The sequence below is a fragment of the Mus musculus genome, chromosome 13 (assembly GCF_000001635.26).
Source record: "Mus musculus strain C57BL/6J chromosome 13, GRCm38.p6 C57BL/6J".
NCBI classification, from domain to species: Eukaryota; Metazoa; Chordata; class Mammalia; order Rodentia; family Muridae; genus Mus; species Mus musculus.
In genome coordinates this window covers 113,026,203-113,163,709 of record NC_000079.6, presented here as the reverse complement: position 1 = coordinate 113,163,709, position 137,507 = coordinate 113,026,203, and the positions used below count along the sequence as shown (strand labels likewise).

The 137,507-nt window shown below is 42.8% G+C and overlaps 3 protein-coding genes, 1 long non-coding RNA gene and 3 other non-coding genes across 17 annotated transcripts; 2 read left to right on the top strand and 5 right to left on the bottom strand.

Annotated features, from left to right (window-relative positions):
* Positions 1-19,697: 19,697 nt before the first annotated feature.
* Positions 19,698-27,634, bottom strand: 1700084D21Rik (RIKEN cDNA 1700084D21 gene). Its single transcript, NR_131045.1, has 3 exons — positions 27,441-27,634; positions 26,958-27,063; positions 19,698-19,848 (listed from the first exon to the last, which is right to left on the bottom strand). It is a non-coding gene; the product is annotated as an RIKEN cDNA 1700084D21 gene (long non-coding RNA).
* Positions 27,635-42,690: 15,056 nt separating this feature from the next.
* On the bottom strand, positions 42,691-128,735 carry Cdc20b (cell division cycle 20B). Of its 10 annotated transcripts, XM_030247263.1 has the most exons (14): positions 128,269-128,724; positions 127,934-127,996; positions 120,059-120,120; positions 107,581-107,809; positions 103,879-104,012; positions 99,380-99,473; positions 91,742-91,855; positions 84,917-85,113; positions 83,733-83,827; positions 82,447-82,672; positions 80,295-80,471; positions 79,663-79,780; positions 79,523-79,562; positions 77,950-78,033 (listed from the first exon to the last, which is right to left on the bottom strand). In XM_030247263.1, exons 3-14 carry the CDS (start codon positions 120,098-120,100, stop codon positions 77,967-77,969), a joined length of 1,533 nt encoding a protein of 510 aa, XP_030103123.1. In that variant the 5' UTR covers positions 120,101-120,120; positions 127,934-127,996; positions 128,269-128,724; the 3' UTR covers positions 77,950-77,966. The 10 variants fall into 10 exon arrangements, 8 of the variants coding, with proteins under 8 accessions (XP_006517718.1, XP_006517716.1, NP_001268416.1 ...); XM_011244659.2 differs by lacking the exon at positions 120,059-120,120 and having other exon boundaries at positions 128,269-128,722; XM_011244662.2 differs by lacking the exon at positions 120,059-120,120 and having other exon boundaries at positions 80,295-80,420; positions 128,269-128,722.
* Positions 62,729-69,886, top strand: Gzma (granzyme A). Its single transcript, NM_010370.3, has 5 exons — positions 62,729-62,828; positions 65,325-65,469; positions 67,369-67,507; positions 67,690-67,959; positions 69,660-69,886. The coding sequence occupies exons 1-5, from the start codon at positions 62,759-62,761 to the stop codon at positions 69,816-69,818; spliced, it is 783 nt and encodes a 260-aa protein (NP_034500.1). The 5' UTR covers positions 62,729-62,758; the 3' UTR covers positions 69,819-69,886.
* Positions 117,280-120,953, top strand: Gpx8 (glutathione peroxidase 8 (putative)). Of its 2 annotated transcripts, NM_027127.2 has the most exons (3): positions 117,322-117,538; positions 118,017-118,278; positions 120,411-120,947. In NM_027127.2, exons 1-3 carry the CDS (start codon positions 117,335-117,337, stop codon positions 120,572-120,574), a joined length of 630 nt encoding a protein of 209 aa, NP_081403.1. In that variant the 5' UTR covers positions 117,322-117,334; the 3' UTR covers positions 120,575-120,947. The 2 variants fall into 2 exon arrangements, with proteins under 2 accessions (XP_017171085.1, NP_081403.1); XM_017315596.2 differs by lacking the exon at positions 118,017-118,278 and having other exon boundaries at positions 117,280-117,538; positions 120,411-120,953.
* On the bottom strand, positions 126,086-126,176 carry Mir449a (microRNA 449a). Its single transcript, NR_029961.1, has one exon. It is a non-coding gene; the product is annotated as a microRNA 449a (primary transcript).
* Mir449b (microRNA 449b) lies at positions 126,212-126,291 on the bottom strand. The gene has a single exon (NR_030602.1). It is a non-coding gene; the product is annotated as a microRNA 449b (primary transcript).
* On the bottom strand, positions 127,619-127,727 carry Mir449c (microRNA 449c). Its single transcript, NR_030452.1, has one exon. It is a non-coding gene; the product is annotated as a microRNA 449c (primary transcript).
* Positions 128,736-137,507: the final 8,772 nt, after the last annotated feature.

The following is a 137,507-nucleotide window of genomic DNA, read 5'->3' as shown; positions in this document are numbered from 1 at the left end:
TCCTACCTCAACTAACTTACTCTAGAAACTCCCTCCTAGACATGCCCAGAGTTGTCTCCTAAGTGAACCTAGGACCTGTCAGGCTGACAATCAGTATAGTCGTCACAGTACCACTTCACGTTCTAATGAGAAAAGGTTATGAAAATAACCAGTGTCCCAGATCTAAAAGGATTGCCTCATCCTGGCTATCTAAACAAAAGAGCAGTGCAGTTGGCATTTTAACAGTATTGGACCAAAGGCTATAAATTATCTTATGAATTTTTATAAGATTCCAATTTCCTCTTTAGTTCATTTCATGTTTAAAGGACTTGGAAATGCCAGTGTTTTCCGATTCCTCATAAATCTATGCTGCCAAAAGATCTTAGTGAATCTGGTGTGGTTTTCCTAACACCATCACAGAGTCTGAGTGTGGACACCTCTTGCAAATCTTGCAGATGTTGGTACTGAAACATCAAATAACTCACCACCCAAACTGGAGCTTTCTGACCTTGTCCAGAGTTTTATTTTCCAAGGAGGATTCGAAGCTTGAGCTCTGCTGAGAAATGGTATTTTAACCACTGCTCCCTTCACATGCATGTATCAGCCCATCTGACATGGAGAATAACTGGTTCTGAATACCCCATGCCTCATTTACCTGAGGGCGCTTACCACAGAAATATCTGAGGCCAAGGGGTGTCTGTCTCACTGCTGTAGCAGCTAAATTGTTTCTAAAATAGAAAGATAATATCAGAAAAATAGTCCATACATGTTAGGGTTGAAATTATGGTTGGAAATATTGGGAAAAGAGAGGGAAGAAAGAACAAGGGGACAGAAGACCTGAAGCAAACACTGAAGGGAGATGCCTAGGCTTGTAGTCTCCCAAAAGCAGAGCCCGAGGGCAAAGGTTTGAATGCTCATACTCTAGGTACAAAGTGATCACAAAAATGATAAAGAGGGAAGCTGAGAAGGGGAGCATTAAGCCAGAGACGATTGACTATGTATGCCACTTGCAGTCACTATGGGCACCAATAAGGCCTATTACATTGGCTTTGGGGACACCAGACTGCCTTTATGATCATCAGGACTAAGGGGTGGCTAAGCCAGCTGTCTCAGTGACACATGTATTAGTAATGAGATGTGAATGGTCAAGATCATCTGTGTTCACTTTAGATTAACACGTACATTGATAGCCTGGTCTTCAATTCCCAGAGGAGATACTTAGGGACTGCGTCACCACTGGAATGAAATATATTTTAAAACCCTGAAATCATGTCTTTCAGGGTCTTCTTAAGATCTCTAGGATACCTAATTCACACCTCTGCTAACATCTAGTGTCCTCTGACATGTGTGCTATTGCTTGCTTCATTGAAAGAATGAAGCACAGGGAGACTGACAATGTGTCCAAGGTCGCACAGCAGAAGTGACAGAGCACAAATTCAAACTCAGATCATCTGATGTGAGATGTTTGTACAGGTCCTCAGAGGTAGGGTTGGGGTTGGGGTTGGGGTTGGGGTTGGGGTTGGGGTTAGGAGTAGAGGTAGGGTTAGGGTTAATCACACAACTTTCTTCACTACCAACCATGAGTCACAATTTCTCCTTAGGAAATTCTTCCAGTCAATTTTGTCAGCTACTGTAAAGTCACACCATCCCCCACCCCCACCCCCAACACTCCACGTTCCTCACAAGCCTCTCCTCTCTGTACTGAAAGAGTGTTCCACAATCTCAAGAGTGTGTGGCCCCAGGTAGTTAATGGTATACATAATGGAAAGTTCATGTTGAAGGTGAAGAAACTAATCAAAGTTCTGTCACCATAGTTGTTAGGGTCAGAGCCTGATACCAGGCTACTCCACCAAGTTAGGCTCAGCCAGCTGTCTTCAGTAGGTTCATTACACAGATGTGTAATCCTGAAAAACAAAAAGTGGGCTTATTCAATGTGACCCTCACTGGGAAGAGGAGCAACAGATCCAACTACAACCACCCCCACCGGCCTATCTGTGGAACCCAATTGTGAAATTTAGGTTTATTACATAGAAGATAGACAGTGTGAACCTCTAAGATCTATAGTCAAAGTGTGATCCTGACCATCGTTAATGTTATTGTTTGGTCTTCATCTCTCCTGAAAGGTGGTCTAACACAATTTTTTCCTGAGAAAGATCTTCCTCTGTCTGACAGGAGGTGGGAGCTGGGGGCGGGGAGGGTGTGTGTGTGTCTTTACCCTCTCCCAGTAGGAGATTTCAGGGGAAATAGTTTCTTGAGGATTGTTATTTCATTGTCCGATGCTCAAAGGAAAGAGCAACAAGTATCATTTAAGATCTTCATTCTTGTCAAACTGGCTACACTGTCACCACGGATACAATGTGGACGGACAGAAGAGTCCTGAGCACAGGAAATCAGTGAAATGAGATTCAGACCCCATCTCTGCCATGAGCCATGAAACCTTGACGCTTCGTTTTCCCAGGCTCCCATTTCTCCATTCTTCATATCTGTGGGTTGGACCAGATAAGACATAAGAGTTCATAACAGCTCTAAAAACTCTGATCCTGAAATCAAAATATTCTCCCGACTATTTCGAGCGGACCATGCAGCCGCGATGCTGAAAGCCTCCTTCCTCCTTTTCAGACGCTCGATCATTTCCAAGCCACAGCCACACATGGCCGTGAGATGTGAGGATCAGAGACCAAATGGCAGAAGTGGGGCCCCAAAGAGCCAGTCAGCAACCACACGAGGCTCCTCACTCACCCCATCTCAGTTTCACGGGTTTGGCAGCCCCGGGTTTCTCTTACATTAGGGGCTCCTTTGGAAAAAGTGTCTCAGCAAAGTCATTTTTCTTTTTGTAATAATATTTATTTGTATCTACAGAAATGGGAAACAGATGACAGGTTATAAACATAGACCAAGAGAAATGAGAGCTTGAGCCTGTTGTTGAACAGGCCGCCCCTGTTTGTGATTCACCTTTTGTGATGAACATTGCAAATCATATGCTAAAGGAGACACGCCACTATAGTGAGTCCTCCTGAACCCCTAGTTTCCCCGTTTTGCAATCCATGGCCAGTCTAGTCTTACCTCCATGCATAATCTTACAAGAGCATCATTACAGTTTTTAGAAATTACCTTTTAGAGTCATTTTTTTTAATATATCAAATATTTTGTTGCTATGCTTCTTGAGTTTTTTTCTGGTGATTTTTTTTGTTTGTTTGTTTATTTGTTTTCAGACAAGGGTCTCATATGTGTCTCCGGCTAGTCTTAAACTCATGGTCGTCCTGTTTCTGCACACTTCTCCTGTATACTAGCATGGTAAGCACAGCCCATCCTGCCCACCAACTCTGGCTCTTTAACAATACTCTATGCTCATTCTTGTCAATCTTTTAAACAAGAATCATATTCAGTTCAGAATCCAGATGTTCTCCGTAGCCACACGTGCCTTAGGCTTTTGACTATAGAGTGTGGACACTCGTGTCATTTTCTCTCACCATTTGGCCGTTGAGGAAACAAGCATTCTTCACATAGTTGCCAGAGTGATTTTTACTATTACGGTGTCATTAACAAGACTCCTCTCTGTGTTCTACCTTCCATGGAATGGCAGTGAGTTTAGTGTCTGGAGTGGACACTTTGGTCTGTGTGGAGTCTCCCTCTGTTAGGCGCTAACAACCACCTCCTGATTCTTGGAGACGCGACAGCAGCCTCTGACCTTGATTTTTTTATGCTGCTTCTTCTTGTTGGGTTGCATTTTTTTTATGCTTTTACTGTGGATAATCAATGCGAGTCTGCGCTGCATTCATTTTCATACAGCAGGCAGGGCGCTTGCTTTTGAAAGGAAACACACAGCAAGTTTATGCAAGTACTTTCCATTTGAAACCAGGGCTACTGGGTATTCAATTTTATCTTTGCATTCAAATATCTAACAAGATACACAATTGCTCATTTGCTCTCTCATACTATATGCTTCAAATGATCTTTTAATGACCACAGCAATGTTATCTCAAAATTATGTTTATCAAACACTTCAGGGTATTTATTTCTTGTCTGGGGAGGTCTGTTTATTTCTGTTTTGCAGAAAGTTTTTCTTCTTTAAAATATATTCCATTATGAATTTATAGGTAGGGCCTGGAGAGATGGGTTAGTAGATTGTTAGTGCTTGTTGCTCTCTCAGAGAACCCAAGTTCAGTTCACAGAATCCACAGGTAACATCCATGGTTAGCTCCAGCTCCAGGAGATCCAATGCCCTCTTCTGGCCTCCTTGAACAACATACATGTGTATAGTGCACATACATAGATGCAGGTAAAACACTCATGGGTAAAATTATTGTGACTTGGTCACTTAAGCTTTATACCAAGTCTACCATTCATGGAAGATCTAAAAGAAGGTGACTGACCACAGTCCTGTTGCTTCCCTTTCCATGGGTAACTGTTTATTTTACTAAAGTTTGGTTTTCTTCACTTAGAAAAACACTGAAGGGGAGAGGAGGCAGAAAGCAAGAGGATGGGGAGGGATGCTCTGGCCACTGGAAGTCTCATGGCTATTGTCTACATGAATTCACAGCAGCTGTGGTTATCTGCACAAGACCTGCATAAGACCAAGCCAGCTCTCAAGGACCCACTCTCAACAGAGGAGCTATTAGCAGTTGATAGCTTCTGGGAGAGGGGGAAACATTCTTTGGGGATGTGGCCACTGGCAGATTGCCCACATTTCAGTGGACTGCTCCTTACCCATGCACATATGGGTAGCAAATAATAACAAAAGTAATAAACGGTTTTTGTGATAGCCTTTAAATTATTTTTATTTTAATTTATGCTTTTGTTAATATCTTATGAGAGTACAGTTTATATAACTTTTCCTTCCACCTTTGTATGTATGTGTGTGTGTGTGGGGTGTTATATGCAAGTGTTCATATGCACACAAGGGCATGTACACATGTGTGAAGGTACATGTGCAGTCAGAGTTCCATATAGGATGTCTTCCTCAATCACTCTCCCCTTGCATTTTGAGGCATGGTCTCTCATTGGTCCTCTCACCACTTTAGTTAGACTGGTGTATACATGCCTCAGCCTCTCCACACTTTGTCCATTTGTTGGCATTGTGTCTGGCTTTTTAGATGGGTCCTGGATACTAGACTCAGATCTTCATGCCTCTACAGAAGCATTTTGCCTTCGGAGTCACTTCCACAGCCTCTCATCCTTTTAAAAGATAAACTCACAGCGATATAGAGAACTATTCATTTCTTACCACTACGCAGTATACAGTGTATGAATGTAACAACCATCCATTCATGGTGTCTTCTACTGATGGACATCTGGCTTAGGTCTGGCCTTCCATTCCAAATAAGACTTCAGTAAATAGGATGTCTTTTTTTTTTTTTCTATTTCTTTTGGTGAGCTTCTCACATGGTTGAGTGATATACTCTCTTTGCCTCAATTCCCAACCCTTTATGTCCTCATTTTGTTTCTCTAAGGTCTGGGACAGAATCTGGCACACTATAGTTGCTCAGTATATGTTTCTTGAGCAAAGAACTCAGTCACGTGTGCATAGAGTTTAAGAGCATACCAGTTCACTACACAAATACAAATGGGATGGGGCTAGTCTCCATGCATAAGTTGGTGACGATTTTGTATACTCAGAGACCCACGTACTTAACTCTAAAGAAGATAAACTGAACTACCACGACTCCAAAGCCTCCTCCTTGCCAACGCATTATGAAAGCTTGTCTGTTTTTTTACTTTCTGCACAAGATGGCTTGAAGATCATAACCCTGCTTCCACACCCTAAGTGCACATCCCACCATGCCAGCAGAGAATGTTTTTTATTTATCTTCTGCTATGGTTTTGTGTAATTTGAGAGCCTCCCAAGACACTATGGCTAAAGGCTTACTCCTAATAGTGGGTCTGTTAGGAGGCGATGATTAAACCACTGAGTGTTGGGACCAAGTCGGTAACCAGATGGCAAGATACTTACTTTGTGACTTCTAGTTCCTTCCTAGTTGCGACTGCTTCCCCAACATGACCTTCTATCATTGATACTAGGCATCAGCATCCATCACAGGGCTCTCACCAGACCTATATCAGGGGCATCACACCCTTGTACCTCCAAAATGTAAGGTAAATGAACCTCTCTTCTTCAACACTACCCTGCCCCAGGCATTTCACTATAGTGAACACGTTGAGCACCACCGAGGGGTTAAGGATGGTGAGCTTTTTTTATGGTGCTTTTATTGCTTCATTGCACTACTATTTATTTTCATGAAGTCTGGTCTTCCCCACTGGAGTGTAAGCTCATGGGGCGAGATCAAATCTCTCTCTCTATCTTGTTCTTAGATCTATTCTCCATGCCCCCCACTGAGTCTGGCACATGGTAAATATTCTAGAAACATTTGCTGAGGAAAAAAATGTAAATGTAAACCAAAGTTTTTTAAGAAACATTTATTGGCTGGTTGGTTGGTTGGTTGGTTGGTTGGTTGGTTGGTTGGTTGGTTTGGAAAGGGGTCTCACTCTGTAATCCAGGCTGGTGTGAAATCCTATCCCAGGATCTCAAGTATTGGGATTACAGACATGAGCCATCATGCCAAGTAAGAAAATTCTTTGTACTGCAAACCTAAGAGACTATGAAGCAAATCGACTTTTTAATCTTCCTCAGCCTACTTCCTATGGTATGGCTTCCTCTCAGAAAAAGAAGACACACCTTCATCATGGTCGAGTTGAGGTAGAAACCCAGGTCTACCCTGCAGTCTCTCTCAACACCATAGGAAGGAGGTCTGTCATAGTTATGAGTGGTGAGGTGAAACAGTTTATGTTATGGGTGGTGATGACAGTTTGGAGTCCATCTCGGCTTCCACAGACAGCTCCCAGACACAGAGGACTGAGTTACCAGTCATGTCTCCCCATGTGATCCTATGAGACCACAGGGGACAGGCTGCTCTCTACCCCCTCTGGAGAGACGGTGGCCCCATCCTCAGAGTGCTTGGGAATGTTCATTGTTGACTGGGCAAAAGGCAAGGTTGACAGGCTTTTTCTGATGGCCTGGAAGAGGGAAGTGGGGTACTACTGGTTTTATTTTATTTTATTTTATTTTATTTTATTTTAGTGCTGTGTTTGGTTATAAAAGAACAGTTACTGCCTTTCTGTCTTGCTCACCCTCTCCTTTCCTGGCCCTTTTATTTAAAAAAGATTTTTCTGGGGCTTGTTTTTGCTTTTTTTTTTTTTTTTTTTTTTGTTGTTGTTTTGTTTTGTTTTGTTTTTTTGGATGTTGTTGTTGTTGTCGTCTGTGTGTGTACATTTCTGTTTTAAGGGTGCTGGCTTCTTCCTCACTAAGTCTGGAGACATATAAACAGAAGAAACTCAATAGCCTACTGCTAATTTCCTTAGGGTCCACATATCTAACCAGTCTACATTACTCTCTCCAACTTTCTGTCTTCTTTCTCAAATTTAAACACACAGAGACAACCAATCCTCGGACACTGGTCTTACCACCTGAAGAAAGGAGTGGGTGAACACTGAAGGGTGGGCAAATGAGAATTTTACTCATACAGAAAAACAGAGTTCAAAAAACTATCAGTGGCATCAAGATGCCAAACGAGAGAGACAGCCAGTAAGCATTACCGCTCTTTGCTCAAAGCAGGTCTTGGGTTGACAACCAAGACCAGTGCTCAGGAGAACAAGTGCCTGATGAGACCAGAAGGGGCAGGTCTCCAAGGCTGGAGCAGTGTTCCCCCTTAGACAAGTAGTCAAGGAGGCTGAAGATCAAAAAAAAAAAAAAAACCTGCCATGGGCCAGGTTTATATAGTACCAGGTGGGCCCTGACTGGCAGGATGTATTGTAGGTATGCAAATGAATGAAGGATAAGAACCAATCAGAAGTGAGCCAGTCAAGTGAGAGAGGAAAAGGGGGCGGGAGCAGATAGAGGCAGAGATAGAGAGTGAGAGAGGGGTTTCCAATCAGGTTAGCAGCTCCATTTCTGTTGCTGCCTTGCCAGTTATAGGGAAGTAGGCACTCCATGGTCAGAAGAGTGCTACAAACCAGGTGGTGCCCTGGGGATACCTACCCCCCCCCCGCCCTCCCCCCGGCCCTGCTGTCACAGATTTTTGCACTATTCTTGATTCCAATTGGTTATGGGAAAGCAGTCCAGTGGCCAGCTCTTTGCACCATGATGAACTCATCACACGTGGGGGGGGGGGGGGAAGGGCGGGGGAGGGGAGGCGTTCGACGCTATCAACGGTAGAAATGAGGAAACGTATACATACTCGGGAGGAAATAGAGATTTATTTACTACATTTTCTCAGATGTAGATATCTGGGGCTGTAATTTTAGATCCCTTTTGTTAACAATAACGTGTGAGGTGATAGTTTACTCTTACGACACTGGATGCAATCTCATCCATATATCTGTCAATTCATTGATAAGTTATAGGCGTCTTGCCACATACCCAACCCTGAATCATCCTGGAAGGTACAAGGCAAGGCAAGCTCTCACTGTCACGGGATGGTGGAGGTGACAGTATAAAGTGCTGGCAACCAGCAATGGAGATCTGTGCAACAAGAGGAGAGAGCAACTGTCCAGCGTGAGACAGAACCGGATGGAATCAATCTTAAAAGGCTCCCTGGTGAAGGAGATGCTTGTCCAGTTGGATAATGGGGATCATAATTCTAAACAAAAGGAGGAGCCTGAGGAAAAGAGCAAGCCTGGAAAGAAGAGAACAGCAAGCAAGTCCATGAGTGTGACACACAGAACAGACGAGAGCATGACGGTGGTTAGTGTTGGCTGCAGGAAGGGTAATGTGGAGTTGCCAATCAGCTCACATAAACTTCCCATCAAAGGGGTGTGTGCTAAAGATCTGCCTTGCATGGACCTACGGTCAACAATATGTATTGTACGCGGAATTTATTAAGAGGTGTATGAGGGCTGCAGAGATGACTCGGCAGTTAAGAGCACTGGCTGCTCTCCCAGAGGTCCCGAGTTCAATTCCCAGGAACCACATGGTGACTCACAACCATCTGTAATGGGATTTGATGCCCTCTTCTGGTGTGTCTGAAGACAGCTTCCATGTACTCATATACATAAAAAAATAAATAAATATTAAAAAAAAAAAGATGTGTGGAGGGGTTGATCTCATGTTAGTGTTCTTACCACAATATTTTTTTTAACTAGAGCAATTAATTTCATTAAATCTAAGATTTCAGTTGTAGAATTATCTTGTACCACAGAGGAAAAACAAACTGTCATCAATGACATTGCTGCCATGCTTTCTTTTTCATTTATTTTTTATTAGATATTTTCTTTATATACATTTCAAATGCTATCCTGAAAGTTCCCTATACCCTCCCTCTGCCCTGCTCCCCTACCCACCCACTCCTGCTTCTTGGCCCTGGCATTCCCCTGTATTGGGGCATATAAAATTATCTTCTTTATCCAGCCAAAGCCTATTTCAATCAACAGTTTGTCCATTCAGGGTCCCCAGGCATTGCCACAATCACAGACTAAGAAAGCAAGGACCACTGCATTTCTCTCAACCAATTAGTGGTCCATTTAGGTCAGCCAACAATTCAAAATCCCAGAAACAGTTTACTACAAAGTTTGTTTGTGTTACCGCTGTCCTGAAAATAATGAAGGAGTAAGAAAGTGAGAAAACAAAGATATTATGGCTGGAAGAAAGACTTTAAACTAAGGCTTTACCCTTAATCTTATCACAAATAGGAGTCCCACATACAAAGGATGTGGCCTGAAATTGACGGGCTTCATCCAGAACAAGATGTTCATCTGACAAGCCACAGAGGCAGCAGCTATAATCCAGGGGAGGATTTGGCCCTCTGATACCAGCCAGAATTGTTGCTGTGGACTCTCTTGGACTGGCTTTTCCCCCATCTATGGATAATTTGATGGTCACTTGACCCTAAGGCAGGACCACAAACCCCACTTCTATTAGATCTACATTAATGCTCATGCTCTGGGGAGGAGGAGGCTGGAGCTAACAACCAAGACCCCAGAACATTTTCCCAGAGCTACAGGCTAAACCTCTAAGCTATGACAGTACTCATGAAATATGTGTTGAGTGCACAAGCTCAATTGGGAAGAGGAGGGACTCTCTTGAAGAGAAGCAAAGCACTTTGATATACCTTTGCTTGTTATGTCCTTTCTTTCTTCCTAGTGTCCCAAGATCCCTTCTGTCCTTTCCATTCTCTTTTGACAACTTCCTAGTGTACCCCATGCTGTCAGAATACTTCTCATGGCCATGAACACTCTTTTAGTAGGTATTTTTACTGGATAAAGGTATCTTGACTGACAATTTTTTCTTCCATGTACCACTTCCTTCTGGCCCTATGGCTTCTGATGAGAAATCATCATTTTGAACTGCTTTCTTCTCTTACTGTTTTCAAGATATCCCTATCTTTAGTTTTAGGTGTGTGTGTGTGTGTGTGTGTGTGTGTGTGTGTGTGTTCCTCAATCATTATGGGAAAGGCATAAGTACAGGAACACAAGGCAGCTGGTCGCATTGCATCCACAGTGAGAGGAGAGACAGAGAGAGAGAGAGAGAGAGATGAATGCTGTACTTACTTCCTCCGTTTGACTCAATCCAGGACCATGGGTTAGCATTGCTCACATTTAAGATGGGTCTTCCCACCTCAGCTACATCTCTCTAGAAATGCCCTACAGAGCTACCCGAATGTGTCTCTTGGAGATTCTAAATCCAGTCAACTTGACAATGAAGGCTAGCCATTAGGAAGATTATGTTCAAACTGATTACAAAATGTGGCTACCATTGCAGAATAAAGAGTCCAACAGAAGTGCTTCTGGGCAGCAATCTTTCAGTACCAGGCACTTTCTGGTTTCTCTAGAGTCATGAAATTGAAAGCATTTCAGCAAACATTTCTAAGGACTCTCATAATTTTTTGAAGCAACATGTTTGACCTAATTCTGTTTAATCCTAGAATATAAGTCCTTCCTCAGTTGTAGTATTGTTCATGACTGTGGCAAAAAGACAGGAGCAAATCTACTTATAGAGCGGTTTTCTCCAAAAAGTTTTAACAAGAAAACGAGAAGACAAGGACAAGATACTTTGAAAGTATGCTAATATAGAAGTTTCCCTTAAAGGTGCCTGCCTCACTTAGCAGCTAACAACTAGGGACCTGAAGGGTTAGGAGAGGCAGAAATATTTTATTTTTTATTTTTTATTTTTATTTTTTGCAGAGGATGACCAAACAAATGGTTGATATTACAACGTGAATAGTGAGAGTAGCCATTCAAAAGGCTCTTGTTTTGAAAGCTTGACCCCTAGCTGGTGGAAATAGCCAGAGGTGATTGGATGATGAAGACACTAATGTTGATGAATTAGAACATTATTAAATTCACACTGAAAGGTTGATTAGGAGACAGTCCTGGGGGGGGCGGGCAGGTGACTGAGAATATGACTTTGGCAAACACTGTTTATTCCCAGGTCTCTCTAAGCTCCCCATTGCTAGGAAATGGACAGTACCCTTTCTTGCTCTGTCTACCATAATGTTTTGCTCACTTCGGGCCCAATGCAACGGAGTCAGTCAATCATGGGCTGAAACCATGCACAGAAACAAACTTGCTCTATAAGTAGATTTGCTCCTGTCTTTTTGCCACAGTCATGAACAATACTACAACTGAGGAAGGACTTATATTCTAGGATTAAACAGAATTAGGTCAAACATGTTGCTTCAAAAAATTATGAGAGTCCTTAGAAATGTTTGCTGAAATGCTTTCAATGTCATGACTCTAGAGAAACCAGAAAGTGCCTGGTACTGAAAGATTGCTACCCAGCAGGCAAGACCTATAAGGATGTTGACAGCCAAGACTTCCGGTCTAACCTAAGACTACTTTGTATAGCCAGAGCCTTTTTATCCCTGAGCCAATGTCAGTGAGAATTGAGTCTTCTCAGTCAGTGCTGGTCAGATGGCTTTAGTTACTCCCAAACAAAAGACTCCATTGTGTCTTCCTGTGCTAGAATCCCACTGAAAGCTGAGGTGCTACACTGACCTTCAAGATGACCTCCAGATCACACTGGATAGGAAAAACGATCCTCTTGAAAGCATGGCAATAAGAGATACGCTAGTACCATGGTTAGCAACTGGTTCTTGCAGCAGGATACCCTGCTTTGTATCATTTGCCAGTCCTATTCTCAAATAGTACTATTCAATAGGACCGCATTGGTGTGAACTTGAGAAGAGACATGTGATAGCATACTACTACACGGTACTGATACAGTACACACAAATAACTTCAACAGCTTCCAGTCCCAGGAGCTGCAGGAGCCGCGGGTTACTGCGCAGACATGGCCAAATGCAAGAACCACACCACACACAGCCAGTCCCGCAAACGGCACAGAAGGGGCATCAAGAAACCCTGGTCAAGGGGCTGGAGAGATGGCTCAGTGGTTAAGAGCACTGACTGCTCTTCCAGAGGTCCTGAGTTCAATTCCCAGCAACCACATGGTGGCTCACAACCATCTATAGTGAGATCTGACCCCCTCTTCTGGGGTGTCTGAAGATAGCTACAGTGTACTTACATATAATAAATAAATAAGTCTTTTAAAAAAAAAAGAAAGAAAGAAACCCTGGTCACAAAGATATGAATCTCTTAAGGAGGTTGACCCCAAGTTCCTGAGGAGCATGCGCTTTGCCGAGAAGCACAACAAGAAAGGCCTGAAGAAGATGCAGGCCAGCAATGTAAAGGCAGTGAGTGCGTGCATGCGCAGAGGCCATCAAGGCCCTGGTGAAGCCTCAGGCCATCAAGCCCAAGATACCAAAGGGCCCCAGCCGCAAACTCAGCCGTCCGGCTTTCATCACTCAGGCCAAGCTTGCAAGGCGGGTTTGAAGCTACATGGCTAAGGGGCGTAACCAACCAAAGCCCAAGGTTCAAACCAAGGCAGAGGCCACAGCTCCAGCTAAGGCCCAGGCTTCATCCCAGCTCAGGCTCCCAAAGGTTCCCAAGGCCTGTGAAGGCCCCATAGAAAAGGCTCCTGCCAATGTGAAGACAGACAGACTGCTGGGAAACACACTATTTGCAGATGAGCAGTGCCCTATGTTGTTTTTACAAATAAACTGATGGCAAGAAAAAAAAAATAACTTCAACAATACAAATAGTCATAAAATTTAATAATATAATCAGAAAAGAATGAATAAAATAACTTCAACAATACAAAGTCACAAAATTTAATAATATAATCAGAAAAGAATGAGTTTTTAATATTTAACATTTTATGTCATTCATTTAATTACAAGTTTATCTAATTCAATTTTTAATATTAATGTTATTTAATAATTGGCTTCCAGAATTTCTGAAAGTTTTAACAGTTTGCTCTTTGTGAACTGGTGGATAAAAATTCCAACATACCACTGGTCAGTGTTTTACTTCATGAAGAAATATTGTCTGGAAAGCTAAGTAGTTTAAAAAAATAGACTTTTATGAAAGACAAATCAGCCTTTTAAAGTTTTTTAATGCTAAAAAAAAAAATCAGAGTAGTTTTAAGGCAGTCTCACAAGGCCTTTTTTATTTACACATGTTAAACATCTAAAGTCCAAAACCAGAAATATAACAAAATATAAAACTCCGGAGGCACCAATTTGATAAAAATGGGAAATTCCATACTCGTGTCAAGTCACAGTGAAAATGCAAGCAATACTAAACATATCACATAAATTCAGTTTAAATTGTCTGTATAATATGTGTGTAAAACACAAATGAAAGTCAGGTTTAGGTCCAATCTTCAATAGATCTCATTACGAATATAGATATTTCAAAATCAGGAAAACATCTGAAATAGAAACATTCCTGGTTTTAACATGGAGAAGAGGAAGAAAGCAAGCCATTCCTTGTCCCTCAGAAGCAAATAGCCCTTCCCCCTCTCCTTTGTCCTTTCTCTCCTCTCCCTTGTTCCCTCTCCTTTCTCCCTCATCCTGTCTCCTGTCTTTGTCTCTTATTCCCTGCCCTATGTCCCTCTGGGACAAATGAAGGTGACATGGGTGCTAGGAACCAAACAAGCTGTGCTCGTTCCTAATGCTAAGCTTTCTCCAGCCTCAACATTATCTGAATCGGTATGAAATTGTATCTTTTTGAAAAGGTAAATGATATCAGAGATCATAGTGTTTAGAAAGAAGCCAGCCTTTCATCTCAGCTCCAAACTTTGTCTCTGTAACTCCTTCCATGGGTGTTTTGTTCCCAATTCTAAGGAGGGGCATAGTGTCCACACTTCAGTCTTCATTCTTCTTGAGTTTCATGTGTTTAGCAAATTGTATCTTATATCTTGGGTATCCTAGGTTTGGGGCTAATATCCACTTATCAGTGAGTACATATTGTGTGAGTTCCTTTGTGAATGTGTTACCTCACTCAGGATGATGCCCTCCAGGTCCATCCATTTGGCTAGGAATTTCATAAATTCATTCTTTTTAATAGCTGAGTAGTACTCCATTGTGTAGATGTACCACATTTTCTGTATCCATTCCTCTGTTGAGGGGCATCTGGGTTCTTTCCAGCTTCTGGCTATTATAAATAAGGCTGCTATGAACATAGTGGAGCATGTGTCCTTCTTACCAGTTGGGGCATCTTCTGGATATATGGTCAGGGATCCACCCCATAATCAGCATCCAAACGCTGACACCATTGCATATACTAGCAAGATTTTATCGAAAGGACCCAGATGTAGCTGTCTCTTGTGAGACTATGCCGGGGCCTAGCAAACACAGAAGTGGATGCTCACAGTCAGCTAATGGATGGATCACAGGGCTCCCAATGGAGGAGCTAGAGAAAGTACCCAAGGAGCTAAAGGGATCTGCAACCCTATAGGTGAAACAACATTATGAACTAACCAGTACCCCGGAGCTCTTGACTCTAGCTGCATATATATCAAAAGATGGCCTAGTCGGCCATCACTGGAAAGAGAGGCCCATTGGATACTCAAACTTTATATGCCCCAGTACAGGGGAACGCCAGGGCCAAAAAGGTGGAGTGGGTGGGTAGGGGAGTGGGGGTGGGTGGGTATGGGGGACTTTTGGTATAGCATTGGAAATGTAAATGAGCTAAATACCTAATAAAAAATGGAAAAAAAAACATTAAAAAAAAATAAAAAATAAATTAAAAAAAAAGAAAGAAAGAAAGAAGCCAGACTTAGAAAGACAAATATAGTACATTTATCTTATGTGTTAAGTGCAAAATTTTTTAAAAAGACATGAAAATGGGAGGGAGATTAATTTCAAAAGGAAGCAAGGGTTAACAAGAGAAGAGACTGAAGGACTGACCAGTGTGTATTGTGTTCAAGGAGGACAACAGCACAAGAAACCATTATTTTGCACAAACAATATACACCAAGAAAATAGGAAAAGTAAAAAAAAAAAAATGTAAAGCAAAACAAAAAAAGAATCTTTTCATTGGCTTAAAAATGCTGAGTTGCCTAATTCCTTGCTAAGTATTTGATGAGCTGTGGCTTCCTGGACCTACTAAGCCTTCTACAGAATACTTCAAAGGTTCAGCCCAATATTCTACATATTTCTATTGATTTAAAATATAAAAAATATCAACTTTATAGTTTCATGTGTTTCAAAGGTGACTTTAGCACCAGACACCAGTGGCTCACCTATGATCCTCCCATCTCGGGTGTCTAGGAGTGTTGCGGCCGGCCAGCAGCTCGCAACATGAACGGTTCGACTGAGATGGCCACTCGAGCTAAGGGAGGAACTAGACGGGGAGAAAGAAGAAACGGAGCCAAGACAAGTTCATCCTGTTCAAAGCTCAATTTTACTAGTTCCGACATTCAGTTATAAAGGAAGGGGGAGGGAACCCGATTCCCGCCAACTGGTCTCGGGGTCCAGTAGCAGGTGACCACGTGCACAGCTCCGCACAGCAAAGTGGCAGGTTCCAGCAGTGGTCATGGCAGAACGATTGAGCGGGAAGCTCCACCCCTGAGCAAGCAGGTTTCAGGCTGGGGGAGGGGAGACTACATAGGAGGACCACGAGATTGAGATCAAGGCGGACCACTTAGCAGGTCTTGTCTCCCAATAACGTGATAAAGGTAACAATGATAACTTTAATGGGGTCAGAGAGACGATGGGGAAGATGGAGAAGACAAACTGCTCTCAGAAGACTCTGTGTTTGCTGTTATTCCCAGACAGTGAAGAAGCAAATGCACACTTTGGAACCAGCAGGATGCACTCAAGAATATCTGTAACAAAGGTACGGACAACCTTAGCTCTTAAAGCTTTTAGTTTGTCAGTGTGTCCCCAGGAACCAACACTGTACAGAATTGGGATCAGGGCCCTCGGCTGCAACCGTTGCAAGAAGGCTCATCTAAAGAGTGACTGCTCTACAGAGTGAATTTGCTCCACAGGAAAACTCAGTTCTGCTACAGACATCACGTCCTCCTTCCCAGAATTCTAAGCAGGAGCTCCTCTGGAGTGTTCATCTTACAGGACGATTTACCACTTACACCTTTAACCCAAAGAGCTGCCTATTCCAAATCAGTTGAAGTTACTAAATGATAGTATTATTTCCGGGGCTTTCAGTGGCTTAGAATTAACAGGCCTTTTTCTTTTGTTTCCAGGCCTGGTTTATTAAAACATGAGACAGTGTGTAACCAATAGCAGGCCAGTTGTATGCAGGATAATGATGAATTATTATCTTGATCTATTGCAAACTACTGTACAGATGTTGAATTACAATGACTGAGTTTCAGCAGCTTACTCTTGTACAGATGTTTAAAAATACAGCTTCTCTAATTGGATATTGTATTTTTTTAAAGTCTTCTTGAAGGTGCTTTAATTGCTACTAAATGATACTGCTTTTTTGCTATAAAAAATTGAATGACTTTGAAGGCACAAGTTGACTGTACATCATTGAGAGATATTAAAAGCAGGCACAGTCAAGGAATGTCCAATGATCCATGCTGGGCATATTGAGTTCTTCAAATCAGTTTTTTAGGTTCTGGAGCTGTGGAACACATAGAAACTAGATTTATATATTGTCAATGGTTATTCTACATTTCTAGAAAGTTCTTAGCATCAAGGTGGGATGATAGTCCCATAGAATGTTCCTTGTGGTTTGTACAGATTTGTTAAAATGTGAACATTTTCTAACTGCTTTGTGTGTTAGAAACCAATATTTTGGGGGGGGGGATGCTGTATTTCATTCTTATAAGGATTTTTTTTTCTTTATTGTCACATTCGTAAAGCTGAGACTTATATGTCAATTGTCCATGGTGCAGACAACAGGATATCCCTGACAGATGCCCATTAACATGTACAGGTACACTGTGGCTCTTACCTGGTGTTGCAAGCCATTTTTGTTTTCATTATACATAGACACACTGTCTGTTTAAGATGCTGCTGGAATTATAGAAAATGCAGCCAAACAGTAATAAACAAAGACAGTAAAAATATAAAGACTGTGAAATTTACAAAGAACCCTTAAGATTGAGGGGAATAACTTAGCTCCTTTTGTTAAAAGGCAGATAAATTCCTTAAGCATACTCAAGACAAGTGTGAGGTGTTTTCAGGCTGTTAAAGTTAAAAATGATATTTAGAAAAAAAATATAAATAAGAGAATTGGAGATGAATCAACTTACCCATGCCTTCTAAAGTTTTTCCAAATGTAGAATGAAATAGCCTACTAGTACTTGGGCTCCGTGAACCAGTATCACCTTTGTGAGGAACTGGTGCTCCTTGCTAAATAATTTCCACGTTACTCTGGCGTCCACCCATTTGTTTTGAGGTACTTTGTTTTCCTGTCTTCTGGAGTCAGCACTGACTGCAGGTAGAGTGCACAGTTCTCCTCCTTGAAAGCAGCTGTGCAGGTTGGGGTGTAGTTCATTGGGAGAGTGCTGTACTTAGCTCATGTATGTTCCATCCGCAGCATACTGCTCCCCCAAAACAGGGAGTACATGTACTTTAATAAACACATGAAAAGAGTGCAAACAAACAAACAAACAAAACAAAACAAAAACAAACCCAAGTTTTTAAATTACACACCTCACTTCCAAACATGAGTGGATTATGAAGGTGTATTAATTACTGCTCTTATTCTATGATAAAAAAAAAATATCCTGACCAAAGCAACTTAAAGAATGAAGGGTTGGTGTGGGGTCACCATCCCAGAGTAAACAGTCCCTCACGGTGGGAAGTCATGGCAGGGATATCTTGAGGCAGCTAGTCACATTACCATCAGAAGGCAAGGCGGGATGAGTTCTCACTCTCTGGTAATTTTTTTCTCAGTTTTATGCAGGCGAGGACCGCAGTCCACAGAATGATCCCACCCATACATAGGGTGTGTCTTCTTCCCACCTCAACTAACCTAATCTAGGTAATTCCCCCACAGATACTGCAGCGGCTAACCTGGTCTCGATAATCCCTCACAGGCATGACAGTGACGTTTACAATCAGTGTTAGCCATTCCAGAAGACCAACGTACCGTCTCATTATTTTATAACAACGGAATGAACACCACGGTAAGGGCCATTTCTCTTCAGATTGATCACAGCTCCAGCAACAGTGAGTCTGCTTTCCCTGAGAAAGTGCTCACAAAGTTTTACACAATTGCTGGTCACCAACTGAGGTGAGCCAATGCCTGGCCTCCAAAACCGTAAGGAAATAGAATCTTTCCACCATAATTCACCTCTTCAGGGTTGAATACTCTTCCCTCAGCAAGGTGTATTGCTTTGAGCTCCTGGCTATAAATTTCACCAGCTTTGACTTTTTTTTTTTTTTCAGTAAAGCTTCCCTGAAATGCTTCCATCAGCTCTGGAACAGAAGATAACTCCTTGGCTGCAAACGTCTCGAGCTCCACAGGCATACTCCCTTAAGAGACACAGAGGGACCGATGCACCCCACTGCAGTGCCAGGGAAATGTTAGTGATCCCCCCAAAACACAGACAAGAGCCAATCTGATGCAACAGCAAGGTCTTTATTCTATTCAAGCTAGCTTGTCCCCCCACCCCAATGCACCACTGTTACAAAGGACAGTTTTGGGGTGGGGGAGCCCTGAATGTTTATGGGGCAAGGCTTTATAGTAAGCAGCAAGCAGGGAGTATGTATGCAAGAATCTAATTGGCAAGCTCCTGTGTCCTTTAACATAATTGGCTGGTGCTGGGAGTCATATCATAAACTTAACTTCTGTTCCTTCTACATTGGTGGTCGTTAGGCAAGAGATGGGCTTGTAACCTGGGGTGCAGGTTTGTTGAGGGAATGACCTGAAGACACTAGTCTTGTTGAGGGTGTAACCTGGAAACTGCTCTTGATGGGGATTAGCCTAGAGACTGGAGCTAGGCTCAGGTTTTGTTGGGGGGCAACTTGGAAACGAATGCTAGATACCAGCCTGTTAGTCTACCAGAGCTCAAACTTAGGTCAGGTTCTCTAAAATGAAGTCTGGACTTAAAAGATTTGGCATCTCACCACTTTGTGTGCACAGTTCTGTATTCAGCAGTTTTATTCACTCACAGTCAACAGTGGTCAGAAAACATTATATGGAAAATTCCAGAGAAAAGAAAAAAACCACATTCACTTAACTGTTCCTGAAGGATACTGTTACAGAGTTCTACTTTATTATTATTCGTCCTAATCTCTTACTGTGCCTAACTTACAAGTTAGTATTTATCATAAGTACATGTGATGTGTTGTGTCCGGCCAGCAGATCACAGGTCTGGGTTCTAGCCTGGAAAGGCATTTTGGAAACCTGGAAGAGAAGGGCTGGGCTGCGCAAGATAAGGAAGGAACCAAGACAAGCTTTTTGCTCAAGGTTCAATTTTAATGTCAGCAAACACGCTTTATAAAGAAAAGGGGAGGCCCGTCCCTGGCCAAGCAAGTTCCTTAGAAGTAGATAGTTCAGCCTTTTAGCGGGAACTCGCGAAGATCACAGCTCGGTGTTAACTCTGGAAGATTCCTGGAAGAGAACCAGTTTGGCCTCCCTGCAGGTTGGGCCTCAGGCAGGTAGTGGCACATAAAAAAAAAAAAAAAAAAAAAAAAAGAGCAGCACAGCAGGTGACTCCGCTCAAGCGGAGGCAGATGGTCACAGCCAGCCTTGCTAGGCTGGAAACATTTCCCCCCTTTAAATAATATTAAACAAAACTGGACTGAGGCAAAGAGAACAGTACACTCTACACTCTTGGGCTGGGGATAGTGTTGTGATTTGTTCCCTACAGGTAAGTACAGAGATGACTGTCTATAATCAACAATCATGTTCATACCTTGTCAGAAGTAATTTGTCCAAGAATCTTTCAGCCAGAAGAACGAAGACCAAAGTGTGGACACTTTGCCCCTTCTTAGAATTGGGAACAAAACACCCATGGAAGGAGTTACAAAGTTTGGAGCAGAGACAAAAGGATGGACCATCTAGAGACTGCCATATCCAGGGATCCATCACATAATCAGCTTCCAAACGCTGACACCATTGCACACACTAGCAAGATTTTGCTGAAAGGACCCTGATATAGCTGTCTCTTGTGAGACTATGCCGGGGCCTGGCAAACACAGAAGTGGATGCTCATAGTCAGCTATTGGATGGATCACAGGGCCCCCAATGGAGGAGCTAGAGAAAGTACCCAAGGAGCTAAAGGGATCTGCAACCCTATAGGTGGAACAACATTATGAACCAACCAGTACCCCGGAGCTCTTGCCTCTAGCTGCATATGTATCAAAAGATGTCCTAGTCGGCCATCACTGGAAAGAGAGGCCCATTGGACTTGCAAACTTTATATGCCTCAGTACAGGGGAACGCCAGGGCCAAAAAGTGGGAGTGGGTGGGTATGGGAGTTGGGGGGCGGGGGGAGGTTATGGGGAACTTTTGGGATAGCATTGGAAACGTAAATGAGGAAAATACTTAATAAAAATATTTAAAAAGAAAAAAAAAGAAAAGTCAAAAAAAAAAAAAAAAAAAAAAAAAGAATCTTTCAGCCACCTTCCTACAGACACTGCTTAAAGTAACATTTAAGAGTATGAAGCTTGGCAGAATGATCAAGCACAAGAAAACTCAAAATATTTTCCTGCACTTTACAAAGGCACAAATTCAGTTTAGAGACATAATCTAATAACATAAAGAAAAGTCCATTCAAATGCCTATTTTCACATCAGTGTAATTTTAATTTAGACAGGATCTTTTCAGTGTAATATTATTTTATAAATTCCTTACTGTGTGTGGCTCGAGAGATGGCTCTGTGGATAAGGTGCTGGCTACTTCAGCATGAGGACTGAGTTTAGATCCCCAGTACCCAGGCATGGCAGATCTGAGCAAGACATTAATGAATAAGGCAGAAGTGGTCCAGAATTTGTCAACCAATGAGCTTCATGTTCACTGAGAGATTTTGCCTTGACAAAGCAAGGCAGAAGACAATAAAAGAAGATATTTAATATCAACCATTGGCCTCCATCTGCCTGTATCCACATATCTACACGCACACACCACACACACACACACACACACACACACACACACACCACACACATTTCCATACCACAAACAACAGAGTACATATATAGTCATTACACCAACTCTCTTAGATTTGTTCTCTCCTAAAGCAGAAAGGAAAAGTCTTCTCTAAAAGAAGATCCAAAGAAGTACTAAGGGAAAATTCAGAGAGTGTGTTAGGAGAGAGGAGGAAGCCTCATGAAGAGATTATCACTGCAGGAACCTGGGCTCAGACCGAGAGACAATAGAGGGCACCTGGAGTTAATCAGAGAGGGCATAAAGTGACTACAACCTACTGTCAGTCAATAACTAAAGGGTGTTCCGAGAGCTCTTACAACCGGAGCTCAGAAATGAACGAATAAACCAATGGATGAAGAAGATCTTACAGGCAAAGCCTATAAAGCAAGGAGGAACTGTGGCTCATGATATCAGTTACTCAGAGTCCCTGTTCCAGCCATTCCTCCTTCCTCTCGTCCCTTCAGGATGCTGGCATGGAGCACTGTCAAATTCCTGCTTCTAACCTTTGAGCAGGTCAAATACCGCCAACTCTTTTACACTTCCGTTCTCTACACTGCAGTCTCACTTCAATCATGAGAATCTAGATTCTACCTTTTAAGAAGCCCAAGAACTGGCCATGAATCCTCTGACTGTTAACTGGATCTCTGTATCTGCAAGAACGGCAAGGCTAGAACCATGGATTTAGTATCCCTGAACTTACATACGTCTGTACTGCGTGCCATCCAGAGAAGCCTGGGCATGCATCTACTTTATGATTTACTTGGTTCTGTGGTTTGTGTGTTTGGTTGGTTTGAAAACAAAGTCTCGCGCAGCCCAGGCGAACTTTGAATTGGCTATGTAGCAGAAGTTGACCTTGAACTTCTCATCTGTTTTCTTCTGCCTTTCATGTGCTGGGATTGCAAGCCATGCATCACTACTCTTGATTTAATATTTGTTGTTGTTGGTTTTTTTGGGAGGGGTTGTTTTTTCAAGACAGGGTTTCTCTGTGTAGCCCTGGCTGTCCTGGAACTCACTTTGTAGACCAGGCTGGCCTCGAACTCAGAAATCCGCCTGCCTCTGCCTCCCAAGTGCTGGGATTAATATTTGTGATTGTTTGTATATTCTTGGACAAGGGAGTGGCACCATTTGGAGGTGTGGCCTTGTTGGAGTAGGTGTGTCACTATGGGTGTGGCCATAAGACCCTCACCCTAGTTGCCTGGAAGTCAGTCCTCCACTAGCAGCCTTTGGATGAAGACATAGAACTCTCAGCTCTGCCTGTGCCATGCCTGCCTGGATACTGCCATGCTCCCACCTTGATGATAATGGACTGAACCTCTGAACCTGTAAGCCAGCCCCAATCAAATGTTGCTTTTATAAGAGTTGCCTTGGTCATGGTGTCTGTTCACAGCAGTAAAACCCTAAGACATTTTTTTTTCCTTTTTCAATCATTAGTTTATTTATTTTACATCCCCATTATAGCTTCTCCTCCCTCCTCTTCACCCAGTCCTTCCCTCTCTTACCCTTTCTCCCATTCCTCCCCCCCCCCTTTCTCCTCAGAGAAGGCGAGGCTTCCATGGATATTATATATATATAGGAGCTGAAGAGATATCTCAATGGTTAAGAACAATACTGCCCTTGTAGAAGACCAGACCACAACCTCCTATAACTCCAGCTCCAGAAGATCTGGCAAGTTCTCCTGGACCCCATGGACACCTGCAACTCACACACGCACATAATCACACAGATACAGCCAGGCGGTAGTAGCACACACCTTTAATCCCGCACTCGGGAGACAGAGGCAGGCAGATTTCTGAGTTTGAGGCCAGCCTGGTCTACAAAGTGAGTTCCAGGACAGCTAGGGCTACACAGAGAAACCCTGTCTCCAAAAACAAAACAAAACAAAACAAAACAAAAATCACACAGATACACACATAACTAAATATAAAATAAATATTTTTAAAAGGTATTTGAAAATTGGTAGCCACATGTCACATGACCGTGATCTTCGGGAGTGGGAGGTTGAAACTGCCCTACCCCACCCCCCCCACACACAATGGCATGAGCTTAATTAGAAAGTATCCTGGTGGCATCAGGCAAGAAGTGACAACTCCAAGAGCCTAGTTTGGTGGGTCTCTTCTTTGAGCTTTGTTTTCTTATTTCAAAACAAAGAGACTGATCTGGAAGACTCTATTACAGCACTACAAAGTAAGTGTCTCTGAAGAAATAAATGTGTTCTGTGTCTGCGCTGCCCGGTGTGGGAGCCCCACTCACAAGTGACCTCCCAGCAGGGACTGGATCTTTAATTCTCATTGTCCAGTTGTATTTACTCCCGTGAGTAGCAGCTACTACATTGAAAGGATGCAACTTTAAAACATGATTTCTAAATACCCTAAGGCTCTGGCATCCTAACAGTCTACAACTTTATAAATAACCCTACATCAGCCTTATTCCATCTACCAAAATTTATATTCTCACTGTTATAAAACACAGAGAGAGAGTCAAAGGACTGAAATTTGACTTCCTCAAAATAAACAGTAGGTGTCCCCATTACCCAAAATATCAACTATTCAAATTGTGTAAAAATAAAATTTTTTTAAAAAGCCTGTGGCTAAAGGATAAACAGCCTAGCCAGGGCCTAAAGCTTAAGAACTCTCTAAGTCTACATAATTAGCATCACGCAACACTTTTATCCTCCAGAGCAGAGGCCTAACTAAGTATCACCCTGGTCTCTTTGAGCTGCAGCTAGAGCAAACCAAAGAATGAATGACTTATAAGAAACAGAGACTGAATCTGTCTGCTATGTTAAAAAAAAAAAAAAAAAGGAGCCAGGATATGTTTGATAGAGTGTAGTATGGTGAGATGGGATGGGTGCCTCTGTGGGCCAATGCTGAGGCATCCCTTCCCCCTGAGGTACCAGCCATATGAAGGGTTAGGGACACGGGAAGGGGAATTGAGAAGGGAGTAGAGACAGAGAAAGATGTGGGGCAGGAGAAAGAGGCAGAGGGAGAAAGAGGGAGAGGGAGAAAGGAGTCAGAGAGAGAAGAGAATCAGGGAGAGAGAAGTAGCAGAGAGAGCAAGGAGGGGGCAAACAGCCCCTTTTACAGCAAGCCAGGCCTACCTGGCTGTTGCCAGGTAACTGCTGGGTGGGGCTTAGAAAGAATGCTAACAGAAATGGCTGCAGCTCTGAGGATGGCAATGTCAAGGTCAAGGGAGCAGAGTCCCAAGGCACCAAATGATAAGGAGCCAAGGATACCCCTGTGGCAGTCTTGATCTAAGCCCTGCTCTGGTCCATTGACCACAGAGGCAGCCTTGAAGACCTGTAAATAACTTTCAGAGCTCCTTCCCATCACCCATGGCCCCCTCTACCCACGATTATCTCTTTAGCAAAAGGTCCCCCCGCCAACCTTTAGCTCATTCTCCCAAACACAACTTGGCTCAGGTGGGAAACTTTTCAAGTGTTTTACTTTCTTCTTTCCTTTTAGTTAAAAATTATGTCATTCAAGTATTTCTCTCTCATTTTACTGCAAGCAGCCAAGGTATGCTGCACCTCAGACCCTTTGCTGCTTAGATATGTTTATGCCAAATATCCTACTTTGTCACTGTTAAGTTCTGCCTTTGTCAAAGACCTAGGACCTGCTTTCATCCCGTGTGACAACAGGACCTTTACTCTACTTCCTACTTCCTCAGTTCCCTCTGAGGCATTGGCAGAATGATCCTGCCACCCACTTTCCCACTAACATTCTGGTCACAGCCACTGTCATCATCTCTAAGAAGTTTCAGGCTTTTCCTACAGTTCTCTTTTTCTCTGCCCTTACCAGCATCACCCTGTACTGTGGGATCCAGTGATCTAGGCTCCTCTGCCCTGATCCTCTAAATCAGTAGTTCCCAACCTGTGAGTTATTGCCCCTTTGGGGGTCAAACAATCTTTTCAGAGGGGTCACCAAAGACCATCTGTAAATCAGATATTTGCATTACAATTTATAACAGTAGTGAAAATGCAGTTACAAAGTAGCAACAAAAAATAATTTTATGGTTGAGGTCACCACAACATGAGGAACTGTTTTAAAGGGTTGCCCCATTAGGAACTGTATTAAATAAAGGGCTACAGCATTGGAAACTGTATTAAATAAAGGGCTGCAGCATTGGAAACTGTATTAAATAAAGGGCTGCAGCATTGGAAAGGTTGAGAAGCACTGCTCTAAATTCTCCCAGCCTTCTCATCAGTATTCAGTCACAAATTGGCCTCTCCCTATCAGGCATTTGTATAAAAACATTCTGACCTTCAATATCATTTTCTGCCCTGGTTTGTTTTCTGCTGCTGTAATCTCAGAATTCCTGAGGCTTGGAGTCTAAAGCCAAGGGATCCTCATCCGTTGGCCTATCATCCACAGGAGAGGGCAGAAGGAGAAGGGAACACACGCAGGATAGATGAGGGCGAAACTTAACCTTCCTTCGGGAACCCACTCCCAAGAGAAGCAATGGTTACTCTTGTGATAACCAATCCTCCAGTGTGTTCCACTTCTTGATACAATTGCTTCGAGAACTGAGTTTCTCGCACACAAAATTGAGTAAACGTTCAAATCACGGTGTTATCAGATACAATCCTTGAAAAGTAATTACCGGCCATCACTGCAAAGAAAGGCCCATTGGACTTGCAAACTTTATATGCCCCAGTACAGGGGAACCCCAGGGCCAAAAAGGGGGAGTGGGTGGGTAGGGGGTTGGGGGGTGGGTATGGGGGACTTTTGGGATAGCATTGAAAATGTAAACGAGGAAAATACCTAATAAAAAAATAAATAAAAAAAGAAAGAAAGAAAAGTAATTACATGCAATCTATAAAAATTATTATAAAGTGATCAGATGTGCAAAGCAAAAACAGTAATCCAAATCATCTGCCCTTGGGGGCCCCCAAGTAATTAATCTTATCACCTGTAATATGGGTGTGTGGTTTTCAGCTTCAGACATTTGCTGTAGCTAGATTCAATGTATCAAGCTGAAACATCTATGTAGCTTTGACTTCCTGCCCAACAGCTGGGCTTTCAAATGTCTCAGTATAGGACCACAAAGCTACAACTATATTTCAGTATAAATACTCTAAAAAGCCAAATATGCCCAACTATTTCTTTAAGCTCGTTTAGGGAAAAAAATCAGCCATCACAGCTACCTCTTAAAAAGTCTAAATAACAGAATAGACATTTAAAATTAGTAAACTGGATTTCAATTTTTTTCATGTAACTCATTATGATTATTATGGATATGGCCACAATGAATAATATTTCTGGATATAAGTGACAAAACTACATTTTAAGATTGCTTCTGGCAGAAGTTCAATTGAAATATAGACAGCATATCAAAACCGTTGTGGACTATATGTTTTAATAATACAGAATCCATATATATCCATCATCTAGGCCATACCGTCATTTAGTTATCAAATTTTACCAACTCAGGGACTTTTGACAGATAAAAATGCCATATCTTATAAGCTAAATATTATGTTTAGGTGCATAAAAAAATAAAACAAACACATAATTATTTGGGGGTAGAGAAAACACTAAGCTACATGTTTGAGAAATGAAATATTCAGCTACCTTATGGGACTACAGAGGTGTGTCATCTTAGGCTCCAGTTCCTGGTCTCTGGGCACTGAGGAAGGCATGGAAGGAGGGACTTCAGAGTTCTTCTCCTCTATAATCACTGAAAAGCAGGATTCAGTCACCCTAGACTCTACTTATTTGGCGACTCAGACTACACCCACATCAGTCACAATAAAGGAGAAGCCAGTTTTGCATCTGGCAAAGATTGTGATTTGGAAATGATTCCAGGCAGGGTTGGCGTACAGGATGGGTACCACTTGCAAGCTAGGGGAAATACCCACGCTCTCCCTAGACCAAATAGGTAATAGCCATGACCATTCCTCTATTATAAGCCTTGCCACGGCACTATTTGGTTCACATCATCTATTCCACAGCACCTGGGCTGTCTTCTCTGACCTATTTGTGTTTGATTTGTGTTTGGGGTTTTAGTCAGTCCTCATCCCTTCTTGTACTTCAGTGGAGGCAATTTCTCCTAACCTGTTTCCAATTCCTCTATCTCCTGAGCTGAGTGGATTCTCTTCCTTGCAGTTTCCATCAATCCATGGCCTTTTCCATCAGGGCCTGAAGGCTGCTAGCAGAATATTCACTTCCAGGAAGCTAGGATGAGGGTCTTAAGCCCACACCCATCGTAACACACCTACTCCAACAAGGCCACACCTTCTAGTAGTGCCACTCCCTGGGCCGAGCATATATAGACCATCACAATGTGCCTCTGTGGCCTTGACATCAGCCATTTTGTGTAATGATGGAATGAAACCCTGGTTAGAGTGGACTTAGGGGACAGCCAAGGTAGATGGACTGGAGTCAGAGAGGGAAATATTATGAAGGTAAAAAGCTAACATGAAGAAGATGGGTTCAAGGAATTGAGAGGGCAGGGCACTGCACAGGTACTGAGCCACCTAGAAAGAAGGCAGAAATTGTAGTAGAGAAGGAAGACTAACCTAGGGTCTAAAGTTTTCTAGTAATGAGAAAATTCCTTGGAAACACTCAAGAGAATGGAAACACATGGCTCAGCCATTTTCTCCTGAGTACACACTCAAAGGAATGCAAGCAAAGACCTGTGAAGCAATGATAGTAGCCAGGAATTGAGAACAGCCCGACACCTTCAGCAGGTGAATGGGTAAACGGTGGTGCATTATTCAACAATTAGAATACATTCTGATGCAGGCTGCAACAAGAATGGACCTTAAAAATACTATACCAACAGAACAAAGCAGTCAAAAGGATGAGTGGTATTTGATTCGACTCCTTTGAAACATTTAAACAGGCAAACCCATTGACACAGAATAAAGGTCACCAGATGCTGAGCGGAAGGGAGAATAGAAGGGCATTTCTTGCCTTACAGTTCTAGAGTTTCTGATAGGAAGTGATGAGAAAGATTTAGAAAGGTAGCAGTGAGAATTTGAGATGTTATGCCTCTATTTGATACTATTGAAGTCATTAGTAACATGGTTTAAAAGGGCATTTTTATAATCTATCTAGTATTTAAATTAATAATGCAATATACCTAAAATCATCTAATTACACTGTTACATAGATGACATGTATAGCTTATGACCTAAATCTTAATGCAGTGACTACACGAAGCTAGAAATGAGTGACTGTCCCAGAGACAGAGCAGAAGCAGCAGCAAGCGGGTGGTTTAGGTGGTGACATGAAAGGATGTGCTACTGTGTTGTGTGCTGAGAGGCTGGGGAGAGCACTCTGTTACCTAGAAAAACCCACCACACGGTACATTTTGGCCTAGACCACATCTAACTGACCAAACTCTAACCAAATGAATTTGGTGAGAACCCCATCAAAGTCTGTTCTCATGTCAAAGTTCAATCTAAGCCCACAGTTCAGAAAGTCAGTGAATTGCGTGGACCCTTTTTCCACCACCACTTTGTGGGGAAAGCCTGTTCCCACACCATCCTTTACTGACAGAAAAGAACAGTGATGACCTAAACTCTGGCAGAAACACAGGAGCCCATGGCCTTCCACATTCTCCGCTCAGCCCACTCCATCCTGACGACGTGCATCAGATCTTCCATGTCTACTTGGTGGGAACCCATCATCAATAACCAAACTGATTCTAATGCCTCTAATCTATTCCTTTCCTCTCTGTAGTCAGGTATTCTGACCTACACAAAAGTTCCCAACTGATCATGTCTGCAGCTGGGAAGTGTGCAGCCTCTCTTCTAATGTGAGTTTCTACCATCCATTCTAACACATATCCATCCTTCACTCTAGGTTAGAATTGGGTATTCCTACGAAGTGCTGCTCTCTGACCATGTCTAATCTCCCACATTGCCACTGCAGTAGACTGCTGCCCCTTATACTTGAATTATAACAGACACTGGAGGTGTCACTGCCTCTGGTTGGTGCCACAAGAAGTCCCTCTTTACCAAATACAGATCAGTTGCCTGTTGAAAACCCTTAACTGGCTGATAATGATGATTACCGTTATGATCTATGCATTGAGTGCCATAAAGTCACACCATAAGACAGATCTGATGTGGGACGTCTATTGGGAAGGGGGTATACAGAGGCTACCTCTGTGTGAAGGTTGAGGGAAGAAGGTGGGGAGAGGAAGGACTGGCCTTTTTATAAGGGGATGTGGCGCTTGTGCACTGGAATATGTGCGATGCTGGGAATGTGTCCCATCTTGGCAGCTGGTTGTGATGTATCCTGATGTGGCTGGATCTCTGGATCAGGTGATGGAGATGCCAGATTACCAACAATTACCTCTCACTCTCTGGAACCATGAGAACCACCATCCAGTACTGTGAACGCTAGGCAGTGGGACTGAAGCTTCTAGTTGGGCACCAGCTCAATTTTTTTTTACATTCAATTACATACGTGATATTTTAGGCAATAGGATCTTACTTTCAGGTTGTGGAAGGTAACCAAAGCCTTCGCAATGGTCTGTGATGTTTAGGGGATCTTCAGAACACCTTTGGCCAACTTTTTGACAATATATAACTAATTTCTATCATGGGGGGTCATCAGGGTCTACTTAATAGCATTGGATATCTAACTGAGGCATTTTTAAAATTTCTTTTCAATATGCATATGCACGTGTGTGTGTATAAGTAAGTATATTTGTTTATTGTGCTTTTGTCTTATTGAGTTTTGTTTTGATTTGACTTATTTTGAGAGATAGAACATCAAGTTGGGTGTATATGGAGGCAAGAGTATTTAGGATAAATGAGAGAAGGGGAATAATATGGTCAAAATTGTATGAAATTATCTTCTGACTAAATAAAGGCAAAAGAACCTTCAGTGGCTGCCCCTTGTCCTTTGATATCTATAGGCCTTAGTTATCATAATACTCAGAGTTCCCTATAATGCTCCCAGATTGTCTCTCATTGGGGCCCACGCTGAGGTTCCTGAAATACTGGCTAATTTAAGTCCCCATATAATCCAGGTCCTGAGGTCTAGAGCTTATCTCTCCATCTAGCACCGTGTCTAGCAAAAAAGACTTAGGCAAAAATGTGCTAAACAAGGTATTTATTGAAATCATATCTTATAGCAATTCCATTGCTGAAAACAGTATTAATTCTATTTTTTAATAAAAAATAACACCCACTGTTCATCCCTAGTACAGTGTCTGAACACAAAAGATCTTCATCAAAGACTTAGTAAGTAGGTTGGTGGATGGATCAATGGTTGGATAGATATGTGTATGGATAGGCAGACAAATGAAGGTGGAGAGGGACTGGTTAACTATGAGAAAAAAATAACATTAGGAAAGTGTAGATGCTTGTATTACTAGTACTAATTATGTTCCCCAAAAATCTGTTCATACAAGAGACCACACATAGCTTCTGGGAACCCGCCCCCAGTTGGTTCTGATTGGTAAATAAAGATGTCAATAGTTAATAGCTGGGGCGAAGAGACAGAGGCAGGATTTTAGGATTCCCAGGCTTGGAACCAGGAGGAAGAGAGAAGAAGGAGATCCACCATGCTTTAGGAGAGGTAGAAAAAGAGGAGGAGAGACACTATGTGGGGAGAGTGTGCAGAACAGAGAGGCAGAGCCGCCTTGTAACAGGGCCTGGAGGAGCGACTAGGAGGTGTGTTATTCAGGGAAGGCTTTGAGATTTCAAAAGCCCATGCCATTTCCAGTTAGGTCTCTCTGCCTCATGGTTCCATCTCAAGATGTAGCTTTCAACTACCCCTCCAGTGCCATGCCTCTCTGCAGCCAGGCCCCCCTACCATGAAGGTCATAGACTAACCTTCTGAAACTATAAGCATCAAATTAAACACTTTCTTTTATAAGTTGGGTTGGTTATGGTGTCTTACCACACAATATAAAACTAAGACAATGTCTTCATTAACCTTTATAATTTTAGATTTCAAAACAGGCTAACATAGGAGGTTTTCAATAAAGATATTGACAGTAAATTAATATATAAGTATACAACTTATATAAATAGTATTATCATAGGAGACCATAGTTTAATAAGTAAATATGGTATTCCAATTAAGTATCTTATATGAAATAATGTTTTAGACATAAAAAGTTCAGACATGGGAAATCCTACTAACTAGAAAATTTTTCAGGCATTAAAAGGAACTAAAAGCAACTAAAACAATCTGTAAAATTATTTCCATTCCAATGTAAAAAATGAACCATATTTCCTTGACCATTCTTCAACTGATGAACATCTGTGTGGTTTCAATTTCCTAGATATTGTAAATAGAGCAGCAATGAACATAAATGAGCACCTATCTTTGTAGTAAGATAGAATGGAATAATTGGGTCATGTGGTAAATCTATTTAAAGTTTTTTGATGAACCTCCACATTGATTTCCACAGTGGTTGGGCCTGTTTGTACCCCCACCAACAATGAGTAAACGTCTCCCTTGTCCCACATCAACAGCAGCATCTGCCATCATTTTTGCAGTAGTGACATGAACATCAGGAGAGTAACCAGCAACTTTCTGATTCAACTGAAGGCCCATTCCATAAGATAGAACCCAAACCTGACACCATTATAGGAGCTAAGACCTGTGACTAGACAGAGCATGGGCCCTAGGGGAGAGACTGCCCTTGTCACACTGCAAATTGGAAATGGAATTAATCTGACTCCTAACAGCTCTCGTTGTACTCATGGGTCAGTACATCTCTGAGACCTCATCGAAGATGCTTCTTTCTGCAGTAGATGGTAAGTTACACAGAAATCCACAACTGGAAAAGGCTCATAAAGTAAGTGACAGCAGAGTGCTCAGCCATGACCAGGACATCTACAGCACACCCCATGTCCTCCCGAAGTGTAGGGACCATTATGGAAGAGGACGGGGAAGGACTGTAAGAGCCATAGGCCGTGGATAATGAGAAGGAAACTCAACACAACAGGGCACTTGCACAGATGGACACATAGCAGTTCTGACAGCATACACAAGATCTGCACAAGCTTAAGCCAAACAAAATTCCACTATGGATTGGGGAGCTAGGTATACACTCATTTCCTAACTGAAGGAGCTATTGATAATAGATAGTTCCTTAGAGAGGGACAGTTATCTTTTTAGTGCATGGCCATACTGTTAAGAATACATAGCCAACACTAATACAACTTAATGGGTTGGTGTTTTTTAAGTAAAGACACAGAGTCGAGTGGATGTAGAGTGGGTGGATGAGTCTGGAAGGATATAGGAGAGAGATGGATATTATCAAAATACAATTCTCAAAGAATTAACACAAAATATTTTAAATGCCCATTAGTGTCACCCATTTTTGATGGTACCAACATTTTAAGGCTTTTTTTTTTAATATTTCTTAAGCCAGTTCTCACTATGTATCCTTGGCTAGCCTGGAGGTTGTTATGTAGGCCAGCCTTTTCTTGAATTCACAGAGCTCTGCCTGCCTCTGCCTCTCGAGTACTGGGATTAAAGATGTGCACCACCACACCTAGATGGTACCTACATTCTAAAAGAAATACTGGCAGAATAGATTAAATGCCCTGTAGAAAAAAAATCATTAACATGCATCTACTTTTAAAGTGTTTTTATTAATAATTCTGTCCTTAACAATTCATTATAAAATATTAAAACTATAACTCTATAAATAATAAAATAATTCTTCTATCTTCTACAATTACCACCAAGCAAAAGCTGTCTTTGCTACCTGAAGTTAAAACACATTCTATTCTTCGTATATTTAGGTGTGTGAGTGTGTGTGTGTGTGTGTGTGTGTGTGTGTGTGTGTGTGTGCAGGCAAGCATGTACATGAATGTCAGATGACATCCACAGGAGTTGGTTTTCTCCTTCCACCATGTGGGTTCCTGGGAATTGAACTCGAAGCATCAGGCTCGGCGACTCCCCTGAGTCCTCTCCCCACTTTTCACTGCTTATGTGTGTTAAATAACACAGATAAAATGAGAATGTTGGCTAACCATTTTTGGCAATTGTCTCTGAAAACAAGGGTCTGCAGAAAAATTTCAGCTGTTACTGTGTTATTTCCTGGATCTTCCAGGAAAATCTTTTGCTGTCTCACACCCAATTGCGATGTGTAAGACTGGAAGTGTAGAGTGAGAAATACATTGTGAGGGACTAAGTTAAATGAATCTGTGTGAAGCTGTTTTCAGCCTGTGCAGAGCTGGTTGTCATGGTAACAGCTGGAGAGAAATGAGAGACCTAAACACAGGAGGCAGAGATCATCTGAGGAACCTAAAGGTGTGTGATGTAGGTTCTTAGTTTTCCCTCCTGTGATAATAGGCCTCTATTACACACATGATGCCTCCATTTTTTTTTTTTTAAGAATAAAGCTCCCCACAGGTAGCTAGTGGTATACATTTAGTTAGAGTTTGTCTTAGTTTAGATTTTATTGCTGTGAAGAGACCACAGCAACTCTTATAAAGCAAACATTTAATTGGGGCTGGCTTACAGTTTCAGAGATTTAGTTCATAACCATCATGGCGAGAAGCATGGTAGTGTGCAGAAAGGCTTGGTGCTGGAGAGGGAACTGAGAGTTCTACAGCATGATCTGGAGGAAGCCAGGAGGAGACTGGAATTCCACACTGGGTGGAGCTTGAGCATAGGAAACCTCAAGGCCCACCCCCCCCAGTGACACATTTCCTCCAACAAGGCCACGCCTACTCTAAAAGACCACACCTCCTAATAGTGCCACTCCTCAGTGGGTCAAGCATTAAACACTTGAGTCTATGGGGGCCATACCTATTCAAACCACCACAGAATCTCTTCCAGGTTTGTGAATCTACAGTTTCAATAAAGACTTAAGTAGAGTAGGAAAAGCTACAGTCTCAACCACTATCAGTCTTATGTTGAAATATCACATCTTTTCTCAGCCGTACCTTTCAGAGTTTTCTCAACATTGGCCAGTAGTTTAGTTGTCTTGGCTTATTGCTGGGTGTAATGACTTTGAGTCTAAGACTACTGTACTGGCTGGTTTTGTGTGCCAACTTGACACAAGCTAAAGTTATCACAGAGAAAGGAACTTCCCTTGAGGAAATGCCTCCATGAGATCCAGCTGTAAGGCATTTTCTCAATTAGTGGTCAAGGGAGGAGGGCCCACTGTGAGTGGTACCATCCCTGAGCTGATAGTCCTGGGTTCTATGAGAAAGCAAGCTGAGCAAGGCAGGGGAAGCAAGCCAATAAGTAACATCCCTCCATGGCGTCTGCATCAGCTCCTGCTTCCTGACCTGCTTGAGTTCCAGTACTGACTTCCTTTGGTGATGAACAGCATTGTGGAATTAATTGTAAGCTGAATAAATCCTTCCCTCCCCAACTTGCCTCTTGGCCATGATGTTTTGTGCAGGAATAGAAAACCTGACTAAGACAACTACCATTGTCTTGCAATCCTCAGTCCATGGTTACTGCAACTGCTGGATCAGTACTGTCCTTGGGCACAAGCACCAATGATACCAGGGCATCCCACCTCATCATCTGGTGCCCCTCTACTTCCTGGGAACGTATGTACCAGTTCTTCTAATCCTGCCCAGTAGAGTAAATCTGCTCTTAGCTCGATGGCTGACTGGCATGGAAGGACTGGACTGACTCGATTCTTCCTCCTTCCATTCACTGCAGCTTCATTAGTTCACTGCATTCTAGAGCAGCAGTTCTCAACCTTCCTGATGCTTCAACCCTTTAGTACACTTCCTCATGTTGTGGTGACCCCCAACCATGAAATTATTTTTGTTGCTTCTTCATAATGATAATGTCGGTGCTGTTATGAATCATAATATAAATATCTCTGTTTCCCCAGAGGGTCGCTACTCACAGCTTGAGAACCCCTGACGTGGAGAGAAACGTACCCTCTCCCATCCTAAGCCCACCAGAACTTAATATCATATGGATGGATACCAGGAACAAATTGTGTGAAAAATCACAGGGCGTCTTGGTGAGGGGAATCGTTGATCAATATAAGTTGATTCCCTGTCATGGCGCATATGACTAGTGCTGCCCTAAAAATGGACATGTAAATATCCCTGGAGATTTTTAAAATATGAGTATATGTTTATATGCCCATTGTATAGCCACATGCATTGGAGCACCCAAGGAGGCCAGAAGAAGACTTCAGATCCCCTGGAGCTGGAGTTACAGGTTAGCTGCCCTACATGGGCATGGGAATTGAAATCTGATCCTCTGTAAAGTCAAGTGCTCTTACCCACTGAGACATCTCTTTGGGTCCAGTAAGTATCTTGTTAATATAATAAGTAAGTCTCCTTTGGACATATATACCCAGCAGTGGAATTGTGGGGTTCTGTGATAGGTCTGTTTGAATTTGAAGAATCCCCCAACTATTTCCATGAAGTCTGCACTAATGTACACTCCCATCGACAGTGTACAAGAGTGACTCTTTCTCCACATGCCCACTAGCACGTCACTCTCGAGGATCACCTTTCAGGTTGATTTACACTTTCCTGGTGATTTCAGCATCTCTTCGTCGGTCACTCCAGACTCCTCTGAAGAAGTATCTATCCGGATTTAGGCCATGGTTATTGGATTACTTCCTTAGGAGAACAATTCTTTTTGTAATGTTTTTTTTTTTAAATTAAGATTGTCCCATGACTTCACATTTGTATTTTTGGGTAGGAGACATTTAACCCCAGAGGAAATGACTTCAATTTATAAAAAGATTATTCAGCCTTACAGCAGAAAAAAATAAAACTAAACTTTCCAGTAATAAAAACATCTAAAATTTCTGCATAACCAAAGGGAGGGAGAGAACGAACTGTGTCTCCTGTCTTACTAAAGCCAGCACCTGGAACAGTGCTCTCCATATAGGAATGGACACCAGAAGCATCAAGATGCTTGTAGTTTCCTTTCCCCCATGGCCATCTTTTTCCTTCTAATTTCTGGGGGTAAGACATACTTTCACGTGCCTTTTCCTTTTATTCATGATAAAATATAAATCTATATAGGTTTAACTTATGCTTAATATTATATAAAGGGGGGAAGGAAATAATAACCCCCAATCGTTTTTTCAATGCAGCCATTCGTCTTTGCTATCTAAAAGGCACAGCAGCTCTAAAATAAATAAATAAATAAATAAATAAATAAATAAATAAATAAATAAATAAAATAAAATAAAAAATAAAATAAATTGTCTAAGGCAATAATAGGAAAGCAGCAGCTACATTTTGTGACTCTTATAAATACAGGCCCCACCTGCCAGTGCGTTAAAGTAGGGATGTGCGGGCTGTATTAACTGACCAGCTGATTATATCAGTTCTCTCAGATAAGTCTTACATTGTTTAGTTTCAAGATTTTGTTAGTAGCTGTGTCTGTGCCCAGTAGAGGGACAATGAAGAAAATAGCACTTGATAATCTGAACTACATGCATTCATGCACTCAAACACACACACATGCACACACACACGCACACGCACATGAACAACTCTCTGTCCTCAATAGAACTCACAAATAAAAATCAGTGACATGCCAATGGCCTCTCAGACATCAGCTTGCTTGAGAATCTCAGCGCCATTGCTATCCTCTCTGCTTCACACTTGGGAACCAAGACCAGGGAGGTTACTGAGTGGACTGAGCACCCTGGTCAGCCAAAGGGCTGGGTTTAAACTCTGACTTAGGGTTCGACACTGCCTTTAGAGCAGGAGCTTTGATGTAGGATCTATCTACGAGCCTATTTAAGGCCACGCTTAGAGATCAGAAAATCCGTGGCTCTACCAAAGCCATACCCAAATATATAAGTTGCATGTATATGCCTTGTTTTATTATGTTCTCATAACTTCGTAAGAAAAATGTTAAAAGAGAGACGAGACAGTAGGTAAGAAGCCACTATTGGAGGACACTGTGCTTCTCGAAGGGAAAATACGGCTTTACACTATGTGAGACAGTTAGGACAATGCTTTGACATTATTAGTGGTGTGAACTTCATTCTCATTTACCTGGAAAACACCCTCCTTCTTCCATTGTACTTGATATATTATGAGCTGTGTCACTCACAAACAGTGCCTGGGAGTCCCAGACTCCATTACTGCTGTTACCGTAGGTTCGGAATTTTTTTCCTTTACTTTTAATACAATTTAACAAAACTGCCACTACAGATAATCAACTTGCTATGAAATAGTGTGAGATTTTTAAGGTCAATACCCCAATGTCCTGCCTATAGGGGACATTAATGACCAGAAAAGAGACTATCTTCCCACACTGACCTCTCTGCATCATGAACTTTATGAAACTGCCTGGCATTTCCCAGCTGTTGTGTTTTATAAAAATATAAGGAGAGAGGGAATATGCTTGGTGGCTGTGTAGTTGGGGGGGAGGGGTGACTCTGTGGGCCCATGCTGAAGCATTCCTTCCCCCTGAGGGACCAGCCACGGATGCTATAGTATAGAATAGAGTTTATTCAGGGCATGCGGAGGGGAGTTGAGGGGGTAGAGAGAGAGGAAGAAAGAGAGAGAGAGAGAGAGAGAGAGAGAGAGGTGTAGAGTAGAGTAGAGGCTAGCCATGAGCATGTGGGGGCGGAAATGGAGAGAAAGGAGGTAGGGGGCAAGAGAACAGAGCAAGATCAAGAAAGCAAGAGAGAGAGGAGGGGGCAAGCAGCCCCTTTTATAGTGAGTCAGGCATACCTACATGTTGCCAGGTAACTGAGGGGCGGAGCCTAGAGGAAATGCCAACACCACCTATATTTGGAATAAGTGGTTTGAACTCTGTTAAGGGAGAATTCAAGATAGAGTTGTGCAGAGAGACCAGGAAAAAAAATTAACTTGAAAAGGATACATATCATTCTGCTAACTATTGAAATGCTAAGATCTGACTCTGAGAGCTTGTTAAAGCTGGACCTCAAAAGGATTTAAACGCAGCGGATCAACAAGTTCAATTTAATATCACTCTTTGGGCCTTCGATTCCTTCTCAGGATCCCCAGCACACTGCCTTTGTCTTATCTAAATTGAAATCTCCTCTAGCCTCACCCAAAATCTTTGTACCTTAATCTTCCTTCAAGAAGACTTAGCAGCTCCTATCTCTGAGTCCCTGCAACTCCTTGCTGATACCCACACCAGACACTTTGATATGAAGCACTGCCTACCCATCTTCCGAATGCTTGCAGGGTTTAATGGAGACAACTGTGTTCCATTCACTACTGGGCCCATTTTAACAGCAGATACTTAAAAATCATTGTAGGACAAACGGAATGATTTTGAATTGATTAAAAAAAGAAGTCTTGCAACCTGGATTCAAGGGCCGGGGACTAGAGAGAGAGAGAGAGCTCAGGCTGCTAAGAGCGTGTGCCCAGATAAGTCCTGCTCAAGACCTGAGTTCATTTCCTTGAACCTACATGGTGGCTCACTACCATTATAACTTCAGTCCCAGGGGATCCAATGCCCTCTTCTGACCTCCACAGATATACATGCAGGCAAAGCACTCATACACACAAAATAGTAATTTCTAAAACCTATATCCTTAATGTCTTTGAAGTGGATGATGGTATGCAGTATGGACCCAGAGTGCCTGGAAGATGAAAACCATGGGGTTTAGGAACCCAAGTCAGGGGGCTGAGTGTCTTTATAAACGGAGTAGGCCAACAAATACTTTTTCCTGTCCAGGCATTTAGATGCTAAAATATTTACTTACACGGGTACATATTTTACTAATAATAGACCTTTTTTGTCTATGATAATAATTCAAGAAGGTTTTCAGTATCTTTGCTTCAGAATAGAAAGTAGAGAATTAGCTTCCATGCAAACTGGGGAGCAGGAAGTCTGTCTGAGGCTATCAACAAGTCCTGGTGGTCCTTCCAAGAATGCTGCCAGCCCAATCTACTCTACTCCTTTCCAGCCCTCCAACCTCTGGCCACTCGGTGGTCCGGGATGTCACTACCACGCATCAAATGACTCTCTGTGAAATGCCATCTGCTTGTGATGACAACCCACAACATCAAAATTAGGACAAATTGCTGCTTTCTTAGACACGTCCACAGTCCTCTGCTGCTCAGGGGGGAGGGGGGGTCGTCAGCATCAGGATCTGCACGCTTATTTAAAACATATGCTTTCTGGCTCCAAACCACTCTCTCCAGTGGGTCTATGGAATATATGTTATTATTGTGACAATAAAGCCTGAGAAGTATCATGCAAAAAGAAAAGAAAAGAAAAGAAAAGAAAAGAAAGAAAAGAAAGAAAAGAAAAGAAAAGAAAAGAAAAGAAAAGAAAAGAAAAGCGTTCTACAAATTTATCATTGTAAAGACATGAGATTTGATTTTAGCCTGACTTTTCTGGGGTTAAGGATGACCACACAAGCAGTAATTTCAGTCTCTATCTATCTCTTAGTTTTTCCAGAATCCTGTCAGGGAATTACAGGAGGAAATGAGGTGCCATCTCATGCCAGACGTTACATGGCTCTAATCAAAGGGCTGGAAGTCTGTGCAGGGGCTTTGAACAAAGAAAGCTGGGTGTTGACAGCACTCACTGTGACCTGTAAGTCACTCCAGTTCCTCTCATTCCCAACCCAGTCCAATGCCACAATTAGGATGGAACATAGAAAAAAAAGTGGGCACATATAACCAACATTATATCCTGTTGTGATATTTACCTCACAAACAAGTGCCAGACCGTGTGGAGCAAGACAGAAAGGCACAACCCCGCATCATTTAAAAGTGGGTCTTCTCCCACTACAAATATCAATAGTATTTATTAGAAATCACACTCGGTTTAATCACCCCCGCATGATCTCTGTCAGAATTTTGTTCCCCGTTTGGTTCATAAGCACATTTATACAATCAGTGCCAACCACATTAAGTGTCTCCTACAGTGACAGCTCATTTATTCCCTAGTCACTGGTCTTTTCCTACCTTAATATGATATTTTAGAGTAATCCCCAGAAATTACTACTCTTTGGCTGTGTGAAAAAAATATCAAAATCCTACAATTAAACTAATGGTTTGGGTCATTATTTTAAAGGCAGGATCATGTGGGTCTGTCTACTAGTCTCTACCTGGCACCTGCTGATGGTAAGCAATGCCTGATACTCCCTGTTCACTCTAGCACAAATTCCCTGAAGCAAATTTTAGCCTAGGATTACATATAAAGTTATGCTGTGGTACAAAATAAAATTTGTCAAGCAAGAGACTCAATGTGACAAGGGTCAGGGAGATGACCCTGGACTCTTCCCCAGACTCTTAGCATAAGCTCGCTTTCCTCAAACTATGGAACCCATCTTTCTGGGGTGTGTCATGTATACTTATAAAAAGGGTTGATGTAATCACATCTGATCGTTATTTAGCTTATTTTCTTCCTCAAGGAGATTTCTGTAAGCTTTACGGTGCACACAGGATGGAGTGATCATCACCAGGTAAGTTTTCACCTTGTTCTGCTGAGCTTAAATATCCCTAAAATAAACCACTCAGGTTTAAACTCCCAAAGCGTGAACCAACACTAGCTACTTGGTCGTGTTGAGCTGAACTGCCTTCTTGTCTGCTATGGGTCATCGATCTGCTGGCTGTGGAGGTTGCGGAGACCCTACATGAAATGCCCAGAAACTGACAGATAAGAGGCATCGGACTCAACAAAAGTGGGTGCAAAGTTCGAACAGTCAATATCCACGTGCTCAGTCACCAGGCACAATAGGTCAAATTGTGTTCCCTAAAGATTTAATTCGTGTTGGTCTAACCCTTAAGTTCCAAAAACTCAGCTGTATTTGGATATAAGGACTTTATGGAGGTAGTGCACTTGAAATGGGTTTGTAGGTTGGCTCTAACTCAATATGATTGCTGCCCTTCCAAGGAGGGATTAGGGCAGACAGAAGAATGCGAAGCTGAAGGTAAAGCAAGAAGATAGGCCCTGGGGGACAGACTGATCAGGGGACAGACTGATCGGATGAACTCTGACCTTGAACTTGTAAATTCCTCCTGAATTGTGAGGAAATTAATTTGTGCTCCTAAACAACACAATTTCTGGTCTTTTGTCATGGTATCTCAATAAACAAACTCAATAAGAAAATGCAGGCAACGTGTAAAATACATAACATTCCTCTACAGAGTGGGTACAATTAAACAAATTAGAAGAAATTAAATGTTGATGAGGAAGTAATATGGCTACATTAGTCAGCTTTGTATTACTACAGCAAAATATCCTAGGCAACCGACTTTATAAAAGGAAAAGTCTTGTTTAACTTATTTTTTTTTTGGAGGTTCTAAGTTCAAGATCAAATGGAACCATGTTTTCTTAGTGTTTAATGAGAGCAGAATATGGTAGCCACGTCATACATAGTAGGAGCACATGGAGTAGCCAGCCAGTGGTTTACCTTGAATAAAAGCAGATGAGAAGGGGAAAAGAGGGAGGGAGATAAATTACTGATTGAAAGAGGGAGAGAGAGGGAGAGGGAGATCGGGAGACAGGGAGATCGGGAGATGGAGACTCGGGAGAGGAAGGGGAGGGGAAGAGGGAAGAGGGAAGAGGGAAGGGTGAAGATGAGGGAGAGGGAGAGATCCACAGTTTTGTGGAATGTATTTTTCACTTTGATAAACTCCCTTCTGTTTATGCGGTTATGCTGCCTGTGCCCATGCCTCCAAGGAAGGTCCTTCCGTGGGTGAGAATGAGGTCTTTTTTACACGGCCTTTACAGTTCACAGCTCGCCAGAGGAAGCATGGCTGGACTGTAGGTGAAAAGTGGGCCCTTCTGGGTCTCATTTCCCGACTCTGCTGCTGTTTTGCTGCAATTACCCTGGGGCACCTTCTTAGTAAATCCAGACTGTTTCTGTAACGGTCTGATTCTGGAGCCCCAGATCTGAAACAATGCCAAGCTGAGAACCTCCCGATCCTATCCGATACGGTGGGACAAGCCCATGGCGGCGTACTCACACCGCGGATGATGGATCTCAGAAAGGTTACGTTCCGCAAAAGAAGCAATTCACACAATTTGCACGCACTGCAGAAGTGACTGGATAAAGGCAACCATCACGTGATGCTTAGGTAACTCTCTACTCTGAGGTTAGAAGTTGGGGGTCAGATTTATTTTCTAGGCAAAGGTGTTTGGATGTCCAGAGCGTCAGGTAGGTAGTCCTCTAACATGGCAGCCGTTAAGCTGATTGCATTCACTTATTGGACATCTAGATAAAACATACCAGCCCCTGTCTTCGTGAAACTTATATACTAATAGGAAGAGCATCCTGCAGCAACTGTGACCAAGGACAAGGAGGAACCTATGAGGTAGGAGAGCCAGGAGATGTGATGTCCCAGAAGCTGCACACACCCAAGAGGAGGGAGAAGAAATCCAGCGGTTTTCAATACTGCTGATGAGGCAAATAACAGCAGAGAGAAAACTGATCTCTGGATGCAATAAGATTTAATAAACTCGCCAGGGGAAGAAGCAGCAGCCATTTCTGCAGAATGTGAGGCAGTGCTCAGGTACTGATGAGGTACCTGAAGCAGTAAAGGAGTGTGGAGTGTCTGGAGCTGAGGTCTGAGTCAGCGGAGGGGCGGGGGTGTCTCCATACTCAAGAGGCAGTGGACATGCTCTGTGTTGAAACCCACATCCTGAAGTAGCTAAAGCAGAAAGCCGACTTGCTCCAGTATAAGGCTCAGCTGCAGAACCTAGCATTGCGTTTCGTTTGCCTGCAAATCATTCTCTCTCCTCTCAAAAGCTATTCAGCTTCAAGGCAGATGGCTGCTTGGTTACACGGGATGAAGTCACTGCCTTCACTTCGCCTGTCTCTGAAACCCAAGTCATTTCCCCTTTCAGTCAAACCTCCCCCTTTCTGATGTGTTGACCTTTCTTTGAGACTCGAGGACCACATCTCCAGCATCAGCATGTCTCTGCAGTGTCCCGAGTCAATAGCAACCCACGATTCATCACCATCCGGCATCTTCGAGATGCACATCTGCTCTTCTGTGTGGTCCCCGTCCCTCATATGGGTGATGGCACTGGGTCAGACGAACACACAGCTCTCCTCAGTTAGCTTTCAGTTTCTAGGATCCCTGTAGAGATGGTCTTGAGTCTCTTCTAGGCATCTTTGCAATTTGCCCTCAAGGGGCTTCACAAACTCTGTAAGTTGCTGCTTCTACTTTCAGTTTCAAATGGCAGTTAAAAAAAGAAAAAGAAAAAGTAACAAATAATTCACGTTTCAAAACCGCATAAAGTACATACTTCATACCCACCATTTACAACTTTTTAACTCAAGGGCTTTGGCATCACACCCAAGAAGAGAAAAATGGAAACCTGACTTCATATCTTCATGTCTGGAGCTCCACCCAGGACTCTGTTCATGCTAGGCCATGCTCACCCACTGAACCGCATCCACAGCCCTCACCATAGGATACCTGATCTCCATCACCCTGGAGCAGTGGCTCTGGACCGTCCTAACACTGAGGCCCTTTAATACAATTCCTCACGTTGTGGTGACCCTTATTTATAAAAATCGTTCCATTGCTACTCTATAAGACAGCCATTTCTATTGCTGCTACTATGCATTGTAGTGTAGATATCTGATTTGTGACTCCCCAAAGGAGTCACAACCCACAGGTTGAGACCCAGTGCCCTGAAAAGTAACTTTATGCCTGTGAGCAGTCAGTCCTTGTTTATCTTCTTTCTAACCAGCAATGGTAACCACTCATCTTTGCAGATTCGTTTGTTCCAGATATTTCATGTAAATAAAATCATACAATGTGCGGCCTTTTGGTGTGTTCCTTCTTTCATTTAGCCTGTTGTCAAGGTTCATCCATGTTAAGCCACATTCTCTCTCTTTTTTTATCCATTGTGAGTCTCACATCATGCACCCAAGTCTCACTCATCTCCCTGTTCCCTTGTATCCACCCTCTGCCCTTACAAACTCCCCCTAAAATAATGCTCGCACACACATACACACCAAAACAAAACATACAAACATCTTGCAATGGAAGCTGCAGTGTGTCACATCATGTAACACAGTGTACCCCTCTGTCCACACATCCCCGTTTGCAAATGCTCATTGCAGTGATTCATGAGTGTGGTTCAAGGTCCCTGGCGTCTGTGAAACCATCAATATTGGACCATCACCAAGACTCCTCTTGGTTATCCCGTTGTTGCCCTGAGATCCTGCAGCTTTGGATCAGCAGGACTGGCTTTTTCACACACTCCAGTAATTCATAGACGACGTTGATTTTGGAGGTGGGCCAACTCCAAGCCCTGGATCTGGGCCTGGGTGGTGGCTGAGCTGGTCAGCATGCCAGTTCTCCATACCATGGTGAGCTCTCCAGGACTGTTCTGGCTAGACCACTCAGGAGGCAGGAGGCAGGAGGCAGGAGGCAGGAGGCAGGAGGCAGGAGGCAGGAGGCAGGAGGCAGGAGGCAGGAGGCAGGAGGCAGGAGGCAGGAGGCAGGAGGCAGGAGGCAGGAGGCAGGAGGCAGGAGGCAGGAGGCAGGAGGCAGGAGGCAGGAGGCAGGAGGCAGGAGGCAGGAGGCAGGAGGCAGGAGGCAGGAGGCAGCTCTCCTGCTCTCACGCTCTTGGATCCATCTCTCCTGCATCCATATCTCCAAAGCTAGCTTGACTGTGCTGCCCAGTCAAGTGCTGCAGCCATGAGGGGCAGGGCCAGCTCTCCCAGTCTTATGACCCCCAAGTCTAACTCTTCTGACTGTGACAGGTGGCAAGGGGTGAGGAAGAGGCATGCATTATTACCTCAACGCCCAGGCCACCTCATGTTAAGCTACATTCTTAATATGTTACGCATGATAGAGTATCCCAGCGCTTCATTCAGAGCATTTTCTGAATGAATAAATAGTATTCTATCACATAAGCATATGGAACTTTAGTGTACTTGTAATCAATAAATGATGTAATTGTTATAAATTATCCCTGGTTTCAAACAATAAGGCAAATTTTGAATGTTCAAACAAACAACAACACTAAAGCTTTCTCGTTGCTTTTATATTTTTTTTTTCCTGCAGGGTAAAAAAATTGACTCATTAGTTGGTAGACTTTTTGGATTACTTCTTCCTTTCTGCCAGTGTAGATAATGTTGCGATGAGCACTTGTGCTCAAGTTTGTGCTAAGACGTATGCTTTCATTTCTCCTGAGTAGACATACCAATGGGATCACTGGCTCACAGGGAGTCTGTTCTTTGCAAAAATCATCTTCCACAGTGGCGGTGACTTGGCACTTCTCTACCAGTGTGCAAAGGCTCAACTTCCTCCATATCCTCGACACCCATGGTTGTCAGCTTTTTCTGTTAACCATCGTAGGAGAAATGATGAGCAATTCTTGGCATCACAGTCAGGAGCCACTTCACTTTAAAGTCTTATATTTTATTTACTGTGAGTATACAGACATGAATATGGAGGCACAGACTAGTTCTGTACTCCAGATCTTAAATGTTTTAGTGATGTAGTTGACGTTGGCTATGTAGACCTGTGATCTTTCTACCAGACTGGCTGGGAGATTTGTGAAAATTAGTCACAAACCTTGATTTTTTGTATTGACCTTAAGAGAAAAAAATTGTAGCTAATGATAGAAGTGATATATTATTTACCTTTCTCCAGTTGTCATTACTTGACACAATAAACTTACTCTGCTCTGCTCTATACCCTGCAGATCCAGATTATCTTCCTTATTGTCTGCCACCTTTGAATACTTTGAGCACGGATTGTGCCCCAGGCCTCTCTGTATTTACACTGTTTGGCACATGAAAGACTTGTGAAAAATGCTTGATGGATTAAATTTGAAAAATAGGTCAAAACACTGCAAAATAAATGACTCTATTGCAATTCATTTCTTTAGATGAGACATAATGATACATAATAAAGGGAGACACATTGTCATATATGATGATTTATTAAGAATTACATTGAGACCAGGGTCACAAGTCCCTTCCAGTTGGTACCAGCACCAGGGCACCTTGGGCACAGAGTCAGCAAACACCCCCAAGGTCCCCACAGGACTCTCCACAGGATCTTAGAACCTCTGGTGAGTGGAACACAACTTCTGCCAGGAGGCAGGTTCGAACACCAGATATCTGGGCACCTTCCCTGCAAGAGGCGAGCTTGCCTGCAGAGAGTACTCTGACCACTGAAACTCAGGAGAGAGCTAGTCTCCAAGGTCTGCTGATAGAGCCTAACATAATCACATGAGGAACAAGCTCTAACCAGAGACAACTATAACAACTAACTCCAGAGATTACCAGATGGTGAAAGGCAAACGTAAGAATCTTACTAACAGAAACCAAGACCACTCTCCATCATCAGAACACAGCACTCCCACCCCACCCAGTCCTGGGCACCCCAACAAACCCGAAATGATAGACCCAGATTTAAAAGCATGTCTCATGATGATGGTAGAGGACATCAAGAAGGACTTTAATAACTCACTTAAAGAAATACAGGAGAACACTGCTAAACAGGTAGAAGACCTTAAAGAGGAAGCATAAAAATCCCTTAAAGAATTGCAGGAAAACACAACCAAACAGGTGATGGAATTGAATAAAACCATCCAAGACCTAAAAAGGGAAGTAGACACAATAAAGAAAACCCAAAGTGAGGCAACGATGGAGATAGAAACCCTAGGAAAGAAATCTGGAACCATAGATGCAAGCATCAGCAACAGAATACAAGAAATGGAAGAGAGAGTCTCAGGTGCAGAAGATTCCATAGAGAACATGGGCACAACAATCAGAGAAAATGCAAAATGCAAAAAGATCCTAACGCAAAACATCCAGGAAATTCAGGACACAATGAGAAAACCAAACCTACGGATAATAGGAGTTGATGAGAATGGAGATTTTCAACTTAAAGGGCCAGCAAATATCTTCAACAAAATTACAGAAGAAAACTTCCCAAACCTAAAGAAAGACATGCCCATGAACAGACAAGAAGCCTACAGAACTCCAAATAGACTGGACCAGAAAAGAAATTCCTCCAGACACATAATAATCAGAACAACAAATGCACTAAATAAAGATAGAATATTAAAAGCAGTAAGGGAAAAAGGTCAAGTAACATATAAAGGCAGGCCTATCAGAGTTACACCAGACTTTTCACCAGAGACTATGAAAGCCAGAAGATCCTGGACAGATGTTATACAGACACTAAGAGAACACAAATGCCAGCCCAAGCTATTATACCCAGCCAAACTCTCAATTACCATAGATGGAGAAACCAAAGTATTCCACGACAAAACCAAATCCACAAAATATCTTTCCATGAATCCAGCCCTTCAAAGGATAATAACAGAAAAAAAAAAAAAAACAATACAAGGACGGAAACCACACCCTAGAAAAAGCAAGAAAGTAATCCTTCAACAAACCAAAAGGAAGACAGCCACAAGAACAGAATGCCAACTCTAACAACAAAAATAATAGGAAGCAACAATTACTTTTCCTTAATATCTCTTAATATCAATGGACTCAAATCCCCAATAAAAAGACATAGACTAACAGGCTGGCTACACAAACAGGACCCAACATTCTGCTGCTTACAGGAAACCCATCTCAGGGAAAAAGACAGACACTAACGCAGAATGAAAGGCTGGAAAACAATTTTCCAAGCAAATGGTCTGAAGAAACAAGCTGGAGTAGCCATTCTAATATCGGATAAAATCGACTTCCAACCCAAAGTTATCAAAAAAGACAAGGAGGGACACTTCATACTCAACAAAGGTAAAATCCTCCAAGAGGAACCCTCAATTCTGAATATCTATGCTCCAAATGCAAGGGCAGCCACATTCATTAAAGAAACTTTAGTAAAGCTCAAAGCACACATTGCACTTCACACAATAATAGTGGGAGACTTCAACACACCACTTTCATCAATGGACAGATCGTGGAAACAGAAACTAAACAGGGACACAGTGAAACTAACAGAAGTTATGAAACAAATGGACTTAACAGATATCTACAGAACATTTTATCCTAAAACAAAAGGATATACCTTCTTCTCAGCACCTCACGGGACCTTCTCCAAAATTGACCATATAATTGGTCACAAAACAAGCCTCAACAGATACAAAAATATTGAAATTGTCCCATGCATCCTATCAGACCACCATGGATTAAGGCTGATCTTCAATAACAACATAAATAATGGAAAGTCAACATTCTCGTGGAAACTGAACAACACTCTTCTCAATGATACCTTGGTCAAGGAAGGAATAAAGAAAGAAATTAAAGACATTTTAGAGTTTAATGAAAATGAAGCCGCAACATACCCAAACTTATGGGGCAGAATGAAAGCATTTCTAAGAGGGAAACTCATAGCTCTGAGTGCCTCCAAAAAGAAACTGGAGAGAGCACACACTAGCAGCTTGACAACACACCTAAAAGCTCTAGAAAAAAACGGAAGCAAATTCACCCAAGAGGAGTAGATGTCAGGAAATAATCAAACTCAGGGGTGAAATCAACCAAGTGGAAACAAGAAGAACAAGAAGAAAGGATCAACCAAACGAGGAGCTGGTTCTTTGAGAAAATCAACAAGATAGATAAACCCTTAGCCAGACTCACTAGAGGGCACAGGGACAGCATCCTAATTAACAATATCAGAAATGAAAAGGGAGATATAACAACAGATCCTGAAGAAATCCAAAACACCATCAGATCCTTCTACAAAAGGCTATACTCACCAAAACTGGAAAACCTGGATGAAATGGACAAATTTCTAGACAGATACCAGGTACCAAAGTTAAATCAGGATCAAATTAACGATCTAAACAGTCCCATATCCCCTAAAGAAATAGAAGCAGTGATTAATAGTCTCCCAACCAAAAAAAGCCCAGGACTAGATGGGTTTAGTGCAGAGTTCTATCAGACCTTCAAAGAAGATCTAATTCAAGTTCTGCAAAAACTATTCCACAAAATAGAAGTAGAAGGTACCCTACCCAACTCATTCTATGAAGCCACAATTACTCTGATACCTAAACCACAGAAAGATCCTACAAAGATAGAGAACTTCAAACCAATTTCCCTTATGAATATCGATGCAAAAATACTCAATAAAATTCTCGCTAACCGAATCCAAGAACACATTAAAACAATCATCCATCCTGACCAAGTAGGTTTTATTCCAGGGATGCAGGGATGGTTTAATATATGGAAATCCATCAATGTAATCCATTATATAAACAAACTCAAAGACAAAAACCACATGATCATCTCGTTAGATGCTGAGAAAGCATTCGACAAATCCAACACCCATTCATGATAAAAGTCTTGGAAAGATCAGGAATTCAAGGCCTGCTATGCTCTCCGGTCGAGTCAGCTGGACAAGCCGAAAGGCTTAAAAGTCACTCATGAGGCAAGGAAGCTCTCCTCCTGGAGTCTGGCGTTCCCTTAATTCTCCATTCCCACGTTAGTCTAGTGTATGGATCCACGTGCTCTCTTTCAGTATCATCTTATTATAAGTGCCTTTTAAGATTGAATTCTGACATAGCTAAAGCCTTCCACCAGTGTTCCAACAGTCCTAGAACATCCTTGAACTAGACAGTGATATTCAGAATACCCTCTGGTATTACACTATCAATAAAAGCCAAGTCGCTCCCATATACAGGAATTTACAATGGTTTAGGAAGTAGATCGGGCTGTGGTTTTAGAGTATTGCATTATTCATGAGATGGTTAGCTAGAACGGAACTCCCTAGTTAGAACCATGACTTGGGTGTGAAAGCCCTTACCCTAGGAGTGAAAAGTTCTCACACCTGTCTTCTAAGACTATAGTTGACCTTAGACAGGGCTGACTTTGTCTCAGTTATTTTATTGCCCAGTTCCTGCCAGTCTTTGCGTTTTTATTCCTCTGTTCTGTGTAAGAGTCATTAAGCATCCGGTTACCTCATTTGTACCTTGCAGGTATGTCACCCAACTTCCTTATTGTCTTCTGCATAAAAAGTCTGATGTTCGATTTGAAAAATTACACTCAGATTCCACACGACCTCTCCTGTGTGTGTCTGTTTGTCATTCATCCACGCTTTGCCCACCCACGTAGAGAGACCCATTCCACGCAGACACAGGGACCCAGAGGGTCTGCAGCAAAGGCCCATACCTAACCATGATAAAAGCAATCTACAGCAAACCAGTAGCCAACATCAAAGTAAATGGTGAGAAGCTGGAAGCAATCCCACTAAAATCAGGGACTAGACAAGGCTGCCCACTTTCTCCCTACCTATTCAACATTGTACTTGAAGTCCTAGCCAGAGCAATTCGACAACAAAAGGAGATCAAGGGGATACAAATTGGAAAGGAAGAAGTCAAAATATCACTTTTTGCAGATGATATGATAGTATATATAAGTGACCCTAAAAATTCCATCAGAGAACTCCTAAACCTGATAAACAGCTTCGGTAAAGTAGCTGGATATAAAATTAACTCAAACAAGTCAATGGCCTTTCTCTACACAAAGAATAAACAGGCTGAGAAAGAAATTGGGGAAACAACACCCTTCTCAATAGTCACAAATAATAAAAAATACCTTGGCGTGACTCTAACTAAGGAAGTGAAAGATCTGTATGATAAGAACTTCAAGTCTCTGAAGAAAGAAATTAAAGAAGATCTCAGAAGATGGGAAGATCTCCCATGCTCATGGATTGGCAGGATCAACATTGTAAAAATGGCTATCTTGCCAAAAGCAATCTACAGATTCAATGCAATCCCCATCAAAATTCCAACTCAATTCTTCAACGAATTAGAAAGAGCAATCTGCAAATTCATCTGGAATAACAAAAAACCTAGGATAGCAAAAACTCTTCTCAAGGATAAAAGAACCTCTGGAGGAATCACCATGCCTGACCTAAAGCTGTACTACAGAGCAATTGTGATTAAAAACTGCATGGTACTGGTATAGAAACAGACAAGTAGACCAATGGAATAGAATTGAAGACCCAGAAATGAACCCACACACCTATGTTCACTTGATCTTTGACAAGCGACCTAAAACCATCCAGTGAAAAAAAAGACAGCATTTTCAACAAATGGTGCTGGCACAACTGGTGGTTATCATGTAGAAGAATGCGAATTGATCCATTCCTATCTCCTTGTACTAAGGTCAAATCTAAGTGGATCAAGGAACTCCACATAAAACCAGAGACACTGAAACTTATAGAGGAGAAAGTGGGGGAAAGCCTCGAAGATATGGGCACAGGGGAAAAATTCCTGAATAGAACAGCAATGGCTTGTACTGTAAGATCGAGAATAGACAAATGGACCTCATGAAACTGCAAAGCTTCTGTAAGACAAAAAGGCCACCAACAGATTGGGAAAGGATCTTTACCTATCCCAAATCGGATAGGGGACTAATATCCAATATATATAAAGAACTCAAGAAGGTAGACTCCATAAAATCAAATAACCCCATTAAAAATGGGGATCAGAGCTAAACAAAGAATTCTCACCTGAGGAATACCGAATGGCTGAAAAGCACCTGAAAAATTGTTCAGCATCCTTAATCAACAGCGAAATGCTAATCAAAACAACCCTGAGATTCCATCTCACACCAGTCAGAATGGCTAAGATCAAAAATTCAGGTGACAGCAGATGCTGGCAAGGATGTGGAGAAAGAGAAACACTCATCCATTGTTGGTGGGATTGCAACCTTGTACAACCACTCTGGAAATCAGTCTGGCGGTTCCTCAGAAAATTGGACATAGTACTACCGGAGGATTCCGCAATACCTCTCCTGGGCATATATCCAGAAAATGTTCCAACTAGTAGGAATGACACATGCTCCACTATGTTCATAGCAGCCTTATTTATAAAAGCCAGAAGCTGGAAAGAACCCAGATGCCCCTCAACAGAGGAATGGATACAAAAAATGTGGTACATGTACACAATGGAGTACTACTCAGCTATTAAAAAGAATGAATTTATGAAATTCCTAGGCAAATGGTTGGACCTAGAGGGCATCATCCTGATTGAGGTAACCCAATCACAAAAGAACTCAAATGTCATGTACTCACTGATAAGTGGATATTAGCCCAGAAACTTAGAATACCCAAGATATAAGATACAATTTATGAAACACATGAAACTCAAGAAGAACGAAGACCAAAGTGTGGACACTTTGCCCCTTCTTAGAATTGGGAACAAAACACCCATGGAAGGAGTTACAGAGACAAAGTTTGGAGCAGAGACAAAAGGATGGACCATCTAGAGACTGCCATATCCAGGGATCCATCCCATAATCAGCCTCCAAATGCTGACACCATTGCATACACTAGCAAGATTTTGTTGAAAGGACTCTGATATAGCTGTCTCTTGTGAGACTATGCTGGGGCCTAGCAAACACATAAGTGGATGCTCACAGTCAGCTATTGGATGGATCACAGGGCCCCCAATGGAGGAGCTAGAGAAAGTACCCAAGGAACTGAAGGGATCTGCAACCCTATAGGTGGAACAACAATATGAACTAACCAGTACCCTGGAGCTCTTGTCTCTAGCTGCATATGTATCAAAAGTTGTCCTAGTTGGCCATCAATGGAAAGAGATGCCCATTGGTCATGCAAACTTTATATGCCTCAGTACAGGGGAACGCCATGGCCAAAAAGTGGGAGTGGGTGGGTAGGGGAGTGGGGCGGGTATGGGGGACTTTTGGGATAGCATTGGAAATGTAAATGAGAAAAATACCTAATAAAAATATTGTAAAAGAAAAAAAAAGATTTACATTGAACTAGGCTTAGTGCCTGCATGTATAAGCTAGCTAGTTAAGGCAGGATGCACACACCAGCATGATGGCTGAACTCAGGCCTACATTGTGTAAAAGTTTGGTCTGCTTGTAATTAATGTGATATGATCACCCTAAACTATCCCTAACCTCAATTCCAAATATCTAACCTACACACTGAATCTTTCTCATTGTCTGTATAAAAAATTCGCGGGGGGGGGGGGTAAAAGCACAGGGATATATAAGAAGGGAAATTCTCCATTTCTCCCTGAACTTTACATTTTAACGCTACAACTTCAAATTAAATGGAGGGAAACTCAAAACAATTCCACAAAAGTCAACAAGACAAAGTTGTCCACTCTTTCTGTTCCTACTCAATATAGCTCTTGAAGTTTTAGCAAGAGCAATAAGGTGGCTGAAGGAGAGCAATGGGATACAAATTGGAAAAGAAGTCAATAATATCATTTGCAGATGATATGATAGTATACATGAGTGACCCTAAAATTCTACTATGGAATTCTTACAGATGGTAATCACTTTCAGCTAAGTGTCTGGATCCAAAATTTAAAGAAAAAAAATCAGTAGCAGTTCTGTATACACATGACAAAGGGATTGAGAAAGAAATCGGTGAAGCAACACGCTTCATAATAGCCACAAATATATAAAATATCTTGATGTAACTCTAACCAAGCAAGTGAAAGACCTGTATGACAAGAACTTCAAGTCTTTTAGGAAAGAAATTGAAGAAGGTATCAGAAGATGGAAAGATCTTCCATGTTCATGGATTGGTAAGATTAACATAGTAAAAATATCTATCCTACTAAAAGCAATCTTCAGATTCAACACAATTCCCATCAAAATTCTAACACAATTCTTTATAGACCTTGAAAAGAAAGTTTTCAACTTCATATGAAAAAACAGGAAACTCAGGAGAGCTAAAACAATACTGTACAATAAAAGAACATCTGGAGTTACCACCATCCCTGATTTCAAGCTCTACTACAGAGCTAGAGTAATAAAAAACTGTATGATATTGGCATAAAAACAGACATATTGATCAGTAGAACTGAACTGAAGACAGAGACATAAATGTACACACCCATGGACATCTGATTTTTGATAAAGAAGTCAGAAGTACACCCTGGGGAACAAAAGAAAGAATCTTTAACAAATGGTTCTGGTTAAACTGGATGTCTGAATGTAGAAAAAAGCAAATAGATCCATATTTATCACCTTGCATAAAACTCAGATCCAATTGGATCAAAGACCTCAACACAAAACTGACACACTGAACCTAAAAAGAGAAAGTGGGACAGTAGTCTTGAACACATTAACACATGAGACAACTTCTTAAACAGAACACTAATAGCACAGGCACTAAGATTAACAACTAATAAATGGGACATCATGAAACAGAAAGGCTTCTGCAAGGCAAAGAACACTATCAGTTGGATAAAGTGACAGCCTACCAAAAGGAAAAGATTTTTTTACCAACTCCACCACTGATAGAGATTAAGTATTCAAACTATGGAAAGAACTCAAGAAATTAAATATCAAAAAACCAAATAATCCAACTAAAAATGTACAGATCTAAATAGATAATTCTCAACAGAGAAATCTCAAATGACTGAGAAACACATAAAGAAATGTCCAACATCCTTAGCCATCAAATATAAATCAAAACTAAGTTGAAATTGTATCTTACATCTGTCACAATGGCTAAGATTAATAATACAAGTGACAGCACATGCTGATAAGGATGTGGAGCAAAGGGAACACTTCTTCACTGCTGGTGGGAGTGAAAACTCTTACAGACAGTATGAAAATCCATATGGCAGCTCTTCATAAAATTAGGAATTGATCTACCTCAAGACCCAGTTGTAACTTTAATTTTTCCAAAACCTATTTTTATTGATGGTTCTTAAACAGTTTAATGTCCCTTGTAGCCCAGCACCCACTAGAGGTAGAGAGAAAGAAAGGAAATGGACCTGTTCAGAAAGGTTCTTTGGAGCAACTCCTGTCTGGGTTGTCTGGAAATTTGCAGTTTAGTTCACAGGTCGATCTTCAAGGACAGCACTAGCGAAGTCATCTCAGACAGAAGGGGACTTTTGATATCTCCAACAATTTTTCGGTTATTTTTTTCTGCAGGTATTTGTTACTTCTCTTTCACCTTATTTCTGGCCATGTACTGAAAATGACTATTAGAAAAGAAAGACCACTTCCCGAGAGGATCTGCCAAAGAACAGAGGATGGTGCCACCATGCTAGAGACAAACAGGAATCCTTAGACATAAAAGGGACTGACAACTCTCCACCATGTTCTTTCTAGGAGACCCCTTTAAACCTTTCATTCCCCAGAGTGGAAGGAAGGTTAGACATTTTAATTTACATACACTGCACAAATCATCTCACCCTCTCGTGCCACCAGCACAAAGCCTGCTGTTGTCCACGAACAGTTTGAAATTGTAACGCTTTGGATTGTTGCAGAGTTTTAAATCAATCACAGTGAGGTTGACTTCTCTCAAGATGTGGGAAACTTTACAGGAGTCTCTCCTGGTGCTCCCTCATCAGGCCCCGTGACCCTGCCCCGTGACACTTGGTATGGGGTTTCAAGTCCTCTCCTCTCTTTGGGAGGTGAAGGATCCCCACAACTTTGGTTATAGTTGCTTTACCACTGAGTTGAAAGCACAGAGTTGCTTACATTCCTGTGAAGACAGGAGAGGAAGAAGCACAGCCTGAAGTGTTACCAAGGAAAGAGTTGGGATGGAGCTGCCTCCCGCCATCCAAGAAGCAAGGCAGGAATTAGCATTTGGATGAGAGGTGACTCAGGGAGGGCCAGGCTAGTGGTCTCAAGGAAAACAGAGAGAAGGGTTAGGCTGGAAGTATGGGGACCAGGAAAGCACGCGCACACCCCACCCCCTCACCCCCACCCCCACACACATATCACCCCACCTGTGTGTGTGTGTGTGTGTGTGTGTGTGTGTGTGTGTGTGTGTACATACACATATATATACATGGGTGTGTGAGTGTGTAGGTATGTGGTCTTACTTAATAGGAGCTGGGGTCCATAGGGACAATGCTGTTTGGTTTGGGGGTTTTGTTTTCTCGAGGCTGGGTTCCTCAGTGTAGCACTTGCTGTTCTGGAACTTGCTCTGTGTAGACCAGGATGGCCTGGAAGGCAGTGTTCCACCTGCTTCCTCCGCCTCCGCCTCCGCCTCCGCCTCCGCCTCCGCCTCCGCCTCCGCCTCCGCCTCCGCCTCCGCCTCCGCCTCCAAGTGCCAGGCTTACAGGCATGTGCCATCACTGCCTGAATCCCCTTTGTTTCTTATCCTTGGCATCTAACACTCTATTTGGCACATAGATACACCCAGTAGAGTTAAATACTAATAAATCCTGGCGGCGTGGTTTGCTACCTGTCCCAATGCTTTATGTTCCCGAATGAAAGACACACATACAGACTTTATATTTTAATATGCCTTAAACTGCACAATCGCTGGGCCACTGCCTAATCTTCATGCTGTTAGACTCTGCCTACCACCTATAACCCCAAGTTACTACTTACTAAATTCTGTGTCCCATCTTGGCTGCTCTCAACCCAGTTGTGCAGCCTTCGCACTCTCCCGGCTCCTACACATGGCGGCTATGCCTCTCTGTCCTGCACTCCTCTCAGGCATGGCGGATCTCCTCCTCCTCTCCTCCACTCAGTCTGGCAAACCTCCTCCTTCTCCCTGCTTCCTGTCCCAAAACCAGGAAATCCTAAAATCCTGCCTATATCTGTCCTCCCCAGATATTGGCTGTTGGCATCTTTATTTACCAGTCAGAACCAACTGGAGGCACATAGACACATCCAGTCAACACTTATGTGACTAATTATTATGATTTCAATTACTTTCCCCGATAGCTATGTCACTACTCCGCTACGTGGGAACAGGCCTGCGCATTCAAACTCAAATGCATGAAACAATATGCACTGAAATTTCAGAAATGATTGATCCCCTGAGCTCTTCATACTCTCCAAATGTTTCCCTACATGAAATTAAAGGTCACATTTCCTAACACCTCAACCATTCCACCGGGAGTCTTCAAGGGTTACAAAAATGAAAAGTCCTGCATGGCAGACACGAGCTTTCCGGTCTTTCACATGGAAGCCCTAGTCTTGTCATTGGCAATGAAAATGGTCAAAACTGCTCTCCTCACAGTAGCAGGCTACCACACTCACACTGGGCAAGGCTCACTGCACGTAAACAGGCATTCACTGCAGGGTCATCCCTGAGGCTAAAATCTCTTAGTGCTCCTACCACTGTGGCAAGGACATTCTTGGGTGAACCTGCTTTTTGTTGTTGTTTGTGTTTTCTGAGAGTTTCTGACACTGAAGAACGCAGTATTACAGGAGCAATTTGGCGTAACTGTACCAGTGTGTTCTATAGCACTGGAAGTTTGAAGCATCAACGCTTTTGAAATCAGTACATGAGAGCCAAAGGCACACGCCTTACTGTTATTATGCAAATCGTTTGGAAGCCAGAGAAACTGCTCTCTGGTTAAAATGCTTGTAACTCATGAATGAGGACCAAACTTCAGATCCCCCAAAATTCCCATTGATGCCAGGTGGGTGACACAACCCGCTTATGATTTCAACTTTAAAGATAGATACAGGGACTCCCTAGAGCAAAGTGGCTAGGCAGACTAACCACACCAGAGAGTTCTGGATTTCATTGAGAGACTGCTTCAATGACTAAAGTGGAAAGGCAATTGAAGATGATTCCTGAACTGGCATCTACCTCAGGCTGCACATGCACATGTGCACATGCTTGTGTGTATGTGTGTGTGTGTGTGTGTGTGTGTGTGTGTGTGTCTGTGTGTGTGTGTGTGTGTCTGTGTGTGTGTGTATATGTGTGTGTGTCTGTGTGTGTGTGTGTGTGTGTGTGTGTGTCTGTGTGTGTGTGTGTGTGTGTGTGTGTAATCGGGACAAGTGGGGCCAACATAAGAACAGACCTATACATAACTTTTATAGAACTGAGACCTCAGATGAAGCCTAACATTTATAGTCAAATGACATTCAACAAGAAGTTAAAACAACTCTGTTCGAGAAGAATAATCTCTTGAACAAATAATGCTGGAATAACTGAGCATTTGCATTCAAAAGACGGAAATGGAAACCTACCTTATGCACACATAAAATGTCACTCAAACTATGGGCTGGAAGGAGAGACGACAACACCGCAGTTAACGACACATGCTGCGCTTGCAGACGACCTGAGCTCAGTGCTCAGCATCTCGCAACCACCTCCAGTTCCATTCTGTGTCCTCTTTTGGACACATAGACATATACATATACACACAATTAAAAAATAAATATTTGTAAAACAACTTACACTATAGCAAAAGAAAAAAAAAGACTCAAGAATAGGCCTAGAAATGAACAGAGCAGAAGACAGCACCTGAGAACATGTAGGTGGAACCTTGTACAGCCTCCGGTTAGTGGGTGACCTTCTGAACATGCAGTCCAAGGAGAGGTGACCGCCAGGGATGACAAATTGAGCATCTCCAAATCCCAAAGCTTCATGCTTTGAAGTGCAACAACAAGACAGAGACCGTCCCAGATGTGGGGAAAATATTTGCAAATCATACCTGTGATGAGGGACTTGTGTTTGGAATATCTAAAGAATGCTTATCCTTCAATAATAAGAAGAAAATAATTTTGAAATAGGCAAAGGATGCAAATAGAGGTTTCAACAAAGGCATGACACGCGAGAGGCTCAACGTTAGTCATTAGGAAAGTGCAAACCACAACCGCGATGAGATGCTACCTCGCACCCACTAAAACAGAAATGGTCAGAGCAGTGACAACACGGCAATGATGCAGATCAGTTCGAGCCTTATTAGGTTACTGGGGAAAGCCTAATATACTGCATCCACTTCACAAAATAGTTCAATAGTCCCTAGAAATGTCGAACACACAGTTACTATGCAATTACCCAATTACCCAGTAATTGCTCTAGTAAGTACAGACCCCTCTCAAAAAAATGAAAATAGAAGTTCACATTTAAAAAATTCCACATAAATGCTCACAGTAGCTCAAGAGTACAAATAAGCCACATATCCATCAACTAATGAATGAATAAATAAAATACACTTTAACTACATAGTGAAATATTATTGGCAACAAAAAGAAATAAAATATTAACAGCCATGACAATATAAACTCTCAAAAGAATTGTACCAAGTGATTGTATTTGTATATGATTTCACTAATCTAAAATGCCCAGGTTAGGCAAATCTGTAAAGACATAAAGTAGATTAGAGGGGCCCTAATCAACAGCTAATTGATAAAAAGTTCTTGGGGAAAAATCAAATGTCCTACAGTTAGATTATAGTGGTGACTATACAACTCTGGAAGTATGCCTTAAATAAGTATGCCTTAAATAATGCGTTATAGTGCATGAATTACACTTTACCAAACAGTTAAAAGTCAGAATAACATAGTCGATAAGACAAATCAGCAACCTACTGATTGGGAAAAAAATCTTCACTAACCCCACATCCTATAGAGGGCTACTATCCAAAATATATAAAGAACTCAAGAATTTAATCACCAAAAAACCAAGCAACCCAATCAAAAAATGGGGTATAGAACTAAACCGAGAATTCACAACTGAGGAATCTCAAATGGCTGAGAAGCACCTAAAGAAATGTTCAAAGTCCTTAGACATCAGAGAAATGCAAATCAAAACAACCCTGAGATTCCACCTTACACCAATCAGAATGGCTAAGATCAAAACCTCAGGTAACAATACATGTTGGAGAGGATGTGGAGAAAAAGGAACACTCCTCCATTGCTGATGGGATTGCAAACTGATACAATCACTCTGGAAATCAATCTGGATGTTCCTCAGAAAATTGGAATAGATCTACCTGAAGACACAGCTATACCACTCTTAGAAATATACCCAAACGATGCCCCACCATGCCAAAGGGGCACGAGTTCCACTATGTTCATAGCAGCCGTATTTGTGATAGCCAGAAGCTACGACAGAAGAATGGATACTGAAAATGTGGTTCATTTACACAATGGAATACTACTCAGCTGTTAAGAACAAGGACATCCTGACTTTTGCAGGCAGATGGATGGAACTAGAAAATATCATCCTGAGTGAGGTAACTCAGACCCAAAAGAACATGCATGGTATGTACTCACTAATAAGTGGCTATTAGCCAAAAAGAAAAGAAAAGACAAAAAACATACAGAATACACAAGATACAGTCCACAGAATTCAAAAGGCTCAACAAGCTGAAGTGCCCAAGTGAGGATACCTCAGTCCCACTTGGGAGAGAGAAGAAAGCAATCACAAGTGGGGAGGGTGGGAGGGAGGGAGGGAGGGAGGGAGGGAGGGAGGGAGGGAGGGAGGGAGGGAGGGACTTGGGAGGGAAAGTATGGGGGTGGGGGTAGAGGGGAACCTGATCTGGTATTGGGTGAGGGAAAAGAACTGAAGCCCTGAGGGCCAGCAGAAAGAATGTAAACAGGCAACCTCAGGAAATAGGAGGTTGCCCCCAGCCCCTATCCCCACCAGAATTCACCAGAGACCTGGAAGGTGAGAGACTCCCATGACTCATAGGGAAGGACCTTTGATGAAATGCCAGTAGGGAGAGGGAACTTATAGAGCACACCACACTTCCAGCAGGAAGACAAGACATCAAGTGAGGGATGGGGTTTCCAACCCCACAGTCACACCTCTGACCCATAATTGTTTCAGTCTGAAAGAATTACAGGGATGGAAATGGAGAGGAGTCTGAGGAAAAGAAGGTCCAGCGGCAGGCCCAAAGTGGGATCCAGCTCAAGGGGAGGTCCCAGGGTCGGACACTACTACTGAGGCTATGTAATGCTCACAAAAAGGGATCTATCATGACTGCCCCCTGAAAGACCCAACAAGCAGCTGAAAGAGTCAGATGCAGGTATTTGCACCCAACCAATGGACAGAGCCTGCTGACTCCTGTTGTTGAGTTAGGGAAAGCTGAAAGAAGCCGAGGAAGAGGGCGATCCTGTAGGAGGACCAGCAGTCTCAATTGATCTGGACCCCTGAGATCTCTCGAACACAGAACCATCAATCAGGCAGCACACACCAGCTGATATGAGGCCCCCAACACACATACCTCCAGGTCTGTGTTCATTCAAAGATGATGCACCTAACCCTCAAGAGACAGGAGGCCCCAGGGAGTTACAGGTCAGGTGGGGTGGGGGTGGAGGCATCCACATGGAGATGGGGTGGGGTTGGGAGGAGCTGTGGGATGTGGAGCAGCCAGATGGTGGATGGGGTGTGGCAGGGAATGGAATATGGAGTGTAAAAAATGAGTTACAAATAAAATTAAATTTAAATGTATATATATATATAAAATATAACATAATAATAATTTTTAAAAGTCAGAATAAATGGAGAAAACATGACCACAGTTATATATAAACAAAACTGACAATCTTCCCCCCTTTTCATTCGGTGCAAGTGTGAATTTGTAAAAGGAAAAAAAAAAACTGACAAGAAAATTACTCATGAAAACCTGAAGCATGCTATCTCACGATCTCCTGCTATCTCACTGATGTTCCCGACAATGATGAAATGATAATGACCAAATGATAACGTGGGACCAAGAACCACAGGTGTCTCAGCAGGGGGCCCTTCTAAGGTCACGTGGTTTCTGAAGAAGTACTCAGTTGGCCTGAAGCCACAAGGTGTTAACGGTGGGGACGAGGGGCTTAACCAGACATCCTCGTGGGACAAACATAGAGCCGGCCCTGTGCCTCACGACAGAGACCACTTCCTCTACTCAGATAGAAAGCTCAAGACTTTCTACTAGAAACCAAGTCAGCACTGTCCTCCAGAGACGGACCATGGAGGATGTCTGTTTCAAGAAAGCAACTGTCCCTAATGCTGGGACAAATTAACCTATCCTTGATTACACGTACTTTATTATTACGGCACGAACTACTGTCCATAAATGTCCCTCTAGACCTCTGCTTGTATTCGTCTTATCTATTCTTATAACCCAAGAAAATAGGTAAAAAGAAATGTGCTTTGGGACCAATTTTAGGACTTTTTTTTTTAATTCCAAGTGTGTGTGTGTGAGAGAGAGAGAGAGAGAGAGAGAGAGTGTGTGTGTGTATACATGTGTATGCATATGCACGAAGAGACCAGAGATTGACCCTGGCATCTTCCTCAAGCAGTTCCCACTATCTTTTGAGACAGGGTCTCTCACTAAACCTGGAGGTTGCCAGTGCAGTTAGATCTTCCTATCTCTGCAGTTCTGGGATCACAGCCACACGCTATTGCACCCAGATTGTTTTGTGGGTTCTGGGGATTTGAACTCAGGTCCTTGTGTTTGTGTGGCAAGTACTTGAACAGATGATCTACCTCCTTAGCATCTAAAACTCTGATTTCTGGCTTTTCAAAGAGCTCCTACTAAGGGACCCTGAAGAAAATATGGCCATTGATAAAAACACCCCAACTGAGTCATTTCTAGTCCCTGCTTATGAACTACATTCTAATGGCAACACGATTCTCTTCCCTCTCAGCTTTCCCTAGGAGGCTACAAACCTCCATCTCCACCGGGCAGCACAAACTACAACAGCACTACTGCAGGTGAGGAGGGACAACGCCTACTCTCCCTATTTTAGTTTCATTTTCCAGCTCTACACCTGGACATTTGAAAGAGAAGAACAAAACCACATCCTTTGCACTCTCATATATAAGTAGAAAGAAACAAACACAGAGATCCCTGCTGATTGGGGTGGGAGAGCCACGATGAGGAACGCCTCTGGTCCCCGGGGGCCATCTCTTGCTACTCTCCTTTTTCTTCTGCTTATTCCTGAAGGTAAGACAGACTCATGTAATTTTCATCAAAACCATCATAGAATAGATTTGTGGGGTGCTTTCACCATGATGTCTTAAGTATAACTGAGAATACTCAAAGCCTGGGAACACTTAGCATTCATTTTTGAATTTCAGTAGTTTTAGAGGAAAAAATATGTATTCATAGTTTCTTTCCAAAAATTAGCAGAACCACCAATGGAGATTGCTGCCGATTTATAGCTTGAATATTGCCTTAAAAGGGAACTTGAGATGAGCAAAGAAATGAATGAAATACTCTTGAGTTGGGAGATCAACCTGTCTTCCAAGAGAGGTAATAGTGGTAAATGAGGCATCTCAGCCTTTCTTTCTTTGACTACTGTGCAGACAGCTTTGGAGAGGGTCACACCTAACCAAGCTGGACAGCAGAAGCTAATGAGGACTGTGGGGAGTTTCTCACTATTTCTCTTGGTTAGTGTTTTCCTGGCAAGTCTTCCTGACTCTGGGGAAGATCTCTCACACGGACTGCTTGGGAGAGCTGTAGTATTTTCTCTTCAGCTGTTCCTGCTATGTAGTGAATAGGAACCAATATTCCTGTCTGAGGGAAAGGACCATGCACTGGTGGGAATGCCATCATTGTTCTTGCCCTGACCCGGGAAGAACAACAGCTTCTGTGAGGTTCTCCATGTCCCTTGAAGAACCTGGTAGGAAGATTGGCGGGGGGTAAAAATGGCAGGCAAATATGGAAACCGCCAGGATTTACCCCAGGACAAATAAGCTTTTAGAAGTAGGAGATGCAGAGAGGAATCTAAAAGAAGTCCTAGGATTTAGCGTGTGACTAACAATGAAAGGGAATTTTAAAACAAGGTTGAAAGATGTTTGAGACCAAAAGTGGACACATGACCAGCATGGCAGTGCTATGAGATTAGAGCAGATTTTCTTTCCTCTTTATTCCTTTATAATTGAATTTTGGTTTTCTGAGGTTTTTTTTTTAATCCAATTATTTATTTTCTTCAAAGTAAACAGTAAGGACAACTTTTCCTTTTACACTTTGTTTTCCGTGTTCAGAGCAGCTGTGTGGACCCAGAAGGGAGGGAGCAAGAACGCAGTACGTCATATGCTGGACTAGTCAGAGCAGTCTGGCAGGCTTTTGAAACAATGTCTGAACACCCCAGCTCCTGCCTCACAAATTCTACTAATATGACTCTGAATGGGGTGAGCATTGCTGGTCTTTAAAGCTTTCCACCTGCTCTAATCCTTATGACGACCTTTTTAAGACTGGCTGGTGGCAACCTGGCCCTACTGCTCAGGCCAGCATGTGTGCTCAGAGCCAGAGCCCTACAGAAGAGAATCTCCTTGAATTCATCATGATGTCCACAGATAGTCCTTTGCAGTCCAGCTTTGTGAGAGTCACCCCAGGAAAACTAGGGATGTGGATAAATTCCCTTTGATTCTGTTCCATTCTATTTCTGAAGCCTAAAATTCTGCCTTCGTCCCAATTCCCTTATGGAAAGTGAACCCTGCCTTCTCTCTTCCTGCCTCTCACTCTCCTCAACCTGATGAGAAGTTCCAGGTCTACAACTGACACTTTGGGCCAGTAGTTGGACTTCGTTATGGAATAAGAAGTGTTGATCTCTACTCAAGCAAACATAACACTCAGCCAAAACGGGCAGAAGGGTTTCAGGAGAATCCAGGAATATTTTGCATAGAAGTTGAAATCCAGAAGCTCTGTCACAGGACACAAGGTCATTTCCCATCAACCATGCCTGCGTTGTGCCTCTCTGTCTCCCCATTCTCTCACAGTAGATCTATTAGCCTGGCCCATTTCATGCAAGTTCTGCTAAGGCTGATTATCTACTCATAGTTCCTCTGCTCCTTATAGTTCATTTGGAAAGGGTTTTAACTAAACCATGTTAGGTCTGGGGATTGAATGAGAACCTGAGGTGCAACCTGTGTTATTCTCCTGACTTGTGGATGAGAGTGCTGCTCTTGATACCTGAAATCTCACAGTGACCACAGTCTTCCTGAAGGGTCACAGGTAAAAGGTGCAAACATCAACTTGTATACTGTGATTTTGAACGGCCTCTGAGTGAAAGTGGGAAAGCAGCAGGCTTCTAAAAACCCACTCCTTGCCCTGCTTCAATTCACACTCATCCAGAGGGGAGTAGGGACACCAGGGCTTGCATAATCACCAGCAGCTCCTCTATAGCAACCACTGCTGGTGCTGACCACCGCACAGCTCTCTGCCCTTAGCAAACCCTGAGCTCTGAGACTACAGTTATGACAGATCTCCAGCTGAAAGGTTCCCAGGCCACCAGTGGCAGGCTCCTGTGGATGTGAGAGCAGGAGCCCAAAAGGGTCAAGACTTAGGGTGAGACTTCAGGACTACATTGGGTATAAATATAAGGTGATATCGAATTCTCTCCAAATTCAAAAAGCATGCCTTGTTCCAGAAATGTGGCTTTCTTGAGGGACTATTAGCAATGGGCACTGACCAGGCTGGCCTTCTTCTGTTGAACAGGAGGCTGTGAAAGAATCATTGGAGGAGACACGGTTGTTCCTCACTCAAGACCGTATATGGCTCTACTTAAACTTAGTTCAAATACCATCTGTGCTGGCGCTTTGATTGAAAAGAACTGGGTGTTGACTGCTGCCCACTGTAACGTGTAAGTTCTTGAGATTAAAATGATTTTGGATATATAGTCTATTGAAAAGAGATAGTGATAATAAGACTATATCTCGCTAACACATGGAAAAACTACATATTTTTTCATATATAAGGGAAGTCTTTGACAACCTGCCTTGATCTGAAATGTAGTTAAGCCCAGATTTGTCACAAGGAGTCAAGTCAATGAGGATATAATGTCCATAAGGTCTATCCATGGGGGGGAAGACACACACACACACACACACACACACACACACACACACACACACGAGAGAGAGAGAGAGAGAAACAGGCTTGCTGGTATAGGGAGGTAGTAGAGTAAAACTCGAAAGAAATGGGATAGAACAGGAGTGAATATGACCAGGAGACATCATATCTAAGATTTTAAAAAAGATAATAAATGGATTTATTAAGTGGAAATAAAATCAGTCTGGTTATGGAGGGGGGGGAATCACTCCCAAGCACTAATGAGCTAGTGAGCTGAGGTAAGGCTAAAATGCCAGCAGCTGCTATACCCCAGACACTCCATGCATCATTACATAGCTTCCACCTCTCCCACTTCTCTTGAGCATGTTCCATTTGCTGTGTAAATCCCCTGTAGAGAAGGGTTCCTGGTCCTTCTCTGCCAAGTTGCTTCTCTCGGCTGTTGTCTTGGTGACACTGTCCCCAGTGCCTCTACTCTTGCCACAACACTACAAAGGCAGCAAAAATTGTAACTAATTGAAGCCAACTACAATTACAAATTCACTTCTTTGACTTCTTCACCCAAGTCTTTCATAGCCAGATATGGCTCATGGGTATTGGGCCATGCAATTTATAAAACATTGTTATCAAATCATGCTCTGGAGAGTACATTTATGATGTCTTGAGACCAGTCTCAGCTGGAATACTGGAGAAAAGGGGATGTGAACATCGCATGGTTTGGTGTGTAACAGGTTGTGAATGACAAGAGTCATTAGCATAAACACATCAGGAAATACTCTCACCCTGCACAGCATGCACACAGGGTCCTGTGCTAAGCGGTTTCTGGAAGTTTTCCCATTGGGGTTTGTTGTCTTACATAGAGCTCTGCCAGGAACTGCTTTACCACTCCCAGCTGCCTCTTGTTCTTACCCATGGATCTCCTCCTGAGAGCTTCCCTTCGCAGGGTTTGCATCCTAACTCTCTACCATGGCTAATCACAGAGGGGAAAGATGCAAACAAATCCAAGGTCTGCACCTTGGAAATGAACCTCTCTCATTTGCTGTTTTTAAAATTAAGACCTCCGTTTTCTTCTCATGAATAAGCTGTTGGAGATGAGTCAGGTGTGATGGCTCAAATGTCATTTGTCCCCTCTAAAGTTCATTTGCTGGAAGCTTGGTCCCTAGGGTAATCATAGGGGAGGCAGTGGGACTTTTAAAAGAGCTACATCATTGGGCTTCCATTCTGGTAACAGGGTGAATGAAGACTTCAGAGTCACTCAGTTAGTAGCTTGCTATAAGTTGAGCTTGAGCTTGGTCTCTGGTCTCTGTCTTGCTCCCTCTGTCACTCAGCTGATCCTCTTCACATGTCCCCATCCCTCCCACCTCCATGACCTGACACAGAGCAGGCACAAGTCTCCATTGAAAGTCAAACTGACCTGACACTGAACTGTCAAATTGCAAAGCTGTGGGCCACAAGAAAGCTCTATCTGTTCTCTGTTACACACCCAGCATGCAGTGTTTTGTTAAAGCTACATAAAGCTAAGGTAGTCATGATAACAGAGTCCTAACACCTTATCCTTCAAAGCAGGTTTATTCTCTCAAGACACCAATTTTCTTAAGAAAGGAGCATATATACCAATGGCATAATGAAACTGTCCAATATATATTATGCCCAGTCCCTGATTAACTAGTAACTAGTGTTGCATCTATTACAGGGGAAAGAGATCTAAGTTCATTCTTGGGGCTCACTCAATCAATAAGGAGCCAGAACAACAGATATTGACTGTTAAGAAAGCATTTCCCTATCCATGCTATGATGAATATACACGTGAGGGGGATCTACAACTTGTACGGGTATGTACCTCTGGTTGTCCTATTAAGTCACAGAACCTTCTAAAGTTTCACCACGTACAAGAGAGAGTATATCCCTAGTCCCTTCCCTGGTACAAATAAGAGAGCCCCAGAGGACTGGGTAAGAAGTTCAAACATTAATACTAATCCCATATTCTTAACTAGGTATGTTTTTCTTCCTACAGCTAAAGAAAAAAGCAACAGTTAACAGAAATGTGGCTATCCTTCACCTACCTAAAAAGGGAGATGATGTGAAACCAGGAACCAGATGCCGAGTAGCAGGATGGGGGAGATTTGGCAATAAGTCAGCTCCCTCTGAAACTCTGAGAGAAGTCAACATCACTGTCATAGACAGAAAAATCTGCAATGATGAAAAACACTATAATTTTCATCCTGTAATTGGACTAAACATGATTTGTGCAGGGGACCTCCGTGGTGGAAAGGACTCCTGCAATGTAAGTGAAAAAGATGGAGTGTGTTAGCTACTGAAGCAAGGCACATGGCTGTGCATGGTGTGACATCACGCTTGACCTTGTCAGAGCATTGGCTTCTATGGGTTCTGCTGTGCTGGTTGGTTGATTGGTGTTTGGTTAGTTGCTGTGCTGGTTGGTTGATTGGTTGTTTGACAGGGAGAGTCCCACTATACAGCTCTGCCTGATCTGGAACTTACAGAGATCCACCTATCTCTGCCTCCCAAGTGCTGGGACTAAAGGCTTACAATACCACACCTAGCCTTCTACTATGCTTTTTGACATTTGGTAGGCTCTACGTAAGAAAGTGACACACTCAGCTTCAAAGTCACTAAAATAAAGAATTTACTGGTAAGGCCACTGACAGCCTTCTACATTGACTTTGTTTTATATATTTAAAAAACATATATTTGTTTTTAAAACATATATACATATATACAAACATATACATCAATATATACATAGGTATATATATGGGGTGTTCCTCACTTTTCTTATATTACTATATAGAGATACAAACGAGAGACATAAAATTCTAAAGAGTTCCTGGAAAGCCTTCAGGGTTCCCTACCTCCCCACAAGCCCCAAAAGCCTTTGATGTAGCTGTGTGTGAAATGCCAGTCTTTCCCAAATCTGCCCAGGATCCTGGGCCTGGACCCCATAGTTTCTTAGCACTAAGCCTTGCAAAGAGTCTCAGGGATGACCCCAATCAAAGAATGGATAAGCCTCCCTCCCTCCCATGTCCCCCAAAACAGGACGAACAGGGCCTGATTAAAGGCAAGAATACTTGGCAACAGTTTTAAACCCTCAGTTCTTAGTCAATTCTCCCTGAAAGGGAAACCAGAGACTCCACAGAGTCACCCTGAGGTGAGGACAATGTGCAGTTATCAGGGAGTTGTCAGAGGAGTCAGAGGAACTAGGCCTTGTGTTCAGGACCAAGATTAGCCAACTGCTAAGAAGGCATAGCATTTGTGCTTCACATCTTTCCTCTGTATTTTCCCCTCCCCTCCCCTCCTCATCACCTCCCATGTCCTGCCTTCCCTTAGGGCACCCAGGAGCCTGACCTTCCCTCAGGCAATCACATGCACCATTCAGAGGCCACAGCAGCCTCTCAGGGCACTCTTGCCTCACACCAGCCCCAGAAACACTGAAGCTCAGAGGTGCTTCCCAGGTCTTTCAGTGCCCAGGGCTTGGCTGCTGATTCTGCCCATTGCAGATGCTGTAAGAGGGAGGAAAGGTGTCTTACCAGGGATGGCCACAGGTCTCACCTAACTCAACACTCCACACAGATAGAAAGCGAAGCCTTCCCTGAAAGGAGAACCTCAGTTTTCTTTCTCTGAGAAAATAAATATATGTGAGAGGAACCGGAAAACATAGCAGCTTTCCTTCACCTAAGTGTTTCAGCTGCTTTTGCCTGTTTCACACCTTGATTATTAATAAACGTGTGAAAAAATGACCAAGAGGGCCTGCTTTCTGGAAAAAGATAATCTTAAAATCAGTGAATAAAATAAGTAATACTGCTTTCATTTCTGTTTTCACTAATCTGTAAGTATTAAAATATTACTTACCATCTAGATGTTGTAAGTGGTAATTTTCAGCGAAGTCTGGTCTGGTCTGCCTATTAAATGCTACAGAACTTCCACGTCCATTCTGACCCCAGCTTATTCCACCCTCTTGTTTTCCAGGGGGATTCTGGCAGCCCTCTGCTATGTGATGGTATTTTGCGAGGCATCACCTCTTTTGGTGGAGAGAAGTGTGGAGATCGCCGATGGCCTGGTGTCTATACTTTCCTCTCAGATAAACACCTCAATTGGATAAAGAAGATTATGAAGGGTTCTGTGTAAATGTATGTCTTTCACTCCATCCCTGTCACTTCTGTGTCTGATCACAAATAAAATCAACTTGAATGGCTGCACGTGTCCTCCTCCTGTAACGTTCTTGGGCAGATCTCCAAGATAGTGTAAGAGGAAGATCAGAAAACCAGGACCACCAGTGTCCTCTGAGCATCCGAGGACAGGGGACTTTCTCCCTGGATAAAGCGCTTGGCTCTTGGATCTGTCTGACAGGAAGCAGAGTGGGGGGCTCAGCATTCTGAACTGCCTAGTCTAGGGGGTAAGAGCGAAAAGGAATGAAACCCCGCCCCCTGCACTGTCCCACCACCACACTCTCACTCATATACCAGAACTGAGGGGACATCAATCAGACCTGGCTCAGGGGTAGGTTCCCTAGGCAGCTGTGCACTGCCTCCTGGCCTCTGACCTAAGATGAAGCTCAGCCCAGGAACACCTAGAGGTTCTGAGTTCATTGACATCGGTGGAACCCAGGGCGTGGGATTCCTTAACTTACCACCCCTGGAAGATGGATACCATGCAAGGATCAGACTTCCCGGGCTACAAAATGAGGCTTTTATTAGAAAGGGATTCTGGAGTGATATTTTAGACATGTCATAATCTTTCATATAGATTTGGAATTTTAATTACAATAAATTAATTGCTCTATACTGAATACCATTTTTTAAATTGTTGCCACAAACCTTCATGCATTGCTAGTTAAAGTACAAACTTGCCATAGTAAATTTCTTGGAAAAAATTACTAGTGCCTATGGAAGATTAAGCTGTTTGTATTTTATAACTTAGCAACTCTACTCCTCAGGATATGCCAAACTGAAATGAATGGTTTGTCCACCAAAGATATATCCAATAGTGAACATACCAGACTAAGTACTTAAACTCAAAACTCTACATGACTTAGGTAGCAGGGCCTTTTGCCTACTTTATTTGGGTTCCTATATCTACCACCCTTCTCTACTCCAATCTCTTCCAACAGCCCAGCACTAGGTAGGTGGGAAAGAGGGTTAGAGGAAAAAGGAGGTATAGCTTTCTTTAGACTACTTCTTGCTGATTGGGGGTGTCAAGTTTCGTGGACTTGGGACAAGGTCAATCTTCATCCTTAGGATATCTCTAACCAGCAGCAGGGGGGACAACCACAGTAAGGACAGCAGCAGTGGGGACAACAGCAGGGACAGCAGCAGCAGGGACAGCAGAGGCCACAGTCCCTCCCAGACCCCTCATATTTATACCCTCTAAAGAGTTTCCAGAATTCCAAACGTAAACTATTCTCAGCTGGCAAAACCATGCCCCTCCTAGAACACAGGACAAATCCCAGTTGGCTGCTGTGCACAATACGAAGCAGCCTCACATCCCACATCTGAGACCTAAACAAAAAAAATTCACAGAACATAACTTGGTTTCCAAAGAAACCCACCTTCCCACTACAAACTTAAATATCCACTTCTAATTTAAAAGAAAGTCTACATTTATAGAGCAAAATACATAGCAATGAAAAGAACTGCAGTCTCATGTAACACTGGGTTTGTTGCATGCATGTTTATTGCGTGATTCCACATATCTGAAGGTAGCCATGAGGAAAAACTAGTCCATCATGATAGAAGTCAGGATATAGAGACTATTAACAGACACTAGGCACAAGAGATCCTTTTAGGATACCAGAAACATTCGTACCTTAAATTGGACAGTACTCACAGCTATCTTTTCATGAACCAAAAATGTACCCAGCTATCCACTAAAGATTTATAGACTTGAAGTTTTGGAGCACAAAATTTAAGACAGTTGTAGTCAAGGCTTCTATTTTGTGTTTTGTCTAGACTTTTACTAATTTCTTTATAAAAATAATATCCCAAACTTTCCACTAAAACTAATATCAGAAATATGTTGATTTTTTTTTCTTAAATTAGGCCCATTTGCTCACACACCAAGAATAATTGTAGAAATGAACTTTGATCACAGCACTGTCATAATACTGTTAAAACAGAAAACCTGGAATGGGATGATGGGGGACACTTGAAACTGTCCTCTGTGTGTGTGTGTGTGTGTGTGTGTGTGTGTGTGTGTGTGTGTGTGTGTGTATGTTTGTGTGTATGTGTGTGTCAGAGAGACGGAGACAGAGAGAGAAGACAGAGAAACAGAGGCAGAAAGATAGATTTGCAGTTTTAGACACTAAATTTTTCTAAAGAAGTAATTACTAAACTCAGCTAAGGGAAGATGGGAAGAAATAAACTGGCAAATTAACATGAACTTGGCAGAAGAATCCTAATTTCTCTCGTGTATACACTACCCTGCTCTACAACAATTAGGGTTTTTGTTTTGTTTTTATGGGAGAAATAAAGGAGAGGGTGGTTTTTTTTAAGAGCCATATATGTTGGCTTACACCTATAAACCTAGTCTCAGGAGGTAAAGACAAAAGGTTTGGAAGTTGGGGCCTTACTCAGCTATGTACTAATTTTGAGAACAGCCTGAGATTGGAGAGGGAGAGGGAAGAGGAGGGAAAGAGGAAGAGCGAGGAAGTCGGGAAGGGAAAGAAGGGGATGAGAAAGGGGAAGGGAGGGAAGAAGGAGGAGAAGAGGAAAGGGAAGGGTTTAGAGATCTCTGGGCTATGAGATAGGAAGTATAGAGACTCCAGCCTGAAAAGAATCAGGCAAGGAAGAGTCAGCCATCACATCTTCCATTCCCAATGACCTAGTGGAGAAGGAAAGCCGGCAGCCGGCGATACTGTTCTCCCTAGGACTGGCTGGGTTGGGTGACTAGCAGCACTTCCACACACAAGCTGTCCCATCTGCCGCAGCAGAAAATAGGCGTGTCTGGTCTGGACTCAGTGACAAATGCAGCACTCTGTCTCTGTGACCTGTGGGAGAAAGAAGATCTTGGTACAAGGGTGGCTGCTGAGAACTAGGGTGATCTGAGATAGGACCGACATCCCTCCCAGGGCAGAGTGTTCCCTGCACCAGCCAGGTTCACCTGGCAGACCATTCAGGCCTTTTACCCAGCACCTGAGCCTTTGCTAAGATTCCTCTCCAGTGCTTGCTCCACCTCCCCCTCCAACCATACTCCCACCCCCCTACCCTGCCCACTTCCACCCCACCCCCTCCCCCGTCCCCACCCTGACCAGAGCCTTGTGGCTGTCCTACCAAATGGCCACAAGTTGGGTGGTTATACGCCAGAAACTGACTCTCCCACAGTCTGGGGTTGAAGTGTAAAGTCTAGGGGTGGGTGGGAGTCTCAGCCTTGCCACTTCTGGTTCCTGACTGCAGCCACCGTTCCTCCGTTTGTGTTCACACCACGCCTGCCTGCCTGCCTCCATGAGAACACAGACGCCTCTGCGTCTAGTCTTTGATTTTCCCACAAGTCATAGGACACCTGATGTTGGATTTAAGCCCACCGATGTAACCTAGGACTGCTCCTCCCAAGAACCTGAAACCCACCATGTAGTGAAAATTGTTTTGTCTGTTTGTAGACAGTCGCGTTCGCAGGCTACAGAGATTTCGCACCAGTATCTTTGAGGAGTGTGTACTTTAGCCTATATCACCACTCACTCCCCACTCTCATTAGGTCTATCTTCTTCTACAGTCTCAGAAAGCCAACACTGGGCTCAGACAAAAGCCATCCCTTTGGGACAGGTTCCAAGAATCACATAAACTGATGCAGCTTGAGCAAAGGAGTCCAAACACTCAAGTTCAAGACTTGCTTGCAGTGTTCTGAAGCTCGGCCTCCCTTCTGGTCTTTTATTCATTATTCCCAAAGAACATTCTTAGTTATAATTGCTTTATACGAGGTTACTACATATTTTTAAATGAAAGCAGCATTTAATGGTTGCACTAATTTGGGGACTCTGAATTAAAATTAAAGTCAGTTCTTTCTTTCAGATCTCATTTTCTTTTAGGGCTTCTGTATGCATTGGAGGTGTTTTGAAAACAAGGCTATCGTAGAAAACATTTCTCAACCTCTCCTGCAGTCCTTCTGACTTCAGCATGCTAAGGTATCCACTAACCGATTATCAGTGGCCCTGATAATCAAAATCCTGAGCCAAAATGGACAAAAATAATTCCATGAGAAGAGACTAGATCTCGGAGAACATTAAAGAGTACAAGACCAGAGAAGGCTTGATGGGGAAGGCATTTGATGACACAATGGAGTCCCAATGGGAAGAGGGTGCCATCTCTTCCTAACACAGGATTTCTTACAAGTCAGCTAGCTGAGAGAGGGACTCTGAGACAGCCTCCCTAGTACGAGTACTTCAGCTCGAAGGAGTGTGTGGCACTGTTCAGACCCAAGGTAGACGTAACCTAGACTCTTGGGGGAGTCGTTGTGACCACAACCACTCCTTTGTGCACACACACAACACATGCACCAGTGCAAACCAGGCATGGGACTGGCCCTGTGAGTGTGGGTACATAAGTTAAGCTTACAGATGTGACATAGCTCCATAATTTATAAATGAATAAAATGATGCAGGAATAACAAACATCTCACACAAGGGCACACCACTCATGAACAGCAGAGCCAGAACTAGGGCCAGGTCAATGTTTTAATATTAGGCCAAACTCCACAGAAAATGTATATATAACTTTATATATAAAATGTATAGTTTATATATAGAACATAAAATATATAATCTATATGTGTGTGTATGTTTTATATGTGAATGCTTTAATATATGTTTTATATATGCATGTATATGTATATGTTTTACAAAGACATAGAACCAGAACTGGAGAGATGGCTCATCAGTCAAGAGCACCTATTATTCTTGTAGAGGATCTGAATTTGATTCTTGGCTCCCATGTCAGCCAGCTCACAACTGCCTATAATTCCAGTTCCCGGGGCTCTAACGCCTTCTTCTGGACTCTGAAGGCACCTACACTCACATATGACTATACTCACCCATATATACACAAAGTTTAAAACAAGTCTTCAAAAAATAAACAATAGGCTATAGAACCTTGCACCAAAGCTTTTCAATTATTCTAGCCTATTTCTTCTCATTTTAAAAGTCTAATTTTACTGATAGATTTCTGTTTATTTTAGAATACCCTACAGTATGTACAAGACTTATCTTTTTGTACAAATGGAAAGTTAAGTAACTTTAGAACTAGGAATTTTTTAGCTGGGGAAAATAGCATACTTGCCCAGCATATGCCAATCACTGGTTTGATCCCAAGTACAGCATGAAAGAAGAAAGGAACAGAGGAAGGGAGGAGAGGGTGGAGTAGGGAGGGAAGAAAGAAGAGGAGAAGAAAGACAGAAGGAAGGAAAAGAAAGAGAAAAGAAATCTGTGTGCATAATCAATTCACATATTTAACTTTAACAATTAATTTTAAAAGCTCACTCTACAATAAAGCCACAAGGAAGAAGCATAAAACAGTCTGTCTCTTGGGGCTAGAGAGATGGCTCAGCACCCCATGTAGTAGCTTACCACCCCTAGCTGCAGCCCCAGGAGAGCCAGCCGGTCTAGGCCCCCAGGGCACCTTCACCTGCAGGTACACATATCCACAGACACACGAGCATAACTAAAAATAAAGCCCTTTTATAGTGCATAGCCTTTTATTCTCTCACACTTCTCCAGGTATTTTTGCTACTATCTTTCTTCATGTCCTGGAGAGAAAGCTGTCTATAAAAAGGAATATTAAACAGTTGCAGTGTTAGATTCACACAGAAAATTGTCACATAGGGATCTCTCTTGCCAAAAAAGTTAAACATTCCCACTGATTCCCCTTCACAAAGTTGCAGGCACAAGAGTCTTTAAATGAGCACTGCTAACTTAAAGTGATGCTTTTCAATCCACCCTAAGGATAAAGTCTTTATTATATTCAATAGATAAAATGAGCGATTAAAAATGCCTTATATGCGTTAAAAGAAAAGAATAAAATGAAATAGCAAAGAGGGTAAATCCCAAATATTTCCCAAAGTGGGGGTTGAACCCTAGCTTGACTTAAACTGATGAGAAACTTTTAGAGAAATGACACAGGAGTGGGGAGCAGCATGCTCTCGAAGTCCCTCCCAAACACGTCAGTGACAGTCTTAACTCACGAGGAAGTGGGAAATGACACATTTACCCCAGACAAAGACACTCTTTTGAGGGGAGCTTGTGTTGTTGGGCGAGCCACAAGTTCTGTTTTCTGCATGAGTATGTACCATCAATGACACTACATATTGCTCCTTTGCCATGGATCAAAGACGCCACGTCAAAGGCAGGTCTCACCTGCGAGCAAGAAAGTCACCTACACCAGGTTGTCTTTTTCATATAATAAATTAATTTTTGAGAATTTTCTACAGTGTAATTTGATTACAGTCACCCCCACTCCTCTCAGATCCGATCTCACCTTCCCATTCACTCTCAAATTCCTGTCATTTTTTTTTAATATCTCACTAAGTCCAGTTTGTGTTGCCCCTATACTCATGAGAGTGGGGCCATCAACCACACCTTGGTCACCACACCTCGGTCACCACGCCCTTACAAAAACCAAACCCAGAGACTCTCCCGCCCCCAGAAGCCAAGCCTGTCAACTGTGTCTCCACCGCCTTGAGCCTGTGCAGATTCAATTCAGGCAGCCACAGCTGCTGTGAGCCCATGCACAGGGACCCTGTGTGACAGTTTCTGACCTCTGGCTCTTAAAACCTCCCAGCCCTGCTTCCTCAACGGTCCCTCCTACTCCTGTTGTTTGTTTGTTTATTTGATTTGTTTTTTGTTCTTGTGTCTGAATTGGTAAAATGTTTATACATTCTATTTTCTCTCATTTTATTTTTTTTATTGGATATTTTCTTTAGTTACATTTCAAGTGTTATGCCCTTTCCTGGTCCCCCTCCCACCAGAATCCCACTATCCCATCCCCCTTCCCCCTGCTCCTATAAGGATGTTCCCCCCACCCACCCACCCACCCATTCCCAGCTCCCTGCCTTGGCATTCCCCTACACTGAGGCATCGAGCCTTCATAGGACCAAGGGCCCCTCCTCCCACTGATGCCCAACAAAGCCATCCTCTGCTACGTATGCAGAGGGGGCCATGGGTCCTTCCATGTGTGCTCTTTGGTTGGTGATTTAAAGCTTAAAAATTACCATTCCATTGTGGATGGGAACAAGAATAAGTTGTCTGTCTTCTGTTGTTAGGGGTAGGACCTTTTAAACTAATGTTTCTCCCCAAGGAATTAACAGTATGATTCATAGGGTAAGCCTTGGTAAAGGTGTGGCTCTCATCTAGAACAGCCTTTCTTTCAAATGTTTTGACATACTATCAAAATTAGTGTTATATAGCAACATTATACCTAGCCATTTACACATAATTTATAGTAGGTTATATAGAAAAGAGTATGTCTACAATAAAAGTTTCACAAAATCACATTTATTTTTCCATCTGTCTCATCTCTATAGGGTATTCAATTCTACTATGCTATTTCATGTTTTTGGGTTTTGGTGGTGGTCGGTTGGGTTGGTTGGTTGGTTGGTTGGTTGGTTGGGTTGGTTGGTTGGGTTGGCTGGTTGGTTGGTTGATTGGTTGGGTTGGCTGGTTGGTTGGTTGAGAAGGTTTAATGAAGATTTACAACTTTGTAAGGCATTTAAAAAAATTACAAATGCAGAGATCATAAGAGCCAGAAGGCAGAAGGGCTGTGAAATGCTGACATGTGAGCACAGTTCACCCAAAATAGTCCAGACCCCGTAGCAGCCACGAGAGCTTGCAACAAGCCTGTGCAAGACAGAACCATCAATAGTCAGTCACAGATGAGGCAGATGCTTATGAAGCCCACCCTTCTCTGCTGAACTACTGGCTATCAGTGGATTCTGGGGCAGTCATTGTCTTCAACTGTGCACCCACCAAGAGGCTTACCAGTGTCCAAGGAGTACTTCCAAACCCAACTTCATGTAAACAATCCTGGTTAAACACAGTGAGTCTTAAAACAAAAAGGCATGAATGTGGGGCTGGAGCAGTGGCCCCCTGGTTAAGAGCACTGGCTGCTCTTACAGAGTTTAGTCTCCAGCACCCACAGGGCAGCTCACAACCATCCAGTTCCAGGGGATCTGACATGCTCTTCTGATCTCCAGAGGGCATGTGCATGATGCGTATACATACAGGCAGGCAAAACACTCTTGCACATAAAATAAAAATAGATAAATAAATCATCCGAGGTGGTAGGGAGAACACCTTTAATTCCAGCACTTAAGAGGCAGAATTCCGTGAGTCTCGGGACAGCCATAGGTACACAGAGAAACACTGCCTTGAAAATAAATAAATAAATAAATAAATAAATAAATAGATCTTTACACACACACACACACACACACACATACACACACCATGGATGTGAGAAGGAAATGGAGGGAAGCAGGGATAATAGCAGTAAGAAGGGATTTAGAGATGGTCAGGGCTACCACAATCCAGTACACTTTGCATATGTATACATGTATGAAACTGTTAAAGAATAAACTCAATAAATATTTTTTAAAAGGGTTGTCTGAGTGGCTGAAGATGTGGCTTCATGGTAGAGTGTTTGCCCATAACAGAGACAGGACAGTGTGGAGAAAATGAACAGGAACATATTGGTTCCCTAGTTCCTACAGATCAGAAAGAGTGAGACCACTGAGGAACAGAGAGGTGTCCTGGGGCTGTCTGGAGCTACGCCACAGACAGCAAGTCTGTATGACAGGAAACTGTGTGAGAGAAACCCTCCCCCCAAAAAAGTCATGGTATTAGCGCGACCTAGCTTTATACATACTAGTTTTATATATACTAGATTTCCGTATGTCTCCTCACACAAAAGCATAGGTTTCAAGGGAAACAATGTCACCTATGTATTCTCTACATTCCCATAAACATAAGATAAATAAAAGATGCACAAAAATAAAGGGTGAGCACATAAGTTCCTGGGATCAATCGGCAGGCAGGGCCAAGTGGAGAGCGGGAAACAGGAACTCTATCAGAAGCACAAGCTGTTGATAAGCTCCCTCTGCAGCCTCCTCAGCCAGCATTTTCATCTTATCGCCAGGGCGGGGTAGAAGGAGATACAACAACTCCTTTATCATTCCAGAAGGTTCTGAGGACAGAAGTGGGTTCTCCTTCCTCGCCATGAATCTTTGTGTCAAGAAAGATCCCAATAAGAGTTTGTAGAACTAAATTGAGAGAGAATAGCAGTCTGGCTTCTTAGGGCATGGCTCCATGACAGGACACCAGGGTCTGATTCCCAGCAACAACTACAGAAGGAAGGAAGGAAAGAAAGAAGGGAGGGAGGGAGGGAGGGAGGGAGGATAGAGGGACAGAGGGACAGAGGGACAGAGGGACCGACAGACAGAGGGAGAAGTAGTGTGACATGAAGCCAACTAGAGCTGGATCCTCAGCAGAGCCAGGAAGTCTATCTGATGGGGAAGGGGTGTGGGTTGACAAACAGAATTCTCAGCTCTCCAAAGAAAGGTTTGGTATTAGCCCTAACTAACTAACTAACTAACTAACTATATATATATATATATATATATATTTTTTTTTTTTTTTAACAGAGGATGCCTCCTGCTTCTTGGTGGTTTCATAGCACTGTCTAATATTCCGGCTCTCCTTCACACTGCTAGATTCTCTTCAAAATAATCCATGATGCTAAATCTGGAAAAACTGCCAAAGATTGCTGCTGCCTAAAGCACACACATATCCAAGGAAGAGGAACCTGGACACTTTTAAGAGTTAGACAAGAACGATCAAGTTTAGAAACATTTACCTCTGTGTTCTGAGATGGGGGTGTGTGAGGATTTGTTTTTCTGTTGATGTTAAAAAAACCAAAGAATCAGTCTTTGACCAGAGCTTTCCCACTTGGTGGCAGCAAACTTTGCCACGGGTAGGTATGTAGCATTCACTCACCGAAGAACCCACCGGACCTGAACAGCGTGGGGCAGGTCCACAGTGCCACATCATTCTTGGGTGCACCTTGGCCGGTCGCAATCTCCTTTGTCTTAGGTAGCCAGATGAGGGAACAAATCTATAGTGAGGACCACAAAACACCAAATGCTAGCAACTTCTGATGCATGGCGAATGTGCCTAAACTGACTCTAAACTACATTCTGCTCTGTCGCCCATCCTCCAGCCTCAGTGAGGATTGGGTATTTACAGAAATTATATCCACCCTAAGGGGATTCATCCCAAGGCTTCCAAAGACCAAGGCCCCAGTGCAGTGATCCAGGAAATTTAAATGAGTTGTGAGCGCTGGCCAGGGATAGCCAGATTACATACAAGTTTCAGAGTCAAACTGTGGGGAGAAAGCTGAGAAGGAAGAGATGGAGGGAGATAGGGAGAGAAGGAGGGAGGGAGAGAGGAAGGGAGGGAGGGAGGGAGGGAGGGAGGGAGGGAGGGAGGGAGGGAGAGAAATACAAATGGGATTGACTTTGGACTCACTCATTAAGAGATTGTAGAAAAAACAAATTCTTAAGAATCGGAGTTCCTGTTGGACTCAGAAAGTAAGGAAGGGTGGGATGAAGACGAAGCCAGGTGCTTACCTGTGACTGTGTGCTTGGAGTCTGGATGTTCTTCCCAGTATTTATATCCAAAACATGCAGGCATCCGTCCTTCACGCCTCCTCCCACGGCAAGGACCTCAGATTGCCAGGGACACCACTCCATGGCCTGTAAAGTTCCAAGTAATAACACAGGCAGGGGAGTCCTGGAGAAAGCAAGCTGGAGAAAGATGCGCACAGGTAGCCAAAGCCTAGAGGTTCACGGCTGCAGCACTCTCTTAGGGTGAGGGTCAGTGTACCACCCTCCAGAAAGCATTCCCCAGGGAAGAGAAACCACTGCTGATAGGGGAGGTGCCTAATAGAATATTCCCTACAGTACGCTAACAATTGTCAGTATTTTTAGCATAGAAAAAAAAATACAAAACAGCACAACTGAAAAGCTGTATGCTGCACACCCATGGGCAGAACACCTCGGCAGGACAAGCTCCTGGCTCTTCTGAGGTCTGTGCTGAAGTGCAGCCTCTGCTTATCCACTGTAGTCCTTGACTTCCAGGCCTCGGCAGGAAAAAGAGAGCTGCACATGGCTACAGGTCAATCAAATCTCAGGCATCTCAAATCCCAATAGACTTCAGATGATCAACTTATTTACAAAGAACTCCAGTCAACTGAAGTCAGAAGGAGCCTGTCTTAGCTGTGCTGGTAACCGAGCTGACGAGTAACTTCTGAAGAGAACTTCCATAACGATTTCAGTAACATTCCTCTGCGAATCTTGTCCGTCATCCCAGTTCCTAATCTCACTTTTGCATACTATTTTCTGTGTGTAAAAGTATCTTACAGAGTAGCAAATGTTGCGTGTACACTGGTTTGTTCTATTGATTATTGTATAAAACCTCTCTGTGCTTTAACACACATTACATCATTCTCATTTTTTAATGTTTTTAACTTTTATTTATGTGTACATGGGTATGTGTGCTTGTGCACACATGTGTGCACAAACCTGAGGAGGCTGGAAGAAGGTTGGATCTCCTGGGACTGGAGTCACAGGACTTGTGAGCTATGTTGTGGCTCCTCTGCAAGAGCAGTAAGCTCTCTTACTGCTCAGCCATCTCTGCAGGCCCCTGAGTTAGCATTGTTCCTAATCCCCTTACATTCCATCGGGCTCTGCTGTCCTAATTCTGGACCCATCTTTTGTTTGTTTGGTTGGTTGGTTTCTATAGGGTTAATTGACATTTTTAAAGAGAAGTGAATTGTTTTGTTTGCTTTATGTTTCATTTAGCATTTTGCTATCACACATACACACACAAACAATGCATCTTTTGTTTTGACAAATATCTTTAGATAAATTTCAAATTTCAAAATTGTAGACATAACATTTTTTTAATTATAAATTTTTATAGCACCAGCACCAAAAAAAAGCATACTACTGTATTCCTGAGTGTTTGAAATTTAACATATTAACTTAATAGCTAGTGAAATGTAATTGTGAAATAATTGTATGTGATAAACTCATATGCGGCTTACCTTGTGTTTCTCATTGGCCCGAATGAGCTGCCCTGATGCTGTGTTCCTCTAATGTTGTTCTTATAATTAGGCTTCCTTTTAAATACCCACACTTACAGCTTTTCTTACACAATTGCATCATTTTCTCATTTTGTAAGATTATTTTATTTTATTTTATTTTATGTGCATGAATGTTGTACCTGCATGTATGTGTATATGTGTCGGGTGCCTGTGGAGGTTAGAAAAAGTACTAGATCCCAGGGAAGGAGACTTACAGACAATTGAGAGACACCTTGTGGTTTCTGGAACCTGAACCCAGGTCCTTCGGAAGAGCAACAAGTGCTCTAAACCCCATGTTTTGCCTGTTATCTCCATAGTGAGGGAATGCAGTCTTCCTCACTTTGTGTTTTATTGTTGTTGTTTGTTTTGTTGGTGCGTGTGTGTGTGTGTGTGTGTGTGTGTGTGTCCAGAGAATTGATCCTGGAGCACTGAGTACACCAGACAGATGTGCCACAATGAAACAATCCCAGCTAGCTCTCACTTTACTTTTATTTTGAGAGAGGGTCTCACTAAATTGCCCCTGTTGGCCTTGAATCTACTCTGTAATGGAAGCAGGACACAAACTTCCAATCTCCCTGTAGCAACAGGCCCGGCTGATTTTCTCTTTTATCTGAGATAGACATTAGATTCCTTACCTTAACCGCCGTGGACTGGGGTATGACTTTCAGTGGCAGGCCCTGCACACCAGCGCCAGGATCGTGGGGCCATATTGTCAGTAATCCATCATTACACCCACTGGAAAGAAGCCTGCCGTCGGGTGACCATTTTAGAGAACACACAGCCTCCTTGTGGTAAAGTGTTCCAACACGATGCTGGGCCACCCGAACATCATGGTGGTGGACACGCCCCAATCTGGACCCACTGAGTTAGAGAGGAAGAGGCACGTGATAGAAAGGGAAAACTCACTACCTCATAACCATGAGGGGAAAGCATAGTTCAAAATAAAATATAGAAAGATCCATTAGGACATTTCCAAACACAGATGGAAATCCTGTCCGTGGGTTAGAAGGGTGGGATTATTATCCCTTCTGATTATTCTCACAAGTAAACTAGGTTTACCCAGGCTTGGTGGCCCATACAGCTAATCCCAGCACTCAGGAGACAGGGGCAAGCTGGTCTCTAAGTTCAAGGCCAGTCAGGGCTACACAAAAGGGAAAAAGGTGAAGTAGACTTGTTTGCCATCATTTCAAATTTGGAGTCAAAATAGATGCTTCTGACAGCTTGAATATTATGCTGACAGTCTAAGTATAAAGGAAGGTGAAAATTGTGCCCAACAGTGGTGGGCCTATGATCTCAGCACTCAGGAGGCAGAGGCAGGAGGATCTCTGAGTTCGAGCCCAGCCTGTTCTACAGGGTGAATTCCAGGACAGCCAGGGCCTCACAGAGAAACCCTGAAAGAAAGAAAGAAAGAAAGAAAGAAAGAGAGAGAGAGAGAGAGAGAGAGAGAGAGAGAGAGAGAGAGAGAGAAGGAGGGAGGGAGGGAGGGAGGGAGGGAGGGAGGGAGGGAGGGAGGGAGGGAGGGAGGGAAAAAGAAAAAGAAAGGAAAGGAAAGGAAAAGAAAAGAAAAGAAAAGAAAAGAAAAGAGAAGAGAAGAAAAGAGAAGAAAAGAAAAGACCTAGAAGGAGGAGGAAGAGGACAGAAGAAGGAAGAGGAAAAGACAGCTATCATCATGAAAAAAGACAAAATTCGACAATCACCAGCTTACCTCGGGACACGTATCAGAGGACCTGAACACCTTCTGGGGCAGAAGGGGTAAGAGATGCAAAGCCTAATGAGCTGTTTTGTTTCACTCTTGATTTGGTTTTGTCTTTAAGTGTTATGGTTATGGTTATGGTTATGGTTATGGTTATGGTTATGGTCAGTGAGCTCCTGTAACTCACTGGTGAGACAGACACCATCAGTTCAAATCCGACCTGTTTACCTGCTGAGGGTGCAGTGGTTCCAGCTCAGGGCTCCAACGACTGACAAGTGACCATGCAGGTTTCTCAGCTGCTTCTTAGTGATTGCATCCCATAACTGGAAGAACAACAACAACAACAATCAAGAGAGTCCATGACACTATCTTCTCCTCAGCTCGCCATGTTCTCAAAGGCCTCAGAGCAAATAATTAGATACAGGCAGTCTGTTGTAAACTAAGAAAACTCAGTACTATGAACTCTAATGGCCATCCTGCTCTGGCTGCATACAGGGGCCATAGGAAGAACACTGTCCCATGTCAACAGGTTGTGGTTTAATTGGTAGGGTAGAGCCTAGGAATGTGGCGTTCATTGTGAGGCACCGAAAATGAATTCAATGTGCAGCCAAGGACTGACCACTACTCAGCTTCTAGCCCCTAGGAAATCTCACGGTCAACCTATAGTTCCAACAAATACACCTGTTAAGTATTTATCAGCCAAAACTTTAGGAACAAGAAGGATTTGCTCTTTGGAGCTTTGGGGATTATTTGTGTGTGATATATCAGTTGTATAGTCTTACTCCAAAATGCAAGACGCTCTGAAGTCCACAGCATTTTATTAGTCTGTGTGGATAAAATGAGGACGTATAAGCGCTTGGGAGAGTCAGAACTCAGTTTGTTCCTGAGACTGCAGTCTTGCCTGGTACAGAAGACGTGTGACACAAAAGGGGAAGGCTAACTGTGGAATCAGAAGGCATCGTGATGTACTCTGGTTTCCAAGGTTACCTAGCACCAGGGCAACCATCTTTATGCTGCTAGAAAGCAGTCATAGTGATGGCGGCGTGAGGAATTAGACTGACAGACACTTGGTCGTCTCAGACAGCCTCCTGGGAAATAGAAGTCATCTTACATCGCTTCAGGTGAACAAAACTGGAAAAGGCATCTTCCTCTCTTCTGAGTTCCCAAACTAGAGGCTTTGTAAGTCCAACCTGAGTTTGGAAGATTTATTTTAAAGAAATATAACAGAAAGATTGTTGGGGAAATGAAGAAGGTACCCTTACGTTCCCAAGAAATGCCACTTGAAAGAAAACCATGTGTCTTCCCTTGCTTCCGGCAGCTTCACGGGCTACTTAATCTCATACCCCTCAGTGACATGCTGGACGTTATCTAGTGACTGCACAGAGGACGCCAGGAGCAAACGCTCCCGGTACCTGCACTTCTCCCTCGCTGGTGCCAACAGCCAGGCATGATCCCTCTCTCATCCAGGTCACAGACGACACATAATGACAACAGACGCTTAAGTCTATATTTTCAATCCAACTGTGGTTTTGCCCATTCCAGATGTATACAGAGGTTCCGAGGGCTACAGCAACGAGATTTTGAGAACTCCAGTCCAGGGTATTGAGATCTATGAGAAAACAAACCGAAATCAGCATGGTTGTACAGCCAAATGGAAATATTTTCAAATTAGCAGCTTTAAAATAAAGGGAGAAAGATTAATACCTTAGCTGTGAACTGATATCAAATGAAGTCCTGAACCAGATGAGATCATTGAAAGTTCAAAGATTAAAAACTGAAACAGACTCTTGTTCAAGACTCATAGTCTAATGAGCAATGTTAAGCATCTATGCTCAAAAACCTCTGTAAGAATATCTTTTTTGGACTTAGTGTGTTCATCCACCATGGTGGATACAGAGGTATCTCATCTAATAGGGCTCTAAAAATTAATGCCACATAATTTTTATAAAAATATAGGCCTGCTATATCTATATGGGAAATACTACCATCATTTCTACTAAAAAACAAGGAAAAAAAGTTAAGTGTTAAAGCAATTTTATAAGTAGCAATTTCTTGTTTATACCAGCCAGCTTCCAAATAAATGATACAAACTATAAGGCCATTTGATGAGCTTTACAGCATAATATCTGAGCAGTTATTAATCTATTCTAATCCTCTAAACTAATCTGACTACTTCCCAGCCAAAATCCCCAAGATACTTGCATTTTAGTATTGACTTGGCTCTCTCTGCTCCAGGTGTTTTTCCATAGTGTCCCTGGGAACTCCCTCCATGTGGTGAATCTTCTCTTCCTCTTATCTCTCTACCCCTCCCCTTGCTGGAATCAGAAGTCCAGCCCTATTTTGTACATTACAATGCCTTGTTCAGAGAAATCAGCATTTGAATAATACAAGGATAATCTTTGCACAGTGCACAAAAACATTATGCCTACAGTTAAGTATATCTAGGAGAGAGAGAGTGGCTTACTTGTGGCGTTTCAAAGTTCTCAGTAGTTTTCTTTAGTTTACACTTCTAAGAGTTCTTTTGTAAAGATTTATATTTTAAGTATTTACTGGCTTGTGTGTATATGTATGTGTGGTTTTTGCATGTATGTATGTACACAGTATCTATGTGGTGCCTGAAGAAGACGGAAGAGCATGTCTGAAAACTTAGAGTCACCAATGGTTGTACGTTGTCCATATGGGTGCTGAGAACCAAACCTGAATCTTCTGCAGTGCTCTGAACCACTGAGCCACTTTTTGATCATGTGTACATGGGGGTGGGGCAGAAGGTGTGTGCACATGAGTGCAGGTGCCCATGAAGGCTAGACAACAGTGTCAGGTCCCAGTGTTGGTGTTACGGGTGGTCGTGAGCCACCCAATGTGAGTACCTAGTCAAACTCAGGGAACCAAACTCAGGTCCTCTCCAAGAGTAACTCTTAAATGCTGAGGCATCTCTCCAGCCCCCTAGTAAGAGCTTTTTACTGCTGTGAGAAAATGTATGTTATGAACACTTAATACAACATCAAGTGAAGTTGCCTAACATGCCTGAAATGCACCAGCATGCAGCTGTGAAGCACACCGGTTCCATTACAGTAGATTAAGCCCTCTATGGTACATTCCTTCCACTAATAACAACTATTAACTCTTGACAAAATATCAAAATCAACCCCCTGAAGGCTCTTAAAAGTAAAAATAGGCAAACTAAGTTAGGAAGTCAAAGCATGAAGACTCAACCTACCTACCCAAAGGGAGAATTTTTCCCTTTTTTTTTTTCCTTATATGGCTTTGTCCTAACCCAGCACCTACAGGAAGCCTGGAACGGAGTGCATCACCTCTGTGGTTCATGACAGGGAGGTTGAAAGGTCAAAGTATGAGGGGAATCCTGAACAGAAGCGAGCCAAAGAAAAGTGTCCTCTAGCCGGGTGTGGTGGTGCACATCTTCAATCCCAGCACTTGGGAGGCAGAGGTAGGTGAATTTCTGAGTCCAAGGCCAGCCTAGTCTACAGGGTGAGTTCCAGGACAGCCAGGGCTACACAGAGAAACCCTGTCTCGAAAAAAAAAAAAAAAAAAAAAAAAAAGAAAGGAAAGGAAAGGTGCCTCTAGGTTTGAGTACAAGAACTCACACATCTCTCAGCCTGGCAGCTAATTGTGAGTGAAGAAGAAGACTCCAGTTAGCCTAGCAAAAGTTGTGGAAAAAGGAACAGAGATTAAAAGCATTTACTCAAGTCTCAGTCTGGACGCAGAGCCACATATATGAGGGACAAACCCAAATCAAGCAGTCAAGGCTTAAGAAACCGATCTGAGATTTTAAACACAAGCCAAAGATGGCAAGGCCAGACCTAAAGGGTAACCCTAACTAGGGCAAAAGCAAAACATTTTCAAGAGGATTCAAAGTGAAAGCAATATGATATGTGTAATGTTCCGCATATGATTCAATTATTAAACACATGTAAAGAGACAACACAATCAATAGAAGAAAACCCAAGATAACCTTAGTATAATGGTGAGATAAAGGAAGGATAGGAAGCTTAAGCATTAAAACTGATAAAGTAGAAAGTACAAAACAAGTCTCTAAAACAGAAGCAGGGCTATCAAAGCCATGAATGTAAATGTTTACATTAAATTTAACAATGTCTAATGCATCCATTAGATGGGCTCAGTAGCAAAATAAAAATAGCAGAGTACCTGTAGGATGATATTCAAAGGCCTAACATGTGCATAATTGGAGCCAAATCGTGAAACCAGAAGAAAGAGGTATGAAATGACTGCAGTTTTCATCAGAACAGAGAGAAGCCAAACATCAATGGAACACCATCTTTCAAATACTAAAAGTAAGATCTTCCAATTCAGAATTCTATGTTGATCTGATCAACAAGGAATGCTAAAAGGAACCCTCCAGAATAAAGAGAAGTTATTTAAGAGAATTTGCTAGTTGTCAACTCAACAGAATCCAGAAACACCTAGAAGACTCAATGCATCTAGCTATTGTGAGGATGTTAACAGAGAAGCCAAATGAGGGATGAAGAACTGCTCTCAGGGAGTGACACCTTCCAGAGAGAGATCCAAGGACCATGAACATGTGCCTGCCTTTGTTTCCTCTTCCTGATCAAGTGCATGTGTTGCTAATGCTGCTATCATCCTCCTCTGACATCAGATCCTACTCCAGCCCTCAGCACGTGAACTGTGGCTGCTAGGACGTCCAACCTTGTGGACTGAGTAGTTATTGACTTTCAGCCTGTCTGCATAAAGACTATTAGACTGTCTAGCCTGTAACAGGCAATATAGCAACCCCCTTTTTATAATATATCTATATTTTACTGGCTTTATTTCTTCAAAGAACCCTACTTACTACTAAGAAAAAGTTAAATCTTTAAGAATTAAAGAGATGGGTGGGTAGGGGAGCAGGGCAGGGGGAAGGTATAGGGGACCTTCAGGATAGCATTTGAAATGTAAATAAAGAAAATATCTAATAAAAAATTGAAAAAAAAAGAATTAAGGGGAACATTAAAACTAGTAAAATACTTGAGCAAATACAAAGGACCACTTTTTTCTTTTACAAAAGTTATTTTTTTTATTTTACTTTGTGTGTGTGTGTGTGTGTGTGTGTGTGTGTGTGTGACACACATGTGGTGTATGTGTGCTTATGTAGATACGTGTTCAAATGTACCCATGTAAGTGTGGAGGCCTCAACTGACATTGAGAGTTTTCTTCAATCCTTCCCCTTTTTTATTGAATCTGAGTCTCTTGTAGAACCTTGAGTGGTGGTCTAGCTAGCCAGATGGACCAGGGAATACCCATCTCTGCCTCCTAAATGAGGAATCACAGGCACCTCGCCAACAATTTGACTGCTTAGATTTTACATGGGTTCTGGGATCCAAACTCTGATCTTCATAATTATAAGACAATTGCTTTATCTACTGGGTTATCCTTTCAGCCCATTTTTTTATTTTATAATACAATGGAAGGGTTTTCAATAAATGTCATGTAAAGCACGTGACAGATACAGTAACTTGAGAACATGAAAATTACAACACATAATACCTATAGCACTCAATATAAACATACAATAAAGATACCCAGCCCAAAAGTCAATAGATCCATGGAAATAGGACAAAAGTAGGAAATATGCAAGAAATGAGCGCTGGGCACATTTAGAGCAAAGAGAGAAGAGGACCAGAGACCAGCCAAAGGGCCAGAACACAGTGGTTATAGAGTCAGGAGGCCTATGTGCCCATTTAAAACAGACACATATAGCAGGCAAACCAAAGGAATCATGAGACAAAGCAATCGTTCAGCAGTCTCAAGTTAGAGGTATTTAGAAGGACAGTTCCAGTGAATAGGGTGGTGAGATTTAGAATCCTACCACAGTGGACTCAAGACAGCCTAGAGAAAGACAGATGTGGTCAATGTACACATCTATGGACAAGTTTTGCTGTTGAGGGAATAAAGGTAAACTGCACACTGTCCACTGGCCTCCATCAGCTGGCCCTTCACCCTGCCTGCCTTCCAGAGGAGACCTGTGGGGCCCCAGGAACATCCAGGTTCACTTCGCACGCAGCCAGCAGAAGTGAGATGCATTCTGTCCTCTGAGCTTCATTGTCAGGTCACGGCTCTGCCTGACTCCCAAAGGAGGCCTGTGGGACTGCAGGAGGGAGGCGGGAGGAGGGCAGGAGCATCCAGGTCCACCTGGGGCACAGCCAGCAGAGGTGAGCAGAGTGCTACTCCCTGAGCTCCGGGATCCGTCTCACGGCTCTGTCTGCCTCTTAAGGAGTCCTGACAGCATCAGGAACACCCAGCCAATACCAGGAATAACCAGATGGCTAAAGGCCAGCGTGAGAACACTATCAACAAAAGCTAGGGCAATATGACACTACCAAGCTCAGCTATCCTACTACAACAAGCCTGGATAGCCCAACAGAGCCAAAGCACAAGAAGATGGCCTTAAATCCAATCTTATAAAGATGGCAGAGGCCTTAAGAGAGGAAATGAATAAATCTCTTAAAGAAATACAGGGAAGTACAATAAAACAGATGAACGAAGTGAATAAAACTGTTCAAGATCTGAAAATAGAAATAGAAACAATAAGGGAAACACAAACTGTGGGAATCCTGGAGATGGAAAACCTAGGGAAGAGAACAGGAACAACAGATGCAAGCATCACCAATAGAATACAGGAGATGGAAGAGGGAATCTCAGGCATAAAGATAGGACTAAGAAATTGATACACTGATCAAAGAAAACGTTAAATCTAAAGAGTTCCTGACACAAAACACCCAAGAAATCTGGGACACTGTGAAGAGAGCAAACCTAAGAATAACAGGAATAGAAGAAGGAGATAATTTCAAGATCCAAGGCCCAGAAAATATTTTCAACAAAATCATAAAAGAAAATTTCCCCAATCTAAGAAGGAGATGCCTATAAGCATAAAAGAAGCTTACAGAACACCAAATAGATTGGACCAGAAAAGAAAACCCTCCCCACCACATAATAAAACACTAAATGTACAGAACAAAGAATATTAAAAGCTGCAACGGAAAAGGCTTAGTAACATATAAAGGCAGACCTGTGGGAATTACCGTTGAGGGGAGGAAAGAAAAGAGCCAGGCTTGAAGAAAAAGTGTGCACAGAAGTTGCCTCTAATCATGAGTGTTTGAATTTTTAATATCTCTTGGGAATTTATACCCCCTAATTGGTCATGACAATAAATCCTCGGGGAGAAAGAGCTCGAGGCATATGACGGTGGAGAACTACTTCCTCTGCTCATTCCTCCTTGTGGGTGCCCCCCTCCCTCACCAGCAGAGCTCATCCTTGCTCTCAACCTAGTCAACCCACCGTACATGCCAGTTCATCCTTTATTTCAGCCACTAACTGCACTATCACTGATCTGCCAAAGCTCCTGCATCATGCTAGCTCCATCCATGAGGAATTTGAGGCTGCTTTCTCCCTACAAACTGTCTTCCCAGTGGTACTACTCCCCTGCCTCACATACTTGTAACAACACTAAATTCATTCTTGATTCTTTGTTTTCTATATTTTATGCCCATAATGTAACACACACACAGAGTAAACTGTTTTCATTCTACTTAAATTTCTCTTAGTCAACAAATCCCCCAAATTAAATTTCTACACCTGAATCTTGAATTTCTCAGAGATCTGCATCTATCTACCAGTGGCTCAGCTACAATCTTTGCTACCATTATCAGTAACTCCCAATATACTGCCTTTGCTCATGCAACGTCAACAACGTTCCCATCTCCCCTCACCCTTACAAGTCTTACCCATCTTCTGTGATGCAGCTATGTCTGGGCATCACTAGAGTATTTCTGATCTCACTGAGATCTTTAACCCACTATTTACATTCTACATTGGCATGTTAGCAGTCTGTTCTGTGTGAATTAGCAGCATCTTCCAAAATAAATTATGACAGGCACATAACACACCCAATGTAACTGTTTTACTGATTAGATATATCCACGTTTAAAATTAATTTATAAGACTAGGTCAACATCAGTCCAGTTCACTCTGACTTAACAAAAATGTATTAGTGAAAAATAATACTTATGTCCTACCACCATCAATACCCATTCCTAAAAATTAAAGTAATATCCGAAACATGCCAGATTTTGCATAGTACGCTGTGTGGACTTGAAACTTATGGGCCATCTGGATCTTCTGGAACCAGACTTCAGGTCTATGTCAGAGCACTGGATGCATCTTGCTATTCAGCTGCTCAACTGGCAGTCTAAGCTGTTACTTACAGTAGTCATTTCGAAGACCAGTGAGATGAATCTTCACCTCTGGTTGGCATGTGGAATGGTAGACACCGCTGAATCTCCTAAGATAGAATTCATCTCTGGCTCCAAATCTACAGCCTGCAAGAAACAAACAGTACTACACATCTCTAAGATCTCACAAACACAGAATTTCTCCCGTGGGTAGTAAGAGATTACAGAGTGAGAAAGAAAGCAGACCCTCTGATAAAAGAAGACAGGAGGAAAGAAAACACAGAAGGGTTAAGTGTGGACTTTGAATAAGAGTTAAAGGTTATTTGGTGGCACTTTTCAACAAAGAGTGGATACATGGCAGACATAAACACAGGCAAAGGTCCCGTGGGAGAAGCACACTGTGTCAGGCTTTGAATATGCATTTTGTCCTTTGAGATTTTTAAAAGAAAGTGAATTTTCTATGTCTGCATATCCATCCCAGCCATGCTCACCTAGAAGACCTAAGTCTATGCTATCTTTGTTCATAAACAGTTGTTGATTTACCCATCTTAACCTTTTCTTTTAATCTTACTGTAATAGAACACAGTTACTATTTTTTTGGCTAATTTTACCCGTGAGTATTTGGGTCCATGCTTCTATCATTTCTTCTACGTTTTCATCAAAAGGCCCCACCAAGTCTAAACCACTGGCCACTATCTTTTCATCTCTAGCCCTCAATGCATGATCAAACTGATAATGATAAGTAAACCAGCAGGAAACAACATAACAAGTGACTTGTGGTCTCTGTGACTACATAGTTTCTGATAAAAGCTCAAAAGGCTCACAGTTCTACACCAAGAAAGCCAACTGTTACTCATAAATGCCTGCCTTGGGGTTCACTGTGAACACCTGCAACTTCCAGAACTGCAAGTTACTGAAAACATTCAGGCCTTCTGATAAACGGCTATAAAATGTTTTTAAACAAATCAATGCCCAACACAATAACAACAAAGATAAGGATGTAGCTTCATATAGAGGGCTTGTCTAGTATGTACAAAGATTTGGACTCAAGCCCCAACAGTGCACACACACACCACATACACACACACATAAAATCAGTCAGCAAAGAAGTTCTTATAACTAATGAGTGATGGATGATTACTAAAGGTGCAGAATATAAAATTAACATGAAAGTCAGATACATTCTTATATGGCATCAACTGGAACTTAACATTGAAAACAAATAGTATTTATATTGTTAAGCCAAAAATTTAAATGTTTATGTATAAATCTTTTTTTAAAGCATGTAAAATGTGTATATGAGTGGCTGGAGAGATGGCTCAGTGGTTAAGAGCACTGACTGCTCTTCCAGAGGTACTGAGTTCAATTCCCAGAAACCATCTGTAATGAGATCCAATGCCCTCTTGTGGTGTGTCTGAAGACAGCTACAGTATACTCTCATACATAAAATAAATCCTTAAAAATTTTGTATATGAAAAATACATTTGAGTGAGGTAACCCAATCACGAAAGAACTCACATGATATGTACTCACTGATAAGTGGATATTAGCCCAGAAACTTAGCATACCCAAGATATAAGATATAATTTTTGAAACATATGAAACTCAAAAAGAACGAAGACCAAAGTGTGGACACTTTGCACCTTCTTACAATTGGGAACAAAACACTCATGGAAGGAGTTACAGAGACAAAGTTTGGAGCTGAGACAAAAGGATGGACCATCTAGAGACTGCCATATCCGGGGATCCATCCCATAATCAGCCTCCAAACGCTAACACCTTTGCATACACTAGCAAGATTTTGCTGAAAGGACCCTGATATAACTGTCTCTTGTGAGACTATGCCGGGGCCTAGCAAACACATAAGTGGATGCTCACAGTCAGTTATTGGATGGATCACAGGGCCCACAGTGGAGGAGCTAGAGAAAGTACCCAAGGAGCTAAAGGGGTCTGCAACCCTATAGATGGAACAACAATATGAACTATCCAGTACCCTGGAGCTCTTGACTCTAGCTGCATATGTATCAAAAGATGGCCTAGTCGGCCATCAGTGGAAAGAGAGGCCCATTGGTCATGCAGACTTTATATGCCTCAGTACAGGGGAACGCCAGGGCCAAGAAGTGGGAGTGGGTGGGTAGGGGAGTGGGGGGGGAACAGTATGGGGGACTTCTGGGATAGCATTGGAAATGTAAATGAGGGAAATACCTAATTAAAAATTTTTTTTAAAAAAAGAAAAAGAAAAATACATTTAAAACTTTGATGAAAAATAAATCTATGCAAGGAGGTTTGCACATAAAATACTATGGACACTCATTATGTCCCCATGCCAATTCCTCCCTCTATGATCAACAGAGTCAATTAATCACAATCAAACTCAGCAAGTTATTTATTGATATTGATAAGGTAATGCTAAGACATATGGAGACACAAAGAGCAAAAACAGTCGACACATATTAAAGGATAAGAAGAAAGTGACAAGGCTAACATTACCCACCTCCAAGGCTTACTATCAAGCGGTAGTAACCGGGACCACATGATGTTGACAGAAGAACCAACAAGCCTGATGGGACTGGAGGGAAAGCCTAGAAACACTAACACCCTCATCTGGTTGTCAAGGAAGGAACAAAGGTAGCATGGTAGAGAAAGAGAATCCTTCAACCGCTTCTGCAACCACTGGATTCTACACATGAAAAACTGGATCTACACACAGACCTTGAGTTCTTCACAAACATTAATTTAAAGTGGATCACAGACCACAAGTATCACCGTCCAGGGAAACGGCATAGGAGAAACCCTGGATGAACTTGGGGGTTGTGGCTACTTTGTAGACAGATCACCAAGAGCAAAACTCATGACACTGGACTTGGGTGAAATTTAAACTTCTGTTCTGTAAGATACGATCAAGAGATGAGAAGCAAGTCATTTTGTACATGTGATAAAGGATTATTGGTTTTTTAAATTTTACAAGACTTCTAAGCCTGAACACACGCTATCAAGATGGCTCAGAAGATAAAGGTCCTTGCCACCAATCTTGATAACCTGAATTCAATCTAGAAAACCCACATGGTGGAAAGAGAAAAATCAATTCCCACAAATTGTATTTGATATGTATATGCATGTATAAACTTTATGCCTTATAAAAGTTTTATATATGTTATAATTTATGTACTAGCTAGAGCATTAGAATAAAAAAGGTACATTCTCCCAGCCTTTAGAGGATTTTGTTTTAATCTGAAGAAATAGCCTCTTAGAAGAATACAGTTACTGCTGCTCAGATGGAAGAAGGAGAAAACTGAACTAGAAAATTCTCTGATAGTGTGCAAGGTCCTAGGTTCCCACACAGCAGCAGAACTTCAAAATGACTAGAGAATGGGAGAAGGGAGGAGAGGAATGCCGAGGCAGGGTCCCATCCAGTTATCTCACTCTGCTTTCAATTTATTATTCTCAAAAAAGATGACTCCTCCTCTCATCAAGAGTCTACTTCTAGAGCAAACCCGCCAAAGAATGTGTTTAAAACCCAAACTATGTGCTCAGTTTTACATACCTAACTTTACCCACCACCACTTCCATCCATTTCACTGCCAAGAAAGATAGGCTTAAAAACTAAATATGTAGGAAGGTCTAGAAAATGAAGTTGTGTTTGTGTGGGTTTTTAATACAATGCCTAAAACTTTCAGAACTTTAATGAAAAATTAAGAGCATTGAAGCAGAAGTGTTCTTCAGAAGTTAGTCTCTCTCTCTCTCTCTCTCTCTCTCTCTCTCTCTCTCTCTCTCTCTCTCCACAATTGTATGTGAGGTCCAACCCATATTTATAAGATTTTATTTCAAAAGAAGAAATAACAGGCATGTTTCCTTGGCATTTTTTAAAAATGATTCTATTTATTGTTATATGTAAGTACACTGTAGCTGTCCTCAGACACAACAGAAGAGGGCATCAATCTCATTGTGGATGGTTGTGAGCCACCATGTGGTTGCTGGGATTTGAACTCGGGACCTTTGGAAGAGCAGCCAGTGCTTTACCTGCTAAGCCATCTAGAGGCACTAAGCATTTATCTCAATAGATTTCGCACACAGACCTCAGGTCTCCAGTACTTGCTAGCAGTGCTACAGACAACACAGCACGTCAAAAGAGAGAGAAAGTAGAGAGAAGAATGTGTGGGGAGCTCAGAGACAAACGTTTTGTGTGTTCTAAATATGGCCTGCCCTAAGAAGTTTTTGGAAACTTCCACAGTATTATCTCACTGAGCTGCAGTCATTCGGATACACCTCCAACCCCTCCATTCTCGGAAAAGTCACAGGAGTTGCCTACCATGAAGCTAACTGGACTAATCGGAAGTGGATAAAGTATCGAAAAATACTTCAGGGCAGGCAGTGATGGCACATGCCTTTGATACCAGCACTGGGAATCAGAGAGAGGTAGATGGATCTTTGAGTTCAAGGCCAGCCTGATCCACAGAGTGGGTTCCAGGACAGCCAGGGCTACACAGAGAAACCCTGTCTATAAAAAAACAAATAAAACAAAAACAAAAAACAGGAAGGAAAGAAAAAAAGAAAGAAAGAAAGAGAGAGAGAAAGAGAGAGAGGAGGGAGGGAGGGGGGGAGACAGAGAGTAAGGAGGGAGGGAGGGAGGGAAGGAAGGGAGAGAGAGGGAAAGAGAAAGAGAGAGAGAGAGAGAGAGAGAGAGAGAGAGAGAGAGAGAGAGAGAGAGAGAGAGAGGAAAATACAAAATACAGCACTAGAAAGCAGACCACAAAATTTTCTGAATGGTAAATAAAGGGTTAATAATAGCTGACTACAAATAACATAAGAAAAAGAATGCTGTAAAAAAAAATACCCCCCTAGCAAACACAGAAGTGGATGCTCACAGTCAGCTATTGGATGGATCACAGGGTCCCCAATGGAGGAGCTAGAGAAAGTAACCAAGGAGCTAAAGGGATCTGCAACCCTATAGGTGGAACAACAATATGAACTAACCAGTACCCCGGAACTCTTGTCTCTAGCTGCATATGAATCAAAAGATGGCCTAGTCAGCCATCACTGGAAAGAGAGGCCCATTGGTCAGGCAAACTTTATATGCCCCAATACAGGGGAACGCCAGGGCCAAAAAGTGGGAGTGGGTGGGTAGGGGAGTTGGGGGGAGGGTATGGGGGACTTTTGGGATAGCATTGGAAATATAAATGAGGAAAATACCTAATAAAAATATTAAAAAAGAAAAAAAAAGTACCCTTTAAAAATTAAAACTAGGGTGCCCTAAGTGGTGGACAATGGCCTGTAACTCAGTACTCAGGGGGCAGAGGCAGGAAGATTTTGAGTTGAAAGACAGCCTGTGCTACATAGAAAGCTTGACACCAGCCTGAACAACATACCTTGTCTCAAAAAATTTTAAACTGAGATAGCAACATTTAAATTTTAATAACAAGGATGGTAAGTAATTTGTCAGAAAAGAGAGAAAAACAAACAATAAGTTTTTTTTAAAGAGAACAGAGAAGAAAAAGAAAATCAGAAAATCAATCCAGAAGTATCAATAAACAAAAATGAAGAAATTAAAAAAGAATAATTGGGGAACTTTAGTGTCTGGAAAGGCCCACTGATCAAGGTATGGCAGCTGACAGCCCCTGCCCCACCTTACTAATAGCAGCAGGGATCAGCAAGAATGCCTCTGAGCTCTTTTAACTCTTTAGGAGCCTGTGAAAATAAAAAGGAAAGAAAATCATGCATGCATACACACACACACACACACACACACACAGAGTCAGGCCAGACCCAAACACCACCTTCATCAATTTCACATGTCCACATGCATACTTATATACATACACATATACCAACATATGTATATATGTAAGACACATATATTACATATTGTACATACAGACAGACAGACATACACACATACACATATGCACACATACGCACATACACATATACACATACACATATATACATGGTAGATAAAGCAGAGCCCCAACAGCCACCATATTTTCTCTCAGCCTTTTTATAGCTTCTTAGGCAAAAGTTCTTTATAAAATTACCTCACAGACAAAATGTTACACAAAAAGGACTTACTGAAGGATATTGATAGTAAGTTCAAAGCAATGTTTCATTCTACAAGCTCATTTTAAGTTTAAAGCAACAGTTTCACACGGTCTTGTTTTATCACCGTGCATACGAGTGGCCTCATCCGTGGACCTAACCTAGAATGAATGTTTCTCCTTGATCACAAATCTTCCCCAAGCCTGTTTCTCTCCTTAGTGCAATTATGAAAGCTCACTGTATACCTTATTATGCAGCCTTTACTTACTAATCTATGAAGAGGGGCACATCTATTCTTGATTTTAACTTTATTACATCTTTCTCACAAAACAACTAAAACCATCCCCTTAAACTATCTTTCTAAAATTATTTTAATGAAATCAGGAATTCTATAAAGTCATTTATTCATCTAAACAGCACTATTATATGAATGTACATCTTCATGTTGATCTGCAGGAAATTTGTCCAATAGGGTGGGCTGATGCCCAGACACCACTAGGCTATGTAATAGTGGCAGGAAAGGCATATCAGCAGTAAGAAACAATCCTGGGATGAAGTCTCTGGTGTCTGTGTCTCACTGAGCTCACCCATTGTAGCTATGCAGAACAGTGGGCCATCTTCAGAAAACACTCTTGCTTGCCATGTCCTTTCCTACATGGCTTGTGCCATTCCATCAAATGTTGCTTTTAACTTACAATGAAGCAGAGGTGAGTATTAATGCCAAGATTTATCACCCTGAAATTCTAGAACACTGGTGAGAGGAGACGCTGCTCACAGAGGCCAGAGGGAAAGTCAGGGGGTATACAGAATACAGGACATCATAACAGGACAGGACTTCTCAACACATGGGAGCTAGGAAACACAGCGTCTGTCCACAATGCTGGGTAAAATTGGTATTTACAGCCAGGCAAACTCTAACTCAAATGTGAGTGTCCTAGACATTTACAGAGATAGTGGATCTAGTGTCAGAGACAGAGAGAGGAGTCCCAGGACTGTAGCGCTGCAGCTGGCCAAGTGAACAGCCTGTCCTTCAGACTGGTGGAGGGACACCGAAGAAAAGATGGGAGTAGAGTGAGCAAGCGCATGATCAAGTTATCAGTAGCCAGAAACAGATCATGGATGCCAATGGGAAACACCAGCTTTGTAGACGTTATAAGGGAAAACAGAAAGGCCAGCAGGTGAAACAGAGCCAGACTGGAGGAGGAGGCTGCCAACCGTGAATACAGTTGTATGGTAACCGGATATGGACACGGACTAGTGAGTCTGGTTCGGTTTTGCAAAGTGTAATAGAAGCACATCCAGAAGCCGAAGAATCAGTGAAGCAAGGGGGGACCTGAGTTCTTGTCTGCTGCGCAGGAGTCCCCATAAAGTCTACATTCATAAGGAATGGTGGTCTACCAATGATGCAGAGGAAAGCATAGCAAGTACTGAAGGGAGAACTAAGAATGATAACCTCTAGAAAATCTGACTTGGGAGTGGAGGTGGCCAGAGCAGGGAATTATGGGAGTTATCCAGATTGTATAATGATGCTGACTTAGTCCGATGAAAATAGATAACATTTTAAGGTAAGGAAGGAATGAAAGAGGCGGGGACAAAGGACAGCTAGGACGACAGATAGCGAGAGTCTCTGCCCCATACCTGTCCTGACACACCGGGACTCCTCACAGAGATGCATCTTCCCATCGATTTGCTGAGCTCCCTTCTGGGTTGAAAATGGCTGGTTTAGGCATCTCTGGGAACAACGACACAAAAACAGAACAAGACGTTAGGAGCAAACGTGTGCATCTCAGGTGTGACAGATGAAAACACTGCAGCTGAGAGTTCCCTAGAGAGGTCAAGGCTCTCACAGTGTGACGACCAGTGACGAGAGTCTTATAGATCATTATTAACCTCAGCAAAGCCACGCAGAAGGGATTACTCGGCTAAACTAAAAGTCTTTCTTCATTCTTCCAGCCCAAACACTGATGTAATGAACAGTCCAATCACAAGCCAAGAGCACCTTTACCAGTGAGAAATGGGAATAGCCAACCTCAAACAGCTTAAGGAAGTTCTCTGACTTTCCATAAACATAAAAATATAATTGCTCTTTTATTGGGACAGTACATAGAATATTCTTCTGCCACCTTTTGGCCCAACTTTGATCAAAAATAGGTAGAAAAATTAGAAATAAATACAAAGAAAAGAATGCATTGGCGTTTTCAAAATATATAAAGATAAGTAAGTATAAAGCAGAGAAGATTCCTTTTTTGTCTCCACAGCCCAGAAATAATTCTCTTTATAAGCACTGCTTTAATGTTTTGGTTTCCTCCTCTGTGGCAATGCACCGTGATGAAAATGTCTCTTACATTCTAAGAGACTGAAACTTTTGTTGGACCTCACAGCCAGAGTTATTAGTACACCTTGAAATCATTTAAGACTGCTGTCCTACTGTGTGCTCAGTGTGTTCGCTTAACCTCCCATTAAGAAAACAATGTAACAGTTTCCCTTACTTGCCTTGAGTTTCCCAGGTAACCAACTTTTACAACTTGAGCTAATGCATAGCTCTAATCTTAAGTGATAATACTCTTCCAGGCCCCTGACCTGGAGAAGTGTGTGTGTGTGTGTGTGTGTGTGTGTGTGTGTGTGTGTGTGTGTTACAGTAATTATTTTCTGGAAACAGCAAATAGAATCTGAAAACAGCCTTATAAAATTAATATCCACCATAAGTACTTTGGCTGCAACAAGCAAATACTGTTTAGTGAACAATGACTTTTGTAGTACTGTTTGTTATCAGGGTCAGTTGGAGTCGATAACTTATCCCTTGTGAAACTCTGCTAAAGATCTACATTCATTCCTTCCCCATGGGACATGCTCTGTGCTGTTCAATAAGGAAGAAGGAAAACCTTTGCTAGGGACACACACTCAGACATTCATAAAGAAAGACAGACAGACAGACAGACAGACAGACAGACAGACAGACAGGCACAAACCCAGTCACATAACAGACAGACAAGACAGATGGAAAACACAGGGAGAGTGGAGTGGAGAATTCAAATCTTGGTTCGCTCTTGGTTAAATAATACAAAGAGGAGGTGCTTTGACATCCGTCCTTAATGTGACATTGGCCCATTATTGAAGACAGTGCATCAAATGCTCTCACTCATCAGTTTATCAAAGTAACCATTGCCAACCAATGCATCATGGCTCTTGAGTATTCAAGACAGAACAAGTGCCCACAAATCAGTTTCTCAACTGCAAAGCAGGTAGTTATATCTTGTTTGGGGGCTGTCCTGTGCTTAGCAGCATGATGTGTTTAGCAGCATAGCTGGCCTGCACCCACTATAGTGCCCTTCACCAGAACTATGACAGTGGAAAACACCACCCAATATGTTGTGAGGCACAAAACAGTCCTCAGTTAAGATAAACCAGCGTCCCTAACACAGCCTTCCGGTCAGGAGCTCAGTGTGGTGTCTCAGATGTAATAGACTTTATAGACCCATTTCTTCAACACCCATATAATCTAACACATGCTTCTCTTCCAGGCACCCATGGGTTCCCTTCTTGTGTGCGACCTATATTATACTTTAAGTAGTGACTTAGGACCAGCCCAATTAATGTGAGTTCTAGAAGTTTTAACTACTCAGGATCTCGTTGTGGCAACATCCTCCAGCAGATCAGGGAGGACCACAGAAAGAGGACACATGCTTCCTGCTGCGCTGTCTTCACTCTGAACGCTATCTGACCATCACCTAACCATGACAACCGACGCTCACTACCATATGGTATCACTATTTCCATGGCCCTCTCCCAGGTTCTTCACTGACACCTTCTGTTTAACAACTGCTTCAAGAGATGTTTTTCCAAGTCCATCATGTCCACAGAGCCACCAACATTACTGCCGACAGTACGGATAAGAGGGCAAAAAAGTCCTAAGGGGCTCGGCAGCGATGGTCCAATCATCAACAGGATGTGAGAAGACAGTTGTGTTAACAAGTTGGCCCAGGCATGAGGCCCAGCAGCACCCCTAAGGATTTCATAGAACTACCTGACTTTGACCAACACCCATGCCCTTGGGTGGATCACACTCAACAAGAAGGCGTGAATCTGTACTGTGTATTTGTTTCCTGTTTCATATAAGCTCAAGTAATTAGAAGTTATACTCACAGGATGTTCTTTCCCCTTGCACAGCATGTACACTAAGCACAGAAAGAGACACACACTGGGCGAGTAGTCTGGACTGGTGTAGTCTTGTGGCTTCCCTAGTTTAAAGCATTTGGGATGGAACACTGTTTCCTTCAGAAGCCAGTCACTGAACTTGGTAAAGCGAAAAGCATGTTACTGACATGTAGTGTGCCCAAAAGACCTAAGTGATCTTAAAATCATAAGAATAGATCCAAAAGAAGAAACTCAACAAACAAACAACTGCAGAGGCTTACAAAAAATATTCATTTACAAATCTTCTAGAGCAGTGGTTCTTAGCCTTCCTAATGCTGAAACATTTTAATATAGTTCCTCACGTTGTGTGACCCACAACCATAAAATCATTTCTTCGCTACTTCATAACAAAATTTAGCTGCTGCTACGAGCTGTAATGTCAATATCTGATATGCAGGATATATGATATGCAACCCTGTGAAAGGGTCATTCGGTCCACAAAGAAGTCACACCCCACAGGCTGAGATACACTGGTGTAGAGCATAGCTTCTAACTGCAGATTGTGTCGGGGCTGAGAAGTAGCTGGTGGAACTAAAGGCTTTCTGAACATGCAATGACCAAAAGTTAATTCAAAATTAAATGCATAATGAATCTAAGGTATTTCTTTCAGTGCTCTCTCATGTTGCCTCACACAACTTCACCACAGCCTCAGCTCAGCATAAACAACACGGCGCTTTGCACTGCGAAGTCTGTCATACCACATGATGCCAACAAACACTGCCCCAAACACCTCAGCTCAGATTCAAGGCTGTTGTACACTAGAATAGTAGTAGTTGGCTGTGCACACAAGGTTTTTTGCTCTTACATAAACCTAACAATCTCATTATGAAGAACTTCTAGGGTTTTCCCTCTGTCCTTCCACAGCAAGAAAGTATCAAAGGAATATATATCTGGATTATTTTATGCTAAAACATTTTATTTTTAAAACTGCTGTTTGAATTTGCAACTTGAATTTCATAAAGAAAAATAGTCAGTGAATGAATTGTGGCCTGAGTTTAGGGCAGAATTTCTAACAATTCCCGAAATGGCTCTAAACACGCTTCTGCCATTTTGCACTATATACTGACACAAAGCAGCATTCTCAGCACTGATAGTTTCAATAAAATCAAAACATCAATCAAATCTGAAAGACCCTAAAATATTCTGCATCCTGTAATACGGGCCATTCAGCCAAGATTTAATTTTTCATGTAAAAATAAACAAGCACGTTCATATCATTAACATGCAAATCTGCTTTAGTCTTAACAAATGATGGAGATACACAGATATAGATAGATATGCATGTGTATATAATAAGAAAATGTTTTTAATTTGATTTGTTAATAGGAAATGCTTGGTTTTTATTCCCATTTTCATATACTTATATCCCCAGGGTCACATAAAAAATTTTCAGGTGGGCGCTGGAGAGATGGCTCAGCGGTTAAGAGCACTGACTATTCTCCCAGAGGCCCTGAGTTCAATTCCCAGCAACCACATGGTGGCTCACAACCATTTGTAATGGGATCCAATGCCCTCTTCTGGTGTGTCTGAAGACAACTACAGTGTACTCATATAAATAAAATAAATAATATTTTTTTAAAAATACTTCTCAGGTGAAAAGGGGTAATAAAAAAGTCTGAATTATAGGAACAATCAAATGAATGCTGAGAGACTTTTTAGATGGCCCTTTAGACAAATCAAGTCACCCACTGGCTGGGAGGAAGCACACTAGGTATGATCTTGCTGTAGCTCTAGTCATCCCTTCTTCAGTGGCTATTGTCCTTTGCTGTGTGCTGAGTGGCCCTCTTGTCCTATGGGGGAATATTTTCTTTTGTTTAGTGCCTCTGTTCACATCCCTTGTTTGTTCTGTCCTTTCTTCCTGGTTCCAGAGGGCACACAGGCACCCCCTTCCTCACATTCAAAACTCGGTTTTCCGAGCTTTTCTGTCTTCTCTCTCTGCCTACCTGGCCTTTGGTGGCAAGATTTTCCTTCCAGCCTCTGTCCCCTGCAAGAGGTGTCTTGCAAAAACGGAGAGTGGAGTTATTCACTTCAGAACTTCCTTTAGAGAGGGTTTTGGGTGAATTTTTGTTGTGGGATCCTGCAAGAAAGACATTCAGCTTTGAATCTATTTTTGAAACAATGTAGTCACTTGAATGATTGATCTGCTGGCCACAGCACTTTTCTAAGTAGATTAAGTAGATAAAGTTCTCTAGCCACATTATCAGAAAAAGAAAGGGGGATGGACAGGGCCTTAGTTAGCTAAAGCCCTGGGCTCGTGCAAGACTCTGCCTCAGTGGCCTCTAGAGCCAGGACGAAATGCCAGAGTTCCAGGCCTGACTCATCTCCAGCAGCTGAGGAAACACTTCGCTTCTGCATGGATTCCAGAGTAGGTAAAGATGGGTGAGAAGCTTAATGATCTTAGCATTGTCAAGCTAAGATCATCCTGCTCAGACATCACTAGAGGATGTTTGCATTGCCAGTCGTTGGTCTTTGCTACATGATTCTTAGAGTACCACTTTGCCTGTCCTCCTTCCTGTTACGGAAAGATGTCTTAAAGGTAGTTGGAGATAGTAACAGTAAAACACTTTGTAAGAAAACAGAAGTCAATGTTATTTACATTCATATTTTTCATGTTTTCTGTGGTTAGCTTTAATTGTCAATTTGTCAAGTCTAGAATCACCCAGGAAGAGAGTGGGGGCTTATCTACATTCGTTGGCCTGTGGTGTGCCTATAGAAAGCTATGGTAATTAAGTTAATTGGCATAGAAATGGCTAGCCCACTGTAGGTGACACCATTCCCTAGGTAGAGGATTCTGAACTATGTATGAGTAAAGAAATGGATCCAAGCACAAGAGAACAAGCAAGTAGGCATGCGTGTGTGCATCTGTTCCCTCTCTGAACTTAGGTGTGATGTCACTGCATGCCTCAAGTCCCTGCCTTCATTCATCTGAAATGATGGCATGTATCCTGGAATTGTAAGCCAAGTAAACTCCTCCTCCACTAAGTGGCTCTTTTGCCAGAGTATTGTCAAGCAACAGAAATGAAACTAAAATATACTCTCTTATCAAACTGAGAAAGCCCTTCACCAGGCTTTTTTATTTAATATCATATATATATATATATATATATATATATATATATATATATATATATATATATACATATATATATATATATATATATATATATCATCTGGGCCAAGGCTCCTCCAGAAAAGCTTAACCTTTGGATGTGTGACCATCTTTTCTGCATTTGGGCAACTATGAGCTTGATGGTCTGTCATTTGTGTTCTTAGAGTCTGGCACTCAGTGCCCAGGACTCAAACTATAACAGACAGACAGTCGTTTAAGGAAGGAGAGAGGGGGGTACACAACAAATGTCCCTCAAAGTTTTTGATTTGGCTCTTTCTTTTAAAACATTTTATTACTGTGCTATTTTTAGAAGTATATAAAGAAAAGGCTAAGCCTCAGAACTTCAAAGGAAAAGCAATGTTTAATGCCAGCAAGATGGCTCCATGGATAGATTCTTGCCAGGAAAGCCTGACAACCTGAGTTCAATCCCTAGAACCCACACAAAGGGGCAAGGAGAGAAGCAACGCCACAGAGTTGTCCTTTGACCTCCATATGCACCATAGCATGTGATCCCCCCCCACACACAGAGATAGATAGATAGATGGATAGATAGATCGGTGGATAGATAGAACAAACAAAAACCCAAAGCTATGCTTGGAAGCTGTCAGCGTCTCCAGCCTCAGAAAGCAGGAGATGACAGCTTCATGCCCAGAGCACAGCATGCTGCAAATGAGCCTCTTTGCAAAGAGATGTCTCTGCAGACAGGGACGGAAGCAAAGAGATGTCTCTGCAGACACGGACAGAAGGATCTTCTGGATTTGCTCTTCTGAAACAAAATGGACCATGTCCAGACAAGCGGGTAGAATCCACGTGTGTCATTGTGTCTCAGGATTAGCTAAAGGAGAAAGTAGAATGGGTTTTTCCTGTAAACTCCATTTGATTAATAATCTGTTGCTTGAGATTTTCAATTTTTCACACACTGTTTTATTAAGAAACAACTGGCAAGTCAATTTCGAGCTCAGAAAGAGCCAGGAATTCCTAATTGCAGCAAGAAATTCCTCTAAAACAATGAATATCCAAATTTCCTCAATTACACTGAATACAAAAGACTTCCTACACTCCTGAGTCTCCCCGTTCCACAGTCAGGTAATTCTGGGGTTGACACTTGTTATTGTGTGGGAAATTCCTCAGTTTTATAAAGATTTGGGTCCCTTTTCAGTCCTCAGAACCATAGTACCTCAGGAAGAGGCTGGCACTACTGAGCATGTGTCTTAGGAAGCTCGCTGAGCTTGGCACACTGGCTCACACCTGTCATCTTGGAAGGCTGAGGTGGAAGGATTGTGGCAAGTTTGAGGCCTGAACTACATAGTGAATTCCATGCCAGCCAGCCAGGGATATATAGTGAGACCCAAGGAAGGAAGGAAGGAAGGAAGGAGAGTAAGGGAGGGGAAGGGAGAGAGAATAGAAACAAGAAAGAATGCAAAGTCACATGGTAATGTTGTATGGTACCTCTAAAGAGTAGAACAGGAATTAAAGCATTAGATCACATGTGGAAAATTTTGCTCCTGAAGAATGAAAATTACAAAGGATACACCCACATGAGAATCATATATCTCAAAAAGAGCCATTTCAGGGCTCTGAGTGGTGAATCAAGGATCCTGCTAATCACATCAAGGCTTAGGTGGGAAGAAGTGTGTTCTCTACCACCCCTCCCCATCACGCCCCACCACGCCCCACCACGCCCCATCACGCCCCAACACGCCCCACCACGCCTCACCACGCTTCACCACGCCCCACCACGCCTCACCACGCCCCATCACGCCCCACCACGCCTCACCACGCCTCACCACGCCCCACCACGCCTCACCACGCCTCACCACGCCTCACCACGCCCCATCACGCCCCACCACGCCTCACCACGCCCCACCACGCCCCATCACGCCCCACCACGCCTCACCACGCCCCACCATGCCACTACCAGCCCAGGGCAAGCATCTCAGTACCTTCTTTCTGCCGCGCTCTTGCGTGTTCTCTTTTCCCCTCTCTTCCCCGCATCTCTCCTGCTTTTATCTTTTCTTTTATTCAACTTGATTTTTTTTTCAAGACAGGGTTTCTCTGTGTAGCCCTGGCTGTCCTGGAACTCACTCTGTAGACCAGGCTGGCCTCGAACTCAGAAATCTGCCTGCCTCCGCCTCCCAAGTGCTGGGATTAAAGGCATGTGCCACCACTGCCTGGCTCAACTTGATTATATAGTTACAAATATATTTTTTTTCAGACTCTCATGTACCAGGAAACTGTCCAAAATCATTAACATTTTAGGGTCTTCAAAACAAAATCATATTTGTATAGTGCAGAAATATATATGTGCATAATATACATACATATATGCATACATATATACACATATATAAATATATATGTCCTGTGAGCCATTCATACAGTACAACATATTATAAACATAACAACCACTACACTATAGAAAGCAGACACACAACCTGTGTCGGACTAAATGTGGCCTGTGGGAACCCCTGCACTTGGACTACCTACATAAGGAATTGCAACTTCTGTTTAACTGAATTCCCAACACTGAGCTCACGTAGAGTTAGGGTGTCTGCTGCAGGTGTTATCTTCAGCCCAGATGCCAGAGATTCAGGGGTGTGGGAGGGAGGACCCTCTTCCACAGAGGAAGAGCTTTCCGGGTCCCTGGCTGGGCTTAGCTGCCATCTGGTGGTGATGGGGCTGCTGGCCACAGGAATCTCCGCAGACAGCCTCTTCACGAAGTTGCTCTTGAAGCTGGAGTATGTCACGGCGACCGAGTCCAACTCCTGTTGGACAACAATGAAAGCTGTGAGTTCTGGTGACCTCAAAGATTCAAAGGGTAAAAGTTCTGTCCAGTGGAGTCACATGTGGTTTATCTAAAACACCACTATATATGAGCATAGATTTTTAACCTTGGTGATCCTGAAGATTTTTTTTTCTATTATTTTTTTAAACACTAGAACATCATTCCATAATCCCAGCTGCCCATCCATGGTTTTTAGATATACCCAAACAGTTTAGAGAGTGGTTCTATTTGACTTATCTTCATTACAGATCCGTGTAAATGAAGCGTGTGAAGCGACTCTGCTGAACACTGTCAACCTCCTCTCGCTTCAATTTTCCTGCTGGCTCTAAGGCTTAGAACTTGGCGGACTAAGCAAGCCATGTCTGTGGGCCATATCCAGACAACATCTACACTCGCAACCACGTCATTTAAGACCGGTGGGGACGAAAACAAGGAGGGCTGCCATATTGGAAGGAAGACAGACACTCTTGTTCAAAATCTCCTTGGTTTTCTAGAAACTAAATATACCTTTCAAGACAAAATAATCTTGAGTTTAAAAGAGGGAGGGAAAGGAGCAAATCTGGGATGTCATATGAGGAGAGTGATCAATAAGCTTCACGCTGGTAGTCACACTGTGCCGTGACATGTCTGCATTCCTCTGACTTGGCAACTGTCACTCGGTCCATCTTGAATGATTCCCACTTGGATTCTTGTCCAGGACTCTCTGCTGAGGTAACCACTGGCTCACATTCTCAGCTGGATTCACCTACAACTCCTTCAAGGACCTACCTGGAACATTGCCTGTCTGTTCCACACTGGATTAGCAGGCTATTGAGTCCAAGTAATGGTCCCCTAGGACTGCAGATCCTAATCCCTGCCACCTATCAATGTCACCTTCCACAGCAAAGAGGCTTTGCCTGTGAAGTACCCACACAAGGAACTAATGTGACAAAGCTTCAGACTAGCTTACATGAGTTGGGGATAGTACCCCCACCATCCTATTTAGGCCTGGATACCATCACTTGCCCTGATAAGATGGTTGAAGGAGATGATCCAAGAGGAAATGGCACTGTGGCCGCAGAGCAGACTCCAGCACTAACATCCACAGGCAGAAATGTTGACCTTCACCAGCACTAAGAAGCATAAGGCACTGGTGCTCCAGGCGAGTGTCTGGAGGGGGCAAAGCACACTGACATTCGTCCTCTGCCCTGCGGAACTGGCCTCCCACCTCCATAATTGCAAGAGAAGGAGGCCATGTTTTAAGCCACCGTGCTTTGGCTGATTTCTTCCGCAGGAGGCTGATGCGCAGCCTCCGATGGCTTTCCACAGAGTATCCAACAAACAGACCATGCTATATTGCTAACACTTCTAATATGCCAAGCAGTCAGCCATGCCAGTTAGAGAACGTGTCTCATCACGACCCTCATTTAAGCTGGCACTTCCGGAACCCAGGAGCCCTTCTCCGCGGCTTCCTCTTTCTTCTGATCATTCTCTGTCACCCACTTCAGGAAGTTATCTCAGCTCTTAGAGCTCAGGCAGCACATTAACTATCTGCAAGGGCCTTGCCCCTAATGTGTTTGTTCACAGTGATGCCCACACCAAGCTGGGTGATGGTGTAGACTCTTCCATTTTTTGCCCTAGCTATAAGGCATTGTTTTTTGAATGATGGCCATTAATTCCATTGATGTCTACAATATCATCATTCTTGCAGATTCACATGTGTGGGGCCAGAGAAACAATTCCATATTTGCTAAAAGGCCTAGAGGACATAAATGGCCCTCTGATTTGTCATCTATTAGAGAGTTACTGGAAGATGGCTGCTGTGGCTGAAAGCAATGCAGTTTTTCTTTAAATCAGTACAATCGCTTAGGTGTTCTTAGTTTAGAGCCAGTGCTGCTCTCGCAGACGACCAGTGTCCAGTCCTGAGCACCCATATTGGTAGGGTTCACAACTGCCTATCCCTTCAGCTTTAAAGGATCTGATGGCCTTCAAGGGCACCTTGAAGGATAAATACTATGCACATAATATACATATATATATATGCATATATAATATAGACATGTGCATGCATATACATTACAGACATGTACACATAATTCTTTTTAGTTTATAGAGACAGGGTTTCTCTTTGTACCAGCTCTGGCTGTCCTGGTACTCACTTTGTAGACCAAGCTGGCCTCAAACTCACAGAGATTCACCTGCCTCTGTCTCCTGAGGGCTGGGAGGTGCTGAGTGCATTCACCACGACAGCTGGCTAGAATGTTCTTTAAAACAGAGAAATCATGTTGAGACTGAGAAAGGAAACTCTCACTGTTTCCAGAATGGTCAGCACTCAACTGAAGACTGATGTCCAGGCTCAGAACTATGCTTTCAGAAGGAAGCTGGTCAACGGGAGAATGTATACACTGAAACGTTTATAACATTGAATACTGGAAAATGGGCACTAATTGCACCTCCACACAAAGACCAGCACGAGGCTTAGAAAACAGCAGGAAAAATGGGGAACAGACAATATCATTTCATTTAAGCAAAGTACAAAGACAGGGGAAATGCATGTTTCAGGATATGCATAGGTGCTGCAGCAGAACTTAGAAAGGAGGGAGGCATCACTGCACCTGGGGTCTGGGCAGGAATGATCCATTTCTTGACCTGACAGGGGTGACACTGTGACACAATATTGCCATCTACAATGTTCATTCTTGAGAAGCATCCAATCAAGTTGAGGAAGGAGCATGGCAAAAACCAATCACATAGTGGTTTAAATAAAGAAATTTGTATTAGGCCACCTCCATGGTCAGTCTGGGCTGCCGCTTGGACATGGTTGGTAGAATATTTGCTTTGGGGATTAAAGTGGGCAGGTTCTCACTACATGGTCTAGGCCAGACTTGAACTCCAGACTCCAGGTCCTCCTGCCTTTGTCTCCCCAAAGCTGAGCTAACAGGAGGGCTTCACAGCACGTGGCCAGCGTCTTTTCTCCTAATTGTTTTCATTATGCTATATATCCATTGTATATACTTTTCAGAATATTTTGACATTTCAAAATAAAAAATACAAGATGAGGAAGATGAGGAGAAGGAAGAAAAAAGAAAGGGGAGAAGACATGTACTCAAAGGCCAAGTCCACTGGGAGGACAGGGTTCACAGGAGAGAGGCCAAGTCCACTGGGAGGACAGGGTTCACAGGAGAGAGGCCAAGTCCACTGGGAGGACAGGGTTCACAGAAGAGAGGCCAAGTCCACTGGGAGGACAGGGTTCACAGGAGAGAGGCCAAGTCCACTGGGAGGACAGGGTTCACAGGAGAGAGGCCAAGTCCACTGGGAGGACAGGGTTCACAGGAGAGAGGCTAAGTCCACTGGGAGGACAGGGTTCACATGAGAGAGGCTAAGATGAACTCCTAACAGCAGCTGTGCACCAGCTCGTGCAAGACTCCATCGTGTGCAGGAAGGGAAGCCAGAGTGCCAACCCAGAAGAAAGAAGACACAAAAGGAACTATCAAATACTTAAATAAATCCAAGTTATGGAAAGAAAGAAGGCTGATTTTAAGTTGCTCCATTGGCAAAACCTGGACCAATGAAAGGAAGAGGCAAATTTTCATTCAATACAGTGGCCTTCCCAAGAGAGCACAACTGGCCTTAACCTAATGAATGTACAGTACAATCTGTCAGCCATTTCTTCCACTGGGAGTAGAGTTAGGTATTCAACATAATCTTTTAACCTTTCAGCATTAATATAAAATTTACCCATGCAAAAATTAATTCAAATAAGGTAAATTAACCTATTTACATTAAAATATGACAGCAATAACAAATGATATGCAAATATAGAAAACACAGAGGTGGCACGTAGACACCCCTGGCTGCGGGTTGCACTGCTTCATCTTTGATGTTTTTAAGCTTTTGTTCCAGGACCTATCTCCTGCTAAGGAAATGCCTGTCGCATAGTTTTAAATGACTCAAGTATTTATTAATAGAGAGGAAGAGGAAGATAAGAAAAATAAGACAAAGGAAGGAAAGGGATGAAGCCCATCGGCTCAGCTTGTCCACCTTGAGTGGCTACATCGTGGTGACATTACACAGAGAGGAATCCGGAGCCCAAGATAAATAAAAAGGAACCTAGAGAGGTTAAAAATAAGGCCAGGAAGTCACAGAATGGAGTGCCCAAGAAAACAGAAGCAAACAGGTCTAGTGACAAATGACCTGACACACAAATATTTGGTGGGTGAGAAAATCCTGTAAGGTTCAGAAAAGGCAACACAAGTTGGTGATGGACTTTTGCAAGAATCTCATGATGGCACAGACAAGATGGCTCAGAAGGTAAACATGCTTGCTACCAAACCTGACAAACTTGAGTTTGATCCCCAGGACCCACATTGTAGAAGGAGATAACTGATTCCTACATGTCATCCTCTGGTCTCCACAAGTATGCCATGACATGCACCCACATATATACACACACACAGATAGGTAGGTAAGTGATAGATAGATAGATAGATAGATAGATAGATAGATAGATAGATAGATAGATAGATGTAATTTTAAAAGAAAAAAGGAAAGGAAGGAAGGAAGAAGGAAAGAGAGAAAAAAGAGAAAGAAAATCTCATGACGAAGACTGCAAAAACAAAGATGGTTCCATGACTCTAGTGCATGCCCCACTAGCCCGACCACAGCCCTGCCACACACCCAGACCCACCTAATAATGTGGCATTCTAACAACAAGATACTTTGAAATCAGAGTCTCAATACTGTGCATTAGTATTGGGACCTAAGTACCAAACTGAGCTGATGGGATGGCACAGTAGGTAAAGCACTTTCTGGGCAAGCCTGGGACCTAAGTTCAGTCCCCAGAACCCACATAAAGGTGGAGGAAGAGAAACAACTCTACAAAGTTGTCCTCTGACCTCCAAATGCATCGTGCCATGGGGAAAATGGACAGAACATGCATCATGAACAGACACTAATGTTTCAAATGATAACATTTCAACACTCCCTACCCCTTTCACATTCTAATGAAAAATATAACCCAAACTAAAACTGTCATAATTTTATTGATAAAGAAAATATTTTTTTTAATTATTTTGGATTTTTCACCACAAATGATATTTAGGAGATAGACATGCACAAGATGAACTAAACACCACACAATATATTTGTGTGTTAAAACATTCCTTGATGACCTATATGTGTGTACAATTTAATGTTTTATGTATCAATTTTTAAAGGTTTAAATAAAAATTATCCTGCTCATTTTCTAATAAGAAGTATCTGTTGTTCTCATTGCCCATGCCTACTCCTGGGGCATTCTGAGCCTCCATCCATCCCCTGAGGTCCTTCTGACACGTTTGGAAACACTGCTTTCACGAAGACTTATCTTGACTTTCTGCTCTGCAGACTTTCTGCAACTCCCTACAAGTGGTTTCAGGACACGAGGAATTGATTTCTTGTTTTTCTCTATTCCCAGACTCTTTCCACCTTTATAGGAACTTCTTAGAAAGCTAAAGGTCTCCTGGTGAGCAGAACTCCTTCACCAGACTGCTGGGGCAATCTTGCCTCCTATACTGTCTCTCACCAACGTGGTTTACCTATTACCAAGAAATGGTATGGTGTTCTGCAGATCAAAGGATTCTGGTTATGAAGCTAAAAAGTGTTAAACTCTGTTCTTGTTTGCTGTGTTCACTACTTCTTTAAACTTAGCTGAGTTAACTCCTTCCTATTGTGTGTGTGTGAGACAGAGAAAAAGAGACAGACAGACAGACAGACACACAGACACACAGACTCACAGACAGACAGAGACAGAGAGAGACAGAGAGATTTCTGTAGGGTCGCCCTTGCTGCCTTCTGTTTCCACTCCTGGCATGTCCCCAGAACTCGGTTTGTCCACAGCTGGCTCCTTCACTGGAACTTTAATCACATGTTTTTCGAAGACTGAGGTTGCCAATGAACCATGCCAATCACTTCATCCCGCGTTGACTCGTTAATTTCCCCACCAGCCATCTCAGCAACCCTTCCTCCCACTTAAAAAAACCTTCCTTCACCTGTTAAAAGAAGACTGGTGAGTTTTCTGGGCCATTATCCCTCTGCAAAGACATGTAAGTGTGGCACATGCTATTTCTGAGAAGAGCCTAATGTAGGTAGAATGTATAAATAAGTGACAAATCCCAATATCTGGGAGATGACATCAGATCGTGCACAGGGAAACCCTGCCAAGTCTGTGGTCATCCTGGGCCTGCCTAGAAATGTATACCCCATGCTTTCAGTATTTGACCTTCCCAAACCTTAAGGAGCATTAAATAAACACACTGGCCCTAAGTTTATCCTTGACAAGAAATACGCACTTGCTATTATGATGTGTTAGCACTCGATGTGGTGGCATCCAGCTGTAGTGCCAGCTCTCGGGAGGCTGAGTCAGGAGGACCAGAGGAGACCACAATCTCAAAGCCAGTCTGGACATATGGCAAACTCCCATTTCAAATAATAATAATAAAACCACAGGAAGGTTTGCCCTCACACCTGAAAACCTAAGTTCAGTCCCCAAGACCCACGTGGCAGAAGGACAACACCAACTCCTACAAGCTGTCACCTGACCTCTACAGATGTGCAGTGATGCTCAGATACACATACACAAACATACATACATGCATCCATATACACACACACATACATTCACACACCAAAACATACATAGATGATGATAGATGTAACATTTAACTAAATAGTTTTAAAAGTGTCCATCTACAGCAAACTTTCATATAAGACCAACATGTGCCTCAGACACAAATGATTGCTTACTTATTCAGAATGCTGGCTTGTGCTGAGATTGCTTGCAAGTTTAAACAGCAGAACTCTAGCCTTTTCAAACCCACTCTACTCTGGATCACTTGGTGAATCTCTGTAGGAGAAAACAGGCCAGTGTATTTTCTCAAAACAGTATTACCTTATATACAAAGGCCCTGTCTGAGGAGCGGTGCACCAGCAACCCTCACAGAGGGAACCACTCTAGCTCCCTATCACAAAGGGATGAATCACATGGTTCAAATTTTCAAATTTTAGCAGCTCTTCTATAGGTTAACTGTTTAGAGACCAAGTTCCCCATCCATTTACTTGGATTGCCTGATGAACTGGATAAAGGACTTTATCCACAGAGACAAGGCACACATCCTTCCCGTAAGGCTCTGGGGCTGTGGTATGCATGCATCATGAGGAGATCCTACAAAGAATTAAAGTTCTTGGGGGCTGGAGAGATGGCTCAGCAGTTAAGGGCACTGACTCCTTACCTAGAAGTCTTGAGTTCAATTCCCAGCAACCACAAGGTGACTCACAACCATCTGTAATGGGATCCCATGACCTCTTCTGCTATGACTGAGGACAGCTACAGTGTACTCATAAATAAAATAAATCTTTTTTTTAAAGGGGAGGCTATGAAAATTCTTAGTCCAGAGGTCTTGGGTGGACTAGGTGAAGGTAATGTAAGAGGTTCAAGGGTCCCAGCCCAATGGAGAGTGAGGCCAGAGTGGCTGAGTAACAAAAGAGTAACAAAGGACATGGTGGAAGGCGGGTCCTTTGAACAGGAGGTGGTGGTGGTGGTAGTGGGAAAGGGGGAGGAGGAGGAGGAAGAGGAAGAGGTGGTGGTGATAGTGGTGGTGGTGATGGAAGAGGAGGAGGAGGAAGAGGTGGTGGTGATGGTGGTGGGGGTGGAGGAGGAGGAAGAGGTGGTGGTGATGGTGGTAGTGGAAATGGTAGTGGTTAGTTGGTTGCTTTCTAATTTTTTGTTTTTCTTGTTTTTATTTTTGAGACCGGCTCTCTGTGTGTAACCCTGACTGGAGACAGAACCATGATCCCCCTACCTCAGCTGCCACAGTGCTGGGATTACCAGTACACACTACCATTGAATCCTCTTACCTAACTTCAAGCCTAAACTACCTTTGCTCAACTACACCCAACCCCACACACAACAGAAGCTGGGGACAGGTGCTCAAAAGCACCAGGAGCAAGAGAAAGCCAGCGTCTAGACCTCCTAGAAATGTGCAGTGCCACCAAGTGGATGTCATGTTAGTCCAGAATTTCCTGTGTGGTAAACAGGGCAAATCCTAAGGAGGCTGGGGATATGCAGCCCTCAGCTGCCTCCAGTGTCCACCCCCAGTAACTATGCTCTTCAGAGCAAAGGCCCTGGGTAGTGAGCTATAGCCAAAGAGAAAAGAGATGAAAGATACAGCAGCTAATGAGTGTGTCCGCACAGATGTGGGTTTGCGGATTTCATTTGGGGCTTGTGCTTGAATTCTGCTATTTAAATATTTGAATTCTGCTGCAAGGGTTGTGCTTTAATACAGAGCCCAGGATTTTTTCATCTACAGTTTGGAATCCATGAGTCATTTTCATAGGTCAGAACCATGCTGTCTCAGAAGTGCAATGGTCAGGACTACAGAGTGGGTAAAGAACCATTTCATGAAATTTATCAGTGGGATATATGTGCGTGTGTATGCATGTGGGCATATCTATAGTGTGTATTGTATATATGTGTATGTATATGTATGTGTATGTATATGTATATGAGGGGCTATGTGTGTGAGGGTGCATATGTGGGGGGAATGTGTGTATATATGTGTATGTATGGGGATATGTGTATATGGGTGTATCTGGGTGTGTGCCTATGTATATGTGTGTATACCTGTGTGTATGTGCCTATGTCTGTGCCTGTGTGTTCATATGTATACCTGTGTGTATCTGCATATGTGTGCCTGTGTGTGGATGTCTGTGTGTGTGTATCTGTGTATGTGAGTTGTGTGCCTGTGAATGTGTGCCTCTGTGTGTGTGAGTGTGTGTGTGTGTGTGTGTGTGTGTGCATGTTATGTTGTAAACTATCTCACCAGTGACAAAGACAAAATTGAAGAAGACAATAGCTGCTATGGTTTCTAATAGAGAATGGGTGTTATGCCTTTATGGCTTTCTATTTTTGCTGTCTTCTCCTGGCATCTGGTTGCCTTCACTAGATGACGTCAGAATAAATAGGATGATCTTTTCCAGCCTTCGTTGCTCTATTATAAATATTCTCTATATTCATATAGTACGTCAATAAATACATAAAACCTTTAAGTTCTTTGTGGTCACACGTCATATTAACAGACCACATTAATCTACACTCTAAGCCATTTCTGGGTGTTATTCAGTCCTCCACAGCCAATCTATTGCTCAGTGAACACACGGGATGCTGAGCAGCCCGATGACCACTCATTTCCAAGTTACAAGAGCACCACCTTCTGGTAAAACGTTTTCGTAGAAGGGGGCGTCTTAAGGATCTACTAAAACGATAGAATTCTTCTATCAAAAAAAAAAAAAAAGTTAAAGTGCAGCCACGTTAACAATTTTTTTTTTTTTTTGATTTTCTGACTTCGTTTGATTCTTCTGGGAAGGGTCCTCCTGCTCTTCAGCAGCCGAAGGGTCTGTAACCCCTTCCGGCTCTCCTTAAGCTCGGCGGGTTTCAAGTTTCAGCCCCGCCTTGCATTCCAGCCTGCTGAGACTCCCAGGATCGTCCAAAATGGAGCCTTTCGCTGCCTACCCATTAAAATGTTCCGGGCCCAAAGCAAAGATATTTGCAGTTTTGCTCTCTATGGTTCTGTGCACCGTGATGCTTTTTCTCCTTCAGTTAAAATTCCTGAAGCCGAGAACCAACAGCTTCTACTCCTTTGAAGTAAAGGATGCCAAAGGAAGGACCGTGTCTCTGGAAAAGTTCAAAGGCAAAGTAAGTCTTCCGGCTTTTATTTCTGTTGTTCCTTGGCCCTGACACTTATTCTCAGCATAGAGTGGGGTTCGGCACAGCCATAAGTTGGAATGTAGTCTTCAAAGTAATATCGTTAGTGGTCCTTTTAGTTATCAGAATTCTAAGAGCTTTAAACTTCCACTCCACAAAGCAACTGTTTTTCTCGAAAGCTGTCTTCTCTTTTGTGAGGAAACGATGCTGTATTATCTAGGAGATGCTTTGAGACCCGCTACTAAGAGTGTTCTTTACATAACCTAACTAAAACTTTGTCACAGTCTTCGACCATTCATTTGGGTTATGGTTTTCAATAAAGTTGGATCTGTCTAAAAATATGGAATCTATCAGACTTCGTAGTCTGCCAAAATGGCTTAGGATTTTAGCTGTATGAAGATTTTTTTTTTAATCTTTTGCTTCTCTTTCCGGTGGGTCTTTTTTTTTTCTTTTTTTCTTTTTCCGGGAGGCTTCCCTGGTTGTAAACGTGGCTAGTGACTGCCGCTTCACAGACAAGAGTTACCAGACTCTCAGGGAGCTACACAAGGAGTTCGGGCCCTATCACTTCAACGTCCTGGCTTTTCCGTGCAATCAGTTTGGAGAATCGGAGCCCAAGTCCAGCAAGGAGGTAGAATCTTTTGCGAGACAGAACTACGGAGTCACATTCCCCATCTTCCACAAGATTAAGATTTTAGGGCCGGAAGCAGAACCTGCGTTTAGATTTATTGTTGGTAAATATCTACTCTGCCTCAATGTTGTTCATTCTTCTCATTTCATACATTACATATGAATGATATAGAGAAAGATAAATAGATACTTTTAGGGCTAGAGCTCATATTTCGTTTATTTTACTGGGAAGTTTTCATAAAACTGTCAAGGATCCAGAACCTCGCCCTTTGCCACTTTCTAACTCGATGTTCTGACTTCTGGGATGGTAAAGAATTCTACTTTGATATGTTTTTACTCCTGTGACCATCATGGTGAAGGCCTAATGTGAAGCGTGGCCATGCCTGCTTTCCCAGATACTTCAACTCTCCAGTAATCTAACTGCCCTTTGGGGCAGTCTCCCTGCCTTGTACTAATGCTGCACACTTCAGGGATACCTGATGGCAGCACATCATTAACTGAGTATGTCTTTATGCTTACTTTTATGGTGGCCTCTTTATCTGAGTCATTATCCTCAAGGTTGACCTGTCAGTTTGCCAGGGTTTTGCAGAGATCCAAAGCAAAATAACTTATTTTCAAAACCCAGTCATGTGAGGGTTCCTCTATAATTAAAGTAGCCACGGGAATCTATTTCCACGGCCATCTATTTAAAGCAAGCTAAAGCACTTGTAAGACAATGAACAGGAACCCTGTGGCTTTTATTTCTGGGGTATACAGAAAAGGTAGGACAGGAACTCTTTCTTGAGCAAAGCATCCAAGTAAAATCTAACAAGAACTCTGTCAAACACTATAGCTCTACAGCTCTACAGCTCTTACTGGGAGCGGGGGGGGGGGGGGGGGGGGAAGGGGGGGAGCTTGTGGAACCTAACTCACCTCATATAACCAAAAATGCGACAAACAGTATGTGAGATCTCACTGACCGTAGACAGGAGAGTAAGAACCTAGAGGTAAAGTCTAGATTCCGGAAGAAGGTATCAACTCTGCCTCCACCACTGACCAGCTACAAATCATCAACTTTAGGCCTTCACTTGTCTCCTACACAGAACATTGAGGATAGCAATGCCCACCTCTGGGGGCTGTGAGAACAAGCTGAATGCTGAGCGTGCTTGGCTAGGCACAGAATCGGGACTTAATGATTTTAGTTTTAGTTGATGTATCTTTTTTAAGAGATATTTTTATTTTTATGTATATGAGTGTTTTGCCTGCGTGTATGTCTTTGTACTTGTGTGCCTGGTTTCCAAGGAGGCCAGAAGAGGGTACCCAGTCACCTGAAACTGGAGTCACAGGCAGTTGTGGGCCACCACATGGGTGCTGGGGATCCAACCCAGGTCGTCTGCAAGAGCGGCACTCACTCTTGACCACAGAACTATCTCTCCAACCCCTAGTTAACATCTCTTTTTCTCATATTCATCAATATTAGGGACACAGATCCCGAATTATATAAATGAAAACATTTACATTAAGATTTATCAAAAGACTATTGTTGTTTTTCAGTGGTTATCTCAAGTCCCCTACCATTTTCAGCTATTTCATTCATAGCAATATTTGAAACCTTAGTACATTAAATATGAAAGATCAGTTCATACACTCCTATTACCAAGGACTTTAGAATATTTTATATATTTAAAATGTTAAAAACAGACTGATGTGGTAGCAAACACCTAGAATCCCACTACTAGATAGGTGGAGCCTTGGAGAATTAAGAGTTCAAGGTTAGCTTTGGCTATATAGTGAGTTCAGAGTTAGCCTGAGCTATGTAGTGAATTTGAGGCCAGCCTGGGCTACATGAACATTAAGAACTAAAGATTAAATTTGTTCGGTCTTGCTAGGCCTGGTGGCACTCACCTGTGAGTCCCAGCATTCAAGGGGCTGAGTCGGGAAGAACATAAGTTCAAATGCAGCTTGGGCTACATAGCAGACAAAAAGAGAAAATGTCTTTAGATCAACACATCTAAACTATACAACTTTGTTTCATGTCTCAACTCTAGATCAGGACAGCTACCTATGAAGTCTGATTATTAAAGCTCTGACCTCTGCTCTCTGTGGTGTTTTATTTTGTTCTTCTTGTTATTAATGATATTAGGACAATCCTAATACCTGGTTATAATATTGTCACTTATGCATATGCTAAGAAAACTGAAAATTTATCAACAAAAAATAAAATCACACTCATGGAAATATATTCTGAATGTTTTAGATTCTTCCAAGAAGGAGCCAAGGTGGAATTTTTGGAAGTATCTGGTCAACCCTGAGGGACAAGTCGTGAAGTTCTGGAGGCCAGAAGAACCCCTTGAAGCCATCAGACCTCATGTATCACAAATGATTGGGCAAATTATTCTTAAAAAGAAAGAGGATCTATGAAACCACCGTGGAGTCAGGCCAGTACAACAGGACAGAGGTTTTAGATTCCAAAACATACGGTACAAAAAAGATGTTTAAGGCCATCTTACTATACTACTCAGATGTAATGGCTGTCCCCAAGATAGAAATGTTACCTATAGAGGGAAGAAAGAGGCTTGGAGGCCAACCCATGATGAAGTATATTACTTCTATTGACCAGAAGGAAAAATCTAGAATGTTCAGTCACCAATACCCTTCACTGTTGTCCAACTTAACTTTCTCTAGGATTAACCTTGTGGGAAAAGCACACACCACATGGGACCCGGAACACTGTGAGGGTGCCATTTTTGGAGTAACTAACTCTAGCTGTAATAAAATATACAATGAATGTTGCAAAATATAAAGTGCATTTTTTTTTCTTTTCAGTTTTTTGAGCCAGGATTTCTCTGTGTAGCTCTGGCTATCCTGGAGCACGCCTTTAATCCCAGTACTTGGGAGGCAGAGGCAGGCAGATTTTTGAATTTGAGGCCAGCCTGGTCTACAGAGTGAGTTCCAGGACAGCAAGGGCTACACAGAGAAATCCTGTCTTGAAAAACAACAACAACAACAACAACAAAAAAAACAATCAATCAATCAATCAATAAATAAATAAATAAATAAATAAATAAATAAATAAATAAATAAAATTAAAACACCCTTCAATGCAAAGAGAGGCATTGCAGTCACGTAAGCTCTCAAATTCAACCCTGCACCTCTTTGAAAATGCTTGCACCTTTTCTCCCAGAGCCATAATCTTTCCGTGTCGTCAGCCTTGTAGCTAAGAAAGTAAGCTGCCAAATGATAAAGGTGAATTATTATCCTGTGAAGTGCCTTGCATAAAAGAACTACTGGGGCGGATGTCGGGGGTGGGCGGGAATACAGCCATTTACAATTGGGCAGAGGAGGAAGAGCCAATGTAGGTAACCTGTGATTGACTCCGTTTCGACCCAATGAAGACAAGTGAAGGTCTTGGGGTGAGTTCAGGCAGGCTACCACACTATACTAACATTCGCACAGAAACAAAACCCATTCCATGACACCTGCTTCCAAACGTGTTTCCAAGCTCAGGGCTATGGATGTCCAGTGAGCTCTCTGGAAGAGCAGTGCCCATTAAAGGTGGCAAGTCTTGCAGGGATAGCCTCCTGAATGCCAGATTTGTGCGCCTCACCAACTGCATGACTTCTGGGAAGCCACTAACTACTGTTAACATGAGTCCCCTTACCTGTAAGGTGGAGGTCAATTGGAACAAAAAGGCCTTCCAAATTCTGTCAAATGGCGTTCTCACAAGGGAAGCAACCAGAAATGGAGTGTGGTCAGTGAAACGGGAGCCATTGAATACTTGTCTTTTGTAATTTTACCCCAACAAAGCCAACTAGCAATTTACATTCTGGGTCTCCAAGTTCAATTTCGAGCAGAACCCACCCCTCCTAGTGCTACTTCCCAGGCTCTTATTGCCACGTCCTCCGACTCCTGATTTTCCGGAGCACCAAAAGCTCTGTCAACGCATCTGCGCATGCTCCCCCCAGGCAGCATCTGAGCATGCTCCCTCCAGGCACTTGAGCAGAAATGCAGCCCACCCCCCCACACACACACACACACACAGGCTGTGCAGACCCACCCTACCAGGTGGGTGATCACAAAGCTGAACAGAGAGTGACCTTGACTGTCCCAGTAGATGTGATTCTGATGTCCTCAAGTCACCACTTCTCTCCGGGGCCATATCAAGAGCTTCCATCCATCCAGTGTCTCCAGGTCAGGCTGCTTTATCTAACCCATGCTCTCAACAATAGCCAGTCTCCCCTCGCACTTGGAAAGGCAGAGCGGGCAGGCAAGGCTCTAAAAGCATGTTCTGTGAATGGCCCTGGCAGAAACTCAACGGTCCCTTCAGAGACCCCTAACATTCAGCTGATAGTGGAGAAGAGCTGTTTGCTAGTGTGCCGCCACTCACGACTCAGGGGGTCGCACTTATCAACTTAACTGGGCTACTGCTTCCCAGATACAGGCTGCTGCAGGACGTGGGAAGTATGTGAAAAGGTGTCATCTTCAAGGCAAAACAGAGATGTGGTTGCATGTACCTTCGCTGAGTTAATAATTTGTTGACTAAAGTTCATCATACAAACTCATCTATTCTTGGTAGATGCATCAGCAGAGAACAGTGGGACTGAAATTAATATGAATGTGCCCTGAAAGCGGCACCTCTTAATCATAAAAATGATAGTACATCTATATATGTGTACATAAATATAACATATGTAAGTTATATACACATATATAATGTGTTATATATGTATTCATATATACATGTTACAGGTGCACTATAATTACATATATGCACATATATAATATACACAAATTATGTTATATATGTGAACATATATATGTGTTTATATATGAGGACTTTTCCTGTATAGCAGCTGTATAATTTCATAGCCTAAATGTTCCCATGTGACCAGCGTCAGTATCAATGGCTTAGTACCTAGCTTGTATATTTTCTGAGATCGTTAACCATTGCTTCTCACAGTCAACCGAAGATGGCTCCAGCAAATAAAAAATCCTTACAAATAGAATTGATAAAGGTGTCATAAGGCTCCCCAAAGAGAAAAGGCTAACGTGAAATGTATCAAACATGCCCTTTTTCTTATTGTAAATACACTATTTTGACGGGGTCCATACAAATGTGGACATGTATGCAGTTTCTGAATTATGGAACGCTGCCTAATCCCAGCGAAGTCTGATGGCCTACACACTCTCTCTATACAGATAGCCTCAAGGAGGAAAATATGCAGGTCAAAAAGAAAATAAAGGAGAGGAAGAGGGCAGGGCAGAAGTAAGGAGAGTAGAGGGGAGGGAAGGGAGAGGCAGAAAGGAGGAAGAAAGGGGAGGAAGAGGAGGACAGGAAATGGGAGAGGGAACCCAAGAAGGAAACGAGAAACTATGTTTTCTTTTCAAATATTGACTATGTTTTAGCAGTCTGTCCTGAGTAAGCCTTGGGAGCGCTGAGTGACCCTTGTACATAATAGTGTTTCCGTGGGAGAAAACGACCAGCCTGGATAACGTGGACCCATACTGAGTCCTCAGGTTGACTTGCAGTAAATTCTGTCTGTCGCTTTGCCTACAAATGAATCCCTGCCACTCTTGGGTCTCTCCTCCGGGACTCTGCTGGGGCACTGCCCTTGAGAGAATTCAGAATGGGGTAGCAAAGGGGCAGGGCTCCCTTTCAGGTGCTGTGGACAGCACTGCGGTTTTCCTGCCTCCAGCTCATCCTTTCCTGGCTGCTGCTTCCCTGGCTTCCCCGTGTATAACTCTCCCTCCCTCCCTTCCTCTCCCACCCCCACAGACACGTTATATTTAGTAGTAGTTCATCTTTGTTTTTGCTTTGCTTTTTGTTTTGCTGTTTTATTTTGGAATGAGAGTCTCACAAAACCCAGACTGGCTTCAAACAATTTGTCCTATAGCCAAGGCTGCATTAAACTCCTCTGACTCCTGATGTTGGGGGTTACAGGTGTAGTCTGCTATGCCTGGCCGATTCTTCTTCCTTCATTTTTCTCCTTACCAATGGATCTCATGCCCTTACGTTGATTTCACTCCACTCCGCCCTCCTTTCTCATCATCTTAGTAATATAGAATTAGGAAGTGTTTTCAATACGCGTGCATGGGGGTGTTTGTACAAGGTCCTAGGTTACATCCCAACATTCCAAAATATATACATGTTTATTGAGTGCAAATGTTGGTGTTTTATGCCTTGCTTTTCAATTAAAACGCAAAGAAAAGCCTTCTAGGTTTAGTAGATTTTATTTTTATCGACAAGTCATTAACTAAAGAAAAAAAACATGCAGAAATTTAACCTTAAAAAAAAAAGATGAAATCGGGCTGGGCAGTGGTGGCGCACACCTGTAATCCCAGCACTTGGGAAGCAGAGGCAGGCGGATTTCTGAGTTAGAGGCCAGCCTGGTCTACAGAGTGAGTTCCAGGACAGCCAAGGCTGCACAGAGAAACCCTATCTCAAAAGATGAAAACATGATAAATCAAAGTACTGAGAGTAAGTGACTGTTGATGTGTCTGATTTATATCAACCCCACAAAAGTCAAGGAACATTGTAGAAGAGGGGGACAGAAGGAATGTAAGCCAGGGAATGAGGAAGAGTACTGGGAACACTGTCTTCTGGCCCTGTATGGTCCTTACACTCCTCAACTAACGACAGATAAGCAGGCCTGTGTAAGATGAAGCCTGCTAACCATCCAGCAGGGTGGGGAGGGGCCCGGAGGCTCCACCCTAGCTGAAGAGCCGCTGGAGAATGATGACAAATGGGAAACGGAGGTCATTTTTCTTCACGGGCAGGAGCTGTAGTGGATCAGATAGATGGCCCCCCGCTCGTGGGAATGTGGACAGCTTTAATTGGACTCAGGGTGTTATTTTTTAAAAGAAGCCATAGAGGTAGAAGGGAGGTATTGGGAAAGGGTCCAGAGGGAGTGGGAAGTTTGGGTTGAATAGAATCAAAATTCATTGTATACATGTGTGAAATTCTCAGGGAATAAATAAAAATTCTAAAAAAAAAATGAAAATACTATTTACTTAGCTGTCTTAAACACAAAGACCATCATAAAATAATACTGGTCAACAGCAGCAACACCAAGGATGAGATTTGAAAATAGTAAAATACACAGGAATCAGATAATAGCATCTGTTTAACCTATGTCTAAGAAATATATTTACATTTAAATAGTTAATGCAAATTTATTTCATCAGGAGATTTTGGCCCAATAACTTAAAGAGTGCAGTCTTTTTCTTTTCTCTTCTATGTCTCTAGTAGTCACCAGTACACCACAGTGAGTTCTGGTGATTTCCTGCAGATGTCCACCTGAGGTCACCATATGACCTCTGACTCTGTTCCGTGAATCAAACGGCCTTCCAAAGAATGAGGAAGTATTTTAAATAATATTTATGGCCAGCTCTTCTTCTTTCTTTATAAACTAGATCTCATGTCCTTCCAATTATTGTAAAAAATATTTGCAATATTTTATACAAAATGGAAGAACTGAGTTGTCTCCCCAAATAAATAAGCCCATCCCTACCACATCCCCAAGATATCCCAAATTGTCTAGATACTTCTAGTGAAGATGTTTTAACGTGTGGGTCATTTTGAAAGTTAACACAAATTCTCCCTCCACTTGGTGTATACATAAAGTTGGAGAGACCTGCTCTACTCTATCATGAAACTGATTTAGTTGGAAACTTGGGCAAATACACAAGGCTTTCCATTTTATTCTAAATCTTGTGTTAAAACAACAAACACATAACTTTATAAATGCTTTGATAATGTCAAGCTAGGACTCAGAAAATATTACTTGAGTTTTTAAAGTAACAATGGTTAGTACTTTCACTGCTATAAATATGTCCTTGTGTCACCCCAAGCCACTAATAGCTGTTATCATAATAGTACCCCTCTTCATGGCAAAGCACATACATGAGCTGTAAATGCATGCTGGTGGTGATTGTGTGTGCAATAGGAGAGCAGTCGCATGTTAGCTGGTGCCGCTCACATACTCAACCAGCTAACAATACACTGCCAAGCCATCACACACAGGCAAGACAGCGCACCTCATTAACAAGAAGAACCCAGCCAGAAGGAAGTGGCAGGGTAGCTGTGGCTGCTGGCCTGACCCAACGCAGCCAGCTAACAACACTGCCTACCCGAGTCTGGCAAGTTCGGATTTTCACAGTCTGTGGAGTGGCTGAGGCTAAGTTTCTAACAGAAAGACACTGCTGCAGAGCTGCTGGAGTGTGGTGGCGTGGATACGGAGAGCAAGGGAACTCTGAGGGAGCCAGTTTTCTCCTTCCACCATGTGAATTCCTGGGATAGCATGGCAGTAAGTGCCTTTACTGAACCTTCTTGCCAACCCCAGAACTCTAATCTTAGTAACTGAAGAGGATTTATAGAGAAACCTTGTTTAATGTCTCCTAAACTATAAGAAACAAAATTTATATTACCAAGCTATACCCATGTTTTAAAAAAAAAAACTTTTAAGAACTTTAAATGTGGTTTTTGATGTTTTGTTTGTTTTTCCCCCTTGGGGGTGGGGGGTTGATTGGCTAATTTTTTTCTAGACAGGTTGTTTTTGTGTTTTTTTTTTTTTTTTTTTTTTTTTTTGTAGCCCTGGCTGATGTGGAACTGCTGTGTAGACCAGGCTGGCCTGGAGCCGGGAGATCCACCTGCCTCTGCCTCCCAAGTGCTGGCATTAAGTGCTTGACTAAGAACTCTGTATTCTTATACTTGGGTTTTCCAAATTTAATGTTAAGTTAAAGATGTTAGCAAAGTAAAAATGAATTAACAAAAGTTCAATTGAATTAGGCAGTAAAGTATCTAGAAGATAAAATAATTTGGGCAGGAAACATAACTAAAGACACAATGTAAAGGCTTTTAAATGTTATTTCTCTATAGGTGACATTAGTCACTGCATTTTAAAAGGCCAGCTATATATTTGATTTCAAGCGTCACTGATTGAATATAGAAAAATGTATGTTATCTAGAAAAATATTCAAATGGTGAGATTTTAGCTAATAATCTAAATTTAAAAGCATGTGGGCTATTTGGTGTAAAGAGAAGTAAGTGGTGCTAGAGATGTGAGTCAGATGAGGATTTAACTTTTTCATCCATTAAAGAAAGTACAGGAGCTGGAGAGATGGCTCAGCGGCTGAAAAGAGCACTGGCTGCTCCTCCAGAGAACACAGATTAGATTCTCAACACCAACAGGGCGGCCCCCAAAAGCCTGAAACTCCAGTTCCAGGCGATCAGAAGCCCTCTTCTGAGCTCCGCGGACACCACGCACACACGTGATGCACAGATATAAGTGCAGGTAAATAAACACAAGGTAATAAAAATGAGTTTCAAAAGAACACTCTTTTAAAAAGAACTGCAAGCTTTGGGTTAGAGCTTTAAGGGGCAGAAATACTATATTGGATCCAGCTTTTAGTAGCTGTCTTGAAGACACCTCCTTATCCACCAGATGGCACTATTTCCACGTCTTTGCATGCTTCTGAGTGCAGCAGAGGGTAGTGCAGCTAGCAACTGTTGGGATAAAGTTCTAACAGCCAGCTAGCAATGCACTGCCTGCCTGACACACCCACACTTCATCCTCTGTGGAGCCGGACACTGGGAAGCGCCCGCTAAGCAGGTATAAGTAGCTACATCAGTTGTGAGAATCCATTTCTTAAGTCTTCAGATTCTGTAAAGGTTTTTAATTTGTATTAATTCTCCCATAATTCCTGCAAATGCCTTCTATAGCAAGAATTAATTTGCTCGAGATCAGAATGAAGACAGAAGGGCAAGCCCAGAAAACTCACCTTGGGGGAACCTTGATTTCGCTGCTGCTTCATGCCGTTGGCGAGCACCCGCATGATGTTCTCCTTTGGAAATAGATTAACATAAGAAGGGAGAAAACTCTAGGAAAATCGTCACGGAGAGTGGGGAATTGTTTTGAATCCTGGGTTTGCTGATTCACTCATTCTTTCTAAAGCAACCAGGTATCTCCAGAACTTAAATTTCACACCGTTCAAAATTTAAACTAGGCTGTAGAATTTCATGGCATCTTTTGGTCCTTACTGGGTATTACAAACCGTACCTTCTGCAAGAAGCCCCATGGGAGGGTTGGGTCAAGAAAGAAAAGGATGGTACGCACCCACAACATCTCTTCTTCCGTCCGGATCTTCCTCCGGGCGGTGCGTTGCAGTTTCCACTCCATCTCCGAGTGAGTGCGCTGTTCCTGGACGCCTTGCCTCTCCCCCTCAGGGGCTAAGCAGGACCACGACTTCCCAAACCGCTAGCCTCGTCCCCCTAAACCCATCAAACCTGCCCTCCTACCCCCGAGACCCTCGCTCCTCCCACAGCTCCTGGAGCGTATTCCCCAGGGTAACCTTTAAAAAGCCCGCGGGGCGGCAATCAAAGCGGGAACCTCCTTCCGTCGGTCCCGCCACAGGCCAGCGCCTCGATGACGTCAAGTCTGGGGTGTCGGGGTGCTCGCTCGGGTCCCGCCCTCCTACCCGCGCCCCCGCACTGGGCCTCCCGAGCGGCGCGCGCCGCAGCGCCAAGCTTTGCCGCGAGCAGTGGCGGGCCTGAGCCTCCTGCCCGAGCCCGCAGGAGGTGCGGAGTCGGCGGGTAGAGAAGCGGGGTTTTTGGAGTTCACTGTTGTTTTCAAAAGCAAAAACGTTTCGTCCTAACTGACTCTAATCCTTTTTTTCCGTTCCCCTCTCCTTTTCTTCAACCCCACCCTGATTATCAAATTTGGACGCGTGCAGTAATTCTCACCCTTCTGTTTACTGCTTAGTGATAATCGCTTGTGAAAATTCCTGAACGTAAACATGTCTCTCAATGAGCATGTTAACTCCTCTGTCTTCAAACTCAAACTCAAAAAAGGGGGGGGGGGTGTCTAGGCTGCCGAGAAATGCGTTGACATTTCCAATTAATAAATTATCCGCACTGTCCACTTGGGGAATTGGGGAACTGGCCAAGTTCTCTTGCTGGATCTTGGGAGCTACTTCATAAGCAGGAAGTTTGTGAGAGAGGGAAAGAGCCAAGGAAAGCCAGTGAGACAGCTGACCAGGCCTAGGACTGGATCGATCATGAAATTGCTCGAGGGTCTGGAGGGACCTGGAGACGACTGACAGACAGGGAGCCAGATGGGCTGCTCAGCCTTGCCTGCCCATCTGAGCTGCCAAGGCAAGCTGGGCCATATGGCAGGAGACTAAACTGTCTGAGCAACCTAGGAGGTCCAGCAGCCAGGTTCTCTGCTCCCAGGTCCCCATCCCAAAGTGACAGCAGATTGCATTTTAACTCTAATAAGTTGTTTTGTGCATGCTGGGGCTAGGAGATTCAAACTGCTCAATAACTTAAGCCCACTCTAGTACGTCTGAAAATTCAAGAAATACCGGCTTCGTAGCAACCCAGCTCCCAGTGTTCCAATGACAACGGTTGAAAATGTGTGCTGGTAACCCCACATGAGATTTGTCAGAATGCTTGTATTAGAATATCTTTCTTACCCCACAAGAATGCTACTTTTCTTGCAGTGTGATCAAATGCTTACTCATTCCAAGCCCCAGGAAATCCCTTCTGCAAGCATTAAGACTCAAAGTGAACCATCTTTGCATGAGTCAGGTATATTGTTTAATGGCCAGTTGGAGAATGTCAACCAAAACAAGCAATGTATTAAAAACATGAGATTATTTTTATCTGTTTGTGTGTGTGTGTGTGTGTGTGTGCATTTACCCATTTTGTCAGAACAAGGAAGTAATTTTAAAGACAACTTTTAGAATCTAGGGTCTAGGACTCCCTGGATTATCTGCTCACAGCCATCAGTCACACATTTTTAAAGTACATTTTAGACACTCATTCACAGATACACAACTCCCAAATGCACTTTTCCTTCTTATGTGAAGCAGGGAAATATTAGCCAAGGATCTTCCTTTAAAATGTTATTGTGTGTGCATTTCAGGGCTGAGAATTATAGCCTACTAATAGAATTTCTGTTAACCCTGCATCCAGGAGACCCTAGGTTCAACCCCCAGTACCACTGCAAAACAGTAATAGTGTACAATTGAATATTCTGATTAAAGTTTACAACAGAGAAATGGGTTTAGTTCATCGTTTAGTACGTGCCTCAGTAATAACTATTACACTCGGGGATCCAGAGCGCTTGGCATATTGTGCATATAAGGAGGGCTATGTGCCCTCAGTAACTAAATCCAAAAAAAGAAAACCCCACAATTTCGCTCAAAAAAAAAAATCTGGCAACCACCACTTAGGTCGCATAATCTAAAATCACTTTCAGAAGATCTACTGGTGCGGCGTATCTGCTGGGGCATAACTTCAATTCTGAAGTATTCCTGCCTCTTCACCCAGTCCTTCCCTCTCTTACCCTTTCTCCCATTCCTCCCTCCTTTTCTCCTCAGAGAAGGGGAGGCCTTCATGGATATCACATATACCAATTCTGTTTTCATAAATTTGAAACATGGTGGTGGTGGGTGGTGGTGGTGGTTGTTGGTTGGTTGGTTGGTGGGTGGTTGATGGGTGGTGGTGGTGGTGGTGGTAGCTTTTAGCAGTGTTTGAATGGTCTGGAACCCTCCTATGTGGACCAGTTTCAAACCTGAAAATACCAATCAGCCTGCCTCTACTTCTGCCTCTGCCTCACCCTCTCTCCCTATGCCTCTGCCTCTGTTTCTCCCTCTGCCTAAAGTACTGGTATTAAAGAGACAGCCACCACAGCCAGCTTAGCTTCTAAATTTCATCTTTTTTAATTGTTTAATCATATGGTCATTCTAATTTTAAAAAAAACTCTATAGTACAACTCTTTAGTGAGAAAAAGGAAATGTCTTATCGTAATTTCTATTAAATATGGTTGAAGGACAGTATCTGATTTGGACGCGTGTGAGCCTCAAATCTGCCCTTGCTGAGTCTGTTTCCTACCAAGTGACAGCCAGGGGATACCCAAACTTCCCAAATGCCCATCTTTTCTCAACCACAAAATTATACTTTGATTCCCCATAACGTAGATGTCTCAGAAATATACGATGCGCCACATAAACCTCTTCCTCGGACTCTCAACCTCTTCCTTCCCACAAAGCTTCGCCAGACTTCCCCCCAACGCATTCTCCAAGCTCACGAGTGCGCACGCGTACTTAGGTCCTAGGCATCTCCCTGCATCAAATAAGATATCGTTATATTATCCTTTTTTGCCTCTCCTGCTGTATCCAACCACTTTTCCAGAAATGAAAACCAGAGAATTACCCCATCCCCAACTGCAACCGCCGCCAACCCCGGCCCCAATTCCTCCCGCCGAGCAGGTCCCGCGCCCGCCGGCTAGCCTCCCGCTCCGCTCGCGGCCGCTCCCGCCCCCAGCTCCCGCCAGCCTGTCCCGCGCCTACTGGACAAAAGAAACGGTTGGAGCTCGCTTTTAACGATCTGTTTGGCACGTGCCCCTTCAGGCGGGGCAGGGAGAGCTGAGCTGGGGGTGGGGTTGGATCACTCGGGTGGCGGGGTGCAGTGGACAAGCTAATGAGGTAGGGCTGAGGCTAGCCTCACTGCAGGGGGGGGGGGAGAGAAAGGAATCAAGTCCCCTCTCTTGAGCACCAATACTCCCCAGAACTCAGCTCAGAGTGCTCCAGCAACCACCAGCTGAGCTTCCTGCAGTGACTATGATCTCGGGAGACAAGTCTGAAAACACAGCCTGCCGCCTGCGGTGTATGGCTTCCCCACCCCCACCCACCATGTGCAAGCAGCTTACAGGTTTATTCTTCAGTCACTACCTAAGATCTAAGGATACGACCGGTCTTTTATAGCCCCAACTAAAGACGATGGAAAGTCGAGTTTCCGCGTGTGTGTGTGTGTGTGTGTGTGTGTGTGTGTGTGTGTGTGTGGTGTGTGTGTGTGTATAGAAGTCAGAGGTCAATCTTCATGGCGTTTCTCAGGAACTGTCCCCTGGAGGGGAACGGGAATGGGTTGGGGGAGGCTCTCTCACAGACACCTAGGGCTCTGATCTTCTTAGGTCAGGCTGGTTAATTCCCGGAATGCTCCTCTGGCTCCTTCAACGCTGGGATTACAAAACAGCCAATCTCTGCTTTTCATGTGGGTGGCTGGGAGAGGGACCCATGTGTTCAAGACTGCGTGGTCAACGTGTTATCTCCGGGGATCCCTGGTTTGTCTAGCTTGTAAAACATAAAAGTGAGCTCACACCTCCCACTGTTTCCTTACATATATTTTTAGAGTGGTTCATGTATAAAATACTACCTGATACCATAGTTCGCCTAGTTTCAAGGTGATGTGAGGCAAATATTAACTAAAAATAAATATAACACTGTATAAAGATAATGGATAAAATCAAGTTTATGATGATGGCACTGCACACTCCCCCCCCCCCCAAGAACAGCTGGGTCCAGAATGCTCTAGATTGGAACATGTCTTTCACTCTATTGGGGGAGGGGGGGCAGAGGCAGACAGATTTTTGTAAGTTTGAGGCCAGCCTGGTCTACACAGTTAGTTCACTGGGCTACATTGGGAGACCTGGTCCAAAAACAAAAAAGTTCATTTTCTGTTAGCACTCCAAATGCCGCGGAAGCTGAAACGGAGGGATGGTTTTTCTTACTGTGCTCAAGCCTTCTGTCCTCCTGTGTGCCCCATACTGATGCTACCATATAACACGTGACAGGGCAAAGTCAGCCTTTAACTCCCTGGATGCCCGAATCCAGGTATCCAAGACACATCCTTTTCTCTGTCTATATCTCTGTCGCACACACACCACTCCCCACAATAATTATTTTAAAAAATAAAAATTATAAAAGCCCTAAAGGTATAAATTTATTTCTTTGAGATGAAGTGACAGTACTTAGATGTCTAATTCAAAAAAATGTTTAAGTAATATGTGTTTGTTTGTTTGTCTGTTTGTTTTTCTAGACAGGGTTTCTCTACGTAGCCCTGGCCATCCAGAAACTCACTCTGTAGACCAGGGTGGCCTCGAATTCAGAGATTCATCTGCCTCTGCTTTCCAAGTGCTGGGATTAAAGTTATATGTCATCATGACCCAGCTTTAGTAATATGTCTTTTTTTTTTTTTTTTTTTTTTTTTTGGTTTTTCGAGACAGGCTTTCTCTGTGTAGACCCGGCTGTCCTGGAACTCACTTTGTAGACCAGGCTGGCCTCGAACTCAGAAACCCGCCGTAATATGTCTTTATAACATGCTTGTGCAGAAGTCGCCATCCTCATATTCAGCACCTATGTACAGAAGATGTCTAACGCATAGTAGGTAGCCAACAGACCATCTGAGTGAATTTTAAACTTCCAGCTCAACTCTAAGTAGACATACACTAAGGTAGAGGAACCTGGCTGGCTGGCTGTGTTAGCATGATAATGTTGGTGTCACTGGGGGAGCCCACACACATTTAAATATGTCCCAGCTCTCTGCTCACCAAGAGGCTTCTGGTTGGTGTCTTAAGCTGATGCCAAGAAGATTTACCAGGAAAAGGAAAGACCCCACAGAGGACAGTGACACATCTCCAATTGCAAGTGGGTTCTGGCTTGTCCGTCAGATCTAAGCTTGGTTCGCGCCAGCACCCCATAGCTACTATGGGTTGAGAACAGCTCTGGGGAAATATAATGGAACCATGTGATGTAAAGACCAGACCAGACAGACTCTGCAGGTCTGATTTCTCCCCTCACAAGCCTGGCTCCTGCGACAGAGGGGGTGTTAATCTACTGCTTCAGTTACAGCCACAAATGACCAACTAGAATGACTGGCAACATGACACGACACAACTACAAAGCTTTGTCTGGCATCACAGAGAGTCGCCCTCTAGCATGTTCTGACCATGAACACCAAGACCCCCTTGTAACCAAGAGCATGCAAAGCATTAATTTTCAGAACTTGACACAGGGGAGCAGAATTCCCAAGAGACAATCTGAACCCTGAAGCCCTAATCTCAGGTTTATTTCCACAAAGTTTAGGGGTAGAGTTGAGGGGCAGTTTGGGTAAACCATGTAAAAAGATGACTAATTCAAAAAGGCATACTTGGCTTTTCTTACCTTTATTATGACTATTCCCTCTTGTACATTTGTTTTTCCAAGTTTTCCAGGGACTGCTGAGTTTTAAATACAGATCTGAGGTTCTGGTATTCAATACTATCCCACTTATAGTCTAATTAATTAGCCTAATGTGCTAGCAGGAGACACAAGACTCAAGGGTCAGAGACAAAACAAGTGCCATAGCCATCGGATGTCCTTTAACCTAAATCTCACAGGGATGAGGCAGAGCAGGGGCCCCACATAGATGCCTGCACTGCTATGGGTAGCAGAGGAAGAGAGAGGGCCTTAGCATGAAGAAACCATGACTTTCACAACCAGCAGAAGCAAGGATGAGTCAGCCTTCCAAATGGCCCGCTGGAATTGAGCACAATGGTCCAAAATCTGTAGTCCAAGCCCCCTGACCTCAGACGCAAGAGGGTTGTTGAATCAAGATCACCCTCAACTACATAGCAGCAAATTCAAAATATTCAAGGCCAACTCACACTGCATGAAATTCTGTCTCAAAAAAAAGAAAGAACCCCAAAAGATGATTTGCCACAACTCAGTTCTGAGAAATGGTCTGGAACCCAGGTAGCTGTGGTATACCATCCAGTACAGTGGGTGGGAACAGGCCAGAGCTACGAGTGCCTCCCAGACGTCAGTCAGCTGTGCTGCTGCAGTGTCTTGTGGCATTTCCTTCCACATTAAATACTAACAAACAAGCTGTATGTGCCTAAGAAGAATGCTGGAGAGATGTCTGTACTAACTGCTAAACACGGCTTATTGCTTTGGCCTGTTTCCATAGCTGTACTAGAAAGCGTCAAGATGTGTATAGGGCTGTGCACAGAAATGAGTTCCCTCTGTGGTACATAAGACATGGTGCTTTTCATGTTAGAATTTCAAATGCTGTTGGTGCGCTTTGTCTCGGTCTGCCATTAGATCATGCCCTGCTCGTGATTTTCAGGTGCATCAAAAGGCAACCAGGAGCACAGGGCAGGACTAAGGTCTTTAGGCAGCCCCAGGTATACACACACATTCTATAAGCCCACCATTTATACGCTGCAGTGAACAGTCAGCTGCCAGCACTGTCCTGGGTGAGACCTGTCCTCCATCATGTAGAGACTTTGCTTCAAGCTGATAATGTGTCAGTGTGTGACGTCCAGTTTAAACAGGACACATTTCGGAGATTTGTTTTCCACATGCGTTTTGTCTAGTACGTAGAAAGTTTCAAGATGTGCATAGGGCTGTGCGCAGAAATGAGTTCCCTCTGCAGTTCAAAGACACAGTGCTGCTTATGGTCCCGTCCTTTTGGTTCACCAACGTCCAGATGAAGGGAGAAAACGTAACAAGCATTTCTATTGCTGTGATAAAAAGCCACTTGGAGGAAAGAGAGTTATTTTACCATCGAATTCCAGGTTACAGTTCATCATTGTGATGAAGCCAAGACAGGTACTTCAAACAGCCAGTGGCATCCCGCCCACTGCCGAGAGCAGGAAGAAATGAGCGTGCTCACCTGCTCGATGCTTTGTGCTCTCCGCTCATTTCGCTTTGGCACAGTTCAGGATGTTCAGCACAGAGCACTGTGCCATCCATGTTGGGCTGAGTCTTCCCAAAGAAACTAAGATAATCTCCCACAGACCAGTCCACATGGGAGGAATTGAAGGGGGAATCATTTTTAATTTTTAAAAATTAAAGAACTATTGGGAATGTCTACAGGTGGTTTATAATAATGGAGACAGCTTCTGCAGCTGACCAAAGTGGTGGTGTTTCTTCTTGTCATAGCAATAAGGGGTTTGTGGTGTGTGGCCCTGAATCACTTCTGAGGAGCACAGGAGGACGCCTTTATAAAGAGAACATGGACACTTGGGGGGGGGGGAGTTCTCGTTGTCCTTGTAGTTTTTTACTGTTGCTTTTTGGGTTTTGTTTTTGTTTTTGTTTTGGTGTTTGTTTGTTTTGAGTCTCACTATGTAGCCCTGGCTGTCCATTATGTTGACTAGGCTGTCCCCAAACTTACAAGGGTCCTCCTGGCTCTGCCTCCCATGTGCTGGGATTACAACCGTGTATCACCGTACTCAGCTGAAAACACAGCAGTAAAGCAAAGAAATTGTTTTATTGGTTGCACCTGCACTGTCTTTACAGCAATTAAACACTAAGACACAAGCACTTATTAGTGTCCTATACTGCTATAAATTGAGCAAAATTAGATGTATTTCAAATTTTTAATGTATTTGTTTGACTTCATTAAAAATAATATATGATGTCAGAATCAAAGAGCCCAGTGAGAGCCAGGCACACACCTTTAATCCCAGCACTCAGGAGGCAGAGGCAGGAGGATTTCTGAGTTTGAGATCAGTCTGATCTACAGAGTGAGTTCCAGGACAGCCAGGGCCACACAGAAAAACTTTGTCTTGAAAACCCAAAAGAAAAAAGAAAAAAGAAAAGAAGAGAAGAGAAAAGAAAAGGAAAGGAAAGAAAAGAGAAAAAACTCAAAAAGTGTATCAAAAATCATATGCTAAAAAGATAAAATTAGTCAAGAGCTGAAGTACTTTACCTGTCGAGTCTCTTACCTCAATGAACAAAATCAGCTTGGTGAGCTCACTCAGTGTGAGAGCACTTGGCCGTGCAAACCTGGCAACCAGAGTGTGGCTGCCAGAACCCGCAGTAGAAGGAGAGAAGCAACTAATGAAACCTCTGACGCCCACGTGGTATGTTCCAGCACGTGCACATACATGTACGCACACATCATACACACTCACATACACATGATACAAGCATCATATATACACATCACATGCACAACATAATACATACATACATCATATACACGCACATCAAACACATCATACACATATCACAGTCATATATACATCACAAACACATCATACATACCCACATGCACATCATACACACATACCATACACACATGTACATCATACATTAACATACATCATGCCCATATCATACACAAACACACATCATAAATACAGCATGCATACTCATAGACGCATCATACACAGTCACATGCACACAATACACATGTGCATGTGTCATGCACATATGAACATCATACATATCACACACATACACATCGTGCTCACACATAGCATACACAATAATGTATTTTCTAAAAAAAAACCAAAATTGGATGATAATGCTTTATAATCTCACATTTTCCTTGTTATTAATGAAGTAGGTCACACTCGAGAAAGCATTCCTTGGTTTTTATTTTGAATTCCGCATCACCTTTTGTGGAAAATTAAGACCTTTTGAAAGATTACAGCCTGATCTTTTTTACTCTTTTAATTTGTAATATAATGGCATGGAGACAAGAGAAAATGTTAGGTACATTAATATAATTTTCAACTTTGTAGTA

Coding starts and splice junctions, on each gene's coding strand:
- Gzma (NM_010370.3), top strand. CDS start 62,759: ATGAGGAACGCCTCTGGTCCCCGGGGGCCATCTCTTGCTACTCTCCTT. Junction 67,508..67,689: donor GGGATCTACAACTTGTACGG/GTATGTACCTCT, acceptor TTCTTCCTACAG/CTAAAGAAAAAAGCAACAGT. Junction 67,960..69,659: donor GTGGAAAGGACTCCTGCAAT/GTAAGTGAAAAA, acceptor CTTGTTTTCCAG/GGGGATTCTGGCAGCCCTCT.
- Gpx8 (NM_027127.2), top strand. CDS start 117,335: ATGGAGCCTTTCGCTGCCTACCCATTAAAATGTTCCGGGCCCAAAGCA. Junction 117,539..118,016: donor TGGAAAAGTTCAAAGGCAAA/GTAAGTCTTCCG, acceptor TTTTTCCGGGAG/GCTTCCCTGGTTGTAAACGT. Junction 118,279..120,410: donor TGCGTTTAGATTTATTGTTG/GTAAATATCTAC, acceptor TGAATGTTTTAG/ATTCTTCCAAGAAGGAGCCA.
- Cdc20b (XM_011244659.2), bottom strand. CDS start 128,331: ATGGAGTGGAAACTGCAACGCACCGCCCGGAGGAAGATCCGGACGGAA. Junction 104,013..107,580: donor AGCAGACACCCTAACTCTAC/GTGAGCTCAGTG, acceptor TCTTTCTTGCAG/GATCCCACAACAAAAATTCA. Junction 80,472..82,446: donor CCCAGTCCACGGCGGTTAAG/GTAAGGAATCTA, acceptor ATCTTTCTCCAG/CTTGCTTTCTCCAGGACTCC.